Below are 132015 nucleotides of genomic sequence, written 5' to 3'. Positions count from 1 at the left end.
TTTCTTAACCGAAACAATATTTTACTGAGATTGCAAGCCCTTCGAAGGCTTGGAGACCCACAAAAACTGTTTTCTTTAGCATTTTTATAAATTTTCTCTCTTATTGTTAGTATAAACTTGCTACCAATTTCAAAAAATATTAAAAACAAAAATATATTGACAAAGACAGTCACTATATATTGATGCCCTCTGGTCGTTCATACAATGTTGATATAATTTTCAATAGTTTTGTATAAAAAACTTCTTGATCAGCACGACGAGACGAGTTCAAATAGCCATGTCGGTCCGTCCGTCTGGATCAACGCAAACTCCTGCTAGATCGTAAGAGCCACAGAAATTTGAAAAATTTGAATGTAGTCTTGTATATACTGCAGAGGTTGTATATCTCGGATTCAGCCGGATCAGACCACTATATCATATAGCTCCCATATAAAAGCTAAAGTCACGAACAGTGACTTTTCTCAATAACTTAGCTATAGGTAAGCAAAGAGTTACAAAAAAAGTTGCGAGGGTATACAAACTTTGCCGCTGTCGAAGTTAGCCCCCGCCCTCTGGTTAGACATTGGTTTACCGGTGCAAGTAACAAGTGCACAAAACAAACCCAAAAAAAAAAAAAAAAAAAATAGTACAAAGGCAAAGAGCAGTTGCTCAAAGACTTTTAAAAACTAATAACAGTGAACCAAAATATTTATTGTATTATTATACTTTTTAAAATAAGTGTCCATTTATGATAAAAATGAAGTAAGTCGACTCGCCGACCTGGGTATACCATACACCAGGTGAAACAAATACATATTTTAAATTTCCAAAACCAAATGTACATACATATGTCTATTAAATAGTTTTTACATGCTTCATACAATGTGCTATCTCGCTCACACTACAAACGCACGAGCACTCTAGCGCCGCCACTAGCCAACGGCCAATTCTGCCCTTATGGACCGCGTAGTCAAATACGTTCATACTTATGTATATTTTGCATGTTTCTAATCCGATTTCAATAAAATTTGGTAGTTTGGTAGAAATAGATAAGTTTAATTAGTATGCCGAATTTAAATGCGATAGTCAAAAAACTACAGGAGGAAATCGGTTTTTTCTAAATTATGGAGGCGGAAGTGGGCGTGGCAAAATATGAAAATATATATACTCTGCCCGCATACTAAGACAGTGTACATTTTGTGTACAATTTTGATAACTTTAGCTTTGTTAGTTTATGGTAAAATCAGTTTTGTTTAATTTAAGTGGGCGTGGCAAAAAGTTTGAACAATTAGTTTCTGCGCGCCAGACTAAACGAGTATATAAACCAAATTTTATGTCTCTAGTTGTTATACTTTTTTAAGAAAAATAGTTTTATGCGATTCCTGGGGGCGTGGCCTGAATTCCGATTAACTCTATACATTTACATACCACACGAGTATACATACCAAATTTGGTGGCTCTAGTTCGTATAGCCTCCGAGATCTGCGTGTTCATACAGACGGACAGACGGACATGGCTAGATCGACTCGGCTGTTGATCCTGATCAAGAATATACTTTATATGGTCGGAGAAGCTTCCTTTTGCCTGTTACATCCATTTTGGCGATTTTAATATACCATTTCACCCTATGGGTGTATGGTATAAAAAAGTGATAGACTACGTCTGCAACGGAGAAATCGGAACATGTAAAAAAACAATAGGAGCTCTACTTATAAAAACGAAAAATAAACTGCAAGCTGAAAAAATACTTAAAATGACTACATTTGGTGATTTTACCATTTCAGTTTTGGAACATAAGACTCTTAATTTTTCCAAGGGACTTATTTACTCCAACGAACTAGGAAATATTGCTCATGACAACATTTAAAAAAAAAACTTAAATCACGAAATGTTACTGCAATACGAAAAATTTTAAAAACTGAAAACAACACAACTAAAGAAACTGGACTCATTACCAAAACCTTCGCTTCACTCAGAGACTATCATGATGGGCTACGAACGGGTAAACATACGGCCATATATGTATTATACTCTCTTTGAGAAGTCGCAAATGTCTTAGACTTGGACACACAACAACAAGAATCAATCACAGTCCATTTGTCAAATCATGCCCAGCCTTTCTCAAACAAAACGAATTAACTGCAATCAAAACACTGGAAAAGGTAGACCACAAAACTGCAACACAAATATACCGTACTCGTCATTGCCAACAATCTCTATGCTCTACAACGGCTAAGCAACAAACAAAACAACAATTCTAAAACACAAGCTCAACTAATCAAACCCACAGCCACACATACATCACTTAATGCAGATTGGTATACACACATGCAACTCCCTATCGGGCAGTGGCCACTATACAATCCACATAAATCTTTTCGACCGTAACAATATCATTAATGCTATAGCGAAACTAATATTTAATTAGATAAAGCCAACTTTTCAAAAACTTACAGAGAAACTTTCCACCAAAACACCCACAAGCTTAAACATAAACAAAGAAACAGCCAATTAATCAAAATAATCATTCACACGGCTAACCCATCTATCCTTCAATCGTATTGAAACAATAGGAAAAAAAACTGTACCTTGGTGGGACAGGAAACTCCAGCAATTGAAGGACCAAAAACTCACAGCCTTAAAAAGAAACATTATTACGATAAAAATTCTTATCTACAAGAAAGCTAATGCCCTACTTAAACGCGAAATAAAGATCGGAAAGCGAGTATCAGTACCAAACTTTACATCCGAAATAAGTCCAAACTCATCCACCTCCAAAGTATGGTCAAATATAAAGCGATTCTGTGGTTAAAAAACAAGACCAACCAAACGACTCCACTCAAAACATAACAGACAAAAGCGAAATTGCCAATACATTATGTTCCGTTTGGTCAAATTCAGCACGTGATTCCAATTCTCACACTACTTTTAATCAAATTACTCGATAAAATTGTGTCGAAACGACTGTGGTGGCTAGCGACCAACTCATTACACTTTGCTAAGGCCTTCAACAGAGTCGGTATTCACTCCATTTTTGATGAACTAGTTGCATGACAAATTGGTCCCAAATCATTAAGTACATTTCCTATTTCTTATGCAACAGGAAAATAAATATCCTCACTAACAAAACGTATTTCAATACACTTCCTTTTGAAAACGGGATTCCGCAGGGCTCCCTGACAAAGTTCATTCCATACTCTTCGCTATAGTCTTCAACAAGCTAAACAAAATAATTGCCCAACATAGCTTTAATTTCTACGCTAATGTCTATACAATAGTTTGGAAATTAAAAAAGAATCAGTCTCTGTTGAATGTCGACTAACTCTTTGGAAGCATTAACGATTGGTGTAGGTAATTATTTCGGTACATCTCTCTCAGTGAAAAAATGCAAGCACCTACACATTTGCAGAAACAAGAAATGTAACTTCGTACTGCAATCCACTAGTTTCCTCTTGCAAAATGTAGCCGCACACAAAATATCATAAGGTGTAACAACGGAAAGCTCCGTAATCTCCCAACAATTGTTATCTGACTACACCTCTATCTTCACAGTCGAAATCACGGCCCTTCTTGCCGCTTGCAAATATGCAGGCAATGAAATACTCCTAGCTTGAGCTTGTGGGCTGTTCTTTAAAGATATATTTGTACAGGGGTGTCACAGAAATCACTAGAGATTTTAAACCGTCCTTTTGGCTTTCTATCAAACCTCTTTCAATTGCGATTTAATCGCTGAAGATATTGTTCATTCATTAAAGATATTTTCCTTATGATTGTAATTAGGAATGATCGCACCTATGTAATTGTTAAATGCATGATTTATTAATGGAGAATTGCTATGCGAACAGCAATTCGTATGTGATGAGTTGAATGTTAAGCAAAAGAATGCACGCGAAAGAATCGTGCATGTTATCCGTTTAAGATGGAGCACCGTATTTTTCTCTTACGTCATTTTAAACTTGCCTAGAATATAGCAACGGCTGAATGTCAAGATGGCAATGTCGAGTAATATTTCGTAATATCGTTTTGGAATAAGATTTTGTTAAAGCAAATATCAGCCTCAGAGTCTAAGATTTCCTATTTTAACTCAATACTTTTGCTAAATAACCCATATTCATATTTTGGATTTACTAAATAAAGATTTGGTTCGATTTCCTTCTGCCTGGGATCCCAAATTAAAGCAGTCAGTTTGGTCGGCTGTAGGATCCAACGCTTCGGACCCCAGATCGAGTAAGAAACACATGCTACATACTTCAGTTTTTGTATTTTTCATGACTGTAGGATATATGGTACTTGACAGCAGACTAATGATATCGGCTCTACATCACTAAACAAAATCACTTCACATTTTGAATTCGCTAAATGAAGATTGGTTTTTATTGCTTTCTGACTGTAAGACATATTTTATACATATAATTAACTATCCTGGTGAGTTATATTTTCATTTACCTTGGCGTTTGTAGAGTTTATAGACTTCTTTTTAAAGATTGACTTGTTAGATAAAATAACACCAGTAGGTAAGGAAAGTGTAATTGAAAAACTTCGGCTATTCAGGTTTCTTTTTAGTTTATATTTTATTTAAATTTTCAGTGATCTTGATATTAATTGATGTTTACAACGAAGTAGATATTGAGCTCAACCTTATCAATTTTTAAGGCACCATATAGTCCTGAAGGAATCACATGCCGATATCACTTTACAATGAAGCGCCTGTGATCCGGTGATATATCCACAAATAAGGCCAGTCCACGAATGTCTCTCTTCAGTTGCAAGCGCATTTTAAAACGGGGTACAAGCTTTTGGCTTCCTCCAGAGTGGCCCATGTCACAAGTTTCCATCAGATTATTCCATGAGAAGCACTCCATTTCAATTACTAAACGACAGAGCCATCGAAATTGCTGATTTTACGCATAAGCCTAAGCCTTTATAAGTTTTGCACGTTTATTTTTTTGACCAGAAAACTATTTTTGCTAATTTTATAATGATAAAGATATGCTTGGATTTCTTTATTCATGTTATTTTACTTAGAATTATGTGTACTTTTTCTTTAATGTGGATCACTTTAAATTTTGCCAATTTTTCTTTTCCCCCACAATCGACCCATACCTTCAACAATAAATGAGAAACCACAGGTAGTTAATTAACTTAAACTTACGGCAAGTTGCCAATCGCAAAACGAACAAATGTTGCCTATGGTCTCTCCTCTAATTTTAATAACTATCAAAATGGGGCAGGAAACGAGGGGTAGGTCATTGTTGTGGTTGTCTTGTTGGAGCTGATAATAAAATACTACCCCTTGACAAAAACTCCTTATTGTTTTGTTTGTGTGTGTGTGTGTGTGTGTTCGTGTATGTATATGGCTAGCAGGTGTTGAACCAAAAAGTAATTATCATAAACTAAAACCATGCCCAAGCGTTTAAAGTGGGAGTGAGTTGACTATTGATTAGTTTTCATCTATGGCAAATTTAATTGGGAAACTTGTAAGTTTGCCCATGCATACAACAAATAATGTGAAATGATGCAGAGATTTATACAAAAACGCGCGATTCAAATTAAATTTACCCTTGATTGACAGTTTCAAGAAGGAAACGGATGCCATGTGAAACTGCGCGGGGGGATATGAGAGAAATAGCTGGGCAGGCATTATAAGAGACCCAGGGGCGCAGGCAGGTTCATATAATTTCCAAACCAAAATTGTCAGCATCCTGTCGGACCTAAGCCGTTAATAACACATCATTTTTGTGACACGGACATGCTGCCGTATCAGTATCCTGTTACCAGGGTCGCGTGCCATACCAACAGCGGGCAATTATGTGCATTTAATCCGTCAAAAACCCAAAGGCCAAAACCACAAAAACTAGAAATTGGTTTTAGGTAGGCCATTATATACCTATACTTACATATGTATGTACATACATAGCCACATCCACACTTATATTTTAATTTGGTGGTTAAGTGGCCAAGCAATTTGCCACCCTTTTTAGCAGGGGTTGGTTTTTATTTTGCGCTATTTTCCTACTTTACCTCGGAAGTTTTTTCCATGGGCACTTATTATTAATCAAAACGATATGAAAAACTAGCTAAATTGCCATCACTGATCGTATCAAATGCGGGTGCCTAAAAGTATGCCAAACTTACTACGTTTTCATGCAAGATAAAGAAGCAATAATAGAATTATGGAAACCTTTTCAAGCGATTCTTGTTGAAAATCGAATTAGATTTTTATTTAAAATATTTTCAACCCTGAAGTTAATAATTTTGATTATAACTCCAGCTATATATGTATGTAAGTCTCCTATCCTGTGCAGATTTCTAAATTAATTCCGAAACTGAACTATGTTTAAGGGGACTTAAGAACTGTCACATAAATTACGGTTACAATGAAGGTGAAGTTGTTCCCTTAATCAACTCGGAAACGAATAACATGATCGCTTCTGACTCACCTATTTTATTCAGACGTCTGCAATTCCAATTGTATTGAATAAATTTAATGACCTATTGTATATTATTGTTTTGAATGGAAAGAAAATTAAAATACATATTGGAAAAAGGATGCATGCAGTAGAGAACTTTTCTACGGCTTTTCCGTTAACAGGCATTTTCCTTTTCCTTTTTTCTCTGGAAATGCTACAAGAGACGATTGATCCACCTTTGCATCAGCATGATCTTTGTCCTTGTTGTCACATGGTTAGGCATATGGTAAGAGCTAAAATATAGTATAGAAAAAGCCCATTGTCAATTGGTTATACCGATTAGGCGAACAATGTGTTTTCTCGGCGCGGCTGTAACATGCATATATTTTGGGAAATACCCATTAAATATTGAACCGTCTGGAAAAATAAGTGGCGATCTATCTGAAGGACTATTACCAGGGAAATTTGATTTCGTATCGCTGATATCAATGTTTACGCTTAAAAATTAAAGGTAATGTTTTCCTACTTGATAAATAAATAATCAATAAATTAGTTTAGACTTTTTTTTTGTAATATATTTAACATTTAATGCATTCGTTGCATTTTTCCTAAACTTTGAGCCTAACAAAAAGTTTGAGTCTTGTTTTGATCTTCTTGTATGGGCGGATGCCCAGATTCATTAAGTCCTCAGATTGAGTAACAAATACGTTGTTTTATCAGAGCTGAACAGTTTGCTCTTCTTCTCGGATACGCCAATTTGCTGGCGGTGTTAATTGGGCATTTGGATCGGCGGAGAAGTCCTATGTCGTTTCGAGCGATTTGTGGGTGCAATGTGGGAGTTTTTGCCTTGAATTTGATTATCAGACTATCCGGCTAAAACCTATCAAAATAGTAATATTCCTTTAGTCCGAATTTCAATTGTTTTTCTCGAAAAACCAACTGGTGTGAGGGGATTGCATTTTGGGATACCATGAATAGTTTAGGAAACTCTAGTCGAAAGTGTGATACCTTGCAATAAATGACAGCAAACCAATTGGTCTGTGTGATGTTGGCTGCGTTTGGTCCTTTGTGGACCTTTTTAGTCGAGTTTTATTAATGCGTTGCAATGTAAGCAATTGTTTTGCTCGGCGATTATTGGAAGGATTTTTAGAGAATCATTTTTGGTGTAAGAACTTCACTAAAATTTAGTGACTAAATCCATGTCCAGATACACCCCGTGCAGATGAATCCCTATAAGAGACTCTGAAAGTTGTAGTTGAAAGTTGACTCTGAAGAATGTAAACAAAATCAAAATCGTTTTAAAATTTTTTTTTATTTAAAATTTTTATAGTTTTTTGTGTTTTTTAAATTTTTTTCTTGGTTTTTTTTTTTTTTTTTGTAATTCCATCTTAAACTTGTAATTTATGCACGTTTACATCATTTACACACGAATATATATATATATACACATGTATATATATCTATAATGTGTCCGATTTTGTTGTCTTATGAACATATTCATGAGATCATAATGAATATTTTTATATATAGTATATATGTATATAGATATTGGGGGGAAAAATACAGCATTATAATAAAATGTACAAGTTATACACAAAAATAATCAATCAAATTTGCATACATATATAAAACATATAGATATACATATGTATGTAGATGTAATATAATTGAAAGGGTAATTGATAATTGTCGATGGCTTACAGAATAATTAAATATAATTAAACATAAATTTTAAACATTGTTTATGGTTTTTACTTTTTATTTTCTTAATTTTGTTTTTCCTTTCTTTTTTTTTTCCTTTTGCTTTTTTTCCGCTAATGCAAAAACTAAAAATTGGCAGCATTGTTTTTTTTTTTCTTTTCTTGTTTTGTTTGTCACATTTTTTCAACTGATTTGGCACCAAAAAAAAAAAGAATTTAATTATTAATTACACAGATAGAAAAGATATACAAGAGAGCAACTCTATACAAAATGGCAATTTTTTAGATACACCACACATATATATATATATATATATATATACGTTACGAATACAGATACAAATATAAAGAAAATCCTTAACTATAAGAAACAAAACAATGAATGTATCTTTAATGTTAATGTTAATTGTAATTTTTGTTTTTTTTTTTTTTGACATGATTTTGATTTTATTTGTTTTTTTCTGCCTTGCTTGTTTATTTGTTGTATTGTTTGTTTATTGTTGTTTGCTGTTGTTGTTGTTTCAGTATTTATGGCAAATCCAAAAACCAATTTAATTAGAATTATAATTAATTACTGATTCTTGGGCGCACGGCCACAAAACTTTACCGAGATCATTATGAAAACTAATTAGCAAATGAACCAGCTGCAAAATTGGTCCATTTTCACAAAGAAATTTACACATGGGAGAGAAAGAAATTAATTTTAATTTTAACACAAAACAAAATAAAAAAAATAATAATAATAATAATAATAAAAATAAAAATAAACAAAATAAGAAGAACAACAAATTTTCAATTAAGTTTTGTCCCTTTGCTCTTGTTTAACAATATTAAATAAACGAATTTATTTCTATTTATGTTTTTTGTTTTTGTTTCGTTTTCTGTTGTTTTCGGTTTCCATTCTTAAAAACTAGAAAATGTAAACTAAAACGCTTGGCGTTCGATTTGAATCTTAAACTTTTACATCAATAATAATTGCAAACTAAGCATAATTAACTTTATTTTATTTAAAATTGTCCCATATGTGATATATATATATATATATATGTATTTTATATATATACATATATATATATATATATGTATGTGTGCGTATGTGTATAAAAAATCCATGAGATCAATGCGATTTTTGGGAATTGGTATTTTTTTCTTGTTTTTCGCTTTAAATGTTGTTGTTCTGTTTTGTTTTTTTTTTTCTTTTATTTTTTTTTTCTATTGATTAGAAAGAAATATCTTGTTTTTTTTTTGTTCTTTTATTTTTTGTTTCTGATTTTGAAATTTGCCCAAAGTCTCTATATAAGTATGCATATATATATATTTTTTTATTTTTGATTTATATTGTCGATGACTTTTCTCAACTTTGGCTAACTTTGCAGTGGGAGATCAATTGCTGCGTTTGTGTGTGTGTGTGTTGTGTGTCTGTGTTGTGTGTCAAGAGAGTGTGTTTGTGTATGTGTTCCATTTCAATTTCCATTTTTAAACAGAGATCTAGTGAAATCATTTTCCATTTTTTTTTGTTTTCTTGTAACTTTTTGGCAAATTTCAAATTCAAAAAACAAATCTTAAAAATATTATTAAAAAAAATAATATATATATATATATATATTTGTTTATATATATATATATATAAAAATTGTGAGACCAATTTGAAGAAAAGAACAAAGCAAAAGCAAAAATAATAATTACAATTATAATAATAATAATAATCAAAACGAAATTTAACTAAAAAAAAAGGGAAAACACAAAATAAGAAAAAACATCACAAGTATAAATGTATATCCATATACATATATATGTATATATAGAATATCTGCATATTCTTATATATAACTACAAAAAAAAAAAGGTTTTTTTTTTTTCATTTTTGTTTTAACAATTAAAGCTAAATATGCGTTTTTTGTTTTTGTTTCTTGTCTATATATTTTTAATTTTTTCTAATTATTTATATTTAAATATAATTGGTAATTTACTTTCGTTTCATTTTTTTTTTTTTTTATATTTTTTTTTTTTTTTATTGCAATTGAAATTACAAAGCGAAGACATTGAATGGAAGTATAGAAGAAATGCAAAAATTAAATGCAAAAAAGCGAAAAATTATTCATAAATAATTCAAACTATTCATGGCAGTTGTTCTCTAAACTTGATTTCTTATTTTTACAATTTATGTTACTTTTTGTTTTTTGTTTTGTTTTCTTAGAAAAATATGTAATCCCGAAAAAAAACTTGTTTAGCAAAAAATTGTTAGCAAAAATATTTTGTTTCTTCTTCTTTAAGTTTTTGTTTTTTTTTTTTTTAGTCTTTTGCCAGTCCAAATTTCGATTAGCTTGAATTGTTGAGTTTGAAATTGTTTAGTTATACCTTTAGATACATACATATATATATATATATATGTACATTGGTATAATTAATCATGGTATATATGTATATTGTTCTTGTGTCCCGTCAACCTTGTTTTTTGTTGTATATTTTTTAAGTTTTATCGGTTTTACGATTTAATGACTTGCTGCATTTTTTTCTGGTTTTTATGTTGTGTTTTTTTTTTTGTTGCAGTTTTGCAATAAATTCGTTGCACTTATCATATAATTTAAAACTATTTATTAGCATGATTTTCACTAATTGTTTTTGTTATTTTTAATTATTGATAAATTGTTGAAATTTCATCGTGCGGCAAAGAAACCGCAGCCCATGGCAAGTACGAAAACGGTCACAACTGTTGGCCAAGTGAAACTCTGTGGTGGTTTCTGCAAACAAAGAAAAAGGAAAGAAAGAACGAATATTATAAACGTTTCATCAATATCTACATATATAGTCAGGGGATCAATTTTTGGCTGATGGTCAAATGTTGTAATTATTCCATTTGCCTCACGCACACTTGACTTTTGCTACCCTCTCTCTCTGTTCGCATCCCTCCTAGAAATATCAATGGTTATGTAATTTACACTTATTTATTTGTTCAACATTCATGCTTGAGTAGTTTTTCTATAACTGAACGCACGTGTGAATAATAATCAAATTGAAGACGAGTACATTTACCATCCACCCCCAAATAAATAATAAATTTATTATGCAAATAGTACTTCCTTTTTCCCCTTACAATTTGGCGTTGTTTTTGTGACTATATTCCATTTTTTTTCCTTTTCGAATAAAACTAGTAATAATCGCATTTATGCGGGTAAATGGCATGAAAATCATTATAACATGTGTTAGTATTTACTTAAGTTAATGCAGAATGCCCAACAACTAACGTAAAACTATTGTTTTGCAATAATAGATTAAGACTTGGAAGAAGGCTCCACTTTGTATGCAATTTCCATTGAGATGATTAAAATTGACAACAAGTTATCTCTTAAACAATTTTCTCCTGATAAATAAAGTATTACACTTAATACTTTTAAAGAGAGAAGAATATGCATTTATTCACAAAGAAAAAGAGTATTTCATTTTATTTTTAAGTACTTTAAAACAATTTTGTTTCGAATTAGTCATTGATTTGGAATGTTCGAGTTTGAAGCACAAGAAGTGATTGTGCTCACACATTCGACCAATACTAACGATTACTCGAAGTAGTACTGGCTGGAATCAAAACAAAACTATTACAAGGAATCGTGATCCTATACCTATCGTGTGATTAAAACTTGATTGTTCAATTCATAGTTACCATTGTGGATCGTTATATTGGGAAGTTAATTGAGCTCATAAACGCATAAAATATGATTTTCTCCTAATATCATAATGATATAGTATTGTTACTAGTTTTAATTAGTTCATTTAGTGAATGAAATTGCTTGTATTTATATACATATATATATACATATACATATATTGTATATTATAATATACTCATTTTTGATTATGGATTTTCTCACGATCTCATTAAACCGCGAGCAAAGCATATTGAGATAAGGTCAGTTACTACATTGAGAGCAAGCGAGAGAAAGATGGATAGAGAGGAAGAGAGGGAGAAGACTAACGAGGTAGAGAGTGCAGCTTCCCAGGCCTAACAGAAGATAAGCCCCACAAAAAACAAAAAAAAAAAAAAACAACAACAAAGTGAACCAAATCTAAAACTTATCAACTTATTAATATACATATATATGTATGTATGTAGCTATGACTATGACTCGTTCTGTCTCTACAATTTCTATGTGTTTGCATGTGTCATATGGAATTGCGATTGAATTTCTTCAAGTTTTGCATTTCTTTTAATTGCGCAGGGGAAAAAAAGAAGAAAACACACACTTTAGCCTACGACACATGTGTGCCTGGCATAGTCAGTATGTAAGTAAGCGCAAGTAAGTAAGTAGTTGACACAAAGGCTAGACACTGAATGACTGAAGGAGGCAAAATCTGGTGCATGGAGGGGGGATAGAGTAACGGGGGCAACAGGAGGCTCCGATTAACATAAAGTGACGATGCGAAGCGAGAGGCAAAAAAAAAAGACACACTGCGCAATTAATTTTTATCACACTTTTACCATGTGCAAAGTTTTCCAGATACATATATGTATGTACATATATACAAACATATGTATGTAGTATGTATATACTTATAGAAATTGAAAATATGCAATGAGCAAGTCTTTTGCCTCCTTGCAGCAATTTGTCATTCCTGGAAACTATATTTAGATCTAGCTAGTTGCTGCTTTGAAAAATGTTTGCCACGTGCCAGCAACGTCAACAACTGCTGCAGTAGCTGATGATAATCATGATGCTGATGATGATGATGATTATGATGCAGTTGCATGCAGATGCTGCCTAAAGTTAATGACCCTGTTGTACTTTATTATGACCATGTCTTCTCTTACCTTCTGTTTGGCCTGCACTTGGCTATGGCTTTGCTGTCTATGTTGTTGCTGTTGCTGCTGATGCTGATGCTGACTGGAGGCAATGTTGCAGTTGTTCTTGTTGGTAATGTTATTGGTGATGCTGCTGCTGTTGCTGTTGCTCTCCGCACTAGATGAATTGAATTGGTTATGGGCATGGGTGTTGCAGTTGCTGCTGTTGTTGCTGTTGCTGTGGCTATGCGTATTTGAGTTATTTGGACTGCTTGGCCTGTGATTTGTGTGACTGTGACTATTTTTCTTTTTTCGTGGCGGTATACGGCCATTGAACTCCTGCAAACGTTCACGCCCGGCCGTAAAATTATCATAACGATCATCAAATTCATCCCAGCTGGTCTCATGATCGCTCTGATATTCGCGTTCATCCTCGCCAGTTGAGGTCAAACGTTTGCTAAACACAGACAAAAAGAGAGAAAGAGACATATTTTAAATATACAATTAATATTAATGGCGTCATCAAGTTTTATTATCAGTTTTTCGTAATGCCTGTTTTTGTTTTCATTAATTGATTAAAAACTATACATATATGTATGTAAAAAATTGTGCCTTGGTCATGAGAATTTTTTATTTTTTGCTAATCATAGGCGAATTCTATCAGTATATATACGATTAATCCGTTTTGTTTGTTTTCTTTCTCTCATAAAGTCAGCATATCTGCAATTGATTGATTTATGTCATTATCTAAGCTAATTCTCAGCTGATTTAAGGTCACAGCCCTGACCAACTTTTTTAACTTAGTTAAACAATCATTAATAGGGTTCGCTATAGTTATACAACTATGATATTTGCCCTAGATGATATATATTGAAAGTTGGAAAAGTAGCGTTCAAGTTACTTAAGTCAAAGCTATTAAAATTTCTTTTGTCTACGTCATTACACTTCACAAAATAATTAAAGGAAAGTTCAAGTTTGAATGGAAGTTATTCAAAATGAAAATTCAAGTTCAAGTTAATTTGAAAATTCTTTATTCAATTCATTTGTCTACTACTTACCGTCTTGCCGCATCCGATTGACTGCGTTGTAGACGCATCTTTGAGCCATTTGGCGCCAATGGTGTTGATGCAGCCAATGATGGACCATGACCATGCCAGCCAAAGGCCGCTGTCATAGCCGATGATGATGCCAACGATGATGTGTTGTTGTTGCAGTTGTTGCCTGTGTTGCCCATATTGGCTGTATTCGGTGTGGGTGGCGGCGTATAGGTGGCATAGTAGGCACCCTGTGGCAATTGTAACGGCTGCATACCACCGCCATATGAGGCCGGATGATGTTGCAGCAAATGCGGCGATTGTTGCGGATTACTGTGGCTATAGTGCAACGGTGGCGCTGACTGTGGCGCCGGTGGTTGTTGTGGCATTGGCTGTGGTGTCGATGGCGCTGCCGGATACGGTTGACGGAAGAAACTCAGCTCCTCGCCAGAGGCAAAGCTGACGCTAGTGCGTGGCGTTCGTGGTGGTTGGGGTGGACCACCATGATGGGGAAAGAATACATCGCCTCCTGTGCAACTGCATGAAGGGCTTGGCGGTGGCGGATATTGAAAGATTTGTGTTGGTGCTGCAAACGAAACAAAAACAGAAAACAAAACCATACAATTAAATGATAAAAATACGTTAAGAGAAAATGAAATAAAGTAATACTATGTATACTTGAAGATCGACAATTAACGAAATATTTTGAAAACAAAGGCCCAAGCAATGTGACAATGTGGGGAAGTGTCTAAGGTCGTTCGATTCATTGTTTGGCTTATTGCAACTGCCACTTAGTGTGGGCAACGATAATAAATGCTGCCATGCAAGTAATTATGCCAAGTCCTCCACATAAAAACCGCCCATAAAATCATCAGGTACATATCAAACTTACTCTCTACCTCTCACCGTCTGCGGCGATGTCCAGAGGATTTTGTAATGATGTGGAAATTTTTTTATAAACTGCAAGTCCTATATAGTATACACTTACGATATTTATATATATGTATATATGTATTTTATATACGTCGCAACCGCAAAACTATTTAAGATACTTTAAATGCTAATTAAATCAAAGTTAATTAACAGAGTATCCAATCTAAAATGGGCAGTAAAATAAAAGTATTACATTGGCAATAAAAAGTGAAACTTAAGACAGAGAAGAAACTAAAGAAAAAGAGAGAAAAAAGGCAACAAGAAGAATTCAAGAAAAACTTAGGGAAGAACTGGGAGAAACAAAAGAGAAGCTATCCATGAAATAATGAAATAATAAAATAAAATAAGCAATAAATGATACAAAAAGCAACAATAATTTATTGAAGGCGAGTAGGAAAAAAAAATTAATAAATTAAAGATTAAATTATGAAGAAAAAATTAACAAAAATGCAATTTTATTTTTAATTTCTAATTAACTAAGGAGTTAGAAGGCAAATGGAATACAAATTAAGGATACAGAAAATATGAAAAAAATAATGGGAGTAAAAATTTAACATAAATTATAAAATGGATTAAAAAAAGAAACTTTGTTAAAATTTAGGCACAAAAAGGCAAAAGAAATGAGGAGAAAATGAATTCTAATTAAAGGTAATTAATATTTTTTAAGCCTACGAAACGGACAACTTAGTCCCTAGTTCCCTATTAGTGCAAAAGTAATGTACTCATGTTTTCTGTTATTTTTGTTAATGTCCATGTAAAGCTATGTATCGATGTTTTGTTATTGGCAGAAAGGGAAATAGACTAAGTCCATATCGGTTTTAATTCGTCTCCTACTTTGCAAGGTATATCCCAAAATTCTTTTTTCTGATAGTCAACTCAGAGCTTTTAAACACACACTCTAAGAGAAAGGGACAGAAAGAGAGGGAGAGAAAGACACTTGTGCCATCGTTTATGTATCTTGTATCTTTAACACATCCAGCAGCAAGTTATATTACAATTTTTTTTCCTCTCCTTTCCATTTGCTTTTTTTTTTTTGCAATCTCATGCAAATTGACAACAAAAGCGTTGATAGCTGCTAGCCACTTGATATGCGCATAAATTGTTCGCCCGCGCCTCGCTTTTGTGTACCACCTCACTCATTTACGACGCGACGTCACAATATATGGCAGATATATGTATCTATGTATGTATGTATGTATATATGTATATAGCTATATTCATATAGAGTCGTGTATGATTTTCTGATTTCTGATTTCTTAATGTTTATCTACTACAAATGATTGATTGTTATGCAAAATTTATACAAATCACCAGCTATAATGTCTCAAGTATGTATGTAATTGCCCTGGGGAGGCTTTTTGGCCTGCGGGGGGACCCCCCACTACTTAAAAAGAGCTTAAGATGCTAGATACTACAAGCAGACCAAATAATGTCATTCAACGTCAACCTGCAGGCGAGCCACTCCAAAGCTAAATAGCCAAGTTTCTTGGTTTGTTGTTGTTGTTCGCTGTTGTTTGACCCAATAGCCTTGAACTCCCTACAACAGCTGTTGCATGGCAAAATGTTCTCTCTGTGTGTGTTTAATTGCAGCTAGCCACTCCTTGCTGCAGCAGCAGCAGCCACAAGCATATGTATCTTTCAGATACTTTATGCCATTTGAAACTAGTTTGTTAGCTAGAAGGCAGGCAGTCAGACAGCTGCCTTCTTGACTGCCTGATTTGCCTGCCTGGCTTGCCTGCCTAAGGCTAGAGCTCACGTGCAATTTAACCTTGAAAAAAAAAAAAAAAAAAAAACACATAAAATCTGCCATTCCAAGTCCAAGCTGAAGTCAGGCATCATTAATGCTTGTACTCGTACTTAGGTGAAGCTAAAACGTTGCTGCTGCTGCTGGCCAGCTTATATAACTAGCCAAGTCAAGTCGATCCAATCCACAAGCCATATGCTGGTGCCTTTATGATGACGACGTCGGCGACGACTACAACTACAACGACGAGCCAAAGATAAAAATGTTACAACTAATTGCAAATTGTGTGGAAAATTACATTTGCATATGAGTATTTTGGGTTGGTGGTAGAGAGATGAGCTGGCAGTGTTTTACAGCGGAGCGGGGTGGTCATAATGGGGAGATGAATTTATGATTTCTAAGGTGTGATATCGCTATACATTTATATATATACATATATTCCTATATATACATATATGATTACTTTTTTTTAACATAAAAATTGATGCACTGAGCGCTCTTGATAAAAAATGTTGTCACTTCCTTAAAGTAGGCAATGAAAAATATTTAATTTTTTTTTGCTTTAGGTAATTTACTCTAAATATTTAAAAGAAATACATATGTAAATAATGTAGGTATTTATCTGCTATTTAATGAGTAATATTAAGGAATCTATGAAAGTTTTTTCTTCAAGTTGCTTGGAACAAATCAAAAATCAGCCTTTTGGTCTGTTCCGATGATTTATTTTATTTTATTTTCTCGTTGTTTTAAATTTAAGATGTTCAATTTTTGTTGCCATTTTTGCCAAGTGTATTGGCCCAACTCAATACTATACGGCACTCCGGCCACATCATTTACGCCACACCGACACCTTAACAATTTTCTGTATTTTTTAGTTTTTGTTGTTTTTTATGATGCCAACTTCTAGATGCGGGCTGAATGCAATTGTCGTTGGATGGTCGGTTTGGTTGGTTGGTCGTTTGGTGACGAAACGTGACCAATTGTTTTTTTTTTTTTTGTTATTATTCGTTATTTTTCTGCATTTGTTTAAGGAGGTTGTTGTTGTAGGGAGTTGGAGGTAACGACAATATGTGGAAAATGTTTATAATTGAATTACAAATCCAACAGAACACTAGAATTGTTGATGCCAAGAAGAGAAGTGAGGCGGCTGCCACAAGTTAGAAGAGCTGAGAGGTGGTGCCTCAAAATGCAATTATGTGTATAATTTACTTTTGTGTTTGAGTATTTTGCAACAATTTTCTAAGGCCGCTGCTGCTGCTGGGCCTGACAGACAGAACAGACAGAACAACAGAAAGGGAGAGAGAAAGATAGATAGATATATATATATACACATACATATATGCACACACAGCTGACAAACATCAATCAACAACAACAGAACAGAAAACCCCAAGTCAAGCTAAAAGTTCAACTAAGCAGAACGTTCAGAAAAGCTCAAGAACAATTTACACGGTCCCGAGGCACAAACAGAGGAAAATACTTGTACAACAACTAGCAAAATAGCAACAAAAGCCAGCCTAGGCAGCGGAAAAACGTGAAAAATGCTTCACTGTTACGCTTTAGTTGCTTTTGTTATAGCTCTCTGACTGACTGCTTGCTGCCTGCCTGCCACAAAAGAACAAATCGTTGCAAAAATGCATTTTTAGTTGTGCAGTTTGTAAAGTTGATTACACCAAACAGAGGCAGAGGCAAAGGCAAAGTCAGAGACTCAGAGTCATAGTCATAGTCAGAGCCACAGATTGTGGCCCGCAGCATATGCTGCTGCAGTAATGTGCCTGCTGCTGCTCATTATGGCCTTGAAGTGTGCATAAAAACTATACATATATACATATATACCCAACTACAACTTACAAACTGACAATATGTATGTAGGTATGTATATGGAATATCTGCGATGTGTATAAACTACGTCGCACACGTCGCACAGAAATTGAAATTGAAACAAGTTTAGCTGAAAATGTGGTTAAGTTGGTCAGTGGAACGGAATGGGCAAGTGGGCAACTTCAAGCATTGATCGCATTGACTGACAAAAGTAGTAGATAATACTAGGGTGGAGATTGGGGGGAGGAGGCGTACCGAGGTAGATGATAAAGTGGTTAGAATTGATTGATGGTAAGTGAGAAGCAGCTGCAAAATGTGAGGAAACGATAATCAACTTATACATAGACAGATTAAAAGTATCTAAAATAATGCCAAGTTCCTCTTTTTTTGTGAATCTGGTATAAATATTGGCTAAAGGATCAGGATCAACAAGATTGACGAAGCACAGTGGATTTCATTTTATCATATTTTAAAAATCTCGAAATTAAGATTCATGTTGTCTGGTTTTTTTTTTTTATTTTTTCTTTGGAGCGAATCTCTTGTTAGGTGTCAAGTGGCACACAGGAGTCTGACATTATTATTGATGAGAGTGCCAACAATTACCTGACAGCACAAAGGAATGATGTTCGAACAAAATGCTGTTTGTAGGTGGTAGCCATTCAAATGGAATTTCAAAATGTTGTACCAAAAAATGTTAAGGCAACTTATTTATACAGTTAACTAACCAACGAAACGCGCCCACACACGTTGACAAAACCAAAAATCCAAAATAAAAAAAAGTATCAGATCTCTACAGATCTTTTAGCTCATTTAAGGCGATTTACTTGTACGATTTTCTGTCTGTCCGATGCTCCAGGTGTCCAGTCCGCCTGTCTGTCTGTCTGTCACGATGTGAGGATTACAAATTTGGCTTGGACAAACGAGTCACACATATCAGATTCAATTAGGCAATTTCAGGGCCACAATGTGTTAACGGTTAAATTTGTATTTCTCTTTGGTACACTACTATCGGATATATACTTATACATATATAAATACTTACTATATATGTATGTGATGATGATAAATACTTGAAGACCATTTTTGGGGATTTTGACTTTTGAACGAGTTTTTTGTGTTTTTTTGCGGGCGCGCTTCTCATTGTTCTACGGAAACCAAGTTGAATGTCAATCATTGTTCGATCAAATCGAAACGTAACGCAACGAATCATTTATGACCATATCCATTTTTTAATTACCAATTTTGGTTAGCTCTGCTAATTAGCCATTTGTGTAAAGCTGATTTACCGTTTTTTTTTTTTTTTTTTTCAAAGTATGCGGAAATTACGAATACGCAAGGTTAACATAAGGAAACGAAATTTCGTTTGTGTGAATCATGTGAGAAAGTTCTTGGAAAGGTGAAAGTTCTTTGTATTCAATCATTTCATCAGCTTACCAAATTTAAATGATAAAAAACAACAGCTACAAATATAAGTCAGCGAGGCCGCTACAAAGCAATTATATAATACTTGAAATTGAAGTCGGCAAATTCCAAATCAAGACTTTGATGATGCAGTTTATTATATTTTTTTCAGTTGGCATGCGATAAAAAAATAGCGGCAATTTTTTTAATTTTTTTTTTTTACTCAAGGTCGAGACAATGCGTGTGCCCCTTTCAAGAGTATTATTAAAATTTTTCCCATTGAAATAAGAATTTGAAGAATTATTTGCCGTTTTGTGAATGCTACAATTCTATATTCCCTCTCCTTCTCTCTCTCTCTCGCTCTCTCTGTCTATGTATATCTCCCCAAGTCTCTTCGTGTGCGGAATGAGGAATTGTGTAGGAGCTTCAATGGGTTTCCAAGTGGCTTTCAATTCGCCTTGCATATCAGACAAATGTCTGAAAATAGCTCAAACGCTTATCATGCGTCAAGCCAAAGCCAAACCAAATCGTCGTTCATTGTCTTGTGGGGGGTCTGAGGGTTCTGAAGCGTTTTTTTTTTTTTTTTTTTTGTTGTCAATGGAATTGTTCAATATTTTAACAAGCGACAGAGAAACTGAAATGCAATTTTTCAATTTCGTTCCAAGCACAACAAACTCTTTTCAAACAAGAGAGACAGCTTAAAAGGCTATAAAAAAGAAATCGAATGAAAAAAAAGCTAGCAAGCAAAGTCTTTGCATTTCTCTGCATATAAATTCTCTTTCCCTTTTATTCCCTCTCACCCTCATGCAGTCTTTTTTACTCTCAAAATCAAAGGACCAACTGATGCGTTAGCATGTGTTCCTTTTTGGCCAGAAAGAAAAAAAAGGTATAAATAACAAGTCATATAAAAATGCTAACAAAAAATATATGTGTACATACATATACATACATGTATGTACCTACATATATGTATATATTTAACTAGCTGATTCAGCTAAATCGTTGAAATTTATAGTTTCTTAAGTCGATTTGTTAAAACTAAAAACAAAAAATAATATCAAAATATATTTTTTTTTAAGAAATCTGTAAGAAATCTAACTGAAACTTAACAGTTTGCTTTATAAATCTTTAGCTTTAACAATTATTGCCTCTTGGTTTAAGACTTTCTTTTGAAATACCAAAAATGTTGGCCTTTGTTTTGTTCTTGTCCAAAAAGCGAGTTAAATTGTTAAACGCAGTTACTAACCTGTCTCACTTATTGTTAGAATGACTCATTGGATTTTCTTTTAAAGTATTATATATGTATGTATGTTCCTTACTTCCCATTAACGATATCAATTTCTTTACTAAACAATCCAAAACCGATTAGTAAATTGTGCAAACAAATTGTGCACACAAACCAAAAAAAAAAAAAAAAAAATACAATTAACAATTCACTGAAACTGTATACCTCTAATATTGTTAAATACTGCAAACAGCAAGGAGGGGCACAACGGAAAGGGGGCACTTGTATCTAACCCTTTGGACACGCTAACAATGAGTGAATGGTTGACTGGCTAACGATGACGCAGAACGGCACAAGACAGCGGGTCTGCCAGAGTTGATCAATCTATACATATAGCCTCTGGGTCTGGCTGGGTTAAGTGTATGACAGAGGGGGAGAGAGGGAGGTAAGTAGGAGAACGCTACTCATATGCAATTTCATTTCATTTATTAATAATCTTTTTGTTGTGGCTGTTGTAAAAAACGTGCAGTTTGTCAGTTCTTTTTTTGTTGCGATTTTTTTGTAAATTATTTTAATTGCGTTGCATCTGATCGAATGTGGCTGTAAAAATAATTTTTTTATGTATTGTTTAATTGTTGTTCTGTTCGTGTGTGTGTGTGTGTGTGTTTGTGGTTGGTGTTGTAGTTTTTATTTTGCGTTGTTTAATAAAGTGTTAAATGGCCGATAATCAGCTGATGGAATTAACTTTAAACCATTGCAGTATCTCATTAAGTTACTTTTTGAAGACAGAGTGCTTCTGTCTGGGATTGCATCATCATCAGCATCATCATCATCATCATCATCACCTTTGCTGCCAATTGTAACAAGTAGCCAAGTTCCTTACTGTCTTTTATCTACCGTCGTCTCCATTATGTCCTCCTGTCATATCCTGTTCTTTAGTTTTCCGCCTTTTGATATATGGATATATATAAGTATATCTACACAGAGGAGTATATCCTTTAGCACTTTTCGTTCTGTTTTTTTGTTTTTGTTGCCTTAAGCATACGCCTGGGCGCATTTCTTTTGTTTCGTCTTACATATAACATCATGCTCAAACGTTCAACCTTTTGTGTCTCCTCACTTTACTCTCCTACATAAACTAGGAGATGATGATAATAATGATGATGATTATGATGTCTAAGGCTCAATTTCATAACAAAAACTTGAGCACGTTTCACATTCCCGAGTCAAAGTCTGCTTCAATGCAAACAATTTAGCACGACCTCAGACTCGGTCGGTACCTAGGACTTGGGAGTCATCATCTGGTGTACATAGACTTAATCAAAAGCCAACTAGACACCAAGCTGTCTCTCTGTCTGGCAACACTTGAAGCCTAGTGTCAACTGTTCTACACCTAACAGTTTGTTTTCTATATATAATTCTCCATATTGCAGTTTGTCTGTTTTTTTTTTTCCTTTTTCTATATTTTTCTTATTAAGCAAAGTGCCTGGCGGCCATTTAAACTTGAAAAAAATCTAAAGAAAATGTAAAAAGTTCATTGCGCTTGATATGGTGTGAAGTGTAAACACAAAACTAAATAAAAGCCAAACAGAGCGTCAAGATGAAGGCAGTTGAGGTGAGGTGATGGTGGATCCTGAGCATATAGATTTTCTTTAAGTTTTTATAGTCGCTGCAGCTGCTCAAAACCCATGAGGAACAAATCCCTTTTTCATCAACTCTTGTGGCAATCAACATCAAAAATCCTTTGATGAGAACAATTTCACGACAACTGCAGGACATAAACTTTGTTTGCCTTTGAGCAAAATAACTTTCAATATGTGTGTTATGAAAGGAGCTCTCAAACTTCATATAAACTGCGGCATAAAAACAAAAATCTAGTAAAAATCTTGATCGATTTAAAAAGAAAACAAAAAAAACCCCCAAAGGATCTGCTGCACGAAAATTTTCTTACAAGAATGAAAAACTTTAAGAAGTAGATTCTTAAAATAAAATTTTTGTTTTTTCAGAAAATTTAAAGTTAATATTTTAAATATAGTATACGAAACTATATTTTAAGTTATAAAAAGTTTCAAAATTCTTAGTAGTATTTATCCTATACATATATGTATGTATGTATATAATGCCATAGATTCACATACAAAATTTAACATGCCTACTAACAAATACACAACAAAACACACACATACACACTCACGCAAACTCTATATGGCCGAGTAAGAAAAACATTTACAATTAGCATAAAACAGCAGCAAATAAATTCACGGTCAATGTAAAACGAATTCACGAACAGGCCAAAGCAAAAAAAATAAAAATAAAAAAGAAAAGCAAAAGCAAAAAAAGCTGGCTTAAACAGCAAAACAACAACAGGAAAAAGCCGCCAACAGAAACAGAGGAAAAACCAAAAGAGAGAAGAAATAAAAATTACATGCAGAGGTATAGACATATATACATATGTACATACATACATATACATATATCAGCTTGGCAACAAGCCAAGTAATCGAGATGTAAAATGCAAATGCATATGATGAAGATGCTGATGATGATGATGATGCCATGGAAGATGATGATGATGAAGCTCGTTTAGGTTAGGCTGTACAAAATGAGTGCAAAAACTTTTTGCGGTTTTGGCCAAAATGAGATAATAGAGCAAGTTGCTCTCTCTATATATCTCTCTTTTCTCTATCTCCAACTCTCTGTTTAGCATGTTTTTCTTTTGTTTTTTTTTTTTTTTAACTAAATTTTTCTCTCTCTCTCTCTCTCTCTTTGCGCAGTTACATCAGCTGAGGTAATTTTGTGTTGCCAAGTCAGGAAAATATATAGCAGGAATAGGCCGACGCCATATTTGCCGCCATTTTTTTGTATACATGTATATGTACATATATCCTTTGCACACTTCCGCTACGAAGTTGCTGAGCAAAACAAAATGGGGAAAAGTGCTATGGAAAATGTCAAGTGCGGCAGCGACGCCGGCAGTGAAAAACAACGCCTAACAGCAGCGGCAGCACCGACAGCACCGACAGCAGCAACAGCTGTTGGCAACAGCAACAAACCAGCTAAATATGATGCGAATAGCAATGCCAAAAGAGAGAAACCGATAAAGGGTGGAGTACCATGGCTGCTGTTGCTGTTGCTGCTACTGTCATTGCACCTTTTGTTAGGTTCTTGGGCTTAGCCCTTTTTTGTTAAAGACTTGGTGGTGGGGGCGACGAGAGTAGAGGGGCCGCTTAAGCTGGCTCCCCCAAAACGTTAGGAGTTTGGTGGTTGTTTGTAGATATTTAGGCTTTTTTTTGTTTTAGGGTTGTTGGCGCGCTCACGAGTGATGACTCAACATGATTCTGCTGCTGGGGGTTCTATCCTGTCTATCCTGTCTTGCATGATGCTTGGAGTAGTTTAACTTGGGCTTACTTCAAGTGTTTTAAAGAGCCCATTGTTCACTAGTTTAGATTGTGTTACTATTAGATAAATTATGCACTTGAGTGGCATATAACATGGCAAAGCATATATACATACATACATGGGGGGCTAAGCCAAAAGGGTCATAGATTTTCTTTGCATTAGGGGAAAAATTATATCTACATACAAATTTTTATATATCAACCACAAGGCGGAAAAGAAAATCTATCTAAGATAATAATTATATCTATGCAAATTAAGTTTATTTTACTTATATTAGATCTTTATTTTATTTTCTTGACCGAGATAAGTAATAAATAATTAAGTAATTCTTTATTTCGAAGATTCAATTTGTTAGATACATAATTCTAGTCAACAATTCAAGTTCCAATTTTCAATATATTATTTCTTAATTTTGAAGTTCAATTAAAATCGTTTTTACTTGTATACATACATACATACATATTTTCATTTTGTCTATAAATTTTGCATAAGTTTCATAATCATCATATGAAATTATTTTTCATTTGTGTCATAATCTTTTTGCAAGCAATGCAATTGACTAACCACTCATATTTATTTCATATTTTCGTTTTCGTTTAAGTTGTTTTTTTTTTTTTTTGGTTGGCAGAATGAAACTGCAAGTGCCTGGAAACAGGCAATAAAACAACAACAAAAACCTGTAAGCCAAGTCTGTTGTCAAGTTGCAACACCAATAAGCAACAAAAAAAACTAAAAAACTGACTGAACCAGCTCCAGCTTCTCTGGACAATTAGGCAAAACAGGCGCCGTTTTGGACAAGTTTTCATTGATTAGCTAGCAATGGGGCGGCGTATAAATAAATCATATAAAAATACAGCCATCTGTATATACATATATATATATTGTTAATTTTAGTACTCTTAATGAGTCATATACCTACATATACATATATATATATGTATATGTATATAGAAGTGTATAGCTTTATTCAATTTAGCTACCGCAGCTGGCAATTATTACGCAAAAGCTTAACCGCAGAATAAACTGACCACAGTCAATCTGAACAAAAGCTACTTAAACTACCGTTAAGTCAAACACTTTGTATTGTAAATAACCCACACACACACACACACACACACCCACCAATCCTCGCATGTCACCCTCTCCCCATCTATCCAACTCGGTGTGGGTCTAGTTTGCCTAAGGTCAAATGCCGTTTAATAATTTAGGTTACTCACTCACTAACTCAACTCAAGTCAAGTCAAGTCAAGTCAAGTCAAGTCAGCTTTGTTCAGTTCAGTCAGTTATACAGTAGTGTAATAGATACTGCCTATTCACTGTTGAGATACATATCTAATAGATGCATAACATAGATAAATTTCAAAGGCGAGCCAATTCGCGAATAAGACATTCGACTTCATTTTGGCGCGTGCCAATTAAACGTGCCCGAATCCCCATGCCCCCACATGATCTGTTTTTTACTTCGCTCCTTCTTAGGCGCCTTATGCTTAACTCTTTCGAGTGCGCAACACGCCCACCTTTTTTTTCTTTATCGTTTTTTGTTTAGAGTTGCCGGACAAGTTTTTTGGACTCCATCTCCCCCTGCCCTAGTCACTGTTAGAATCGCAACCCCCCAACTTCATATCGCATGACATGCGAAACGAGAAAAAAAATATATATTCAATTAAACCAGCTTTTGTCTTTGGCTTTTTGTGTGTGTGTGTGTGTGTGGTTTACCACTAAAATTAAAAATACGAAATATACATATATTCATATTAATATTGATTTGGCATAAACGGAAACAGAATGTCAGATAATTATCATGTGAAATTCAAATTCTCAGAAAAACAGATAAATATTATTAGAGAGGAAAATAATCTTATTTAAAGTTCAATTTTAAATCGATGATCTTCTTAGAAGCCAAAATGATCAAATAAACCTTTGTTTGTTGTTTTCAATGCTTCAGCTGAGTATTGTAAATTTCCTTCTTCACTATTATGTGTAGAATAGAATTTAGAATTTAATTTTCAAATAATTTCAAATAAGAACTGAATACTTTTCGTTGATCCATTTTGTTGTTTTCTCAATATTGCGACAGAAGCGAGTAGAAAGAGATCTGACCTGATGGGAATCGCATTGGGTATAAGGGGCTGATGATGAGTCAACAACCTTGAAAAGTGAAACTCATAAAAGAGAATTGAACAATAAAAGAAGAAAAAAAAGTAAACAACGTTTCTGACCCATATCATACCTGCTTAACAAATGCGAAACTAAGTACTATATACATATATTAAAAGATGTAGATTTTGATATGGAGTAAAAAGGGTGTAAATTAACTTACCATTTGTATGGGCATTGTAGAGGCGATACCATTCGCATAGGGCCACAAGCACCTGATCCGTGGGCACGGACAATGGCGACTGCATGGGCGTCTGTGTGGCCGATGTTGTGGTATTTGGCGATTGGGATTGCACACTGCTTGAACCACCATCCGATGAGCCCGATGACGATGTTGTGGATGCACCCGACGATGTTGAGGCATTCGATGAACCGGAGGCGCCCGATGAACTCGAGGCAATGTCATCGGTGCCACCCTCGGGCAGATAAAAGGGCACGGCCATGGTGTGTCTGTGTATGTGTGTGTGTGTGTGTGTGGGGTGGGTGGGTGTAAGTAGGTGCTTGGTTGATGCTGGTTCCTCTATTGGGGTGGTTCAGGTGGGTGGCAGCGTTACTGTTTTTTTGGTTTTTGCTTTATGCCTGTCCCGCTTCTTTTTTTCTCCTTGAATTTTGTTCTATTACTGTTCTAGGTCTCTTTTTGTTTTGCAATTTATCTTTATTTCTTTTGTATATCTTCTTTTGTGATTTCTTTCGTTTATTCTACTTTTTTGTTTTCTTTTGGGCGTAACTCAGTTGATTTTGTATTTCTTGTGCAAAATTTTAAATAATAAAAATTCTTGCATTTTTTAAAATTTTAGTTTAGTTTTTTTCTTGTTTGTTTTTGTATGTTTTTGCTTTAATTTTTTGTTTGCTTTGTCACTCAAAAAAAAGTTTAATATTTTCTTTAAACATTTCTATATTTTGCTTGTTGTTTAGTTTTTTTTATTTTTATTTTTGTTTTAGTAACAGTTTTCGTAGTTTATTAGATTTGTGAAATTTTTTTTCGCATTTTTCATAAAGATTTCGTTTGATGTTGTGTATTGAAACTTATTTAAAAACACAAACAATATTTTGTTGTTATCGGCGATTGTTGTTGTTGTTGTTATAGTTGTTGATGTTGTTGTCGATTCTTGTTGTTGTTGGTTGTCGTTGAAGCACTTAAAACGTGTCACTTACTCCGTTTATTAAATTATTTATGTGTATATATTTTTAAACCAAAAAAAAAAATTTGTTTTTTTTTTTTTAAATTGACTGACTACTACGTTCTTCCAAACCGAAAAAAAACCATTGGGGAAATAACAACGGGCCTTCTTCCGAAATGGGCGAAGAATTAGTTGCAATTGAATGTGTGGAGTAGTGGAGTAGTAAGTAGAGTGAGGAGAAAACACGTCTTACTGGCTTCGCGGCTAAAAAAGAACTGTTCGCAGCTCGAAGCGGTAGGCACCTCCTCCATCTCAACACACAGCACACAGAACGACGCTGCTGCCTGCTGCTGCTGCTGTCAGTGGCAGCAACACTAGCACCAGCACCAGCAACGGCAGGCAGCAGCAGCAGCAGCGGTGGCGGCGACAGCGACGGCAACGTCGAAGCGAGTAGGCGCAAAACGAGTCGAGTCGGTGCATGTGTGTATTTGTATCTGTATCTGGCTATTGTACAACAAAAAAATATAATGAAAAACGGAGGAAAAAAAAAACGCCGCAGAAATATAAAAAATAAAGAGACCTACCAAAGAGAGAATGAGAGAATGTGTTTTTCTCAGTTTGGTTTTCATTTATTTCTACATGCATCGGTGTGTGTGTGTGGCTGGGCACAAAGATCTTGTTGAGCAGGTATCAGCAAAGTAACCACAACAGTAGGGGGGAGGGTGCGGGTAGAGACAACGACTGCAGCTAACTGGGCACTGTGGTACAAACAACATCATGATCATAGGACATTCGACCTAAAAGGATCTACTCAAATAAACATACAAATTTCTTAATGATCGAGAATATAAACATATATATGTACATACATACATTCATATGTACATCTACACATGCGTAAAGATTAACAAATTAGTAACGACTAATAACGGTTATTCAGAAATATGTACATGTATATTTTAAAGAGTCTATTAATAATTTAAGCACATTGGAAAATTTGTCAATAATATCTTATATTCTTATCTATTTTATTCAAATATTTGGGTCCGGGTTGGTTATATTATCAAAAGATTTGTGTCTGCCTCATTTTTCTTATACATACATACATACATATGAATCAATAAATCTATGAAATTACAATATTGAATGTTTTGTTCGCCTAATAACATGACTGAAAATTCATTTTGGTACTAAAACGAAAATCAAGTATACCACCTATGCGCCAAAGGACATAAATTTTTGTTAACTTAACAAAATGGGCTCAATAAAATCGTTATTATTAGTTAAAACTATACATAAAACATACAAAATTTCAATTAAAAGTGCTGTGGGTGTGTGTGTCTCTTTTTGTAATTGTGTACCACTGTGCCCAGCGCAACGAACGCTAAAGCAAAACAAAAAACGCAAATGCATACAGAGCGTCGACGTCTTCTTTGTTGTTGGTTTTTTTTCTTTTCTCGATTTTGTTGTTGTTGTTGTTACTTTATTTCGTTCTTGTTGTTGCTGCTTGCTTTGGAGAAAGAGAAGAGAGCGCAAACGAAGCATAGGCTTGTTTCTCTTTGATAGTAGTGGAACGGGGGAGCATTTTTTTTAGGCGCCAAAAAGCGCAGTAGACAAAACCAAATAAATAGGAGTAGATTTTAAAAATTGGTAGTGAACGAGAAAATTTGCCAAATGATAATGGTATGTACATACATACATATATGAAAGCAAATATTGCTTAATACTATAAGCTAGATTGAAAATCGATTAAATTATTAACAATCATTATTATTTTGTAAAAAATGTACACAAAATTATGTATTAAGCAAAAGTTTTTAAAGGTTAAGCTAGAGCCCTAAGCTTGTATTAGATTTTGTGAAATATTCTAAAACTGATTAATAATTAATTAATTTTTTTTTGGTTTTTAATTTTTATACACTTGTTTGGCAATTTCACCATATTCCAAAATTCTCTGTTCATGTTGCAAACCAGTTTCATATGCCTTTTTCGATCCTCTCCTGCGCCATCTCTTTCTGTTTCTCTCTCTTTGATTGTAAACTGGCTCACTTGAATCAATTTTATGTTTATAAAAGAAATAATTAGTAGGACTTGAGTAGTTTGAAAAATAAAAAGGGGAAATAAGACTGTATATCAAAAATATTTATCTCTTAGCTGCATCTCAACTAACATGCAGTTAAAGAAGGTCCAACACACATACACACATACATACATATGTACATATGTACATATAAAGCACTTGTGTGAAATCCCTTACCAAACTCACAGATACGAGTAATTACATATGTATGTATGTTGCAAGGATTGCCCAAGATGATGAAATTCGAAAAAACATATGAACATGAATAAGCATGCAACAAGAACCAAGAAAAAACTGTGAGGAAAAGAGACAGAGAGAGAGAGAGAGAGAGAGGGACTGAAACCGAACTCCTTTTACCCTTTTTTTAACTCAAATCTGTTAAAATATTTTGAATTGTATCTAAAAATTAGTCTATTTAGTTAACTTAATTAAAAATTCATAATCCATTATATGCAAATTTGTAATAAGTCTATTGTGTCAATTTTAAATACTACACTACATATCCTTGATTAATTTAGATACCACGAATGCCTGCGATTCGCCAAAATGTATATGCCCTTTGATTCGTTTAGGGTAGGCATAATATAAAAGAAGTAAAACTGAAAAAAAGGGGCTCGATTTTTGTTTGCCTCGTTTATCAGACCTCTTTTGCTGCTGCTGTTGGCCCTTTTCATTTTGTGGGGATTCCAATTACTTTTGCGTGGAACTAAGCTGACGAGAAAAGTGTTACGGTGGAGAATGATTCCACATATGTTTGTATAAATATTCCTTCTTTTTTTGTGATTTTTTTTTTTTTTTTTTTGCATTTTGAAACCGATTAGGCGTAATATGAGAGGCTCAAGAGTCGTCATCAAATTGAGTGCCATTGTTTTTTTTTTTTTTTTTTTTTACTTTTAGAACAATCAGCATAATGCTTGTGACCGTTTTCCATGTGATGAAATTAAAATTATCTAAAAAGAATTTATTAAATCATCATAAACCACAAAAAAATGAAGAATAACAACAACTTCACTTTTTGCGAGAAAAAAAAAAACCCATTAAAACAAATCGAGTTGAAAAGCAAAATTAAGCGACTTCCCTGTTGACATTTCTGGGTCACCGACCCAAAGAGTGTTAAACGGGGCTGAGGCTCAGAGGCCTGACGCTGACTTTGAGGCCCGTTTGCAGCTCCAACCCCAACCCCAAACCCAACCCCAGTCCAGCAGAGCCCAGCCCAGCCCAGTCCAAGTGGTCGTTCCATACCGTGTGCATATATGGGAGAGGTATATTAAGATTTGTTATAAAATTAATTGAGATACGACATTATGACCTAGTCTCAAATAAAGTATTTTAGTTTAAAGGTTCTAAATTTTAGTAAAGAATGTAAGAGAGCATGGACCAACAGTGTTTTTGTGTTATACTACACTAGGGCTTATCATGATGCTTGCTTCTGAGTGTTAAGTATTGTCTAGCGGCGAAAGCCTTTAATGCCGCAAATTAGTTTTGTAATGTGTAACTATGTATGTATGTATGTACATATATCGTTGAGCAGAAATATCTTATGCCAATGACAATCATTTCTAGAGGCAATATAAGCAATTCCATTTTAAAGTCCTTTTTCCTATCCTATCTGATTTTGTCCCATGTTTAAGCTTATGACTCTGATAATGTGTCTCTTTCTTTTTACTGTCGCTTTTTCGTTACATGTTGCTTCAAGTCACAACAATGCGAAAGAAGTTTACACTTCAAAAATTAATTTCTGATCTCATCAAAGGATTTTCTCCAATTAACCCAAAAACTTTTGCTATCTGGGTTTACTTCTTCCAGAAAGGATGAAAGACGTAAAGAAAATGGTGTAAATATTAAAGCGAAACGCTTTTATCAATCTTTTGTATGAAAAGAATAGGAGAACGATAGATGAAAGCGAAATTCTTGTATCATGAACTACACGGTATTTTGAAAGTCGTCTCGTTTTATTCAAGTAGGCATTCGTTATTGAATATGATTATGTGGCACGCTGCAAAAACCAGCGTAAATTATTTATTACACAATTTCTGCAACAACAACAACAACAACAATGAAAACAAATAAATTTATTTCTGTGACGAAAAAAAGGAGGCGAAAATGGGGGAAAAAGAGATAAACTCGCCCGCTTTAATAATAAGACGAAGGCAAAATAAAAAAAATAATAATAATTCATATTTACAATAAGTAAAAACAACAACAACTGCGTACAAGAGAGCAACCAATTAGGCGTAGCCATTGGCAGAGGCTAAACAACTGTAAATTGTGCGCCTGCGCAGCGCCAACAGCGACCGCAGCCCAGCAGGAAAAGCAGAAGCCGCAGTTGCAAGCTGAGCTCTTCTTATTCTTTTACCCCTCTCTAACCCTCTTTTCTATTAGACTGTTCTACACAAATTACCGTTAAATTAAGCGCTTGCCTGTCAGTCACTTAACCGAGAAACCAAGAGCAGCCACATGCAACCTCATGTAGACATGTGTGTTGGGGGGTGGAGCAAAGGGAAAGTTCTAGTTTAAGATCTATCAGCCGATGAAACTCAAAAACAAACCTTCTAATCGAGAATTGATAGCTTCAAACTGTTTTATAATGACACCGACACTCAATTCGATATAACATTATAGAAATCAAAAAAGTTGCAACAATTTTGATAAAACAAACTAATAAATGTCTGTTTCATAATGTCGTTTTAACTCCAAGATGGGAGCATTTGTATGTATACATATAAAAGAGTTGAGCTTATCCGGATTGGGCCTTACTTAGGCTACCAGGGCTCTCATTTGTTGTTAGCTGGTATGAGATGATTAAAAGTGCCATCACAAGTTGCAATTAGGATAATCATTATTATTTTATTGACATTCTGATATATTTCTCACAGGACCCTTTAGCAAGGGCTGATACCTTGTGACCTTAAGACTTTTTAGAGTGTACTCATAGTACCGTGCACTATAAATGTGTCCTTGTATATTAAATTTTTCAAAATTAATATAATATGCAGATAATGACGATATGGTATTCCTAGATCGACTCGACTCGGCCTTAAGAATATGGGTTTTCACTTTATGGGGTCTGCCTGTTCCATACATTTTGGCGGCCTTAATATACCTTTTTATCCTATGGTTGAATGGTATCAAAATCGTTTATTGAATTAAAAATTCTGTTTAATTGTGGGTAAACTCCTACGGCCAACACAAGTGTTGCTAATTGATTAGCAGGTTGCGTAAACTTTGCGATAGTAAATGTTATAAATGCTAGTGGACTCTAATAGTATGCAATAGTTACATAAGAAAATCAAAGGGAAGTTTACCAATAGAAAATCAAAAGTGAAACAAAAATGATATTCGAGTTGTTAAGAAAACCTGGACCGCAAGATATGAAGTCATCTAAAGATGCTTTTACCTATTTCGAGTATGGAATGACTGCCGTTGGTTGGTTGCCGCCGTTGAAAGGACGAACGATGTACTTGATATTTAGAGGACTCTTAATATTGTGGTGCATTATATATTTGCCTTTTGGAATGATAATAGGTTGTGTCAACGACATCAACGATTATAAACCTGGCGAGTTTTTAACATTGCTAGAAACTGTATTGAATGATATAGGATGTTCTATAAAAATTCTAGCACTCTACATATATCTACCCAAATACGGCAAAACTAAGAAACTTTTGGAGCGTTTGGATGAATTCTGTGTGAATGAAGCGGATCGTAATAGGATTCGTTATTGGGTTGTACGATGCAATGTGATCTTTATAATCTTTTCGTCTCTTTATTACGGCTATTTTGTAATATCTTTTTTAAACGGGGCATTACATAAAATGCCACCATGGCGACTTTATAATCCATTTATCGATTGGCGTTCGAGCACGACAAATCTATGGATTGTCTCCAGCATAGAAATTTTGATTCTATCGTTTGCAATTTCGCAACAGCTGCTCATGGATGTTTTTAATGTCATTTATTGCTTATTGCTGAGAGTTCACCTAGAAAATCTCCGAAAAAGAATTCAACAATTGCGCACAGATCCCGAAGAGACGGAGCAGGAAAACTACGATGCATTAGTTAAATGCATAGCGCAGCATAAACTTATTTTAGAGTATGTATTAAATGATACTCGAAATGAAAAAGTTTCACATTGGTCCTCTTTATTCAGATTTGCTGATCTAGTGCGATTACTGTTTTCATTTAACACTTTTGTACAATTTTTACTGATTGGCGCTATTTTGGGTTGTACTTTAGTCAATCTATTTTTCTTCGCCGACTTTTGGATTGGAGTATTATGTGTGGTATATATATTTGGCTTGATGTCTCAGACATTTCCATTTTGTTACGTTTGCGACCTAATTATATGCGATTGCGACCGACTAGCATTGTCTTTATTTCATTCAAATTGGACTGGATCAAGTCGTCGCTATAAATCGACTCTCATTCAATTTATTCATAATACTCAGAATCCGATTACTTTTACGGCTGGTACGATATTTCCCATATGCATGCAAACCAATATCCAGGTAATTATATTATAGATTGTATCAAAATCGATTTATGTAACTTATTGTTTGGTTCCCTTTTCATTTTACTAAAGGTGGCTAAATTGGCATTTTCTGTGGTGACTTTTATTAAGCAAATGAACATTGTCGAAAAGGTGATGAAAAATTAATAGTTAACCAGATGTCTAAAGGAAATATGAAGCTGAAATATTTATTAATAAGTTTTAGAATCTTTCACTAAAATGCTTCGGATTAAAAATCCTGCTAAAAAAAAAACTAACTAAAACCCAAGCGAACCCTATTTTAAATACAAGTTATACAACGTATCTTGAAAAATGGATTAGACAAAATAAATGTTTTTCGAATGTCAATAATTTGATAATGATAATTTATTCAATTTTCTAGGATTACCTCTTTATTTTTTTATAATCTGAATTGATTAGTAATTGCAAATTATGTCCATTTTATGAGTCAGCTTTAACCTTAAGATAGGCCACTCCATTTTCGACTTAGTCTGTTTAAAATATTTATATTATATTTTATATTTTTATACCCTTGCAAAAAGGGTATATTGATTTTGGTCAGAAGTGTGCAACGCATAGAACGAAGCATCTCCGACCATACAAATTATATATTTTCTTAATCAGGACGACGAGACGAGTTAAAATAGCCATGTCCGTCCGTACGTTCGTTCGTCTGGATCAACGCAAACTCCTCCTAGATCGTAAGGGCTACAGAGCTGCAATTGCGCATGTAGACTTGTATATATATATATTTGTATATCTCGGATCATTTTCATTATCAACTGAAACGGATCACTATATCATATAGCTTCCATACAAACGGCAAAGTCACGAATAGTCACTTTTCTCAACAGCTTGAAATTTAATTTTGCTGAGATTTTTACACACATAAAGGACTGTCAAATTTGATCAAGATCAGGTGACTATATCATATAGCTTCCGACCGGTGGAAAACAGTGACTTTCATTAATAATTTCGTTCTTTGCTATGCTTAGATTGTGGGCCGTTCTTTCATAAACATTAAACATTTAAACATTATAGATAAGAAAAAAGTAACAAAAACCTTCCAAGGGTATGGTTCTGGTTCTTAGTTACGACTGCAATTTGATATCATTACGATTTACTGTTAACAAAAATTAGTCATTTTGAATGTTGAAATGAAAGGGCACTCTTTTTCTCTTGAAAGTCTTAAAAGAATAGAAGCTGCCCTGCTCTATTACGTTTCCCTGACCAGCCAGCATTCTTTTGAGGGGATGGAGAAAGTAAAGTGCCAACTTTCCTTCTTTCAAATACTTTAGGCAGTGGTCTAACCCTTTCGCGCTATTAACCCTACAGAAATTACCTCAATTGAATTCCGAGAAGCAAAAAAAAAGAAAAGTAGAAGCGCATTGCCGTCCCACTTTGCCTTTGACCTAACCAACTCATCGTCTCCACCTACGGCAACAAGATTCATCATTCCGTACGATGATGATACAGGCAGCCTGCCAAAGTTAAGGCAAAATGTAAATAAAATTGCCACATTTATTCTCAAAGAACATGCACAACAAACCCAGCAACAACAACACCAAGCAGGAAAAAGAAGCGTAGAAATTTTGTTACGCTGCCCGCGGCAAGTTCCTCTGCGCCACTTTGACACCTAAAGTGTGCGCACATACGCCGCCATCAGCCGCTCCTACCCTATACGTCCTACCCCCCATACCATTTTATTGCACCTTTCCCTTTGCCACCCATCCCTTGGGAGAAGAGAGAGAGAGAAAAATGCCCTGCCCTTGACTTGCCTGGCAACACTTTTTCCACAAGCCAAGCTCCAACACGATGATGATGTTGAGGAGGAGGCTGAAAAGGTCGGATGATGGAGGCGAATGCCAGATAGGAACGAGGATGTTGGGTAGGAGGATATGGATAGGGGTAGAGGATGTGTGGGGGAGTAGAACTCGAATGATGGGGCGCCCTCTTCGTTTATTTTAATTTTTTGTTCGCCTGCGCTTTCGTTTTTATGCTTTTCCCCCCATTTCTGTATAGCAGTTTTTTTTTTTGTGTTCCTCTGTTTTTGTTTTTTGTTTCACTCGGCAACATTTGCTGCCACATTTGCCACAGCCGGTGCCCTGTCTCTCGCTCTCCCTCTCTCTCTCTCTTTCTCTCTTGGTCTCTCTTTCTCCAACTCTCTCAGTGTTTGTGTGTGTGTGTCTCGCTCTTTTGCTAGCTGCCTGCTCAATAGGTCTTGCACTTGATAGGTCAGTGACCCAGTTGGATGCTCCGCTGCGATGATGACGATGGTGATGATGATGATGTTGCGTTAGGGCAGTGCCCAAACCGAGGGTTGACAGAAGCTTTCGTCGTTGCATTAATTGAATATGCTTTTCTTTCTCTATCTCTCGCTCTCTCTTTTAGTTTTTCCCTTTGCTGTAATTGTTTTGGCTTGAAATCAAAGTCAAAAGGTGTGCGCCTACCCACACACACAAACACACACACACACACGCGCGCACACACACAGCTGCAAACAGACTGCGGTTATCCCTGTATAACTTCTGCCTCCCCCAAGAAAACTTCTTGCTCCCCCGCATAACCCTAAATACATATGTATGTACATATACATACATACATACATACAATATATGCAGCATCAAGTTCCACACATCAACATCATTAACATCATCATCATCATCATCATCATTATGGTCTTGTGCCTTTTCCTTAGTTTTCTTTTCTGTATTGTATTTTTTCTCTGATTTCCACAAAGTCAACGTTCTTGGCGTTTTCGCAGCTGCATTCGGATTGCGGCACATGTGACGCTTTGGTCGCGTGCTGCTGTTACTGCTTCTGCTGCTTGCCACAGCCACTGCCACTGCCACTGCCTTGCCTTTTCCTTTCCCTGATGTTTGGCCCATGCCTTAACCCACCGACCTAAGCATGGCCCCTTCTCTCAAATGAAGAACTAGGCAACTCTTGCCGCTCGCTTCATTTGAGTTGCAGTTGAAGCAGCAATTGCCATGATGGAAGGGCGGCTGCTTCTGCTGCATCTTTTCTTATCAAGAGCAGGTCATCAAAATGTGGGGGAAAAATGAACGAATGATAAATGTATGTATGTACATATGTACATATGTATGGTAGGCGGTTAAAAAGTGTAACTTCTTTTTAGTATTTACATTTATACAGAAGAAGCTTGATCGATGCTTTTGATATCAATTTAAAGTTGATGGGGAAAATATAAACACTTGTTTATAAAATGGAACCAGTTGTTACCTAATTAACAGATATAACTTACAATTTACCTATGTAAGTGTGTAAACCATAAATTCTCAAACTTCTACTATCGTTATTTCAGATAGGCTAAAAATATTCAAAATTAATGAAGAACAAATTTATAAACAGAAGAACAAATAAATAAGAAAATTAAGCTCAAATAAGCAACATACATATGTATGTACATATGTATGTACAATATATGTATGTAGTACATATTATGTACATATATGTATATTATCATGTGCCAAAAAATTTAAACTTAAACAGTATTTACCATTCTGTTATGAAAACGAGAGATCAGCAATAAAACTTTGTAAGTGGTTAGTCACTTTTTAGTTTAATCCTCTATAAAGTACACTTTGGTGTTTTAAATCCCAAAAAATAGCACATTTTTTAACATTTTTTGTGATTATTCAAACCTTATTTGTTTTATACATGTACATACATGTTGTTTATTGAAATTTGAAGTACCATTGGGAAAGCACCATTGGGCAGCGCATCTGCTGAGGATCTATGAAATTAGAGGTTTCTAAAAGCCAAAAGATATTTTTATTTTTGGCACTGTTTAAAAGTAAGAATTAATGTTTTAAAATCGACTTATAGTTTTCTATATTCGAACAGCTTCACAGAAGGCTAATCAGTTGAAGCGCTATATCTTTGTCTGTTTTATTCCGATTTACTTACAATTTTCACACTACGTTCTTCAAATGCTAAAGATAAAAAAAATGAAAAAATGAAAAAAAAATGTTTAAACCTTAAAATACAAAACAAAAAAAATGAAGCAAGTAAGTCGACTCGTCGACTCGGGTATACCATACACCAGGTGAAACAAATTTTTTTAAATTTCGAAAACCAAATGTACATATGTACATATGTCTATTAAATTGTTTTTACATGTTTCATAGTATGTGCTATCTCGCTCACTCTACGAACACACGAGCACTCTAGCGCCGCTACTAGCCAACGGCCAATTCTGGCCTTGTGGACCGCGTAGTAAAATACGTTCATACGCATATTTTGCATGTTTCTAGTCCGATTTCAATAAAATTTGGTAGTTTTGTAGAAATAGATAAGATTAATTAGTCTGCCGAATTTGAATGCAATAGTCAAAAAACTACGGGAGAAAATTATGGAGGCGGAAGTGAGCGTGGCAAAATATGAAAATATATATACTCCGCGCGAATACTAAGCCAGTATACATACTAAATTTGGTGACTTTAGCTTTGTTTGTTTTTGATAAAATCAGTTTTGTTTGATTTGCGGGGGCGGAAGTGGGCGTGGCAAAATTTTTAAATAGCCAGTTTCTGCGCGTCTATTAAACTAGTCTGCATACCAAATTTGATGTCGGTAGCTGTCATAGTTTTTAAGAAAATCAGTTTTATGTAAATTCCGGGGGCGGAAGGGGGCGTGGCAAAAAGTTTAAACAATTAGTTTCTGCGCGCCAACTAAACGAGTATATAAACCAAATTTGATGTCTCTAGCTGTTATACTTTTTAAGAAAAACAGTTTTATGTGATTCCTGGGGGCGTAAGGGGGCGTGGCCGAAATTCCAATTAACCCTGAACATGTGCATACTACACGAGTATACATACCAAATTTGGTGGCTCTAGCTCTTATAGTCTCCGAGATCTGCGTGTTCATACGGACGGACGGACAGACGGACATGGCTAGATCGACTCGGCTATTCATCATCAAGAATATATGTATATACTTTATAGGGTCGGAGAAGCTTCCTTCTGCCTGTTACATACATTTTGCCGACTTTAATATACCATTTCACCCTATGGGCACTAACCATAGAATACATAGATGCGTCAAACTCAAGTTTTTTTGATTACAAATGCTAGCCTGAGTCTGGAACCCCAGAGAACTTCGGCAAAAGCCGAACAGCGTAGAACCCCAGAGAGCGGTCGCAGCGAGAGCGAAAAACGTTCGCTCGCAGCACTGTCGCTACGCATCGAAAATAATTCAGTCTGCCACAGATCGCAGAACGATGAGCGCATGTCTGTGTCGCTGTGCTCTCGTTTTGCATATGTATGCGTACACTCGTCGGTACATGCTCAGGCTTCGTAGTGTGTGTGTGTGACGTGAAGTTGTACAACATCGCATTTCAATAGTTCCCTCAACCAAAATTTTTGATTTTCGACAAAAAAGCGACAATGCGAATAGGTAATGCCTCTGTGAAAAGAATATCAAGAAGTATTGGCATCAGATTCGTATGTGTCACGGTGGCTGTGCCGATAGAGTGCTCGCTTGGCGATCGGAATATCCCTGGCTCGAATCCCAACTCTATTATCGTTAACGAAGGTTTTTTTGTTTATTTTTATTTTTTTTATTTATTTCTATTTTTTTTTTCTTTTTGTTTATATTTTTTAATTTATTCTTATATGAATAAAAAACGCTAGCCTGTATAATAAAAAGCCTATATAATTAAAAAAAATAGATAGAAAAAACCTTCATTAACGATAATCGGAGTTGGGATTCGAACCAGTGATATTCCGATCGCCAAGCGAGCACTCTATCGGCACAGCCACCGTGACACATACGAATCTGATGCCAATACTTCTTGATATTCTTTTCACAGAGGCATTACCTATTCGCATTGTCGCTTTTTTGTCGAAAATCAAAAATTTTGGTTGAGGGAACTATTGAAATGCGATGTTGTACAACTTCACGTCACACACACACACTACGAAGCCTGAGCATGTACCGACGAGTGTACGCATACATATGCAAAACGAGAGCACAGCGACACAGACATGCGCTCATCGTTCTGCGATCTGTGGCAGACTGAATTATTTTCGATGCGTAGCGACAGTGCTGCGAGCGAACGTTTTTCGCTCTCGCTGCGACCGCTCTCTGGGGTTCTACGCTGTTCGGCTTTTGCCGAAGTTCTCTGGGGTTCCAGACTCAGGCTAGCATTTGTAATCAAAAAAACTTGAGTTTGACGCATCTATGTATTCTATGGTTAGTGCTATGGGTGTATGGTATAAAAACACAAAAAAAAAAAAAAATATTACGTAAGATAATAATTTCCCATTTAAGATATGTTGGGATGGAAATTAATTGGGAACAATGGAAATGGTAAATATTAAGGAAACTTTTTGCCCTCTTTTTTGGAAGTCCTAAGGTCTATATAAGAATTTTTAAGGCGGCGAGAGAAATGAATTTCTTGTTCTTCATTTTTAATGTTCTGTGATTATAAAATAGTCTTAGTGAACAGTTTAAGTGTAAATATTTAAAGTTTTGAGTTGGTCATTCTAATAAAGTGGTAATAAAGTTTTGTCCAATCTGTCTGTAACCGTTTTTTCTTTTCCCAAGTGGGTTTTAAAGAACCAAAAAAAGAAGACAAGTCCAAGATTTGAATACGCTCTTTAAACTTTAGACAAAGTTGTAAATCTTGTAAAGTTAAAGCTAAGACTAACAATAAAACTATTGGCACAAATTTTGAAGTTAGCCACAGTATGAAATTCGGCGCCATACCTTTCAATGCATTTCTAAGTAATTTTACCATTTCAAATGACTAGTTAATTCTGAACAATTTTTTTTAAAATTAATTGAAATTCTCGTAAATTAAGCCATTTTTTTGATCAAGAAACGGATCATTAGATAAACTTTTAGCAAGAAAGTGTGGGTAAAAAGAACCCTTTCATTTGTCGTGGAAAAAATTGCGTGTTACAATAAATGGAATTAACAATATCACAATGCCTAAAAAAAACCATTATCATATGTTTGAGTAACGCTAAAAAATCGTTTGACAATTATTATCAAAAACTGAGAAAAAACGTTTTTTCTCTGCTCATTATAATCTATGATGTTACAAAAGACAAGAAATAAAATAAAACGAAGAAATTGAAAATCCCGTGCCGTTGGCACATCTCACTTTTCTAGATGCGACATTCCCCCACATTCCCTTAACCCACTTAACCAGGTGGATGGTAGTGGATATCTCACGCGTGCTTAATGCGCCGCGTGGGTCGCTGTCGCCTTGTCCGCCCTTCATACATACATACATACGCACATATGTACATATGTATGTATGTATGTATGTATGTATCTTTCATGTGGCAAAATTATACATAAGATTGAAGAGAAACAGTAGCCAGACAACATGCCAAGTTAGAAGTAACAAAATGTCATGATTTACAATAAGAAATCATATATCTCCTCGTTTGTCGTTGGTGTTTTTTTTTTTTTGTTTCGTTTCCTTTTCTTCTTCTCCAGGTTGTCGTCTCTTTTCGCTGCTGTTTCTGTAGATTTTTTATTTTATTTTTTATCTGGTTTCATAAAAATAACCTGAGCTGACAATGAGCGCCTAAAGGGTTTCAAACTGGACACACGAATACAAACAAACGAGACGAATGGAGGGAAAAAAATTATGTTACAAAAAACGAAAAATCTAAAAAACGACAGAAAAGAAAACATTAAAATGGGTAGGAAAAAAACAACAACAGCAAAAACAACAGCGAAACAAAACAAAAGCAACAAACTGACAAACTAAAGAACTGAACTGGGCAACTGGCAAGAAGCAATCTTACAGATACAACTCTGTGGCTATGTGGGCAACACAAGATAGTGAGAGAGGGAAGGGGCAGAGACGTGTATGCGTTTATTTTGTGTAAGACAGGTAGCAAGTCTTCTTCTTCTTCCATCCATATGTGTATGTGTGTTTGTGTGTGTGTCTCTCTGTCCCTTCGCATTGGAAAAGTGCGCAGTTAAAAAAAAAATCAGAGAAACCCACAGACAAGACACAAAAAAAAGATCAACATAATCGATGATGTGGTTCGGTTCGTTCCCCCAACCCCTACTCCACCCCTCGACAACCACGCCAATCCCCCTTTACCCCTTTAAATGTGTTAAAAAACGCGCAGCGAGATTAAATGAGCATAAAATACAGCGAAAAAGAGTCGAACCAAAAAAATAAAAAAAAGAACGTAACTTTTAAGATGCCAGACACGAAACACTTCGTCGACGACGACTCTTCGACGTTCATCAGCACAGCGGCCCCCAGACAGACAGACAGGCAATACAAAAAGACCAAGGGAAAGAGAGACAGAGAGAGTTGGAGACCCAATCTCAAACCCAGTCGCAATCGCAGTTCCTGGGCCAACCCTCGAGCCTTTCGCCAAATAAAATATGCATGCTGAGCTCTCAAGAGTTTTTTTTCGCGATCGCCGTTGTTGCTCCTGTGGTGCCCCCAACAATCATCAGCGAGGAGAACTTCATAAAGTGAAAATGTGTAGCATATTTTTTGTTCTTTTTTTTTTTTTTTTTATTTTGATGATGATTATATGCATGAGTAGTGTGAGGAGTGGGGTAAGCAAATGCGCATTGTCTGAGAGAAGAAAAACTGTTGATCGGTTTAGTTGAGAGTTAATACTCTACATTGAAATCAGGTCAGTTGTGATAATAACTTCAAGAAAGTGATTTTTCAAGCACCTGTCACCTACAAATTTATTGTTTGTAAATTTTGAGATTTTGTTCCTGAAATGAAGTAAAATTATTACACAAATTATTTTGATTGATGTTTTGAAATGTTTGTATTAGCTAAAGTACCCATTCGGTTAACAGGTAGCGACCATCATGCTACAATATCTTTGTGTTCTAAAGAAACAACAGACAAAAGCCCATCAAAAATTATGCCCCGCAGGCAAATGATGGGCCCCATAAAGATGAACGAACCCAAAACAGCAAAAAAAAAAAAAAAAAATAAAAATACAAAAATTATACGCAATCGAGTCGAGAGTGAGTAGCTTCTGTGCAGCAGCAAAAAAAAAAAAAAAACACAACAAGAACCAACCAAGAGAAGGCGGATAGGACCAGTACACAGAATATACAGGACAGGACAGGACCAAGGCTAACAAATTATGCCTGCCTCAGTTGGGGCATAAAACATTTGCCAGACTCAAGAACTCGAACTCGGACTCGGTCAGCGTATCACGATCAATGGCAAAATGTGATGCGAACGCGGGTACCCCAGAATTGTATCTTGAGCTCTCCATCAACAGGCTGAATCTGACTCTGGCTCTGGCACTGGCCCTGTCTCTGGCCCTGGCACTGGCCCTGTCTCTGGCCTCTATGGATGGCTCTATGTTTGTATCCAGCTAACCAACCCAAACACACAAGCCGTTGTTCCTCTTCACATTGGCAAAGTTTTAATCATGCGTTCGTGTGTGTTGCACCAAGTTTGAAGTTTGTCTTCGCCTGTTTTTCTTTTTCTTAGCTTTTTTTTTTTTTTTTTTGCTTTGCCTTGTGTTTCTTATAATGATTGCATTTATCATTTATTCTGCGCGTCAACGAAATTATATGCCTGAGCTTGCAGCAAAATGAAACAAAAAAGCTGGAGAAAAAAAATGGATCCAGGGTACCCAAAAGCGAACCCCGTATTTAAGTGGTTCGATCGATTTGGCCATGTGCATTGATTTTTTTATTTTGTTTTTATTTTACCTCTCTTATACCCAAGGATTTTTAACAATTATAAAGGAGAGAGAGAGAGATATTGGGAGACTACTTGAAGATAATAATTTTACTTAATTTTACTAATCGTTTAGTCCAATGCAGTCCAGTCCAGTCTAGCTGTCCCATCCCGCGAAGCCAGCCAAGCTGAACGTCTGCCCCAGTGAACACTCTCTATGGGCATGGTCCAGCGGCAACATCTAAAGTATCTGATCCCTGCTCTTGGAGGTCAGCATTTAAATAGAGCATGCGCCTAGTGAAGTTTTTACTTCATCTGAATGTGGATGGGTGGGGTATCGACTTGGATGTGTTTTTAGGATGTGGACAATGGATGGCATTAAGTTTCGCTTTCCATAAAAAACAACTTTGCCTCACACCTTGGTTTTCAGGCCTTCAGTTGGCAATTTGTAGTAATTGCAATTAATACATAGACAACAGAAGACAGAAGAAGAGTAACAGTTGTTCCCCTTTTTATTTTCTTTCTAAGCACTTATTTCTTGTCTAATTTGTGGCGCGTGTTGCATGCCACAACGTACCAAATTAGCATGAAAGGCATACAAATGTAACTAGCAGATAGCATAACATCTAAAAATGATTATATCTAGATGTCTTTTTGCAGCTGAAATGATAAATCTAAGGCCAATTGGCAACGGCAATAGCCATAGCCCACTGCCATTGCCATTGCCACTGAAGTTTTGGCTCCTTGCAATTATAAATGACTTACATATAAGATCCACCTTCCTCTCTCTCTGTCGCTGTCTGTCTTTTGCTCTTTCTGTATGTGTATGTATAGTAGTATAGTATCATATCGTATCGTAAAAGTATCGTATATATAATTGCCCCCAAGGGGAAATCATCGAGATGCGGTATAGAGAGTTGCCTGCTGCAACAGTTTAAAGGCTTCCAGTTACAGTTACTGTGCAGTTATTATTAGCGGAAGTTCAGTGTAAAAAGAAAAACAACAACCAACCTAAAAACCGTTGCCACAGTTATAGTTAGTAGATTTTACTTTGTTGCAACTGATCAAGAAAAAGAAACCAGATGGTCTTATATTTTATTTCATATCCACTTTATAATAAAATATTCCCTAAAAATCCGGCCTTATGGGAAAACGTTTATATGCATAATTTTTGATCAGAATTGGTATGTTGCTGGGTATTAATATCAAATTTAAGTAAAATTACGGAAGATAATCCTTTTGCAAACTACGGGGACGGAAGGGGGCGTGGGGAAATCTTTACACATACATAATCTGCTCATATACTTGACGAGTATGAAAACCAAACCAAAACCAACCAAACCACCCATATAAACGCCTTTTTATACCATACACCCATAGGGTGAAATGGTATATTAAAGTCGCCAAAATGTATGTAACAGGCAGAAGGAAGCTTCTCCGACCCTATAAAGTATATATATTCTTGATCAGGATCAACAGCCGAGTCGATCTAGCCATGTCCGTCTGTCCGTCCGTCCGTCTGTATGAACACGCATATCTCGAAGGCTGTAAGAGCTAGAGCCACCAAATTTGGTATGTAAACTCGTGTAGTATGTAAATGTATAGAGTTAATTGGAATTTTGGCCACGCCCAATTACGCCCCCAGGAATCACATAAGACTATTTTTCTTGAAAAGTATAACAGCTAGAGACATCAAATTTGGTTTGTATGCTCGTTTAGTAGGCGCGCAGAAATTAATTGTTCAAACTTTTTGCCACCCCTCCTTCCGCCCCCGGAATTTACATAAAACAGATTTTTCCACTTCCGCCTCCATAATTTAGAAAAAACCGATTTCCTTAATCTTATCTATTTCTACCTAACTACCAAATTTTTATGAAATCGGACCAGAAACGTGCAAAATATGAAAAATTTGGAAATTTAAAATATTTGTTTCACCTGGTGTATGGTATACCCAAGTCGGCATATCGACTTACTTACTTCATTTTAATTGAAATAAACTCGATCACTCTACGTACTACACGAGCCTGCTTACCTGCTTTGGTGGCTCTTGCTTTTATAGTCTCCGTGATCTAGGCGTTCAGACAGACGGACATGGCTCAGGATCAATATGGGGTCGGAAAAGCTTCCTGCTGCCTGTTACATAAATTTTATCGATTTTAATTTACCATTTCACCAATTTCATGACAATATATATTTGACTTTTTTTATGATTTTTCCTGTTGTGGGTTTTAAGCTTAAACTTAAATTATTTAAAAACCATTGAAAACTATATTTAAGTTCTTTTATGTTTTAATGTTTATGTTTATGTATTCATTAGCCAATCAAGGAAAAAAAATGGATTTGCAAATGTTTTGAAACCTAGCAATATTGTCATTTCAATTGTCCATTTCTTTGTAATGAACACATATTCTGTGAAAAGAATGAATAAAAGAGATGATTTTGCCAAGGATCGTTTAATATTTTCAAAAGACCAGGGGCACAAGAAGAAACAAGTTAATGTATAATAATACATTTGAATGAAAAAGGGCCGACACAAGGGGCCATCAGGCCCAATGTCTGTGGCTGGAATTGGCATTGTGTAGGCTCGTGAGCAATTCGCGCATTGTTGATTAAAAATAAATTGTCAACTTTGACAGTTGTGCGGCAAATTGTATTTATAAATCGGTAAGAATTTCTGCCATCCAGTGAAATTCTAGTGAAGGGGGTGAATGACGTGTGTGTGTTTTTTTTTTTTTTTTTATAAATAGGGGGAAAGCATTGAAAGCCGAGGTGTGGGACTTGGTATCGACCTTGGTTAGTGGTCACCGCACCGCACTAAAACCTACCCTATGCTCCGTATCCCTCTCGCGGAACCAACGCTGAAGTACTACTTCACGAGGGGGAGATGGCACGTATGCCTCGTCTAGAGTTTACCTAGAACTGAAGTTTTGGTTACGCTGGCGTTCAGCGCGACGCAAGGATTGCATGATGACTGCTGCCATGTGGCTAACAGCTAGCCAATTGTTTTGCGAGCTAAGTAGGATATCCATAAAGTCGTTGACTATAAATGGCCTCCCAATGCCTAGGCTTAGCTCTTCCCGTTCAGCAGAATATCTAGGACAGACAAACAGGACGTGTTCTGCGTCTTCTATATTCCCCGCACAGTGTGTGCAAAAGGGATCCGTCTCATGTTTAAACCTATGCAAGTAGGATTTAAAGCATCCATGTCCCGTCAGTAACTGTGTCAGATAGAAGTCAGTCTGACCATGTTTGCGATTAAGCCATGGCCGAATGTCGGGGAGAAGGCGCCTTGTCCAGCTCCCATGGTTTGAGTCACGCCATCTGCGTTGCCAGTTAGTCAGAGTCGTCTCTCTTCTAACTGGCGGCGGATCTCTATTTCTAGCCTCGTTAGCCAAGAGGTCTAGTGGGGCCATATCAGACAGCACCAAGGCGGCATCTTCGGAGACTGTCCTAAACGCGCATATGGTCCTGAGCGCGCATGTTCGGTACGACGATCTGCAGTCCCGGCTGTAGGTGGGGGATGACATCGCTGGTGCCCATATGGCGGCGGCATATAGGATGATGGACCTTACCACTGTCGAGATGAGCCATCTGCTCCGTTGCTTGGGGCCGCCGACGTTAGCCATGAGGCGAGTTATAGCTGACGTGGCCTTCGCAGCTTTATCTGCGGTATACTGCAGGTGGGCTTTGAATGTTAGCCTATGGTCCATCATGACTCCAAGATATTTAATGGCAGGCTTTGATGTTATTGAGCATCCGGCGACTTCGATCCTGGCTGTTTCCACTTTTTTCCTGCTGCTTATGAGCACGGCCTCGGTTTTGTGTGCGGCTATGGATAGTGAGTTTGCCTCCATCCATTCCAGAATCCTGAACACTGCTGCATTGGTGTTTTCTTCCGCTTGCTGTATATCCTTGGCCACAGTGACGATGGCGATGTCGTCCGCGAATCCCACTATGCGAGTGTCAGTTGGCATGTCCAATCGCAGGACAGTGTCGTACATAACATTCCACAATGTTGGCCCGATCACTGATCCTTGGGGTACTCCACCTGTGATGGTGTGTTTCCGTGGACCAGCTGCTGTGTCGTAGAGTAGCACCCGATCCCGGAAATAGCTGCATATCAGGTTAATTATGTACTCAGATATGTTTAATCGCTCTAGGGACGCGATAATGGAGTCCCAGCTGGCCGAATTAAAAGCATTCCGTACATCCAACGTTGATATAAGGCAGTACGTGTGTGTGTGTGCGCGTATGTGTGTGTAGGTTCTATATTTTTGGTTTCTCTTACTCTAGCATGTTGTGTGTGTGTGGCAGACATCGGGGAGACTTTTGCATTTGGCACGCGTTTTATGCAGATTCATAGTTAACGGGAATAAAATTCAAATGTCCGCCCAAGCGCCGCACCTTTAAAAGCCACTCATTAGAATGCAGCCATTAACACATTTTGCTGCCTACCCCGCTGCTCCCTCCCCGGCATTAACCATAACGCTTTTTCCTCCCATCGTTTCGTTAGAATTGGAATGGTTACTGTCTTTTTTATGGCTATCTGCGGGATATTCATTGGTAGTTTGTTTCCGCTGAAGCGCAACGTGTTGTTGTTGTATGTTATATGTTGCGTGTGGACTTCTAAGCAGGTTGTCAATTCACCTTGATTGCATTGCCTCATTAAACGGGCAAAAAGATGAATACATAGCCGGGAGAGGCGGGTTAGCCGAAACGGCAGTTCGATTTGCCAGTGAAGATGATGATGATGATTATAATGATGATCATTTATCAAATGTCTATAAAGAAATGATGCAGCATTTTTTGGGTAACCCAAACCAGAACGTAAATTTGTCACTCTGTGACACAACACAAAAAACAAATAAAAAAAACCCAAGAAATGAAATGTTGTGGGAACTTTTCTTTCAACGCTAATGAATCTCATCTGCCGACGACTTTCTTCCCTTCATATAAGGAACAAGTCTCGAGCTTAATCCTTTTGATGATTTGACGCTTTCGATGCGCAATTTGTAAAGGTTAAAAATGTGAAAATGAGGCCAACAACAAAATAAATGACAATGAGATGAACATTTTCAGGTAACAGTCTTTTGGGAATACAGAAGGTTTGACTTTTAAATACGAATAACAAATATGATTTTCATTTTATTCATAGCCTTTGTTTAGTTATTTGTTTATTTTTTTTTTTTTTTGATTTGTATTCATAGTTTTTGTATACATCTCTATAATTTTAAATATAGCGGAATCTTACTATTATTCTATAATTTCTTTCCAACTTCAACAAATGATGTTTTTCTCGTGGAACAAACTAAAAACATTCTTTCGTTTTTATTAGCGTATTCCTAAATTTTGGTGGCCATTAAATCCAGTCAAGTTATTTTAGCTTCCTCTGTGTTTTTGGGAAAGGCTTTATTTAATTTAGAAGTTTTAAAATTAACAAAAATTTGGGTAATTTAAAATATAAGGACAAAATTGCAAACAGTTTTATTTTTACAACAATTTTAACGAAGTGAAGCTTAGTAGGCAAATACAATGGGTTTTACAACAAACAAGGGGATGCAATATTCTTCACATACATTTTATGCTAGTGGCTAGCCTCCTGACATCACTTGGACACACCAACCAATGCAGGGCGAATGCATCGTGTATGTAATATGTATCCTAATTTGGTAACATCTACAATAGTGTTGGCCTCAACCGTGCTATCCTCCTTTTCAAATAGGGCCTCATGAAAATTAGGATTAAATTTTTCATTTATGGGATTAAATGGTTCCAAGCCATGACGCTTGAAAACCTGCATCAGAGATGCTTTGGTCATCACAAGTCCTTCGAAAAGATTTTTGAGGTCAGCATTATAGGCCAGCTTGTCCTTCGGCACTGCCTGTGTTGCATGACCGAGGTTATCGGCCACGTCAAGTAAATCCCTGCAGAAATTTTGTATTCCAAAGTTTTTTGCATCCGTAATCTGTTTGTTTAGACGGGCCCGTATATTCTCGCTCTCGGCCAGGGATCTTTTGTATTTATCTAGAAGCTCGCTATTTTGTTCCTTAGCCTCGGCCAATTCTTTCATCAGGCGATCAATTTCAGCGGACGATGGGGGTGCCGGTTTCTCCATCGTCGTAGCCGTCTGCTCAGGATTGCTCTCTGTGGTGTAGAGCCTTGGCTTGGCAGCAATACGCCCAATTTGGGGGATCAGCTGCTGTGCGTCGGCCAGGTTCTTTAGTTGGTATAGATGACGACCAAAAATTCTTACGGTCACAGCTGTTTTAGTTCCCATGGCAATAATAATATTCAAGTTTTGGCCAAAAAACAACAAATGTTATTGAATTTTCGTTTTGTTTTCCAGAGAACACTAAAAAGAATGAGTTTTGATAATTTGTGAATTAGTATTGCTTTAGGGCTTGTGATTATTATAGTTGACAGTTCTTTCTAAGGTATGTTGATCAAAAAACTAATAAACAACGTTACACTCAAAAGTGTCAAACACATTTACAAATTATATTCTACACGCTTAGATAACTAATAGAAATTTTTGATTGCATTTATATGTTTATTTGTACTGCTTTATTTTCATTTGAAATAACCGAAATTCCCATCATACGAATACAATATTTATGATCTGAAGTTTTCATTAGTTAAACAAATTTATGTAGAATAGCCCCATAGCTTGACTGTTAATATCAATTTTCCCAACACCTACAATTGGAAAGATCAATAAACTTATACATACGTACACACGCAAGAACCTCTGATTGAAAACTCATCAAAATGATATTATGCATAGTGTGTGTGTGTGTGTGTTTGTGTGTAGTATGTGGGGATATATGGATGTGGATGTAAATGTATCTATGACCGTTATTTGACTTTCCCAACAATATAATAATCATAAGTTGAATTGAAAATGACTTGAAGACGGCAAAACTTGAGCCCCAATAAGGGCAATCAAATAAAGCAGAGCCACGGCGTACGCAGCATAATAAACTAAATGGTTAACAAATATACAAACATACTATATAGCATATGTATATGTAAGTACATACATGCATTTGTAGCTGGGAAAGAAAGAAACAAGAAGAAACTTGGCTTTAGGTGACCGAGTCGACCCAAAGGTAAATATTATGCTGACAATCAAAAGTCACAAGCAACAAAAAAAAAAAAAAAAAATGAGAATCAAAGGAAAAAAGAAGAATGTATTTTAACTTCAATTCTGTTTACCAAACTGTCCATGTATGGGGGTCGGGGCAAGTGCAAAGGCAAAACGGAATTGGGTCGATATGAACCTGCCCCTTACCCATCTCAGTGTCTGCCTGTTGGATCGGATCATATTTCAATAATAATTCCAAAAAAAAAAAAAAAAAACACAGAATTTAATTTGTTTAACGCTTAAGACGACTCGCGTGCGTGGGTGAAACGATAGATAGTTATCAGGCCCCCATCAGTTGAGTACGTTTCAGTTGGTTCGGTTTGGTTTGGTTTGGTTTGCTTAATTGTCATGACAAGTTGACAGTTCGCATGAAAGCGCAGCCATTGTTCCCTCTCCTCTGTACAAATTTTCTTTCTTTTGTTAAGACTGTGCTTTTCCTTCTTCTGACTTTTTGGTTATTTGTATATGCACATATATACATAGGTACATATATACATATTTATTTGGTGTTTATGCATTTATCTCACTTGACCCAATTTTTGTATGTCGCATGCCTTATTAAATCGACTACTACCGAACACCAGAAACTGACGGCCAGCGGTCTGGGACTGTAACCCATGGGCGTAGTTAAAGGGTAGAATTTCTCCTAAACTAAGTTTATTAAGATCCTTTTACAATTTATATATTTTGCACTTGTAATGTTTAATGCTTTTCTATGCTCTTCTCGCTTGTTTCCCCTAGGTATGTTCAAGACTACATCCATGATTAAAGGGGCTCTGGATCTGGTGGCATGGTGCGCAATCTTAAACGATGATTCATATATTTGGTTACATTTTTTTTTTTGCCAGCCTTCGAGCCAACTGAGTGGCCGTTGGGCGTATGCGTCAGACCTTAACCATTTCAATATAACAAGAAGCTTTTTTTTTTTTTTTGTTTTTTTGCATTGCCAAAGATAAGGCCAATACTTGGGTGAGTGCACAAAATGTGAGAAAGCAAATTGAAATTCTCCATATACACATACCAACATATCGTTCAAGATCTTATGACTAATTATAATTAGTTTAATAATTATTAAACCAAATGATCAAATATATCTGTTAAAATGCTTTTCGGTTTAGACATTTTATTTGTAAGTCAACTGCATTATTCTTCCGGGCCGTGTAAAGCAAGTTATATTGCTAATTTTGAAAAAGTGAGAGTAGTCTCGTTCAGCGACCATTACTCCAGGGAGATCTTAGTACAGGCTCTAAGGATATTCTTTCCTAAATCACAGAATTGCTCCATAAATGAACTGGAAATGTTATATTAGATTAGGCAAGTATGTATCATAATGATCAGTGACCTGTTGTTTCAGGTCTTAACTCGATAATTTTTTTTTGGTTTTTAACACAATTGTCGTTGCAATACATGCCTCTCTAAGCCTGCAAAGTACTTAGGGGTATATTCTGTAAGCATCTGTTAAGTCCATTATGGCGTAGATATGACCACCTAAGTCTAACTTAACAGTGTTTAAACTTGAAAGCCACTAAATCTAGAGTTAGCCGATTTTTCCACTTTTTAACACTGAAATTTCGACTAGCTTAAGTAAATATTTGCGAGGCAAGATACTGTTTGTTACTGGGCGGCAGGTCATCCCCACCCTCCAAATAATCTCCGGTAGTACTTTAACAGCCCCTTACTACATATCTACTTATGTCATTTAGCCATGTAAAAGGTCATTTGATCAGCATCTCGTGATATCAAGGCAATGTCCAAGTTGTGCAATGTACAGAAATTGTTCAATTACACAAATTTCCTTGAAATAGTTCATAGAGCTTTATTTTAATTTTTGAGTAATCTTTAAGTTTTTGCTTATTTTGGCTTTAAAAATCAGAGCTTAATTATGTATGTATGTACATACATATGTAGGTAAATAAATTTCCTAGCCATACCCTTAAGTTTCTTATGTACTTATAAAATCCTTGACTTTTCAGATTTTTTGCTATTGTCTTTCTACCCATCTGCACCTACCTTCTGAAGGGGTTTTTCGTCTTGCTCTCTTTTTAGGGTTTTAATCCGCCTATTTAAGTAAATTTTTATTGGAAAATTCATTGCCTCAGTGACATTTCTTTTCACAATTCACGTAGTTAATATTATGATGATGCCTTCTTTGCCGTCGTCGTTGTCGTTGTCATAGTCACCCCTTCCAGTATCCGAACACTTTTTATTTTTATAATTTTTTTTTTTTTTTTTTGTGACCCAATCGCTTTGCGTTGACAAAAGGCACACACAATGATTGATGCGCTGGTTTTTCTTACTGGTGTTGTTGTTATTATTGCTGTTGCTGCTGCTGTTGTTGCACTCGCCAAGGGGCCTGATAATGACTTTTTAAACACAATTCTAATGCGCTAAAAAGGGGGCAATCAAAAACGTTGGCGGTAGAAAAGAAGAAAACAAGGTATAAGCAAGAAAAGTCGCCGATCAACGTTCAGAGTCACTAGAAGAAGAGAAGAAGGGGGAAAAAAAAGATAAAGGGGTCTCCTATTGAAATGTAATTTGCATTTTATAAGCCTCTGGGCAAGAGAGGTAAGCCCAGCAACAACAAAAAAAACTATTACGCCTTAAGGGGATTTTTATTTGTTGTTGTTGTTGTTGATTCTTCAACGATTTATGCGTTTTTGATGATTGCGAAAACTATAGATATAGAGAGACATAAGTAAGGTCGTCCAGAACTTTAATATTATGTAAAGTACTCATGATCGAAGACAGCATAACGAAATGAAACAACAAAAAGGGTCCTGATTCTACCTCCTCACGCTCCCATTTTCTCTATCTTAGCTTAACTTCAGTGTTCAGTGTTTTTTTTTTTTTTTTTTTGAAATAATGCAAAATCATTTGGCCTGGGCCCTTTGCACGTGCGCTTTTGTTCCTTTTCTCTCTTGGTTTTTTGTGTGTTCTGAAGGGTTTCGCAATCAGTGTACGATCATTGAGCGTTTGTCTCTTGTCATCATCATCAGCAACAGCAGCAGCAGCAGACAGTAGCAACATCTGCTTTATATTCATGTTGCATGCATTTTGCATAGAAGAGAGGGCACAATGATTAGACAACATTTATCTAGAGTTTTGTCACGTTTAGTTGACACTTTGGGCAAAAAAATTTTGTTTAAAAGGTTATAAAAAAAAGAAATGAATTAAAAAGGCTTATAGACCTGGGTGGTGGGCTAACAAGCCTTAAGCATGAATCAATAATGAGTGTTCTGTCCTATCATTGTTTCGGTTCCATCTCATTAAGTTTATACAGGCAACAAAACATTTGTCATACAAAGACAAACTGGCTGGCTGGCTTGCTGACTGACTGACTGACTTTAGACTGAAAACTGAACAAAGACTTAAATATAATGCTCTCGTAACTGGACGTTAATATGTATCTACTTGTATTCCCTATAATCCGTTACGCCTGGCCGACGCTTTACATTAATACGCCAATTTTTTTATTTTTTACTTATTTTATACTCCTTACACAAAAGAGTCAGACAATGGCCAGAGACAACTGGCAAAGTGACTGTAATTAACATTTTTCGCATTATAATTTGCCCTTTTTTGTGTTTTTTCTGTTTCTGTTGATGTTGATGTTGACTGAGCTGGCATTTAATGTGCTCACATTTACGAGGCTACAACATATCCGTGCCATAAGTAGAAATCATAAAGGAGGAAGGCACTTAAAGAGTAAAAATCATAACGAAAATGCTTTTGCATTTTCACATTTTGCAACTGTTGCTGTTGCTGCTGCTGCTGTTGCTGATGACTAATAAACAAAGCAGCAAATGCAGTTGATGGGGAAGTTGGTTGTTTGCTTTTTACGAAGAGGTCAAGAGACAAGTGACCCATAAAGTAGAAAATTTATAGGTAAGCTAACTTGCTGCTGATGTAACTGGAGATCGTTTGGTAATGTCATTTTGTATGACACTGAATTGCAGTTGAAAAAACGGCATTAAAGCTCTTCAGAGTATAAAAATGCAATAATAAATGCATAACTTATGTACAAAAATTTTATTAATTAGTATAAAAAAAATGCAAACGAAGTTAACTGCGCCTTGTGGTCCTGGCCATTGAAAAGTCTTTAATTCCTTTAACAAATTTCCTTGAATACGGTTTCTTTTCCAAAAATTTGAATTTTTTAAAATTTTTCTATATTATGTGACGTTTTTTGTTAAGTCTACTTTAGATAAGATTTTTCTATATTTTTACTGAGAGGGCTTCCATAGCAGCCATATTTTATAGTGTATCAATCCGACGAATGGTCAAACTTTTTGTCTCTATCCAGTAAGACAAGCAAATTCGGACGGACATGGCTATGTCGACTCAACATTAAGAATTAGAGACCCCTTTAAAAGAAAATACGTATACCACACAATGGAAAGGAATACCTATGGGATCAGCACTATCAATAATAACCGAAATAATTACGAATGAACTTTTGGACAAAGCATTAAACTGAAAGTAAAACCAACTAAATTAATGACAATATATGTAAATATATCAATTTTATGCCATTGTTAAAGCTTATGACATTCAGAATACACTTGATAAACTATATTCATTTGACAAAACTATAAAGTTCACTATGAATATGAAAAATAACTGAAAACTGACACATTTAGATTCATTGCAAAACAGACTAGGAAACGATTTAAAATTAAAAAGGAACAAGAAAACCAACAGCAAGACGCCGCATTAGGACGAATCAAAATACCCCAAAATTGATGATAATAAATACAGATAGGAATTGCATAGAAAGTAAACCTAACATAACAGAGAAAAGATTTTTGAAATCACATGATAAAGTGATAAATGGCTCACAAACTAAACAATATCTTTCCATTTATATTTAATAGAACTAGAAGCTAAATACAATTGATAGGAGCAAAGTTGTTTATTAAGAAAACTCTAATAAAATGTATAAAAGGACAAACAAATAGACTATGGCTCACTTCGACAGAGCATAAAGCAAAACAAATACAGTTGACAAGATCATAAGATACAAAATAACAAAAGTTTTAATTTAAATTGCATAAATATGATCAATGAAATATTAAGAGCTTCTGCATAAAGAGGGCCCTTTATCAATCAGAGTGAGATGCCGTTTAAGGCATATGATCATATATGTACATATGTATGTATATGTGTACATATATATATATGGTATGGGTCAATAGGAGACTTCTCAAAGTTAGATTAGCTGCAGCTAAATTTAGTTTGAATCAGAATGATCAATGGTAAACAAGTCAAATGATTTTAAGCTGCCTCCTATCACATATTTTGGTAAGCCAACAGCTGGCACAAACATTAAACAAAAATATAGGTGAGAGTAAGGCAAAAAAAAAAAAAAAAAACTAACAAACTACTACTATTTAGCCCAATGTCTATTTTATTGAAAAGCAATGTTTCTTAATGGAAATTGTACATCATGTGCACGAAAGATTGGGCCAACATTTGATAACGGATAAAACTGAATATGTGGTAAGATGAAATCAGATATTTTTTAGCTATACTTTTAATATCGTTTAAATTTAAATAGCTCTACAATGAAAAGATGAAAAAATTCTGAGTTATACACTATGGGTCGTTTGGTGCCTAAGAATATCTTTTATAGTAGCCAACATCCCGAGCATTATGAGCAAACATTGGGTCTTTAATATTATTTCTACAATACACCAATACTCGTGCTGGGCACGAGTTCATGTTAATGCTAGTCTCTTTCTTCATGTGCTAACATTAACTCTTTTTAAGCTGGAGGACTACCGACCACTGATAATGCCCAAGATCTATGAAATATTGTCTGAAGTCTATTGTCATGAAGTCTTAATTTTAACTTTGCCAATTGGTTAAGAGAAATTTAAGTGATATTATCGAAATCTTACCCAAAGAACTTTTACCCAAGTCATGCCGGAATGACGCGAAATGGTTTGAGGCCATGTCTGATATCCATCTTCTCAGACTTAATGTTAACAGCAGAGCTTAGTCTCGAATTAAATACCTTACAGAGGATATTTCAATATGGGTGTATCTCAAACAAATTTACATCAAGTCGATAAATTTTGGTATTGCCAGTTAAAGCAATTACTCTCACGATATAAACTTGAACTCTATGGTCATCAATTGGAGTATAGAAATTTAAGGGAAACTAAAGAACCAAAAGCCACCCGTTTATTAACATGGCAAAAGCTACGTTTTCAAGATGAAACTAGAAAATGGTTCAAAAATTTACTCAAACAACTCGAAAATCGTGTGCATATAGCAGTCGCAACATTATACTTATATTAGCGAATTCAACTCGAATTGATCTTAGATTAAAAGATAATTGGTTATTGGCCTTGCGTGAACTGTTTCCCTTAGATAATAGGCAATTGCTGACTATAAATGCTGAGAGAACTCAGCTAATATTCGAATGGCATACTGCTTTGCGTTCAGCAAATTTCTTTCATTATATAGAAAAGCTACTTAAGCTATATGATAGCTTTAGATCTGAATTTCTTAAGATGAAGTATAAAGAATCTAATGTTTATGGTGATTTAAATTTTCAAAGTATTGACAAAACTCCCTTGACAATCTATATGGAACCAGTTGATGTCGATTTGAGTAATCTTTTGCATGTCCAGCATTTTTATTATGATGAACATTTTCAATGGCCCTTCAGTCTGCAAGCTCGTCTATGGCGTCTACAACAAAGACCCTCTAGCATTGCATTTCGTGTAAACAGTAATAGAACCCAGTCCATAGTTTTGCATTTGTTTCTGACCACTCTCACGAGAGGTGACCAGGAGCCCATCTATCAATTGGACAAATTTGTGGTGTTACTTAAAACAGGCTACAATATCGCCAAATTTTCAAATCAATTTTCTGGTCTAATTGATGATCATATTACTCTAACGGAACTCTATTAATATGTTAAACTAGCTGAATCGGATAGATATGATTTTCCATTTAACATAACCACACCGAATTGTGGTTTTCCAAGACGTTTGTTATTACCACGCGGTGGTCGTCATGGAAAACCTTTGCTCATGCATTTACTACTGATAGCAACACTGTACAATGAGTCAATGAATATTATCGAGGGAACTAAAAATCAATTAAATTGTAATTTTTCTAATCCTTGGATCAATCCTTTTGAGCTTCAATTGGATGGACTTGGCAAATGCACTGACAGCAAGTGGAAATTTATCATGAAGAAAATGAAACCGATTGAAGTTTTAATAAAATAAAGTTTTACCGTTGGGTTTTTGTTTTGTTTTTTTTTTTTTTTTTGGCAAGTGAAGCCAACTTTGGGTAATTAGTTACGAACAGGGGACATGGGTAGCAGCCGCATGAGGCCTCTTACAAACATGTATAAAATATTAATCAAAATCACAAAAGAACAAGGCATTAGTTAGGTGCGGCTCACTGGGAGCAGAAGGAGATGGGGGAAGGCCCCTAAAAAAAAACGTTGCATACGAACCAACAGATGGGGAGACAAGAAGTGTAGTAGAAGAAGAAGGTGAGAAGAGTTAGACATAGAGACAGAGAAAGACTAGGAAGGGGAACGAAAGAGGGAGAGAGCGAGAGAGAGAGAGAGAGGGGGGTTAAGAGGCAGCTAAACTTGTTATACGCAATCGAAATGAAAATATGGGCGAAATAAACCAATGGGGCTGGTACCGTCAGAGAAGAAGGCGGTGGCGGCGGCGGCAGAAGAGGAGGTGGTGGTGGCGGCGGCTGTAAATCTAGAACTAGTTTTTGTATGACGCGGTATAAAAGAAAATATTGGACACCTGCACGGTTTCGTATCGCAACAAAATACAACAACAAGAACGAGGCGTATGAGGGACAAGTGAAGCCCGAAACAAAACAAAAAACCAAACGAAATGAAACGGATGGATAGATGGATGGACGGACTAACTGACTGACTGACGAACTAAGGGCCAGAGCAAACGTCGCGACGAAATGGTCTCTGTGACGGTGGGGCATAACAGAGATAAGACTGAAACGTTGCTCAGAGAAAGGGCGAAGTCATGTATACCCTAATAATCACTAAATAGCTGACTCCATTGAACTGTAGTCATGATATAATCAAAATACCCCCGCCATAAGTTAGAGTAGTATTGAGAAAAAAAAAAAAAACACAATTCAGGCAAGCGTAACGTTCCTAAGATTTCTCTCTCTTTTCTGATTCTCCTCCTAGGAAGGCTCTTAGGTAGCTGCAAAATTTTGCCCTGGTACCTGCCACCACCGCTACCACTGCCACCAACAACAACACACACATACACACACTGTAAAAGGGGCAGCCAAACAAACGCAGGACGAAAACTAATGGCCAGGCTTTTATTTCCAAGAAATTTAAAACTTTACCAGCAAAAGAATCATAAAAAAATGGGTAGAAAAAAGAAAAAGAAAAGAAAAATGGTGTTAGGGTGTCTAGGGCCACTTGAAAACACATGGTACCATTACCCATTTGAGAGATTGAGATTCTGTTCCCATTTTTGGGCTGGCAGGTAGTAAGCAGGACAAGCAGACAGATAGACGGACACCGACAGAAATAGTGGACCTATGAAATTTATGAGATCCCCTCTTGGATCATCATCATCATCATTATCATCCCTTGGACTATTCATACTTGCAAATTAAAAGAAGAACAAAAGCAACGACTATTTGATATCCTAAAACTCCTTTAGTTGGGTTCTAATATTTAGTGTCTGAGAATCTTCTTATTTTGATTGCTGAAATATATGGTAAATTTTTAAATTGTTTGCTCAATTATGTCTTTAGTAAAATTAAAAAATAATCATTAACTTATGAAAGAAAAAACTCAAAGAACATGTAGTGTCTACCCTTTGACCATAATGGTTAAAGGGTAAACAAAAAATGAAACATAAAACACGAGAAAGAGAGAGAGAGAGAGAGAGACAAAGACAAAACGAAAAATTGATATGACAAAAGATGCATTTTGCCATTTTAGGTAAATCAATTTAACGCCTTATAAGTCGCATTTTATTTGTCAGCTTAAGCAGCCAACTTTGGAACTGGCTATAAAATTCATTCTGTTTATATAACTGAGAACTGAGAATATACTGAAGAACACACTGAAGGAGCGCGCACAGAACTGTGGAGCACTGTTGACTGTTGTCGACGGCACTCACAATGCTGTCGTTGATTACTTTTTGAACTTTCCCGACTTGAGGTTGTTCGTTTTCTTCTTTTGCCATTTATGCATAATTAATAAATTGCCTCATACGCAAAACGAAGACGGGGCGCCGATTGCAGCGATAAAACTCTTGCCTGTCCATTCTGTTGACTGGCTTTATGACTACAGACGAAAAAAAAAAGAAGAAATTAAAATTATCCTTACACATTATTGACAGAGAGGCAGACAGACAGACCGACAGCAAACCCGACCGCAAGTAAGCAAAAAGAGCAAATACAGTTGCGAATCGTAAAACAATCGAAAAGTCGTGTCTTATTTCTGAGAGTATGAGTATTGCTGATAGACAGACCTTACCAGTCCCCAGTCCTCAGTCCCGGGTCCCAGGTCCCGAGTCCCTGTTCCAGTGCCACTACCACCAAACCGCCAAAAGATCTTGAGTGGCGATAACGTATTGGTGCTTGAGGAAGTCACTCGTCGTGGCCCCTGTGCCTTTGCTGAGCTGAGCTGTGCCCAGCACAAACCGATGATGAGTGGGCAAACATATGAGTAGTGTTGGTGCTGAGTGCTTCAAGAAAGAGATGCGAGATGTTAACCGATCGCTAAAGTTCAAAGTGAAGTGCGAATTTTTGAATTTACATACGTATCGATACATCTAAAAAGAGTGCGGAAGCTTAATTCGAGGGGAAGGGAATGCTAGAGATATGAACAAATGTTCAAGCATTCGTATTTTAAAGTATCTTCTCACAAGTCTTCATTTTCAATGATCAACACTAGCGATCCGTTTGTTCATTTGAAACGGCATGAAAGAGTGAAAGTAGTTCGCTAATTACATTTATTCTGAGAATATTAAAAAAATTAATCTGAATTACTGTAATATTTTATACAAGTCTTAATTGTTTTGTAATTATTTTAATAAAATTCAATACATCTTCATCGGATTCATTTAAAATTTAATGTACGAATCGGTAGTAAGGAACATAAGTTTTCAAAAACAAATTGTTAACTGTATCTCTAATGCGCATTCCCAAGAAGTTGACACTGACCGATCAATGAAATTGTGAGTTGTCGCTTTTAGGAGTTTCGTAGTCTTAAATTTAATTAAAATCTTGTTATTTAATGTATCTTCATCTTTAGCTTTTGAATGAGTTTATCAACGTTTTGAAGTGAACACTGCAAAGTTTTAACCTAAATCGGAATCGAATAGAGACAGTGTGATAGATGGTAAGAACCATTTTATTTCGCGTCAGTCTTTATGTCTTTTAATTAATTCATTGTTTTTAAAGAAGATCGTGTTAGTTAATAATAACTTTATTTTGAAAGAATGCTATCAAGTGAATTGGATTGCTATACATATTTTCTGATGTAAATATGTACAGATGTATGTATGTATATTTCCGCGACGGACCTGGTCTCAAAATTGTACTTAATACCGTATCCATCTCTAGTGTTAGCTTTATAACCTAATGATGCAGTTCGATTTAAAAGACCAGATAGAAAATCAAATTAGCTTTGATAGTGTCTCTTTTTCCACTATCAGTTGAGCGACTGTTAAAGAATTTTTTTTTGATTTGTTAAAATGAATAATCCAATCCATTTGTCGATTACGCGTATATACATTTTTTGGAAAACGTAAATATGCTACTTAATTAGCCTTTCCATAGGGTTTTCATATAAATGGCAAATAAATCCATTGAGTAAGAAAAAGACCGAAACTAGGAAGTACATTAATGCACATACCGAGACAATGCTGATCAAGAATAGCATCTATATACACGTACATATATATGTAAAAAAGTAATTAAACAAGTTGTTGATGTTTTTGAAAAGAATAGAGAATAAGAGGGCTGAGTCTGTGGTTACGTCAACCACCTCCTACAAACACTTTGTTCACATGCTGACAAAGGCAAGGTCCGTGATCCATTTGTAATGCCATTTGTGGGGCCTGGAAACAGCCACCATCCAGGCAGTCAGTCAGTCAGCCAGCCAGAAAACCACCTACCCCAATAAGGCAATAAAGTACAAAAAGACAGAGAGGCACACACACACACACAGCGTATGACCCACTTTCACTGCTCAGAATTGTGAACAGCTGTCCCGGGGCGCCTACTTTCGATGACACATTGTGAATTATTGAACAAAGTGGACATGGACAACCCTTGAGCCAAGTACAAGGAAGATAACCAAGAAACACACACAGACTAAAACAGACGGAGAAAGAAGCGGAAAAGAGAGGAAAAATAAAAAGAAGAAAAAATCGAAGCCAGGGCGCATCAACAATGTCACCATACATCACTCAAAAGACAAAAGGATGGGGAATATACTTTCAAACACCCACATAAAGAAATCTCTCACCCTCTCTCTTCCTCTTTCTCTCTCTCTCTCTGTCATTTGCTAAACGAACTTTGAGTCTGATTTACGAGGCACAGGCAAGGCCATTGTTGCCGCAATTTGAGGCATGTGTCAAAATGTATACAAATTATTTTGTAAGCGAAACCCCATAAAAATGTTTCATAAACAATTAAAGAAACAAAAAAAAACCAAAAGTGGTAAAAAGAAGCAAAAAACAAAAATTCTCAAAAACTCCTTCCCCCCAATAAACTTTTTTGCTTAATGGGTCAATTATGTGGGCGTGCTGAGTGAGACAGAGACAGAGAGAAAAAAGAGGGTATAGAATCAAAAGTATGTCAAACATTGCTTTATCACCCTCAACCGATCAGCTGAATTTTTGCGTAATAATTTTCTCGTTTAAGAAAGTGTCGCATTAATTTTTCATTAGTGTTTTTTAATTGAAAACAACTTTGATTTCGGTTTTTGGTTTCTGCTTTGTTTTTTTGGGCGTTGAACCATCAAACTGCCAAATGAATTAAAGAGCCGTTTAATTTGCCACACAGAGTTCTTTTTTTGTTTTTTTTTTCCTGTTATTTATAAATCCAAAAGTGTTGTTGGCCAATTGGCAGTTTGCCCAAAACGTGCGGTGATTGGCCACATTCAGCATAAGCAGAGAATGATTCTCTTTAAAGAATTTATCAGGGGAGCAAAAGAAATGGGTGAAGAGTTAGGGTTATTAATGTTTGGGACTGTTTCTTCTCTCTCTGTGAATGCGGAAAAGTTTAAAACTTATACCAAATCATTCATACACAAATTCTCTATTTATAAATGTGTTAGCAAAGTTATGACAAGTGTTTTGGGTCTGGGGCCAGAGAAATATGTAGAATAAAAAAAAACATTAAGTAATTTAGCATTTTTATAGGGCTAAACTGAGTTGCAATTGCCTTTTTTGGCTGAAAAATCTAGCTGGTTAAAGCTGAGCTAGTTAAATCAATGCAATTGCAAGCAACTAATAAAATCAATTGAACAATTGATGCGATTTTTATGTGCCGCACAATAACACAAGCAACAACAACAAAATCTAATTGCCGTGGCTCTCCACTTTGATTTGCTGTAATTGATTGAAATTATTGTTGAACATTTGTTGCTGTTCAAAATTGAATCGGGGATGAATGAAGTGAAGGAGCATGTCAGTGCGGTGGCAATCGGTAAGCGAGGGAGGACAAAGCAACAGTGCGACAGTGGGGGGTACTCACAGGCAATTGGTCAACTTGTTTACACTTATGTAGCCAAAAACAAAAAAAATAAAGCAAAAACTGTAAACCAAAAGAAACCAAAAACAAATTGACAAAGAAGTTGACATCCTTGGCACGGGTTTCGATTTCAGTTTGCCACTCGCAACAGTCGCGACAAATTAAATATTAACAAATACCCTGCCCCCACACCCTTGCGACCTCCTCCTCCGCCTCCTCCTCATTCGTCTTTCGTATGCCATGCCAATAGCACCAACAGGCAAGCAGTCTAAGAAGTCTCTTATAGCGTGGTCTGAATTTTCATATATAATTTAAAGATTGTTTTTTCATAGATATTGCTTTGAATTATGTATGATGTGGTATGTATTTGATTGAAGGTTATATTTTGCCTGATTAGGGGGAAGGGGGGGCTTCCATAATTAAATCTAATTTAAGATTTGTCTCAAATAGTAGCAGATAATCAAAATGTGCCCCACTTTTGTGTCTAAAGAAATTTTTACGAGCTTAAATTTGTGAAATGTAATTTTTAACAAGAGATATAAAATAGTACAGATAAAATATATCAGACTTGGAAAAAATATAATCAGATAATATAAATCTTTTTCGAAGTTTTTTAAATCCATTTGGCAAATTTCTTTAGAGTATTCAAGACTCGTAGAATATGCCAGAGAGTTTAACATTTTTAGGATTTTGTGTGTTTTAAAATTGCAATTCTCATATCAATTAAATATATTGGGCAAAGTCTTATCTGCGCACAATTTGTTGCTTTAACAATTTTAATCAAAAACCAAAACAAACACACACACACACATCAGGCTTTTTGTCGTGGTCTAAAAGTGTTTGGCAATATATTTTGTCTAACTGGCTCCGCCTCTGAACGATAATCCCCTTTACCCCCCTCCCAACCGTATTTTGTTTGGTCAACAACGCCCACTTTTTATGGGGATTTGGCGCCGTTTGGTGGCTCTCTTTTGATTTTGCATATTTTGTTTGCTTTGTTTAACATTTAGATACCCTGTAAGCATAATAATACGATCTGCCTAATCCCAATCTTATGATAGGCGTTTATTTTTTATAATACACTTTTCTTTAGACTATAAAGGGTTGAATGAAGTTTATTTATCATTGTGTTTTGTAAATGAAAGAACCAAAAATATACACGAACTAAGCATTCAGATTCATACACTTATAATTATATTATAAAGTGATTTTTGAATTGTCTAAATCAAACAAATTTCTACAAATGTATCTGTGAAATGTATCTGAAAATTGTCCCTTCTCAACTTGTTTTCCTAATCAAAAATGGGTATCCCAAATTCGTGCATATACACACATAAATGTAGTGCTGTGTATTTTTTTTTTTTTTTGTTTTGTTATTCTTTTATTTTGTTGTAGATTTAACAACAGGCATCAAACAAACATTTCACACCTCCAATTCATTGAAAAATTTATTGCAATATATTTTGAAATTTTTGCATAAAATTTCTCTAAACGAGAGCTCAAAACTGGCGGTAAGGCACCGCACAAACGAACTGGAAAAAATCTCTAAAAATAGAGAGAGGAAAAAATGAAAATACAGGGAGAATGCAGAATATCTAATGGCAGAAAAAACATTTAATTTGACAGCCGGCAAAATGTTAAAAATTGCCACAGGGATGCTTCCTCACCACGCACAGATGAATCTATCAACACATCGAAGCAATAAATGCTAAAAATATCTTCCAAAAGATAGGAGTATTTACAATATGTATGTATGTATGTATGTGGACATAAGTGCCATCTAGGCAAAAAGGCATAGTTGGGTTGACGAGGAACACTTTAAAGTAAGCAAATTGATGCTACAACACCTATAAATTGATCACATTTACGAGTAGTATGTATCTCTAGTTGGTTTAGTTCTTACTTCCGTCCTTTCAGACCAATTTAATTAAGAAATTCAGAAACGAAATGATAATGCCATAAAAATGGCCCATAATATTGTTAAAGAACCTTAACCACAAAGCAATGCGAGCTCATAATTTGTCGATTTCTGACTAAAAAGACAACAAGCTAAATGTTGATCGCTCGTAATCTCCCAATATAAGCAAAAGAAATAATAAAAAAAAAAAACAAACCGAAACTGAATGCAACAGAAACATAAGTTTCGCATTAAACTAGAGGCCAGACCCCAGACCCGACCCCGATAGTCAGTAGAAGAAGCGGCTCAAAGAGTAAGGCTACCTACAAGAAAATTGGGTTGCCTTTTTTTTGCAGCAGCAGCAGCACCAACAACAACAACAAAAAGAGTCAAAGTCAAGCGGATGAGATGATGATGATGATGGTGAGTCATGGTCTTGAAAATGTGTGAAATGAACCTGGAGTTGTTGCCGTTCAAAGCCATTGGCAGAATGGCTATAATGTCTCAGTCAATTAGTCGAAATGCTTGTACCCTATACACAATTTAGACTGTCCACTTTGCTTAACATTACTAACTTTTTATTTGATCTTTTTGATTTATGTGCTTGGTCATATTGATATCGGCAATCAGAAAATGTTTCTATATTTATTTATCTAATAGATTCTTTGAATAACCAAATGATTTCTAATGAAGTAACATGTTATTTTAACATTAATTTAGTCTTTGCTTATGATTCCGAGAAACTGCATTAAGGAAAGTTCTTGTTTTACCTGTAACATTTTCTAGAGAACTTTATGTTCTAAAATGTTTTATTTAATTTAAAAAATGTATCCCAATATCAATTTCTGTATGTATGTCGACATTGGCAAATATATTAACTTAACTTAACCAGTATGAAGTATACCTTATTTGATTCAATGGGTAGCAAACAAAAAGGGCGAGGTGGGGTTAGAGGGAGTACGCAAAAAAAGGGCTCAGGATTGTTACTGCGATTTGTATTTTTCTCTTGGTTTTGTCTACAAGTTATACCTGAATGTGGCATGGACGATCGGATCGGAGGTTGTCGCTGGTTTGGGTCGCTCTTACTTGCTAATCATATCAAGCTTCAAATTGTCGGATCTGAAGATTTGCTGTTGACTTTGGCCCCACCTACCCCAACTACCGCCACAGCCATCACCACCTTAGCGAAGATGAGTCACCAGAGTCAGCAGATAGACTGGCTGCAGGTAGTTGGATACAAAAAAATGGGTATGGGTATGGGTAGGTGGTTATAGATCGCCAGACAGTGGTTTTTTGTTTGGTCTTCCATTTTATTATTAGGATCTCAGGTAGATTTATTGTATAAACAGCAAAATGGGCAAATAAGCTCTCCATAGCTTAAACCACAAATTCATATCCACATATATGTACATACGTATGTACGTATGTATGTATATATGTATATATATTTATTTTTTGCCTTACTTATTTATGGGTTTCGTTTGGGGTTTGGTTTTCATTTTTTTCGATCTCGTTCTTGACCACTTGCTGTCCCAAAATCGAATGAGTCACCCAAAGTGCCCAGCTCCACATGTGCGGAAATTGAACTCCTTTTGCAGCAACATTTTATTATTATTATAATTTTTCATCTGTGTTTTGGTATTTTTATTTTTATTTTTTTTTGGTTTTTCATTTCATTTTGTGTTTTTGTTTTTTTTCTTGTGTGTTGTATTTTTATTAAAAGGCTGGCAACAAAAAGTTGATTGATTTTATAGGCGCGATAAGTTTATTGTTCGAGAGTCGATCGTTTTCGGTAGACTCTGGGCAAAGAGATGACTAATGTTTAACGTGATCTCTTTGTTAAAAGTTATTGTTATTCTTAATGTTGTTGTTGTAGTTGCTGTTGTTGTTGATGGCTATAATGTGTCGCATTTAAAAGCTAGTTATTAGCACTTTTTAATGGTCCCTAAGTGTTGAGTAAGTGTCATTGACACTTTGAGCTAGAGTTGAAAGTGGTCCGGAAAGCATTATAGAGATCAGAGCGGTTGGAGGGGCATTTGTTTGATAAGTAGGCAGGTTGAACTGAGCAACTGGTTGATTATGTGTACTTATTCGACATGCCTGATTGATTTGTAATAGAGTGTTGATTGAAGTGTTGAGAGCAAAGTGTGGACTAAAGTTTTTAAAGTAAATAAATAAAATAAAGTTTTTCGTTTAGAATCTTCGAGAATGTTTTAAAAGAGGTTAATTGAGTTAGTAAAAGAATGGGAACTATAACTACATGAAATTAAAAAAAAATTTTGAAAAATTAACAGCAAGGTTGAACAAATCTGACAAGAATAACAATAGTAAGATTAAAAATTTAATGCAACTACAATTAAATAACTGTTTTATTATCAAACTGTTTTCAAAACTGCGTTAAACGATCCACTTGAAATATATTTATTAAGTTTTTTTAATCTTTTTATGTCTTTCATAATCAACGAAGAAATCTAATATGCTTGAACGATCATTGATAGTAATTTGACACTATCAACTTCAGTTAACATTTAGAAAGAATTAAAATGTTTAGATCTAATAAAGATCAAATCTTTTTATCGTCATTAAGCGTTTTTTATATGATAGCTAAATTGAAAACCATAATAAACCAAACTAGAGAGGGTTTAAGTTTTTTTGGGTTTTATGTTTTGGAATATTCTATACAATATTCAAGGAAATTAGAGAAATTGTATCACTTGAAAAAGTTCTAAGGGAGATCTTAATTTTTAGAACAATTAAAACATGGGCCAAAAACAAATTAGAATCTAGTTTAATAATTTTTAGCTTTTTATTGAGTCATCAAGCAGCCATCGGACAGTCATTATGTTGAAATTACGAATAGAATTCAAGTATCACGAATTTGAGCAGTTGACGCCTGAAGGCGGTTGGTCATTTTGACGAACGAACGAATGCTCGACCCTACCTTTCAACTCCTTCTCTTTTGGAGTGCATTATCAATTCGTTTTTGGCTTGTAGTTTGTTTAATTGCCTACACTCTGTGGTGGCCGTTGTTGCTGTTGCCTTCGATTGATGGAAATAAATTAATTTAACAAGCAAATGGCAAATAGAGACCATAAATAAAAGCCATAACTAATTGCTGACACAGTTAGCAAGACAAAGACATAAAATAATCAACTCCAACTTCTTTTTTGTTTTCTTGGTTTTTTTTTTCTTTCTTTTTGTGTTTTTGTATTTTATTTGGCGTGGGCGCCAAGTTCAGAACGTGGGCACAACCACGAAAAAGCCACAAAAGGTATTAGAATTGAAAAAAAAAAAACAACACAACACAAAAACCAGGCAACACCTGCAATGCAAATGTGGAGCACGTGCTGCTGGAACTGTAAAAACAATGAGAGCAAAACTGCTGACCAGGTCAGTTCGTAAAATGAAATAAAACCAGCTCCCCTTTATCCACGCACACCATGAAAATGAAATTCAATAGAATAGAAAAATCCCCATAAACCAGTGGGAGCGGATAAGACGATGAAGGTGCAATGGTCGTATCGTGGGCGCAGTGCATTCATTAGCGATGCGGGCCCATAAAAAATCAGTTTAAGTGCAAACAAACAAATTTCCAGTAGCACTTGAGGTAAACGACGACGTCGACGACGACGACGACGATGATGGTGATCGAAGACCAAATAGATAATTTCATAAATTTTCCAAAATGACAAGACTATTTCGATTTTTTCTTTTTTAGTTTTGTGAAGACTTTCAGACTTTTGAAAGTTTAAGTCTAAGATTGAGATACTTTGATAAATTACAGACAACAGACAAAAAGCCAACCAGACGGCCGAGAGCAATTTATGTACAGGTAACAAGAGACGACAGTTGGCACGAGCCATATACATACGTATGTATATAAATATATCTTTCTCTCCCTCCTGTGTGTGTTGGCCAGATCTTGACGATGTTACAACCAAATCAGCTGCATCATTCCCAACAGCAGACACAGTAACAATTACAACGCCCACTTTAAGCACCTTAGAGCCCCAAAGCCCTCGTCGCCTTTATTTTTTCATTTTTTTTTTTTCTCTACTGGAAAACTATATATGTATACAACAGCAGCAACAACAGCAAGAAACTTAAAATTGTTAAACAAAAAATAAATAAAATGGTAGGCAGAGCTAGACAAATAAGCCCAAGGCAAGAGCACGAGCCCCCCTCGAGAATGTGTGGGGGAAAAAAGTAGCAAGGGCTTCTTTTTTTGGTTTCTTTCTTTCTGATTTTTAATTAAAAGGGTTACCAGCAACAAAAACAACAACAATAACATCTGTCTGACAAATCAGAAAACAAATCTTAACAAAATAAATGACTTTTACTCTAGACGCAGCACAAGCAAAAGCTTTTTGGCCACTCACAATCAAACACAAGTCATGGTCAGAAGGTCTTTTTGGTGTATGCTGTTTTTGTTGTTTCTTCGGTTCTTAGACCCAGACAATAATATGTTTTGTATCTACTACAACATCTACGTAAGAGGTTAATACAAAGATACTCTTCCAATTAAATCGTAATACTTTACCATAGCCAAAACAAAATTAAAGAATAAACTTACATCTTATACCAACAGGAAGAACTTTTGTAGCACTGAATGGACTTTTTCCTTTTTCAGAATATAATCGAAGAAAAATAAAAATATTTTCGGAGAATTTAACTGTTCAGTAGTAAGCAAAACTTTGTATTGTGACAAACGAGAGAGAGAGAGTGAGAGAACGCTTGGCGCAGCCTACTACATAATTTTATGAAAAATATTTTCTTCGATGTTCGATAACCTTGCTCACTTATTGCTTTAAATCTAAATAAATTAATCGATAGTTAATTATCGATAGTAATTAGTGATTTAATTTGCAAAGATATTGTTTGTGCTGAAATTTGGACCCGAAACGTATTTTAAATGACTAACATTAAATTATATTTATGATTCAAAGAGGGTCCACTCTTAGATATGTAATTCTGGAGATTACTTGTTGATTGAAATTGGTCGTGGGCTACATAGTATGTAGTACATACAAAGACCATAGAGAATAGATTATGAATGTTTTCGAATTTTAAATGAAATTGAATAAAGTCTGAATATTACAACGAAGTCGCAATACCACATATTAAAAACCCAAGCGAAAAAAAAAGAAAAAGAATAGCTGCCAGTCATGGCGATGTTGAATCTTTTCATTTTTTACCTCGTTTTTTCTTTGGGGCCGCAACTGTTTCACCCGCTCTTTGCCCTTCTGCATCTTGTGGTCCACCAGTTTTCTTTAGTTGGGGCGTGCGCCTGCGCAAAAGCTGCGCTGCTTTGGCACGTGCGCAGTCAGCCTCCACTTTTGAGAGCCACCCCGCCTTCAATTCAACAGCAGCCCCTCCTCCCTGTTTTTGGGGCCAAGTTTTGAGTCCAAGTTTCATTTCGTTACGTTTCAGTACAGGTTTTGTAGTGTATGTACTATGGGTGTGAGTTTGTGTGTGTGTTTTTGAAAAATGACGTACAATGGCTTTTGGCTCTTGAATCCAGGCTGGAAAATCAACTTGTCTGTATTGTGGTTCAGGTGGTGTTGGAGTCAGAGATGGAGCTGGAGTCGCAGATGGAGTTGAAGCTGAAACTATATACATAGCTGTAGCTGGAGAGCTCGATTGCCTGCCACTGCCACTGTTTGATGACTCTGTTTCTGTGTTGTAATCGTCGTCATTTTAGTGTTTCTTTTTTTTTTTTGGTTAGATTTTGGTGTTTTTTGATTTCTGTTTTGATTAATTTACGACATAAGGTCAAAAAGTTTTGTGTACAAAACGTTTAACTTGTCGCTGGTTCGGTCAAGGTTTCTTTTTTCTGTGAGTCGTTGTCGTTGTCTCTGGTTTTATTGATCGGGTAATTAAATGAGAGAATCCATCTTGGGCCATAAACTCCAAAAACAGTGAACAAAAGCCGCTAAACAATTTTTACCTCATTAGCTTATTGGCAAAAAAAAACAACAAATAAAAAGAAAAGTACAGTTAAATGACCCAAGCGGCAAGCAAACAGCACCCAAACTGAAGATGCCATTGCAAAATGTTGATTGAACATAAGAGATAACCACATACACACTGTAAGAACAACAGACTTTTGCCTTTGGTACAAAAGGAAATAAAAAAAATAAGGACAGGTTGACGGCGTAAGAGGAGTAAGAAGGCTTCTGTGTTCCCATTTACTGATTTAGCCAATGAAAAAAGAATTTTAAAAATGAAATCACATCATAACCAAGGCAAATTGTAAATTTACAAGTAACACCTGCAAGTCCCTCTAGGCGGTTTGAGTTGTACGTGTGCGTTTGTGTGTGTGTGTGTGTGTGTGTGTGGAGACGAAGACGAAAAGAAGTGTGCCTGCCTATGCCAAGTTAGTTAGTTAGTCAGTTACCTATAATCTGGTATAATCAAAATACTAACAGACCCTTTGCGGTAAATTTGGCATGAAGAAAAAACAACCAATTAAATTGTAATACTTTACCATAGACAAAACAAAATTAAAGAATATACTTACATCTTATACCAACAGGAAGAACTTTTGTAGCACTGAATGGACTTTTTCCTTTTTCAGAATATAATCGAAGAAAAATAAAAATATTTTCGGAGAATTTAACTGTTCAGTAGTAAGCAAAACTTTGTATTGTGACAAACGAGAGAGAGAGAGTGAGAGAACGCTTGGCGCAGCCTACTACATAATTTTATGAAAAATATTTTCTTCGATTTTCGATAACCTTGCTCACTTATTGCTTTAAATGTAAAAAATTAATCGATAGTTAATTATCGATAGTGATTAGTGATTTCATTTGCAAAGTTATTGTTTGTGCTGAAATTTGGACCCGAAACGTATTTTAAATGACTAACATTAAATTATATTTATGATTCAAAGAGGGTCCACTCTTAGATATGTAATTCTGGAGATTAGTAAGAAGGCTTCTGTGTTCCCATTTACTGAATTAGCCAATGAAAAAAGATTTTTAAAAATGAAATCACATCATAACCAAGGCAAATTGTAAATTTACAAGTAACACCTGCAAGTCCCTCTAGGCGGTTTGAGTTGTACGTGTGCGTTTGTGTGTGTGTGTGTGTGTGTGTGTGTGTGTGGAGACGAAGACGAAAAGAAGTGTGCCTGCCTATGCCAAGTTAGTTAGTTAGTCAGTTACCTATAATCTGGTATAATCAAAATACTAACAGACCCTTTGCGGTAAATTTGGCATGAAGAAAAAACAATAACAAAAAAGAAATAGGTAATGAGTGCCAGGCTAAGTGGCACTTCAATTGGATGCAAAAAAAAAAATCAGAGAGAAATTTATAACTAAGGAGTTGGATCCCCAGGCACCTCATTAGTTCAGACTGAGAATTGATTGAGGTTGGATCTAATTTGAAAAGTCAAGTGATTGAGTCTAAAGAAAAGAAAGAAAGATGGATTTCACATTAAGTTATTTGGATCATCTAATAAGCCTTGGCAAATTAACTTATTAAGAAACAAAAAATGTATCAAAGAATTAAAGAAGGCAAAAAAAGGCTTAAGTAGGACTCACATAACTTACAATTTAGTTTCAACATCTTCTGCATCAGCTTAAAATAACCTTTCAGAGGGGTTTCAATAAGAGATCACCAGATGACACCTATTTTGACTTTTCATTTTCTCAACACTTAAAATCCATAGGACTAGGCGACTTATTTTAATTAACCCAATTTGTGATTGACATAATTCGTATTTCGAAATGTATTTTGAGGCAACTGTGTCGCCCTGCAGCTTGAAAGTCGTAAAAGTCAAGTTATCCTTCTGCTCGCTTGGCCTTAGAAGTAAAAGTATTAAACTCGAAATCCAATATAGCGGCTATAGAAACATTTTGCAACTTGCGAGGTATCGGAACCTAGACAGCCGCTAATGAACGATTCCTCTAGCTTGTAAATCTGTAAGAGTGGAGATATACGCACACTAAACTGAAGATAACGGCACCAATATCCTGCAGCCGGATACAGGAAACAAGATAAGGGCTTTACTACACATCCTAAAGCCTTTAAGTCGCCAAAATTTATGTAACAGGCAGAAGGAAACTTTTTCGACCACATAAAGTATGTATATTCTTTATCAGGATCAACAGTCGAGTCGATCTAGCCATGTCCATCCGTCCGTCTGTCCGTATGAACGCCTAGATACGATAAAACCGATTTTCTTAAAGCCTATACTAGCTATAGATATCATATTTGGAATGTGTACTGGCTTAGTGCACACGCAGATTTAGCTTTTTTCAAAATTTTGCCACGCCCATCTCCGCTCCTAAAAATTAAATTAAACTGTTTTTCTCGAAAACTAACAAAACTAGAACCACCAAATTTGGTACGTAGATTTGTTTTGTATGCGTGCATATTAATTACATGGAATACCGAAGTCGGCGAGACGACTTACTTACTACATTATATCTTATAGATATAAAAACTTAAGATACTATAGCTATACCTATCCTATTACTCGCATATTAACTTACAATGTAAATCTATTTCAATGTGCAACATTATTGTAAAGAATTTCGTGAGGATTAAGCTATTAAAAGGATCACAGCACAATAACTAACACCATGAACATGAACCATAAATATTCAAGCAATACATAAGCCATCAACTATCAACTAGACCCTGCACTCTGCCATAAATTAACTTTTTTACGTTAAACAGTAAATTAAACAAAAAAAAAAAAAAAACAGAAAGAAGGGCCAATAGATAATAGACAGAAAGAACGGATTTGAAGTAGTAGTTTCCCGGGCTCTTAAGCTCTCAAATATAAAACAAGGTTTTTATTTTTTTTTTCTTTTTTCTTTATTTTTATTATTATTATTATTATTTTTTTTTTTTTGACTACCAGTGTTAAACACATTGTGGTCGTGGTTAAGGTTTTTAAAATGCAACAGCAACCAACAACAATGAGCCAACCAAGCGAGGCACTACTACAATTTATGGCCCTTAGAACAGATTTTTAGACACGACGACAGGCTAGAGTTAGAGTCGAAGATGGAGAAAAGGAAGAATAAGAAGTAGATGGAGACGAAGTCAAAGTAGTCTCCAGTAGCATCAACATCAGCCGGCAGGGTCTTGAAGCTGCTGCTGACGATGCCTGGGCACGCAGAGTCGATCAGAGTAGAGCTGAGTAGAACAGGAACTGGTTGGTTGGTTGGCTAGTATGGCTCTTGGGGAAGTGCTACCGTCTTACACAAATAGTGAACGGATGGCTGGCTGGCTGGTTGTCTACCCCCTCACACCACTATAACACGTACACAAATACACACGCACACATACTACCTTTTGGTCTACCTCTCTCCCTCTTCGCATCTCATGCTCTTTATCTTTCTATGTGCGTTTGTGTCGCACTCTTGTCAACGTCGTCGCCTCACCCTAACCCTCGCCTCGTCAGCGTAACCCATAATTTTAACACCAATAATAAAAGAAAAAAAAACAGCAACAACAACAACGCCAACATGTGCAGGTGTGCATCAAGTCCAAGTCGCAGTAGCAACCTCAGAGTCTCAGAGTCTTTCAGTCTCAGTCTCCATCTCTCAGTATCTTGATATCTTGCCAGATACAAAACGTAATGCTCTCGCAGTCGGCAGGCATCGAGCATGGGGTCTGGGGCATGGGGTATGGGGTTTTGGGTCTGAGCAGCAGCAGCTCACTTGGTCATAAATTTACGTTTCAAATTGTCTGCCCCGAAAACCAGTTTTGCCCACCAAAAAATTAAAAAAAAAAAGACCCAAAGGTTTTCATTATATATTAGGAGGCGGCAGCGGAAGATATGTGTATGCCACAGAAAGGGGTTGGAGCTTTTGGGGCGGAGAGATGCAGAGGGGATGCATACATACAAACATATACACATATGTGCATATGTGTGTGTCTCTTTACATTGAATTGACCATATAATTTCTTCTTACACACAATCCTTATAGCTTTTGATTCGGCTTACTTGATTTTTCCTATAGTTTTTTATTTTTGGTAATTGATGTTATATCCGCTTGTTGCTGCACTTGTTATTTGCTGCATAAGAAAGAGTATAGAGCGCTGGTTAATTGTGGGTCCAAAGTGTGTGAAGATTTTCTCTCATGAGTGTAAATATAATTTGATTTTGATTTGATAGTTTCCACTTACTATCTAATACATAGATGATCCTCAATTTGCGTGAGTAAAGAAAGGAAATTCGTAATTAACCCAAAAGTGTGAAGAACAATAATAAGGAAAATTAAAATTTATTCAGGGAAATATCAATTAGGTTCTAAAAATCTTAAAAAAAGAATAGAATTTATATTCCATAAAGATTATGAGTATGAAAACAAAGTTAAAAAGTACGAATTAGAATGGAACCAATGCTAATAATGATCTTGAATCTTGTTGGGAGTTAAAGATTTTAATCTATTACACACTTATTCATCCAATTGGGTAATGCTCTAAATAATGACAAAAGTAGTTCGTTTAATCTGCATTTTAATAAACTTGACTTGCTTTTTGATATGGATAAGCTTTCCTTTAAACATGTCAAACTTTTAATTCTTTGACAAAAATGATCCAACAAAGTTGCAGTAGCAAAGTTTTTTGGGTTTGTTTTTTGTTACGAGATTTACCCAAATGTTGTTCCTTTTCGTTTGTCTTTTTATATAGCTTTTAAGTTTCCTATCTGAAACTAATTATTCAGTCCAATGATTTTCTTGTAGAATTTTTATCACCTTCGAAATAGCATGAGAAACAAAAAAAGCATTAACAATCAGAGTTACTTTTGTCCATGCCGAAGTTTCTGTACCCTAAACTACCCATTTAATAATAGAAATCAAGGGAGACTGTAGAAACTAAGCAGTCATACGAAACATGTTTCATAAACTCCAACTAATTGAAATTAATTCATCTAATATATATGTACATATGTATATGTGTGCACTGCATTCTGTTGACTTTAATTAATATACTCCAGTTTCGAAAGTGTATGAAAAATTACCATGTTGCAATTGTTTAATTTAAAATTCATGCGTTTTGGCACACGCCCAACCCAACAATTGTTTGCATTTGAGGTTTTGCATACTGTTACCATATTCGAGTATATGCATTTTTCCACAACGTGTGTACAATATTTGTATGTGCTAGTAATCCTTTGTTAGCTTTTAATCTCTAGTAATGGCGTATACTTAACGATTAATTGTTATTAGTTACACAACTTCGTGTGTCCCAATTTTTTTGTTGGGTTTTATAAAACGAATTAATATTCAGTTCAGTTTGATTTTAATACAAAAATACCTCTATGTAATATTTGTAAAATTGTATTTTAATGTTTTGAGTTTACAAGAGAGAGAGAGAGGGAGAGAAAAGCCTTAACGCATTGTCTATCTAGAGAAACGATCTTATGTCCAAGTATAATGTATAGGGTATAGAAACTTCATAATTCCAAAAATTTGCTTGACTATAACTCTAGCTCAATATATCAATACAGTTTTTTCGGCTTTTGTCTCTTATTTTTTTTTTTTTAATTTATTCATTTGTGGCAAAGTTGAACCGCAAAATGCACTTTTTGTTACCTTGTCGCCTTGGTGTCTCTGTCTTTGTCTTTGTCACTTTAGCCAAACAAACAAAGAATTGCAATTTCAAGTCGATCGACAGGCCAACTAAGTTTAGTTTAGGCCGAACTATTAATACACTCTGCTTTCAATTGCCTGATAGTTCGATTAGTGTAATCTAACTAAAAGAAATAACCTTTCTAATTGACAAAAATAAAAGTATATAATTGGATATATACCTATCCAATACTTGATCACTTCTTGAAATCATCTCTCTTTTCACAGGGTATATACAATCGGCTCACTGTCGTGCTTTACATTTATTCATTCCATATGACTGACTGCACAATCGCTGTCGATCGGCCGAACGCTCGATCCATTGGGTGTTGTGCAAATTAAGGATTTTGAGTTTATTTTTTTGTTTTTTGATTTCATTACAAGAACTGTGTCAGCTGGCCAGGCATTGGTTTCTTTTCCTTCTCATATATGGGGTTCGTATCAGTACTTTGATTTACGAGCCTTGTTTGATTAAAGATTAGAATTAAACAAGCAAAAAGTTATTTTTGCTTTTCTGCATAACCTTGGAAATGTATTGAAAACTCAGACCTCAATCGACTTACAATTCTCCTTTGTTATTTGAAACACTTTCATTTGGCCAGGCCAGGAACGAGAGAGATACGAAAAACTTTCGTTTTTTCAGGTCAGTTAATTAATGCGATAATTAATCTTTTCCTGTCGCGGGATCTTTTTTTTTTTTTTTTTTTTTTGTTTTGTTTTGTTGTGCTGTGTGTTTTTTTATGGGACAGCTAACTGAGCTGTCAGAATTTTACAGTTAATATAATTTTTGGGTTTGTACGCAAATAAAATTGGGTCAAATGCAAAAAAAAAAAAAAAAAAAAAATCGCGTCCGAAAATGAGCTGGCCCACCGGAAATGTGGGTTATAAAATTAAGTGAATAACCAGAAAGAGAGAGGGGAGAGAGGGTGAGAAATAAACTTAATAAACTTTTTCAGATTTATTTTGAAATTATTTGGAAAATAATTGCAGAATTTACAAATTTTTACTGGTTAGCAACAACATAACTCAATTTTTTAGTATGGTCTTTTTCTTTTTTGGTCAGTGTGATTCATTATTTAAGTATGCCAGTCAATTTCCGTCGATGAGACCCTGACGAATGACGGCAGGACATCGTAAAACACGAACAAAAGTCACAAATTGCATATATGGCAAATACATCAACAACATTTGGACACTAGACACTTAAAACCCTAACCTAGACAATATTTCAGGGAGTTTATAATTAAAAGTTAATAACCAAACGACACGGTTAATCAGCGAGCAAATTGCATACTCTCTCAAAACAACAGTAGTTCAAAAACATTAAGGAATGAAATGGAATTGCCAGGAGGGGCGGTGCTGGGGAGACATACACAAAATATTAATCATGTGAGCACTTAATTTGACACTTGGCAATAATGGAAAGAGGCTAGCTACTGCTACTGTATATGTATGTATATGAATATGTACATATGTATGTAGATATGTACATAATGGTTGAGAAAGAGAGAAAGAGCCTGAATGGTAAACTCCATCAGGTTCGCCTTCAAGTCGAAGTGGAAGTTCGGAGCCGTCACTAATCACCCAAGGGAACAGCTTTAAGTGGTTTGTCTGTCTGTCCCCATCCATACATCCATCCATCCATTCGACTGTCCATATTCTGTAGGTATATATTCTTAGCACCAACATCAGCAACAGCAGCCACCTGCCTTACGCAATTAAGCGAACCAAAGCGGCGACAATGGACTAAACTGAACTGAGCCCAGTTGAACGAAACGGAACGAAACGCACGACAAAAGGTTTGGTTTTTTTTTTTTTTTTTTGTATTTGTGCTTGTTCCCCACATTGGAGGAACCAAGACCCAAGATCCAGAGAAGTCCCCAGTAACAAAATTGTGTGTAATTACTCAACGCCCGAACTGGTTCTCTCTTTCCACTGTTGTCTGTGTGTGTAAGTCAAGTAGCTCGAACAGATAACAAAAAAAAAAAAAAAACCGAAACACACAAAAAAAAATCTACAACGATCGAAGCTTTTTTTTCTTCAGTCAGAAAAACCCTTTCAGTTACACATTTAGGTAGCTAGGTAAGTAGGTGGTGTAACAGGGGGAGGGGGCGGCAAGATAAATATTTATGTGTCATTAGTGGAGCATTGAAATGCCTTTTCGCGGGATGAAGTAGGCTGAAGGTTTAAACATACATATACATATATTTGTATTGGCCAATTTATTGATTTGAAAAAGGAAAACAGAAAAAAGTCACTGAAACACAATACAACTAACTAAAATAAGTCGTCTTCGTTGTGTGCCAGGAAATAGACTAAACCAATGACCAATTATAGAATCAAATGTTAAAGCCTTCGAAACGGAACGTTCGTGAAGACTGAACTAATAAATTTACATAGTCCTTAGGTTCTTTTTTTCTTACACATTTTTTTCTATTTACATGCCGTTTACATGCAATTGGAGTTTTAGAATAAGAAGAAGATATGTATATCTCACACTTATTAAGTTAGGAAAAGAATTAACAAATGTAAAATTTTCTCAAGAACTTTATAATTTCAGCCACCATCTATAGGTTAATCTAAAATTGTAAAGAATTACTGAAAAATTAATTTGTTTTTGGGCTATAGCCCAAGATCCTTTGACGATTCGTAGAGATGCGATTTAGTCTACTGTGTACTTGACGGAGTTTCCGTTCCTGGCTCTTTAGCTCTACTAAATATTGAAGATTTAGGTGTAGTTTTTGTAGGGTGTAGATGGTTATTTAAGGGCAAAATCGGTTTAGGATATTAAAAAATATCAGTTTCGGCAAGAAGATTTCACTCATTTCACTTGCCAAGAATCTGCATTGCAAATTGTAATTAAGAATAAATTTCCGAGACGTAAATAGGATTCTATGATCCTTTGACGCTCGAACTTAACTACATGTTGCAATGGCGGATCTAGGTGTAGATTTGCCGATTAAACAATACAGTTCGAATTAGTGTACTTATCGCCAATGAAGATTAATAAAAGTGTCGAATGAATGCAGCTATGTATATTTGTTACACTCTGAGAAATTTTGAATGCCAATTGACAAGAGACAATAAACAATTGTAACAATAAGATTTAAACAGTGTAAATTAAACAAAATGATTGAGTTCTGTTGTAATAATCAACCCTATGTATGCCAAAATTTAAATGAACGAAGTGGGTAAGAGACCACCAGACTGGGCTTGGATTGGACCTACCACCCGCTGTTTAGTATTTCAAGCAACACTTTTGAGCTGTTTTTTGGTCAATTGATATTAGAAGGACCAACGGATTGTTGGCACTACAAAACATATGCAAAATTTATAATGACCGAAATGACCTGAACCTTTTTCACTTTTCTCCATTTCTTTCCCTTTTTTTAAATCATTTCCCTATATGTATAATGGTTTGTGTCACGCACCAACCCAAACAAAAAAAAAAACAGCAAGACTACTGACTGCACGATGTCAAGATCGTCTCATGTGTCAACATGGCCCTCAGACCAAGACCACGACCAAGTCCAAGATGCGTGTGTTGTCAAGAGGAGAGGATGACACATGCCTGTGGACTGTGTTAAGTACGCTTAGAGCAGATTAACTTAACTGTGCATAAAATACTGAAAACAAAAACAAAAAAAAAATATCAAAGAAGTTAAATTCGGCTATGCCGAAGTTTATATACCCTTGCAGTCCTTGACAATAATAATTTCACATGTTCAAAATTTGTTTTCTGCAACTCAATTCATTAATATACAAACAAAACAATTTTACTCTTCATACTACATATGTACAATTTGTTCTTCTTCTTCCCTCATTCCCTAAGCAAAGCAACGCACGCATACACATACAGTTTATGTAGCGTTGCGTCTGTGTGTGTATGCATGTGCTCTGTTAACAGATGGTGACGTAGTAGGCAGCAAGCAGAGCTGCCGGCAGCGATTGAACCGATTTATATAGACTGTAACTTGTGTTCTATTTATCCGATCAGGGTCAAATTTTGGGATCTGAGATTTTATATCAAATTCTATTATATTGGTAAATTTCATGGGGATACTCCAATTTTTGCAAAAATTTTTGTTCCAGAGCTATATGATATAGTAGTCCGATCCCAAAGATTTTCATACTTTATCTCACCCGGGTAAAAAAAAAGCTCCCAAAAAAAATTTCATCCCGATAGCTCTTAAGATGGCTGAGTAAAACGCGTACGCACCGACGGACAGACGGACAGACGGACAGACGGACAGACGGACATGGCTATATCGACTTAGCTTCTCATGCTGATCAAGAATATATATACTTTATGGGGTCGGAAACGTCTCCTTCTGTGCGTTACAAACATCTGACCAATTTTATAATACCCTCTGCAAGGGTATAAAAAGGAAAAACTGAAAACGAAATGAAGGAATTTTTATGTGCGAGACCGTAAAAATGCTTCTTCAAGTACGTTGAGAAAAATGAAAAGTAAGGGAACTAAAGTGGCTGCCATTTGGATACATATCAGTGAGTGAAAATATTGTTGGAATGTGTAAAAAGTCATGCATAAAATTAGTTTCAACTTGGGTGACGGTTCTGCTCTTACTCCCGTCTTGCCCTACTACATGGCAGCTGGCTAGAATCTCGCTCTCTCATTCTCCTTTTTTTGTTGTCGTATGTGATTTATTTTCAGCAAACGAATTTTTAAACACTTGGGCAACACGTGCGTTCCAGGAATCACACGGAGGAGTTCTCTTGTTGTTCTTTTGTCCCCCGCCTCCTCCCGTTGGCGTTTGCAGTTAAAAATCCATAAAAATATGATGTATATGACATGTTGAAGTGCTTTTCGTATGAAACTCAATACTGAAACTAAGCATTTTTTCCAGAGAGGCCTTGAGAAGGTTGAAAGGTGAAAAATTTGATTACTAAGTGAGTGAGTGAGTTAGTGAGTGAGTGAGGGTGTTGCGGGCGTTCATCATCTAATCAAATTAAATGCTTCATTGATCACCCTAACCCTCAACTTTAACCCTAACCCTCTATTCCAAATATCGTTTACGCACCTTTTATAAAGAAAATACCTTTTTTTTTTTTTGTGTGTGCAATTTTGTAGTCTATTTTCTCACGTTGTTTAAATCAAAGAGCGTAGAAGGTAAGAATATTTATTTCGTAAATAATTTTCACACGCCTCTATTTTTCATGCGTTCTGCTTTCGCGCCTACTGCCAATTACATTCAGATGCAAACTGCTGTCAGCCATTGTGACAATGACAATGACAGCTCCAGCTTAGGGTTAAAGAAGCCTTTCAAACTGAAACTGGGACCCTTACACACACACACACACAAATGTGTACGCAACCTGCCATCGTTGAAATGAACTATTATGCATGAGCCCCCAACCAACCAATCAACTAACCAACCGACCAACCAAGTGCAATAATGTGTTTTGGGTACTGTATCGGTTGATTGGGAAGTGCCAAATGCTGAAGAGATCAATGTCTATGCCAAAAAAAATGTGCTACACTGCAGGAAAATACATTGTTGGGATCACAACAACAAATGTACCTTAAGCTCAATCTGGAAAATCAAGGGAAATTGGTTTATCACCGTTTTTTGTCCTTTAGGTTAAGTGTTAAATTAATTACTTAGAAGAATATTTTTCTTTATCTTCGTGTCAATAATTCACATTGTTTATAAAATCTGTAAGATTATAGATACTTTTATTTACCCTTTAAATATATAAATAAGATAGTTTTCAACGCGATATTTTTCAAATAATGTGAATAATTTTTTAAAGTAAACGAAACGATTGATTTCATTCATTACCATTGAGTTGAATAACTTCATTTCATCAGCTTGGTCATTGACTAAAAAAAAAGAAATTGTTTTCTGTAGATATTTTTGTTTCACATGCTAAAAAAGATGAAGAATTTTTCGTATAAACATTAAAAATCTTTCTAAAATAACAAACTCGATATCAGGAACCCTTTTTTTATAATTATAATTTTTTATTTTATATTTTCACTATTTTATTGACAATGTGCATTGTATAAAAAATATACATAAAAACTAATTGCAAGTAAAATGTGTAAATTCAAAGGTTGCTAATAAATATATTTTGATAATTTCCTGACATTGCAAAAATCTTGAATGCAAAGGGAAATATTGAATAATTTCTGAAATTTTCCCACGGTGGCACAGGCTGCTGCAAAATATGTAAACAAATCTTGATAACTACAATTTTTCGCTCAGTGGACTCACGACGACAATCAGAATACAATCCATATCCCATTCATTATTTGTATGAGTGTGTGTGTGTATGAGTTGGTTTTTTTTTAAGGGGGAAAGGCGCGGGAGGGAGCGCCCTCTATGTAATCTGCATAGGTTACAGGAACAAAAAGGAAAATAAGAGAGATGGAGATCACATATAATGATCATGCTTGATCCCTTTTTCCCTTTATTTCTGTTCCTTTTTTTTTTTTTTTTTTGTTGCTGTTGTGCCTCACGCAATTTGTATGCCTCATGTTGCTGCAGCACTATCAATTGCTGACCCCTAATAACGAATTCGTGCTCAACTTAATTGCAGACATATTGATGAAGCAGGCAGTCAGTCAGTCGAGGCAAAACCCATGCAAGGGCAGGCAATAGGGATAATCCTGATTTTGTAAAGACAGAGACAGAGAGAGAATGAACCTTTTTTTCCATCATCCTACTCCAGCTCCATCTCCTCCCTTCAACTGCATCGCCTTTCTATCTTTTCGTTTAATTCAGTTTTCTTTTTTCGCCATTTGCGTGTCATTTTCTAGTAAAATTGGCATTTCTTTTATCTCTTGCATAGCAGATCGTATATCACAAAAAGGGCCTGTCTAACATCAATCAAAGATAACACAACAACAACATGCCCCATTGAGAGTAAAAGTAAAAATTGCCTTTGTTGTTGTTACTGCTGATGATCCTGCCAAGAGATTGAAGATCGTGATCACTTGTTTGTTCAAGTTCTTAGCAGGTTTCATCGTCGTCGTCGACGTCGTTGTTGTCGTCAACAAAATATATTTCTGCTTCGTTTATTTAAGAAAATATTAAACCTTTTCTTTTTTTCTTTCTTTTCTTTTTGTTATTGTTGTTGAGGCATCCTTTGTTTGCATCTGTTTAGCGCTGACGAACAGGTGGAGGATACCCATGCTGGTGCTAATTGGATTATGTATTGCTTAATGATCCTTATAGCCCTCAAGTGGAAGAGATGAGCATAAGATTGAGAGTTGAGTTTGCGTTTGCGTGATTTGGCATTTAGGCAACATCATCTTCAGAAGACACTTGTTTGTGAAATGGGTTATCCCGTATGCATATATGTAAGTGTGTGTATCTGTACCTATATATGCTTGTGTATGCGTGTGTATGTAGGTGTGTCTTGGTGTTAATCACTTAGGCATGCACATGCAATAAGTTGTATTCCATCTGCGGTTGGGAATTCAATAATACAAAAAAAGGAGGAGAAAAAAAGGGAAAGTTTCTTTATACGTATTTAGTATTTTTGCCTGCCACAAAATACTAAATAACCAAAAATGGGTCAATTGTGTGTGTGTGTGCCATATTTAATAATATAAGGGTAGCTGTGATCCATAATCTGTTGTGGCGAAAGTTTCCAGACGATATTTTTGGGGAGATTCATAATAATATCGACAGAACAAAGAAATGTCGAATTTATTGTGGCAAAATGAATAATATGAAAGATCGTTTCCACGATCGAATGACCTGCTACAATGTCAGAAAGTAAAAAGTAAGAATGCCAAAGGATTTTTTTATCCAAATTTCAAATGGAAATCAATTTGTTCTCTCAAAGTAAACAAAGAGACAACAACAAAAAAAAAACATTATATATTACATTTTTTTTCACAAGTTATTCAATCCGCAGAAACAAAACAAAAATTGTCTTTTTCTTCAACAATTTAAGTGTCCATAAGTTCCAGTTGATCAATTTCACTAATTAATACAAAACTTCAAATCACGCAAAAAAAAAAAGAAAAGAAAAATACAAAATAAATAAATTCCCACACACATGACCGATTGAAAGAAGTTCTTTATGAAGTCGAACAACTTGTTGCTTCATTATTATTATTTTTCCTTTTTCACTCGCTTCTTGTTCTTCGCATAAATTTTATGATTAAAATATTCTTGGGATCATTGAAGCCTAACCAAAAACGCAATGGGGCATGACGAAGAGGAGAGTTGTCTGAGAACTTTTGACAACTCGAAATCAAATCATAAGAAAAAAAGGCTCATAATTCCTGATATAAGCCGAAATTTTGCGGCCTGCAACTGAAGCTCACTGGACCCTGACACAACCAAGAAACAAAAAACGGGAGGGAAAAACGAAAAAAACATTTGTAAAGGAAAACGAAAATTAATTTGAATCAAAGACTTTGCAGACTGCAGGGGATAGGAGAAGGGGTAAGAGAGTTAATGTTTATGCGCACTCAATGGTTAAATGATGTTGTTTTATACTAACCTCTTGCCTCACCTCCACCTAACTTAATTTACTTGGCCAAATACAAGCGTTTTCACGCCATTCTGAGCACCTTTTTTTATTATTTGAAGGGGGAAATTTCCCCCTTTTTTTGGTTTTTGTATTTTAGCGTGGGTTTTTTGGTATGGCCGCACCCCACTGGAAACGAAACTGAGACTACAAACTACTTTGTTTATTTAAGAAAATGAATGAAAATCAGCAACTCAAAGACGAAGATATGTTCCTTTAGGGTCGGTGTGAGAAAAACATTGTTCTACCAATATCAGTATATTGATCATTCTTCTGTAAAGACAAAGAGGGAGGAGCCCAAAGAGATTTTTGATCTATGAGAACTAAGCATTTTGAAGTCATACTTCCGGCAACTATTATAGAATATTCAAAGAACCTGGTCTCATAAGAAAAGAAAATGAGACCAAATAAAAAGCAACTTAAATATAATAGGAATTGTCAGCGACTTAATATACATACTTAGATATTCTGTTTGATTTCATTTGCCAATAAATAGAATTCTTCAATTGACATTTAGCCCTGTTAGCCAAAGAAAGGTTGAACATTAGCTCAACTTAGCTCAACTTAAGTGAAACCCAGAGGGCCGGTGTTAACTTCGACCGCGTTAAATTTTGTATACCCTCGCAAGTTTTTTGTTACTCTTTCCTTACTTATATCGAAGTTGTGGATCAAAGTGACTGTTTTCCACCGATAGTCATGATATGATATGATATAGTCATCCGATCTTGATACAAATTTGTTTATAGGCGTAATAAACTCTCTAATATTAAATTTCACGACAATAGCTCTGAAAAAAACGAAGTTATTAAGAAAAGTCACTGTTCGTGACTTTGCCGTTTGTATGGGAGCTATATGTAGGATATAGTCATCCGGCTGAATCCAAGATATACAAACTGTGCAGTATATACAAGTCTACATGCGAAATTGCAGCTTTGCAGCTCTTACGGTCTAGGAGGAACAAATTAATATACCCTTTTGCAAGGATATAAAAAGTTTGGAAAAAGAAAACCAAACAATTTTTCAAAGAAAGACGACAAATATAAACAATTTGGACAAAACAATAATTTTTGTATAAAAAAATCTTGAATAACATTTGAATAGAATATAAAAAGCAAATAACATTCGAGCTTTAACTGTAAAATATTGGAAACTAAATGCCGAATTGACAACAAATTATTATCACAATTACAAAATTTACAGATATACAAAGATAATGCAAATACTAACAAGTTGAAGAGTTAAAATGACTTATTCCTATAAAATTTGTTTTTGCAACATATTATTGCAAAATCAACAAAAAAAACAAAAACATTGTGTCACAAAAGATAAGACAAACAGCCCACATTTACCTATAAATAGGCTATATATACATATATATATGTATATATACCTAAAATATATATACATACATACCTACATTTATGTACATACATATGTATAAAATCTAAACAAAGAGAAGCACGCATTGTGGAGATTCAAGATAAGCGTTAAAGTGTGCACAGTGCAAAATAAAGAAGGTCCCCTCCCTACACATACACACACACTCACACACACAAAATTCAAAAAGAGGACCAAAAAGAAAGAACTCTGCTCCGGTTGACTGGCTATGGCAATGGCAAAAGATCAGGCCCAAGCAAATCATGGATGCTGTGCACCATGATCATGATGATGAAGGTAAATAAACCCAAAAATAAAAATAAAAAAAAAACAAAAACAGAAGAGAACCAACGGCAGCAACATGCAGCGCCTTTGTGTGGCAGCAGCAGCAACAACAACTACAAAGTGACTCAGGGCAGAGGCAGAACGAAAAAGAAAGGCAAAAGATAACCAGCACACATAAATGGCCTGGGCTATGGCTCCGACTTTCGAGTCCAACTCGCAAACTCCGTCTCCTCCGAGTCCAAACTCTTGCTTGGTTCCAGACACGCCAGACAAACTGGCGACGCTTGTGAAATTTTCTTCTCCTGCTACGTTTCTCACTCTCTCTCCTCTCTCTCTCTCTATCTGTCTCTGTCTCTGTTTCGTACGCACACAATAATAAAGAAAATAAATACAACACACAAAAAAAAAAAAAAAAAAAAAAAATAAAGTAAAGAAAATAAAAAAAGGGAACGAGAAGAACGAAAACGAAAAAAATAAAACCATAAATGCATTTCAACAAAAGGCTGCAACCAGCCAGCCAAAGAGGAAGAAGAGCCAATGAACCTAAGCCCAAACCAAACCATAGGCCATAAATAAGCCGTGGCCAGAGTCGCCTCTATTCTACCCTTCCCCCCAATCTCTTGCACTCTGTTTCTTTCTCTCTCTCCCTATCTTCCTTTCTCTCTCTGTCTGCCTTGTCGTGTGTGCTGCGCATGCGCAGCATTCGGTTGCACTTCAACTTGAAGATGAAGTCTCTGATGTCGAGACTGAAACCCAGTCAGAGTCTGTGACTGAGAGCTAAAATCTGAGGCATATGCCATGCCACAGGCTGTTCTTGCCCCAAAGAGATATTTTTCTTTGCCCCTCATCTACCTTCCTTTTTTTGAAAGAGTTGGGGAGCCTAAAACAAAAAAAAAAAGTACGTATTTGTGTAGATTTCTATGTTGAATTTTGTGAGCATTTTGTTGCGCTTTTTTTTTTTTTTTTTAGCTTTAATGGCCACTAAAAGCAACGATTATGGGCCAAGAAATTGTAAAACTAAATGATGAATACAAGTGTTTCTAGTTTTGTGAGTTAAGAAAAAAGTTTCAAGCCTATTTGTTTGACATGATGTTTATTCCTTATACAAGTACTTATGTTTGAAAAGAAAAATCAAAGAGTTGAAATAATTTTTATCAGATATGCTTAATATTTTAAATAAATTCATTTCTTTTCAATCAGAATGTATATTTGTTACGGGGAGCTTTCACAATCTTAAGGAATTTAGTTTGAATTTTAACATTCTTGGTGATAAACCCATAGGGGACTAATTAAGAATTTCTTCTGGAAAAGACAAAGTATAAATATATAATTCAAATAGTGTCAATGTCAAATATTATTAGCAAAAACTGAAGTTTTAGTCTGCAAATCCTCTAATGAATATTATATGTATTATATTGTATTATTTATATTATGTGTATATGCTTATGATCAAACTTAATAGTTCTTAAAATATTTTCTATACCAACAACCTGTTCATCTTTGTTTGATCTCATTTTAAATTTTAGTAATACTTACCATTAAAATATCTAACTTTACAGAAATATAATGTAATGAATATCCAATTAAATTTTATATTTAAGATACGTAGAATGTAGAGAGATATGAGTTGTGGTTATAAATTCAAATTAATAAAATTTAAAGAGTTCAATAGTTAAAACAATTATCAAATTAAAATAAGGGAAAATCAGTTTTTACGCCAGGATGAGTTATATAATTTTAATATATTTAATTAGATCGGCAAATGATGCATGCTCCCTATAGACTAGACTATTAGAGTATCCCAGAGTATCTCTTAAATGGCTGTTCTGTTGCGTGTTTGCTATTCTGTTGCTATTGCCCTGTTCATGAACACTTATGCCTTTGGAATTTTTACAGTTGTCGACAGTTTTACTAGTGCAATTTTTCACTAATGATGACTAATTCACTTGTTGGCCTGGCCTGGCTTTTTTAAACATTTTTTTTTTTTTTTTTTTAAATTTTTTTTCGTGTTTTTCTCCACTCTGAGCTTGGACAGCAGACAAATAGGTAAATATTTCAGTATTTCTTTCCATTTGAATGATTCACCAAAGCGTTTTGAAGTGCGAAATTTGAAACGCAGGTGTGGGCTGACAAAAAAGAAACAACAATAAAGACACTTCTTGGAGCAGCTGTTTTGAATTGTTTAGTGTATTAACAACATCTCATGGGATTTTTTATGATAAGAGATTTTGGGGCTTGCGTATCGCCTCAAATTACACACAATCAAATTCCAATTATATGTTATCAGTCAATGAGTTCAAAGGCCATAGAGACCAGCAGAGAAGTCAAAGTTGAGATTTGGTTTTGTTCTGTTTGGTTTTTTTTTTCTTCTGTTTCTTTCTTTTCTTTGATAGAGGGAAGTGGCAATGTGGGGGTCCATAATTTTCATGCACTTGTTTGCAGCTTAAGGCGCAGTTTCAGCTGTTAATTTGAAAATTAGATAATTGAGCCAGCTCAAGATGAAAATGAAAATATGAAAAAAGAAGAAAAAGAAGAAGGAGAAGAAAAAAAATAAATAAACTCCGACCCAAAAGAGAAAAACATAAAACGCTTGACCTAAAAACAAAAGTTAATCAAGTATTTTTTTATGATGGGCACACACACAAGCAAGAAAAAAAACAAAGATCGATGATAGTAAAAGTGGAGAGTGAGCCAACCAGAAAAGCAACCAAATTCAACTATAGAAATACATGTATTAACAGTCAGTCAGTATTCATATATGTATCTATATGTATGTATATACTTATATCCATCTATCTATTCATATTCAATTCATTTGAAACCTGCTCTAAGCCAAATCCAATTTATAGCCAAAAGTGCAGTCAAGTCTTATAGTGATATCCAATAAAAAGCAATTGCCGCTCTAATAAAAAGGAAAATTATATAGCCAAACGACAAGTGGAATTTTGCATAACAATTTAATTAAAGTTTACACAAAAAAAAAAAAACAACCACACACACAAACAAACAGAAATACATATGTATATGTATGCATATAAAAATCAGCAAAAACTTAAAGCGCAAATCCAAATCATAGAGCAGATGCCAACTGATAGAAAAGACTCGAAAACTGGCCTTACAACAATATGGCAAAAACAGTTGTTGGCTTATTAAATGAATCAACTATTATTAACTAAATGCAATCTCTATGGCACTATTACAGTATGAAAGTTTGCAGCATTATATTTACATATATATTTTAAATTGCAGTAGGAAAAAATAAAATTAAAGAACAAAAAAAAAAAAGAAGATAAATAAATAATTTTACCGACTCTCAATAGCTTTTACTGGCCCATTCAAGGAGATCAGTTGGTTGCTTGTCACTTATTAAGGGGATTCACATGTACATATGTACATCTGAAAGATAAAAAAAAAAAAAAAAAACGGTAAATTGGACAATTTTTTAATTTGTAATTCAGCTTATTTATCTAAAAGTATGAATATTCAATTATGTTTAATTTTTTGTATCAGGAAAAAAGAAGAAAGAACAATATTTAGTCCAACAAAAATGATCTGATTTCAAGATATTCAAAAAAATCATGAAACTAAATACTAACATCCAATTTTTGTTATGGCTCATTTTGAAAATATATATATTTTTTGACAAATTGGGAAAGGCTTTTCGTCATTCTTTTCTGTATCTATAAATAGCACGTCCATAAATATTTCAACGTTCGTTTCTGCCCCCTAGAACTAAGAAAATAGTGCGATTAACTAATGCACATAGTTGCCAAAATCTCAGTAGTTCCTCTTACGAGCGGGATTACATTGCCAGCTCAAACATTTAGGCATCATTACGGAAGCAAATACGAAAGAGAGTTGATTAACGTTTTTGGATGGTGAAACAACATCTTTTGGCGGAATGAAAAGACAATTACAATCACAATTCGTACGCATTGTCTTTCCATGTGGTAGCGTGAGCCGCCGCTCTGTCTAAGACCAGTAGGCCAGGCCAACCCCAGACCATATCAAGTCAAGCTAAGCCAAGCCAGGCCAGACCAGGCCAGACCAGACCAGACCAGACCAAGACCAAGACCCGGCCCCATAGAGCAGTTGACTTTTTGGCTTGTGTTGCAAGACGACAAAACGAATCCTCGCCATAATTGGAAGCAGTCGCGTGGAACTTGTTGAGCAGCAACAAATTATAACTTGTACATGGTGCCTCTAACCCTCTCACCCTCCCACCTTTCTCCGCCTTCATCGTACATTGTCGTTATGTTTGTTGTTTTATTTTTTTTGTGTAGTGTTGTTGCTGTTGTTGCATTGTAAAGCAGTCGATCACTCAGTTAGTGAGTCAAGATGTTCGAAATGTAAATATGCCAAGTGGAGAGGCATCACTTTTACTTTTAAAGCATTCTGGTTCCCCTGGAACGACGAACAAGAAGTCGAAGCGGTTGACCACTTTTGGTTTTTGTGTTAATGTGACAAGTTGCCAATCGCAACTTGACATTCCTTTCCATCTCTGTCTTTCTCTCTATCTCTGGCTCTATCTCATTTGCTCGTGCAACTTCGTCAAATTGTGGCTGCAGTTCTTTTGTTGCATTTGCTGCTGCTTCTTATATTGGCTTATGCAATTGACACCTCAGTGTTAATGGAGCTGCTGCTCCACTGGAGATCGTTGGCTTAATGCTTAAATCATGTCTGCGAAATTGTTGCTTTTTGCAGTTTTGTTTTTGTCGGTTTGTTTTCTGTTTTTTGTTTTTGGTTTTGTGGCAGTTAACTGATAAAATTAACAGTCGACCCATGGAATGAGTTTTACTGACAGCAATTTAAGCTGTTGTTGCCTTCGATTGCAAACATCCTACGCAAATACGTTTTTTTGTTGCTGCGGTTCTTACGGTTGGTAAATGAAATGATCACTTTTATATCCCTATATGGTTAATTACAAATTGAGTGTTCAATTCAGAGACAAAACGAGTCTGCAGCAAAATATATCAGTTAGTTAATATGATTTGCCTGTTTGTTTGTTTGTATGTAACCAAGAGAGGAGAAAGGACTTCAAGATTTTGTTTGGCTTTAAATGAATTTGTTTAACCAAGCTTTTCTATAATTTTAATAACTTAATTTTCTTCTAGCTACTTTTAAAAGATATTTTCTTATCTTTTCTAGTCTTCTTTTCATTTGATTTCTACCATTATATTCTCTTGTAGGTGTATGTATACCCAACTCATTAGCAATTGGTTACAATAAATTCTAGGTATATGAATGTCGTGTCTATAGATAATTTAATAGCAATCCGCAGGTGTTTTCATCCCCTCAATGTGAATCATAATTGAGAAGAAACAAAAAAAAAAAAAAAAAATACAGATAAAATAAATACATATGTATGTATGTACATATAAAAGATTTTACAACATTTAGCTACCTTTATATGGTAGCAAACAGATCATAAAATGAACAAGTCTAAAAATGATTTTATGTCCAGTGAGGAAGAACAGAAGACAATAAATTTCCATTTATTCAAGGGGAACTGCAAAAAAAAAGATGGAACACGGGGAATAATAATAATAATAAAATGAGACAAAAAAGAACCCAAAACTAGAGGTGACAATCAAAAGATGAGAGCAACGATTGCTCGTAAAACTGAAGACAGGGCGATAAATGCACAAAAACGAAGAAGAAAAATGGAGACAGAAATTAACATAAAAAACTTGTGAGATCGGTCTCATCATCTACAGGGGCCAACACCCTTAACGTTCGATCGTCATATAATTGCTCTACCATGAGTTAGGGATCGTCGTCGTCGCCGTTGTCGAAGTCGTCACTTGGGTCTAGGGTCTTGTGCACTTGTGCCCAGCACACTCTCCAAGTGTGTCTTAACGTCTCGGGTTCACCGATCCCGATCCCTTTTTCAACGTCTTTGTTTTTACAGGGCGATAAGCGTAGCAGCAGCGATAGAGCAGTTCGTCGCGGTCGACGATCGAGCCTTCAGTTTGCCCTAGGCGCACTTTCCTTCTCCACCTCACTCGCTCACTCACTCTCTTCTTCCAACCAGTTGTCGTTGTCGACAGTTTTTCCAGGGTCTTTTTTTTTCTTTTCTCATTTCTGGTCTGTCCGTCTGTCTGTCTGTTTGTCCCTCTGTTTGTTTATTTGTTTGTTGGCGTAGGACGCGCGACGACGACGACGACGACGACGACGACCCTTTTTGCTAAGAGACTTCTCTCTTTCTATCTCTACTCTGACTGACAAGTTTCACCTGTCTGTATTTGTCTATGGGGTGATCTATCATAGGAAAAGGACAGGACAGACAGGGCCCCCAGGCCAGAGATCCCTGTCCAGTGGCAGCAGCAGCTATGGGGCGTTTTTTCTTCTTCTTCGTTGGTTTTTTTCCCTTTTTTTTTGTTGTTCTCCTATATACTATGGGACAGGGTTGACGTTTCTATTGCTATGGACGAAGATTTGCTGTGGAACATTTGTTTGACTAGATAATGGGGCACAAAGCCCAACCCAAACCAACAAGACCAATAACAAACTGAGACTGACCCCTGGAAATTAATATGTCTAGGCTAGATGGTAAACTGATATCCAGTTGACTCTTTCTCCTCCCTACATATCCCAAACATATACATACATACATATATCTCTCCCTCTTCACTCTCTTCTCGCTTGAAAGTGAAATCTCTGGGTTTTTATTTTGATGGGGGGACGCATGTCTCTCCATGCCTGACAAAGCTTAGCGAACTGCGTGCAAACCAACTTGACATGACGATAATGATTGACCCAAAAAAAAAAAAAAAGCCGAAAAAAAGTGAATGTCATTAGACAGCAGATAAAAAAAAAAAAAAACACACACACACACACACCCAACCAGAGCAAAGAACACTTCGACGAAGTAAACTCTGAGGCAAGCTGCAACAGCTGTCAATCAAACGAATGCAACAAAAGCAGCAAACTATCCAATATTGTAATACACTAACCAAATATACATATAACGAAAGTACATCCAGCAAGAGTTGAGGGACGAAGATGTATTTCTAACAAAAAGATGTCAAACAATTTTAAGTTTTTATGCACTCTCTCTGTCTCTCTCTTGCTGATGAAAATTGGCCTCTTTTTCTTTATCATAGATTTTGTTATGAAGTTGCCATCCTGCCATTTGTCAAGTAAGTCAATCATTTTATTTTCCCATTTCCATTGCGGGTTTTCCCGCTCATCTCTTGCTATAAAGGGTATTGCCTATTCGTTGAAATACAAAGAAGAAAAGAAAAGTTCTTTCCCCAATATTTTTGTTTAACTTATTTGTTTTCTATGTAATTTTTGTTTTTATTCTTTTTTCGTTTTTTTTTTTTTTTTGCTTTTTTATTTATTTTTTTTTCTTTTTTTTTTTGGTGCGTAGCTCGATCTTTGCCTTCAGCCTGCTTATGCACACACAGAAGCTGAAGCTAACAACAACAAGAATACAAAACACACAAAAAGAGGCCCCCAGCTTGGTTGCCCCAGATTCAGATTCAGATTCAGTTTAGCCCTTCCTCTTTTCTAGCTCTTCTCATCTTTATGTTTTCGTCGAAGCTTGCCACCAAATGCTTTCAATCGCTGCGGTTCAGAGGGATGCGGTGGGGGAAAACGAAAAAGTTTTGTTTACATTTTGTTTTATAAACAAAGAGAAATTTATATGTATGGGCACTACACAGCGAAATCAGAAGCATCGACGACGACGACATGTTGCATTCTAATGGGACCCTGGGCCCACAAGTCATAAGCTGCCCCATTGCCTGCCTGTCGTCTCTGCCTTGCCTTTGCTGCCTTTTGTCTCAGTTGATCATGTTCATTAATTAATGATCAGTCGTTTTCATATTGCTGCCGTTGTTGTTGTTGCATTTTGGATCTTTATTGTTGCATGTATTTTTATGATGGCCATGCGTTGTGCTTTTTTATTCTATTTCTCTTTATTCTAGTTCTGAGCGTATAATTTATGACATTTTATTGTGTGGCAACGCAAAATGTAGAATAACCAGCAATAGTGGTGGGGGGTGTTGAATGGGAAAGGGTCAAGATAATGATTATGCTAATAATCACGATCAGTACTTTGTTGACTATGAATTTTCCTTCTCATTAATTTACTTTCTACCCCAAAATGAAATTAAACCCAATAATTTGATCACTTACATACAATGCATCAAAATTTCCTGTATTATATAGGCTTGATTTGTTAAAGGATTTACTAAATATGTAATGAAATATTTTTAAGTTTGATCTCAGTCAATCAAGGGATATAAAGTAAAACTGAAGAGTGTAATTCTCGTTAGAAACTTGGCAGCAAATATTTTAATCACACCCCAAGAACATCGCTAACCAGCTGCGAGACTGCTTTGGCAGCGCTTTTAGGTGGACATCTCAACGGCTACAGCAAGTCTAAGAAGAACACGTTAAGACTGCATTTGATTATACCAGGACACAGGCCAATCAGAGACCATGCACAAAGGGTAGAACTCCGCTATAACAGTTTCAACAGAAGCTGCATGAATGGAGAACCCGGTCAATCTGCTAGATCAAAACGGACTACAGTTCAGAATTTATATACATACATGTACACTTTTAAAGCTATTTTTTACTTTTGACATTTCCTTTTTAATGTTCCAAAACTGTTTTGGTGTTTGTAATAATGCTTTAGATTTGTTTTTCAAGATAATTTTAAATTTTTTTAAATTATCCATGTTTCTGTAACAACTTCTTTAAGCTTCTTCTGAATAAAGCCTCACAAATTTCACTTTTAACCTTTGAAAATCAGCTATAGGGTTTCGCTAGTGTGTAACTACAACGCGCGATTGGATGACCACTCCAACCAACTAACGATGAATTACCTGGTACACAGACAAGGCGCTTGAAGTGTAGCCAAGAAGTTTAAGTAATGATAGATCTTCAATAAAGGATTCGAACCAAAAACCAAACAAAAATATTAAGTTAAATTCAAATAAAGAAACACTGATCTCAATTCACAGATTCGGTGAAATTCGATGAGTAAGGATACATTTGACAGCTTTGGCTATCATGCTGAAAAGTATGCTATAAATATCGATCACAGATTAGTAGTTTTCATGGGCTGGTTTCAATAGAATCATACAAAACTTCCACAGAAGCTGAAGAAAACTTTATATTGGTCGAATAACGATTTCAAGTTGAAGGGTGACTTTGCTTTTTGCTTTTTGAAGGCACAGAATCATTCTGCCCTTGCAAAAGTCAAAATGAATCCAATTTATTTAATTAATATAAATATAATTAATATAATTAATAAGCTGCCTTATTATTAATTTTCAATTCGTGGATATGTAATTAAAATTATTTTTCCTTTTTACAATATTTTATTATGTTTTTTCTATCGATCGATGCAAGTCAAATTTAAAAACAATGTAAACTTTTTTTAATCCCTTTTTTTTGCAACCCTTCAAATAAAGATAAGTTACTTTAGTATAATTATACATTTTTGGTCAAACGAAATCAGCCTGAAATTTGTCTACTCTTACTTATGCCTAGCAATACAATCAAAGGTTAAGAATTGATCATTTTAAGTAATTCGAATTACAAAATTTCCACCAAGCAAAAGCGCACCTTCGATGACGTCAAAAGAAAATGAAAAAAAAAAAACCAAAAAACAAATATCGCAACGAAACCCATAGATCACAATAAAGATCTCTGTAACTGTCATAGATTACCATACAGTAGTAGTTGTCGAATCTTCGTTGGTGTAAACCCAAAATGCAGACAATACGAAAAACCAAAAAAAAAAAAAACATCAACAACAACAACACAAAAAAAAAAAAAAAAACGATAACGAAAAACGAAATTGATTGTTGTTGCTGCACTCCAAAGATAGATTGCTCATAGATTTAAAGGTAGACGACGAGCTGTAGTAGAAGAAGCAGAAGCAGGCGACGGAGAGAGAATATAAAAAGGTGGAGGAGGACACATTGAAAACGAAAATAAAATCGTGTTATACTACCAACAACAACAAGATACGGGTTACCAAATGGGCAACGAAAGAAGAAGAAAACAGAAGATGAAGTTGGAAAAAAACACACACACAAACGGAGAGGGGGAATAAAAAAGTAAAAAAAAACTGTTGTAAAACGCATTTTGACTGACAGGTACCCATAGGTCTTATATGGACAGAAATGACTACCAAGACGGACAGGGCAGAGAAAGAGAAAGAGGAAGAGAGTGAGAAAGACAGAGGGCACAGCTGAAACTCCTCAATTTGATTGCACGAGTCAGTCTAGTCCGACGAGACATGGAGTGCTGAGACGTTGCCTCAATTTGAAAATCGACAAAACGTGCAACTCACATGTCATACACGCTTACGATGTCTGGGCCAGTCGACGACGACAAGAAGAAGAAAAGAGAGGTGCCACAGCAGGCTGGCCAAAGGGGACAACAGCTGTGCGATGTTGTGCTTGAAAACCTCAGCTGTGTGTGTGTTTACATCTAGAGCTCTAGAGCTAAAGCCGAAGCTAGGGATCGATACATACTAACGATATCATCGACGACAACAGACCGCATTGGGTTAAGGGATAGCAAATAAAACTAAACAGGAGAAGAGGAAGCCAAGCTCGCATGCTAGGCAAATTGAATAAAAAAAGGGAGCCTAAGCAAAACCTAAATCGTATTGTTTTTTTTTTAAATCTTTCAATACCATAACAATCTGGCAACCCTAAAATGAAAACACAATTCTAGTTCAACATTAACTACAACTCTCAAGAACTCAAGAAGAAAAGCCAAGTCTCCTATGATGATGATTATGACGTTTTTGGTTTAAACACACACAAGACACACTTTTGGTGGTAGCCCAAATAAAGAGACACACTAAGGGACCCAGGAATAAAATAAAAATGAAGTTGATAAACCAAAATATTATATCACAACAAAGGCTCCTCAACGGACCACGATAATAGTGTGTCTAGCGATCTAACCCAAGACAAAATGGTGTTCCAAGCCCCCCTCTGCCCGTACGCCACGGATCCCACTACTTAACTCTGCTCTGCTCTGTTTTGTGGTTGCAAGATTTATTCAATTTGTGCGTGTGTGTGTGCGTGTTTTTGTGTATTGTGGGTTTTACTCACAACGGTCAAAACGGTGGTTTGGGTTTTGGTTTCGGTTTTTTTTATATTTTCTTTCTCTTTTTTTGGGCTTGCCCTTTATATTTTCCGTTAATATTGAACACCTGTACAGTACGTATGTGTGTACGTACACACATTAGAATTATGCCCCGACAACGACAATAACAATAACCATAATGCGTATGTGCGCAACTTTGTATAAGCTGAGAGACTCTTAAGAGACTCTTCAAGAGCTCAATTCTATTGCCTATAAAATGGGAGACTAATGATAGCTTATGATAAAATAAAAAGCTACAAATTTCGATATTTCAGATAAGATATTTATATTCATTGCTAAGTATAGAAAATCGTAGCTCATTCATTTCTTAGGTGCTTTCTTACTTTGGTAATCTTGACCCGAGATAACTAGAAACTGTCATTTCATTTTAAGTAAAGTTAACCCTGAAATTCTTTTTGTGTTAGTTGAAATTAAGTTCTAGATTACATTGCTGTTGGTAACCCTAGGTCAGTTTCAAATCTGTTTTCAATATACCTTTGGTCCCTTTATGAGTACAGACAACCTTAATTCAAATCTGCTTTAAGTATAGGCAATATTTGGTCACTTTTTTGAATATAAATAACCCTAATTCTAATCTGTTTCATGCATTGACAATATTTGGTTGCTTTTTTAATTATAATGTAGGCAACCTTTGGTTACATTTTTTTGAGTATAGACAACCCGGATTCAAATCTATTTTAAGTACATTCATATATGCAACCCAAACGCAAATCTGTTTTTGGTATGGACAACCTTTGGCGAATTTTTTGAGTATGAACAGGTAACCTCTCTGTTTTTAGTAAGGCAATCTTAGATTCATTCAGTCATTGCTGTATTAAAAAATCTAGATCGTCTTTGTTCTTGGAAGTTAATTTAGATTCAAGACCATGTGGTTCATGAGTATTGGCATTCCTACATCATAAATGTCCTTTAATGAAAAATATGTATCAGTTTACTCATTGATCATAAGATTTATCTATCAACCATATAGTTTCCCATGCCTATTCATTTATAATTTTATCGTCGATTTGCTTACACTCAAGTTTGGTGCTTTTACTAATTGCGCTTGTTTGTATTTTCTTTCTTAAGGTCTATAATTGGCAGCACTAAAAATGCCATGGAAAATGTTTGTATAGAATTGAAATTGTTACGGTTATTCGTAGCAGTCGTCAATCCTCAAACAGAAATACTCAAAACTACCAAGTGTTTGTTAATCCGTAGAGTTTTTTGAACTCTTGTTATACGATGCAATTCGTACTCCTGTCCGGTGTCCCTGTGCCGCAAAACAAGCTTAAAGAATTAACGCTCATTATCTCTCATTTTGGCTAGTAAATAATTTCGTTTCGGTCAAGAGCTATTAAATTTGATGCAAAAAAAAAAAAAAAAAAGAAGAGAAAAACGAAAAGAAAGGCCAAGAAGAAGGCAAGTACATTAGTCAAAGAACCAGAGCACTGAACGACGACAACACACTCTATATAAGTGGGGGATTTAGGGACGTCGGGACTTGTGCGGACTTAAAGCCGGCACGAGCGCATCAAATTAAGCAGGAAGAACGACGACGACAACAAACAGCAAATAAAATACATACTAAAAACCCCTAACCAATGTAATTTGATACCGAAAATCATTATGCATACATATAGACATACAGACCGACCGACCGACCAGCCGAAAGACAGACCAACAGACAGGCATACACACAGCCTCAAAGAAGACGCAGGCAGCCAACCAGCCAGGCATTGAGATAAAAGGCAAAAGAAGAACGACGAGGACGAGTACGACTACGACGACTAATTGCCATCAATTTTTTGCATAAATCTTGGCAATATTATGCATGCAAGCGACCGCAAAAAAACAGTATAGAACCATAGCAGTACCAAGCAACCTAACCGATGCTGAACCTTTCCACTTCTTCTGAGGCTAACATGAAGACAAACAGACAGAAATCGAGACAGAGAGTAAGAGAGAAAGAGGGAGAGAGATAGAGTCATATAGAGAAAAGATGTGCGATCGCGCAAACATGGCACAGTTCTTGGGGTAAAGCTTATGGCTGGCCTAAACACCGCACCAACTTCAGGATTGCCCATCAAGCGCGAATCGTGTATGGGTCTAACCAATCAAAAGGTTCTTCAACCCAAAAAAACAAAAAAAAAACGTAGTTAACCATTGCTAAAGTGGCACGATCACCAACATCATTATCATACATACGACTTGCAGTAACAGAGGCACACCAGAGCGTGTTGCAAAATCAAATAAAAGTTCTAAAAACGACAAAGAACGAAGAGACAGAGAAAACCTCCTTCTTGAACACGATTTGAAAATTGCGTACGTACATATAGCCAAAACCCCCAGAGTTCATTATGTCCAAGGAGGAGCCGTCGTCGTCGTCGTCGTCTGGTACAGGCTAGCACAAAGCCAGTTCGTTGTATTGCCACAACCAACTCAAGAAAGCAAACGAAGTAAAAAGACATAGCAGAGGCAAGAAGGCAAAAGCAAAATTGAAGACGATCATCATCATGATCACTTTGTTGATATCATGAGCAGCAGCAGCAACAGCAGCAGCAGGCACAGTCATAGGCCCAGTTCAAGACTCGGTCTCAGTCTCAGTCCCAGTCCCAGTCTCAGTCAGGGCCCAGGATAAGTTCATTGACTTGCAACTAGAAGTTCATTGCAATCGTAGTCAACAATAACCACAAGAAACGGCGACGATGACGACGAAGACGACTAAACTCTACCTTGGCTTCGAGCGTGTGTTGCACACTTTCTGTTTTATGCACGTCCCCAGGTTCCTCAGGTCTCTCTCTCTCGCACACACACACACTTGTCCTAGGCCGCTCTTTGTATTATTTGCTAGGATTAAAGGTATTAAAACGACATGGCAAAAGAACGAACACTACGCTTGAGCAGGGTAAACAAGCATATGAAAAAGAGAACAAGTGACAGAGAGAGAGAAAGAGAAAGAAAGATATTGCATATATTATATACACATATACATATATACATTTGTATGTATGTACGTTCCTTCTAGTGCCCTGTCTTGCTTTCTTTCTCTCTGGATCGCTCCCTATTCCCTCTGTCTCTGTGGCAAATAAAACATCTGTGCCGTAAAATCAAAACACAGAGGGATACGAAAAGTATGGATTTACTTACCACACATATGTATGTACATACATACATACATATATATGTATCCATGTATGTACATACATATGTAGGTACAGTGTGCACTGTGCAGTGGATCTTCTCTCACTAACTCACACACACACATACTCTCCTCCTGATGGTTGATGTGTCCCTCTTGCCTGATGGCTACAAGGAGAACTTGCAAATTGACATTGTGGGGCGATCGTGGACCCTTCAAAAAAAAAAAAAGTAAAGTTGGTTCCTTCGGTTTTTACTTTTGGGGGTGAGTACTGGGATCCCGCGTCTTTGGGTCCGTTTTGAGGTTAATACACTCGAAAGGCTCTTTTGCCTTTTATTTTTTTTTCCAGGTTTTTCTTTTATTACAAGGACTATAAATCTATGTGTGTATGTATGTATGTATGTACATACAAATGTGTGTGTTTTGGCGCGCTTTTTTTAACTTCATCCAAGTTGGTTGGAAACCGTTCAGAACCGGTAACCCTAGCTCAGTCAGTATACACTTTATAATGCCACATGTGAAATTATGACAAGAATGGTCATAGGTCTTTATTGTATCCTTTTATTTTCTGGAGGTAAAGAAGTATTGGCAAATAATTATGTTAGTAAACTAAAAGAGTTAGTTGTTTGTGTTTATCAAAACACATTTGATATACAAATTAATGTAAGTCTTTTAAAAATTTTATTACTCAAAATCGATCTATGTATATATCTCCTGTGTTTAGAAAATGCATTTGTCAAATCGAATTCCCATTTTAAGCAGTGATTGAGGACTTTTTAAGCAATAGTTTTGATAACTTAATGTCATGATCTAATCGAATCTGATTTTTACACCTTTTTGTAGTTTGTTTCATCTTTTATTGCATTTCATGCTTGAATGCAATATCTTCCTAGTTGCAGCACAGCAACACTGTTTACCTGCTCTTTCTCTCTCTCTCTCTATCTTTCGTGTCTCTTTATTTCTCAATCTCTCACTCTCTTAAGTGGTAACTCTTTTTTAGCTCTCTTTAGGTTTTACTCTTTTAGCAATTTGAGATACTCTCCAATTGTTTTTGATTTTGTTTTTCTTCTCGATTTTCTATACACACAGCTCACTCTCTCACACTCGCATACACACTCCCTCACACATAGCACTATCATGCTCGCTCCGGTTGCTGGTTTGTTTTGTTCATCTTATTCGGTTTTTTTGTTGCTGTTGTGAGCCAATCCATTGGGGGTACAGTAGTCTCCCGCCAAAATTTAGTGGCGCGCGCGCGCGACTCGTTTGTGCTTGTGCGTTGATCTTTTACGTTTTTGTTTTGATTTCAAAATTCTTATAGTAAGTTAGCTGGTTTTTTTTTTCTTTCGGATCGGCATCGGTGGATCGTTGCTCGGATAGAGGGGAACGTAGAAACGAGAGGCAGGGCAGGGGAACTAACTTGCCGGACCAGACCCACGTTCGAATATGTTTATATGGATGTATGTATGTACATACAGGCAGGCAGCCAGGCAGGCGAGCAGGCTTGGGCATGGGCAAGTGATCATGACAGAGCCAAGTCAGAGCGAACAACCGATCTCGAATTGCTGTTGCTCCATGTCTTCGACTCCAGCCAAATGGTCTCTTTCTCTCCCTCTCTCTCTTTCTGTATGTGTGCGTTTTCGTTTTCAATTAGGTTTAATCAAGCAAACGATCGATCATATTGACTTGTTTTTTATACCCGGCAAACCCAAAATGGTAACAGGGCGTATGTGTTAAAAGCATTACGATTGGCAAGGCAAAGTTTTTGGGACCATAACCTTTCCTGCCCCAAACAATAGGCTACATTTTTTTACAAAACTCCTAAATTGCTTAAAAACTGTGACAAAAGGAGGTTTGTTTACATGGTTGACAGACTTTTATCCATTTTCTTTTGAACAGGGTATCACCAAGTCGATTTTCTGTTGCCAATTGTACATAAATGTGTACATTTGACTTGACTTGAGGCTTGAGGTGTGCGTTTCGCTGCCTGGGTTATTGCTCGCTTTTCATTTTCCTGTTCTGGTTGTATGTATATATGTACATACATATTTTTTTTTGTTCCATATACATACATATATATTTTTTCTGTCCATTTTCGAGTTTTGCATAAAACTGTTGATTAACTGCGGCCCCAGGGGACTCAGCTGCTGCTGCTGGTTTTTTTTTTTTTTTTTTTGGGTCTATCCATAACTGTGTATGCCCAATGGGTACCAAAGTTGTTTTTTTTTTTTTAAGTAGATTTTGTGCAAATGTATGTAAATCATGGCATAAAAGGGGGAGGGAAATGGGTAAGGCGTTGCTTAGCCAGACCTCATTAAGATTGTGCCCAAATCTTGACCAGCCTCAAAGCAATACACAAAAGAGAACCACATCATGCTCAAAGATTCATTTTATGAACACGTATGTATGTACATATGTATGTATGTATGAATGTATATATGTATGTATGTATGTATCTTTGAGCATGATGTGGAAAGTCTGTGAACTAATATTCTTCTAAACTATGATTCTGCATTTCTTATGCATGTAGTATAGTAGACTAGAATAAGTTTAGAGATCATTTTATTTGTTATTGATATCGGCTAAGTTACTCAAATGTGTGCCATTTATTTGGCTTCTCTAAGACCAAAGTGTCAACTATGCATTAAGATATTGTACATACATACATATGTACATATGTACATGTTAGTTTATAATCAAAGATTTCACTGTATGTGTGTTTGTGTGTGAAATATATCTACAGTAGCAACAAGACACTGGAGGAGGCAGCCAAACCACTTGGACAATCAGCAAGCGTCAGGCATTATCATTATGTTTATTATACAGGCAGGCAGCAGCAGCAACAACAGCAACAGCAGCAGGCTTCTCCTCCCCAAATAGCAACAGCAGCTCATATAGCGCACTCCGATCATAATCAGGCAGTCAGTCAGAGAGGCAGGCCAAGGGTATGGGTACACTGTTAGAAAAAAGAAAACTCTTACCATAAACTAGGCTAAAGGGACTTCTCAATATGATGCAATAACAAAATAAGATCAAATTCATTTTAATATTTTTGTTTTCAGGTACATATGTATATACATACATACATACATATATAGTTTTTTATTTATTCAAAAAATAACACAGGACAACAAAATCGCACTTGGGCGATGTTTTTTCTACTGTTTTGTGCCTTAGTCCATCTCAAATTTTGATGGGTTAGTAAATATATTAAAAGTTTTAAAGTCGATTTTCATTACTTTCTTGGGTTGGAAACATAGATCTTTATTTCTATGTATTGTTTATTATTATTAAATTTCTTGACTTTAAAGCAATTTTACAACATTAACTTACTTTTATAGACGATCTAATATAATATATTATCACAGTATAAAAAAGTAATAGATGAGATAATTCATCACATGAGATTTTTTGAGTAAGTATTGAATACGAAATGACTAATTGTAAGCTAATCACGATTTTACTTTTTAAATTTATTTTTAAATCTGGAGCCTACTTTAAGGCGTATCACTCATGTGTCAATATTACATACATACATATATCATAATGTTAAAGAAAGTAATGTTAGGCAACAATTTCTTAAAAATAATACCTTATTTAATGTCGAAAATAATAAACAATTTAGAAAATATTATTGAATTCGTTTTTGATAGACATTGGTAAAAATTTCTGGCTTCTTCTGCATATTGTTAAACCAAATTTTAAATTGAAAAATTGAGCCACATGTTGTTATGTGTAATTTGTTTCTTGAAGTGTATTGGGCTATTGGGTTCTTGGGGTATGGGGTCTCCAGCCAGCACTCGAGCTCGACAAGTTGCTGCATGCACGATCGCGACTCGTGTCTTGGGCTTGGGTTTGGGTTTGGGTATGGGTATGGGTATGGGGTATGGGTTTTGAGTTTTGGTTTTAGCTTAGCTCTAACCCCTGTCCGCTGAACCTCACCGGGCACCGCTTACCGCTCACCTCTCCTCCTCCTAGCACAGATGACTCGTTTTGGATGCTGCTGCTGCTTCTCGGGGCCCGCATTTAAAGGTCTCTCTCTTCGATGTCTTCGTCTGTTTAAGTGCCGTTGCTGTCTTCGTTGTTGTTGTTGTTGAATCTTTAAAACTTGATTTTAAGTTTGCTGCTTGTTGTTGCTTTTCATTTGTTGTTGCTGCTGCTGCAGCAGCTGAACACCTGTGTTCTTATGCACTACCCGTCCGCAGCCTCCTCATCCTCATCCTCCCCCTCCTCATTCTGCTCCTCCGACGTCGCCGCCTCCACCTCCTTTTGCAGCTGCTGCGGCTGCGGCTGGTACTATAGACAATATTATATATATGTATATATGTATGTACATATATATTTTGTTTTTTTCTTAACCTCATGCAATTTAATGTCATGTTTTTCTTCTTGTTGTTGGTTTTTTTTTTTGTTGCCTCTTTTTTTGTCGTATTTTTTTTTATTACTTAAGTGCGTGTTTAGGTTTAAAGGTTTATGTCTGTGTGTTTGTAAATTTAGCATCTTAACCTATTTATAATGAAATGTGTGTGCCCAGAGCCCATAAAATGGGGGTCATAATATAGGAATAAGAGGGAGTATAGAAGAAGAATAAGCAGGAGGAGCAGGAGGAAGAAAAATGGGGATTATTATTGTTGCTGTTGCTGCTGCTGCTATTCGGGTGTCATAATGTTGCACAATTTATAGACCTATTAAAGACCAGTTACTGTTAAGCCTATGAAAATGATCTAGTTAATTGCTGCTTCAAAGACTCAGAAGAGTAAGAACGAAAAAGACAACGAGAGACAGAGGGAGAGAGACAGTAGATATCGAGTCAAGCGATCAAAAAACTATTAGTTCACTGACTTTTTTTAGCTTGATTAACTAAAACACCTTAAAGCAATTTATTTAGATATTCTAATTTCCATAAAACTGAACGTTTATAATGCTTCAGATCTCAATTCGTACCATTTTGACACAAATCATATAATTAAGTTGGTCTTATTGTGCTCATTTATTTGTTTTAGTCCATAAATCTATTCCAGTTTACAAAAAAATTAAATATTTATCCAAGAAATAGAGTCAAACTGGCAAAGGGATAATAATTATACAAGTAAGCAAAGTAAAACTAAATGAAATAATAAAAATCCAACACAGATGACAATAAACTAACGCCTTTGGGTGATTTATATTAACACAAAATCAAATTGATACAAAATTGTGGTTAAAATGTCAAAGAAATCAAATCGTAATAAAACCATTTTCATTTAAAACGAATACGTAATACTCTTTAATGCTTAAAAAATAATTACATAAAATTACTTAAGTGACAATTAAAAAAAAAACCGTTTGGCTTTGTAGGTTTTTGAGTTTTTAATATTTCCTTAAGGTTATTAATATATTTTTAAGCATCTTTGCTCGAAATGGGGAAAAACAAAGAAAATCTAAAGATTGTTGTCTCATTACTTTTATTTTTTCAAACTTCTATTTAATTAGTTTTCTTTTTCATTACCATTTACAAATGCAATGTCAAAGTAAACGGACCATTTCCCTAACTCTCAAGTGTATAATTATAATTTTATGTTAATGCCCAAAACAAACATGAAGAGAAAAAGAAACAACATAAAGAAACAAGAGGTTATATGGGTTTCTGCTACAACTTGTACAACAAAACTGAGAAGAAAATTTATGCGTGTTGCATGTGTTGGATTAACAAACAGACAGACAGTTAGACAGACGGACAGACAGACAACCAGCTACCGATACGACTTGATGAAATTGATATGCCTGATCAGCATAAATAATATGCATGCATATAGATTATAGTATATAATAGGTATGTACATATGTTTATCTATCTGCACGAATGTGTGTCGGAGTGATTCTAACTGGGGGGAAAACACAAATGGGCAAGTGGCCAAAAATGGGCAGGACACTTGGTCAAAGAACTGTTAAATAGGATTGTTAATACTGTCACGATATTTTAAAACTGCTTGATTAATTGAGTTGAAAAATAATTGTATCTCCATCGCCATGTCTTTCTTATCCCTGTTTTTCTTTCTATTTTTAAATGGTTAATGGATCGTTTGGTTTATACAAAATGAGCATTGATATCAAAAGCTACTTCTTATTTTTCAGTGTTAGTCTTAAACCACATTTAGACAATCACAAACTTATTTACAAACCAAGTTTATAGAATCTCTAGACTTTTATAAATTAATTCAAATCTGTGCTAAATCATTAAATCAACCTAGAAAGAGTTTCATTTATTAATACCTTAATCTAAGAAGCATTATAACTAAGCTAATTCTTGAAGACAAATCAATAAAGTTTTCATTTAATAATTATCATTTGTTTTGTTTCGTCAAAAAGTAAAAGTGTTCGACATACGTGTCGTATGAGTAATATAACTAGATTAAAGGCTAATCAATGACTTAGAAAATGCATTAATATTAGATATAATTCAATGCTGAAAAACTAATCACAACATCTCTTTATTCAACAAAGGGCTCCCCTTTCCCCCCCACCCAAAACTAACAAAGCGCATTCAATCAGCGCACACAACATAATATAACACTCTTACACACACAGTACAGTACAACAATTGTTGCAAGTCATAAAAACCTACAACAAACATGCAATACAAATATTATGCCAGCAAGTAAGTAAAGGAGTTTCAGGAGGGAATGAAAGAGAGAGAGAGAGGAGAAGGTAGAAGTATCAGCTACTGGGCATACGCCAAAAATAAAAAAAATACAAAAATGAAAAGAAACATCAACAACGGCCACGCCTCGTAACGTTAAGCAAATAGACCAAAGCCAAAGAGGTAAAGAGCCAAAAGAGTTCTACATATGAGAATGACATAGACTGCTCTTTGCTTGGCTTCTTCGTCAACTTCACGCCGCAAGTCAAAATGCAATTAAGCGTAGCTACTGGGCGAATCTTTAAAATGGTTCTCTATGAAACGATGGGTTGGCCTGTGATGGGGATGAGGATGAGGATGACTATGACGATACACACATACACACACACAGATAGTCTCTGGAAGTGCAACAACGAGTGGGTACTGTGACTGTGACTCTGACTGAGACTTGGGACTTGGGATTGGGCGGAGTTGCGCACTCTGAGATACACATAGATGGAAAACTATATAGTACTACTTACATTAACAACAACAGCAACAACAATAACTACAACAACAAGAAAACTCGATTTCAGTTAAGACGCAGTAAAAAGTTGTAATGCAGCTTAAGACAGCAGCGAAACGTTCAGTCGCGCAGTCGCAGTCGCAGTTACTCTTAAACATAGAGGAAGGAAAGAACCGCATGGAAAACGAAATGGATGGATGGCAACAAAAACAAACGAAACAACAACAGCAACAACAGAGCTTTTTTTTCTGTGCTGGAAGTGGCAATTACACGCAACAAAATTAGTGGTTCGAGGTTTAGGCCATAATTTGATATATGAAATTTAACGATTTAGAAATGGCGAAAACTGACCAAGACAAGTAGTAATCGTATGCACATCTGAATGTGTGTGTGTGTGTGTGTGTGTGTGTGTGTGTGTGTGAGGCTTACCTATCTATACTAAGAGTTGGTATTGATAATTATAAAGGCCAAAAGAGAAATTCAAATAGATCAACTTGCTGGCACACACAAAAGTGTAAACAAGACAAAGATCGATAGCACAAATCCAAAAAAGAGGAAAGTAAAAAATGAATTATAGCCATTAATTTGCTAGTGAGTTAGTAGTACAGATACCACAATAGATTAAGCTAGAATTTGAGTTTCTAAAATACAGACTAAAACAAAATGAAAATGAAAACTAAACAAATCAGAAGGTAGAACAAACTTAACCGACTTTCTGTTCAAAAATTCTTTGTCGTATTTTGTTTTCTTTTTTTTAATTTTGGTTTTTCAAATCAATCCAGTTCAAAATGTCTAGATATATTTTGTATATGTTTCAAATTGAAGAAAATTATTTACTTTTTTATTCAATTATTTACTGACTTTTAAGCCATTTGCAGATTCTGCCTTCTTTAAACTGACTTTAAATTTCAGTTATAAGTGACCTAAGAAAATATGTTCTCAGACAGACAAGAAAGTCAAAATAATTATTCTATAAACATTATTTGTGTTTCATTTTATTTATCAAATATAAAAATTATTTTCCAATCGTGTTTTTTAATGGCAAAAATAATCAAGAAAAATTTTAAAAATTATTGTTGCTAATTTTTTCGATATATACACCTATTGTTTTGAATATTTTAAGCCAAATTCAAATATAAAATCTATGAAATTTTTATAAAACACAAAAATATTTCCTAAAAGTTAAAAAAAAAAAAAAAAAACTTTGACTTCGCAAAGGGACGTAGAATTCGATACGCTTAGTACTCCACTCGACTCCATAGAGTCCGATTGGGGAGTATTTTTCGAATGAGTTTTAAAACATGTTGAACTTTTGTTTTGCTCAGTGTATATTAAATGCAACTGGAAGTTACAACAAAGCCACAACAAAGAAGGTTCTAAAAAGCTTTATGTATTGTCGTCGTCATCCTCGTCGTCCGCCCCTCCAAAACAAAATGAAAAAAAAAAAACCCGCCCTCTACCAATCTTTTGCTCTTTGAAAACCAAAAATAAGAACCGGTTAACCAGTTTCCTATGCCGTTGATTTGTTGCCAGTTGATGTTTGGAGACGGAGTTGGAGACGATGTTGCACTGTACAGTGTACACCCTGCAGCGTTGCAGCTGCATACAGAGAGTGAAAAAAAAAAAAAACGTAAGGAGACCTGCTGCTGTTTTGGGTTGAATTTTGGGTGGTGGAAAGAGCGCGGGGAGGGAGGGCAGGTGAGGAAGGAGGAGGAGGAATACTACTACATCTTGTTGCTGCTGTTATTATGACGCTCAAGCAGCTACTGTGCACTGCTTAACGATCTCATGCCTGATCATGCTACAGCAACAATAACAGCAGTAACAACAACAACAGCAACAAAATTTAAGCCAAAAGCTCTGGCAATCGGGCACGTTTTTTTTTCCTTCGCTTTTGTTTTGTTTTCTGTGTCCATTTTCTTATGTGGCTACCGTTTTATAGTACGCTTTTCGAATCGTTTTTTGGTTAGTGTTTGTTGTTGTTGTTCCAGCATCTTCTCAGTGTTTTTGGCTCATTGTCAATGTCGTTTTGGGGGCATGGGCAACTCGATTGCTGCCGCATGATTCATGATTTGATCGTGGTCGCCGAATGTGCAATGAGGGCAGACGCAATAAACCATTCGTAATCAAATCTAAATCCAACTAAAGAATCTATTCTTCAAGAAATTTGCATAACTAATAGTTAATCGGCAATTATTTGAATCAAAACAAACTGGCCAGGTCAATTAAAGGGTACAAATGAACCATGATTATTATTAGTAGTGGGGTTATGGGGCACGTTTTGGCCAATATTTGCATTTTTGATGAAAATGATTTCCACCATTTGATGTGAGCAAAATTGAAAAATAAGTAAGTAGCTATGTATGCCCCAAGGGGGTGTGCCTCCATGCCATTATAAATGGCGATGCACGAGTTTGAATCAATGAATGATTTCAATTTCAGTTTTGTTTTTGTTGGTTTTGTCGTTTTCAAGGATGCACCAAAGCAGTTGACCCTGAGTTAGCTTGGTTAACTTAGTCGTTGGTTGGCAATTATAAAGAACATATTCATGTACGACTCTAGATAGGTTTAAATGGTCAAGGTTGTACCCTCACACTAATAGATAAAAAACGAGCAATGCAAATATTGACTTTGGGAAATTTAAGTAGCCAAACAAACGGCAGCCAAAGCAAAGAGTAGAAGAAAACTATTAAACAAATAATAGTAGGTTAGATAGGGGGTCTTAACCCCCTAGGTATGTTCTGGGCAAATAGAAAAGGCACTTAAATGAGCGACAAAGTGCATATCTAAAGTAAATTAAAAAAAAAAGAGACCGTATAAAAAAAGAGACAGAAAAAAAAGGTTAATAGCCCAAACATTAGAATGTAAAAGTAATGTGAGATGTCAAATAAAAATCATAGCATACTATTGGGGGTGAAGAGAGTAGAAGAAGAGAATGTAGTGTGATGGTCGGCCCTTGTTACAGTTTGCTTGAATTGTGCAATGCTCTATTAACTTGGTTTACAATTCTGAAGAAAAAAAACAAACGATCCTTTTACTCAAATCCTTAAACCGTACTGTACTCCGAAGTACAACAGCAAAAGGAACAGGGCAACAGGCAAAGAACCACAATCTAAGCCTTCAAAAACCAGATTAAACCGCAGATGCACTGTCAAAGTGACAACAGGGATACACATGGAAAGAGAGAGAGAGAGAGAGAGAGCGAGCGATAGTGAAACATTGACTTGATTGCCCATGCGACCAGGCAGGGGTGCTCGCTGTCCTAACTGGCTGGGCCAAGAATCACGTTCAACGTTCTAATGAACCCAAAAGATTTTACGCGCCAAAGGCTTTTTTCACGTTGCCCCCGAGAGTATCTAAAAGATACAACCGCTGCTGCTGCTGCAAAAAGAACAACAACCAAGGAAAAAAAAAACAACACAGAACAAAACTCTTAAAAACGAACAGAAAGAGAGAGAGAGGGAGCGAGAACTTAGCCTGCCTTTTTTTCTGTTTTGATACGATATAAAATTAAAGACCTAATGAAGTGGAGGCAACGACAACGCAAAGATAAATATGCACACACAGGCCCAACGCGAGTGAAACGAACAGAACAGAACAGAAAAAAAAAAGCAAACTTGTTTGACCAGTCGTCGTCGTCATCGTCAACGCCACTGCCAGTTGTTGGGGCAAGAATCATCATAATTTTTACTATCAACTTGCAACAACTTGGGACGACGGACTGACTCCGATTGCGTGTGCCTCCGCCGCCGCCTACGCCGCCAATCCGCCAAGAGCCAAGAGCAAGCCGTTTGCGGTGAATGTGAGTGCGAGCGAGACAAAACAATAACAAAGACCAATACACAATATTAAAAAAATGCCATATATGACTAGCAAATACCCTCAGTTCGCTTAAGAAGAAATGGTCTTTCTTTAAAAATAATTATTTATTGAGACCAAATTTTTTTCCTAATTTTTGGATACTCTCTATTAAATAAACCCATTATCTAATTAACAGCCCTGGATCAAAACATTGGCAGTGTTACATAAGTTCTGTTCACATTAATATGCTCAACTTTCCCATAGGGATAGGGTACTAAAAATGATATGAAAACAGGTCATTGCCTTAATGGATCTTGACTCTAGATGCGAGTGTCTGTCTGTGTGTGTGTGTGTGTGTGTGCAGATGCAAACGAAGTCTTCGACGAACATTGCCTGCATACAAAACCAGAGAGTGTGCCAGGGAAGGCTTAGGGGAGCCTTAGAGGCGGGGTACAAAAAATCAACGATAAAGATTTAAGCAAATAATCAAATACATAAACAAGAAGTGGACAATATCAGACAGCAAGTAGACACATTAAATACACTTTAAAATTGAAGTAAAAACCAAAAGTAAAGTAAATTCATTTCATTAACTAATTTAACTTCCAATTGGGATCCAAGAAACTCTTTTTGACGAACAACTTATTTCTGAAAATCTCCTCACTTAATTACTTTAATGTCCTTTAAAACGAAAAACACTTCAAGTCCTACGCAACAAGTCTAATTAGAACTAAAATTAAGAGCATTTTTTTCACAGATTAAATTTCATGGTGAAATATTTTAAAATATTTACTTGAAAAGATTGATCTTTACCTAGCACAATCTTCTGTTATAAATCATTCTCGAGGAGTAACTTTTGGTTAGAGAAACCACCACGACAACTTGCACTCAACTAAAACTATAAATTGGGGCTAGAGATAAGTGTATGGGGTAGACCAAGTAGGGAAAGGGTATTAAAGGCAACTGCAAAAGAAGAACGAGAGGGATGACGGAAAGCCTAGTCACAAAATCGTACACAATTTAGATTTATTATTAAAGTCAGAAAGATGCTGCTTGCTGGAAAACAAAGCAGTGGTATATAATTGTAAATTGGGTTAAAAGTACAATTGTCATTTTAGACTCTAATTGGAGGCGTGTGCGCTCTAGTCTAAATCGCTGATTGGATTTAACAATAGAACACACACACGTATGGAAGAGACAGGGGAAGAGTCAGAGAGTCAGGCCAAGTCAGAAGCCTGTCACTTACCCAAAGGCCACAAAACAAATCAATTGCAATGAAAAAGCATTTTCAAGAACTACAATCCGGCTTCTGTTTTTGGGCTGCAGCGAGCTTGTGCTAAACGCGTGCCTGCCTAAAGGTACACAACAAGCATATCCCGGACCAGGTCCCAGGTCCAGGTTCAGCTACACAAACACACACTTACCCAGAGTGGGTCCAGCCCACTTGCTGTTTATGCTTTTTTCTTTTCCTTCATTGTATTTTATTTATTTATTTTTTGTTTTTGTACATTGGGGTACAGTGCCGCCGCCTTTTGCACAGCTGTCGAGCCTTTAGCTTGCCCACTCTATGATCTTGTATGCTGCGGCTTGATCTCTGTGGCCAATGGATAGATAAGCTGTAGCTGCAGCTCCAGTCCCAGCTTCAAAACTCCAACTTTAACTGCAACTCCACAGACTCTAAACTCTATGCAATGTTGATTTTGCTTATGTAATACTGAAAGAGTGAATAGAGTGTGAGAGGGAGGATGAAAAGGGGTGGTCGGGCTAACAAGTGGAGGACCCTCACTCTGGCAGCCGTATTGTGATGATGTTTCTTCTTCTTCTTTTTTTGCCAGAGGGCTGCTGAGCTGAGCTGACTGGATGGATGACCGACTGGTTAGTAGTTGCTCGCTACATGCCATGGTTTGGGTTGGGTTGACTTTGGGTTGCCTTTGGCATGCTGTGCTTGAGATAAATTGCCATAGTTCAGGAGTGGAATTGTATATCGGGAAGGGTTTGATAAGTAAAAGTGAAGACATTTACTTACTGAAACATTGTAACGATTTCAGAACAAGTTTTTACCCAGAGTTCTGTGCGTAACTCAGTCATCGACAGAGATCTCAAAATCTTGTCAGTTAAGTGAGAGATCCGGAGGAATAGGATTCGGTATGGCTTCAGATTGAACGCCCATGACAATGTATTGACCTTTGACATGCCCTTTAGACCAGAAATAAAAAAGTGAGAGAAAAAGCTTCATGAACTCCTACAACACATTTTAATTTTATTGGGCCTATTTTGATTGGAACGCTCCTTGCAGCTTATGCAACAGCTGTCAGCAATAGGTTCAATTGTATTTTTAGAAATTGCGTGAAGTGTGCAACAGCAGCAGCAGCATCAGCAGAAGCAGCTAAGTAGGCATAGAAAGGAGTGAAGTAGACACAAGTGCACTGGGCAATAATTTATTTGCAAGGCAGCCTTTTGATGGAGCAGGCGCAAGTGCCCCCCAAGGCGGAGGCAGAGCACCAGCAGTAGCAAAACAGAATACAAAAAATAATAAAAAAAAAAAACGAGAAAAAAACAAAGTAATACAGAACTGTACTAGATAAACCAGTCGTAATATACATTGACTGTAAATAATAGCTCAACCATTTGATACTTAGTAAAAGAGCTCGAGATTGCAGAATCTTTACTCTTACGATCACGATTCCAATATGCCCTTGAACCTTGAAACTAAACTGAAAGCAAATGGGTATGTCTATGACAAAAGTTAGCAATCATCGCTGGACCAAGTGCCATGAAAGGGGATGGCATGGGGTTGGTTATAGTATGGCATAGTATAGTATACCAACTGATTACACACATTTGGCTCGCGTGCATCAAGCAAATTCCCCAACGAATTTCCTTTTAATGTGTGTTGTCTGAGTGGTCTGCTCTGCTCTACTCTATTCCACTTTGCTTTGGGGACGACATGGACCTAAATTATCTAATTTGCAAAGTTATTGCTATTAATTGGGCGTAATTATTGCGTGTCGTCGAGGCTAAATGGCGCCTTTTATGCAGCCATTATAATTATTTTCCTTTTATTTTCAGTTTACTCTTACGGGCAACAGGCAAACACACACACACACACACACAGACACACACACACTTGTTGCTGCTGCTGCTGGTCGCTCACTTCCCTTCAGTTGTCAATTTTAATTGATTGTTAATCTGCACAGAGTCAGATCTTGCCTCCCTCCAAGTCGCTAACCAACCAATCTGCTCTCCAATCACCGCACTCGCCTCATCCCACACATCCCTCCTGTCGATCACAAGGCACTCTACACACACACACACATATATATATACAACTCCTGTGCTCTGTTCGAGGTTAATCTTATAAACGTACCGAGTTAATTGTATTAATATACGATCCACAGCACATTGTTGTTGCAGCTGGAAGGGAGTTAATGAACCATGGAAGATCAAGGATAAGCAACGTGCACCCATAGTCAATTGGTTGATTTTTCTGTATTTTTTCATCTTTTTTGCTGTTGATGTTGTATTTCTTTAATCGGTTTTGTCTTTTTGGTACCCCTCACCCATCAAATTTAGACTGTGATAACAAAAAATATAAATATATGAAAATGTTGATATAATGGGCTATAAAATCTGTATTGGGACATGATTGATTTAGTTGTTTAAGGGCAAAAATTAAACATGTTTTCCCGCCATAAGCGCTCATATCAATACTAAACAGTCAGGTATATCTTTTTAGGACTTGCAGAAGGCAATCTTAATTTAACTAGTTTAAAGTCAAAGTGACCATATTAAATATGAAATACAATAGAAATCGAACAGATACGTTGGATAAATATTTCTTAAAGTTATAAAAAATAAGTCGAAAGCTAACATCTTAGAATCAGATTTATTTATTTAGACATGACAGACAATTAGGAATACAATTCTAATAAATGATATAATATGGTAACCAACTGTTTTTATACCCTATATTCTTGATCAGCACGACGAGGCGAGTTCTATTAGCACAAATTCCTCCTAGGCCGTAAGAGCTACAGAGCTGATATCTCGGACTTAGCCGCATCGGACCACTATATCATATAGCTCCCATACAAACGAACAGTGACTTTTTTTAATAACTTCGTTATTTTTTGAGGTTTTGCCGTGAAAGTTAGTTTATTAAATCTATTAACAACTTTGCCAAATTCGATCAAGATCGGATGACTATATCAAATAGCTACCATAGGAACGATTGGTTGAAAACAATGACTTTTATGAATTACGTCGTTACTTTTGACTCTGTTGCTTTGAAATTTAACATTTGTCAGTTCAACAAAGATATTAATGACTGTGCCTATTTAGATCAAGATCGGGTGATTATATCAACGTTTTCCACTTTGATGGCCATAGGTAAGGAAAAATTGACAAAGTAAACTTGCAAGAGTATACAAACTTTGGCGCGGTCGAAGTTAGCCCAGACTCTCTGGTTAAGAGGTTCTTCGAGTCGTGGAAAGATGATGATTATGGAAAAACTTCATTTCGTATGAGCTGTCATACGTATTAATGAATAACAAGCCACAAAAGAACTTTGATGACCATAAAAATTAAGTACTTATCCAGAAAATGGATATGTTACCTCCCTTAAACGGGTGGTACATCTGATCCAGAATGATTTTGTATCAATTTGCTGATGATCTGGCGAAATGAAAAAAGATCAGACTTAAAAAGCTATTTCAACGCACTGTAAATAGTCAACTTTATATATTTTCTCATAATAGGAATAAGGAAAATAATTTATACTTGCATAAGGATCAGTGAAAATAAATACAAAGCAAGTTTGAAGAGCTACCAAGAAACACCAATTATTCTAGAACTTTTAATCTTCCGTAGAAATAAGGAAAATATGGGAGTTTTAACACTTGACATAGACTTTAATAATTTGTGATTTAATTTTGAATTTTAAAAAATGTGGAAATGGGATAAAATTCCAAAGAGTCCTCTGTTAATTTGACATCACCGGAAAGATCATTTATCCATTTTAAATTGTTAAAAAGCCGACTTAAGATCTTTTATTTCAAGATATTTAAAATCAGAGTAACTTTATGTAATCAGAGTAAGTAAAACAAACTTATTCCGAATATACTTTTTAAATGAAATTCAAAAAAGGCAAACTTTTATATTGCTTATCTATGTATGTATGTATGTACATATCTACAAATTCTATCTTAAAACGCAAATTATTACAAGATGCAAGAAATTAAATAGCAAGTTGAAATAAAATATCCATAAGTTAATGAAAGATTTAATAAAATGCGATAGCTGACTTTCAAGAGATATATCCTAAGAACGCAATAAGCCGTTAACCATTAACCATGTTGACAGCAATAAAAACTTAATGCATTTTTAAATAAATGACGAAACATTCAGTGGTTAAGAAACCATAAACTGTACAAGTCGATTTGCATATTCTGAAGTTTACTTTACCTATATACTATGTATATATATTAACAATCACCATTTTCCCCAGTCCCCCCAATCGCAGCTCACTAACTAACCATCTAAACGAACAAAATGTGAAATCAAGTGACAGACATTAGCATAATATGCCTCCAGACTGCAAACAACGACGATATCTTGGAGAGACAGGTCAACAATTATAGCACACCTACACGACGGCCAGTCACAAAAATAATACTATATATACAGACATACATATGTATATCTATAGTATATCTATAGAGATAGAGTCACAGCGTATGATTGTCTGGCAAAATAAATCAAACTTTTAATTACAGTGTAATTAATGTAACGTATTTCAATTAATTAAAATGAATTTGATTGGCGGGCCTGACCAACGCCTAAGCACAATTCAAAACTCTGGCAAACGATAAAATTACGAAACAAAAATAAAATAAGAGAAAAAAAAAACACAAACACACACACAGAATCGCAAAAATATCGAAACGAGCTAACGAAAATAATCCTTTCTTTTTTGACTTTACCAGAAATTTTGTATACCCTAGAAAATTAGGCATAAACGCATATAAAACCCTTCTACGAATTATGTATGTATATTGTATACCCCAGAATAAAATTTCTTCTTCTTTGAATTTATCAGAAACGGGGAAAACAGGGTTCTTCAGCTTTAATATTGGTAAATGAAATTAAACAAAATTTTTGTAATTGGAATCTTAAGAAATTTGAAAATTTAAAATTACAATCAGAGTTCCAATAAACTCAAGCTGGAACTCAAAATGGTTCTTAAAAAATCCCATACGTTTTTCTTTTTAATCAACACTTTTAAAAAATTGCAAATCAACATTAAAAAAAGGTTCCATACTAGAATATTTTCAATTATTTAAAAGGCAAATGCTCTTAATACTTAAAAAAATTTAATTTTTAACATTTTTTTTTTTTAATTTCAATGTTTTGAAAGATTTAATTTTGTATTTTGCTTTAAAAGAATATTTTAAGAAAGTTAATTTTTTGCATTTTTGGAATGTATACATACATATATTTGCATATATTTAATGTAAGCCCGATAAATATGTTCGGAGACATAGCTTTTATGTTTTTTAAATCGTTGGTCATTTCTTAAAAACTACTAAAAGGATTTAATTTTTTTATACGCGTTTTTTGTCATTGCATTTTGTTTCGTGGTTTATTGCTATTTTTTTTATCAAATTATGTATCAAATTTTTGGTTCATTTGCCTTTGCCATTTTGTTAAAAATTAATATTTTTAAAATCGGTTATGACAAATTCCGAAGATAAGTATCCAGATTTATACTAGTTTTAATTTTAAACTGCGCATTTTCTTCCATATATTTTTTTTGGTATCTAGCTTAATTTTTTTAATAGTCTCAAGGAATTCGTCAACACTTTCTCCATCTCTCTGATTAAATTCTTTGAAAGCTGCATTTAAATACTCAACTATGAATTCAGTTAGGATTTAGACAGGTAGATTTAGTTTCTGTTTTTTTTTTTTTTTTTTTTTTTTTTTTTAGAATTCTCTAGGCAAGCCCATTGACTTGTTCGTAAAGACAACTTGAGTAAAGTGTATTTCAAACAGCTGGCCAAACGAAAAAAACAGGTGATAAGACGACGACGTCAGCACAGCATCTCGTCGCTCAGTTGGCCTGGCAGCAGGTTGTTAAACCAGCAGCAGCCTGGCCAGCTGCAACTGGGTCCGATGAGGGGCAGGCGTGGGAGCTGAAAGCTAGTAGCTGTAGCTGTTACCCGATGGCTGGGCGCAATTGCGTCGTTGCGAAAATTAACTGCAATGGGCCCGAGTGCCAATACCCGCCCCAACCCGACCCACAACTTGGCAGAAAAAGGCTCTCCACACACACACACACACACACGCACACTCATAGTGGTAGGCAGAGCTTCCTACATGCAACAGCGTGTGGTAGCGGTTTGTGGCTTCCGCGGCAGGCGAAAAATTTGTTGATACTTGTTGTTGTTGCTGTTGTTGTTGTTGGCCGAATGCGAAAGTTGTTGCCCTTGTGTTAGTGTGTCGTTGTGTGTTATGTTCATGCCACAAGTGGCAAAGACAAATTACACTTGACCACAAAACATTAACCCGAAAAAGTTCGAGATTTGATTGTTCAAAAAATACAAAACTTTTTTTTATTCAATGATTAATAATTTCATGTTTGTATACCACAATTTTGTTAGGTAGTGTCAATGTGTCTGTAAATGTGTGTGTGCTTTTGGCCAAACCACGTCACACGTCAAAGATTTGTACGTGTTGTTTCGTTTGTTGGTCAAGTGACCAATAGCAACGACAACAACAAAAACAAATGCAACACGCGCTTAATTTTATTAGACGTCATGTTGTGCGCATGTGCAGCGGTTAAAAACGACCCGATACCCACGAACAACACACAAACTACAAAACATGTGTGTATATCCCACATATTAACGAGGTGTGTTCCAACAGTAAGTGTTAGTAACAGCAGTACACAAAACAAATATACAATTCAAATTGATGTTTACTTTGAATCAAAAAATATGGCAATTCCGATCCATATTATGTAGGTACTATTTCCAAAGAAAAATTTTTACATTAGTTTTCCTAACGTTTTGGAAGCTTTTCTTTTGGTTTCGATCTTACGCAATTTTACATTTAATTTGTATAGCTGGGGGAGTTTCTTGTGAGAACAGATAAAATATTTGACTTTGGAAACCAATTCAGTGGCGATTAAAAAAAAAAAGAAGAATAAAATACATTTTAAAAACTCAGGTAGGCTACAAAAAGTAAGGATTGGGAAACTTCCAAAACTCAGTTCCTGCAAACTTTTGAACTCATTCAAAATTTAAAAAGAGTCAAAACGGATATGGAATTAAAGCCTGTCAATTTTTTTAAACGGGCTACTTGTAAGTATTTTTCAAAGAACTCCGCCATAAAAGGTAGGTGGGCTTAAATGATCAATTGACTACATTACTAATGCTACTTTTCGACGCTTGCCATAGACTAAGCATTTAACTCTTACTATTAAATTTATTAGACATTAATTTTCCATTTTCCATTTGTAAAGCGCATTTTAAAATGGGGTACATGCTCTTCTCTTCAGCTTCAACTGGACGATTACACTCTTATTTTCAGTCACATAAAAGTTTTCTAAGCATTAAAGTGTTATTACTTTTAAATTAAATAGGGGACCTAAGTCCTAATATTTCGACTGCAAAATGCACATGGCTATAGAATTGTCGTCCGAATTCAGGATGGAAGTAAGACTCAATCGGCAAACTGCTGCGATTCCTTCTTAAGTGAACAGAATTTTGAGTTTAACTATAGGCCGAGGTGTAGCCGTAGACAGTTAGCGCAGGTAAGTTAATTATTGAAAAGGGCAAGTTTAAAAATAAGGAAAATTCGAATAAACATTGAATGTATATTCAATTCAAATTGAAGGTGACTTTTAATCAGTTGATACCCCGTAAAGGTGATGTCATCACATGGCTATAGAATTGTCGTCCGAATTGATGATGAAAGTAAGACTCAATCCGCAAACAGCTGCGAGTCCTTGTTAAGGGAACTGAATTTTGATTTTAACTATGACAGCGGTGTAGCCGTAGACAGTTAGCACAGGTAAGTTAATTATTGAAAAGGGCAAGTTTAAAAATAAGGAAAATTCGAATAAAAATTGAATATGTATTCACTTCAAATTGAAGGTGACTTTTAATCAGTTGATACCCCGTAAAGGTGATGTCATCACATGGCTATAGAATTGTCGTCCGAATTGATGATGAAAGTAAGACTCAATCCGCAACCAGCTGCGAGTCCTTGTTAAGGGAACTGAATTTTGATTTTAACTATGACAGCGGTGTAGCCGTAGACAGTTAGCACAGGTAAGTTAGTTATTGAAAAGGGCAAGTTTAAAAATAAGGAAAATTCGAATAAAAATTGAATGTATATTCAATTCAAATTGAAGGTGACTTTTAATCAGTTGATACCCCGTAAAGGTGATGTCATCACATGGCTATAGAATTGTCGTCCGAATTGATGATGAAAGTAAGACTCAATCCGCAAACAGCTGCGAGTCCTTGCTAAGGGAACTGAATTTTGATTTTAACTATGACAGCGGTGTAGCCGTAGACAGTTAGCACAGGTAAGTTAGTTATTGAAAAGGGCAAGTTTAAAAATAAGGAAAATTCGAATAAAAATTGAATGTATATTCAATTCAAATTGAAGGTGACTTTTAATCAGTTGATACCCCGTAAAGGTGATGTCATCACATGGCTATAGAATTGTCGTCCGAATTGATGATGAAAGTAAGACTCAATCCGCAAACAGCTGCGAGTCCTTGCTAAGGGAACTGAATTTTGATTTTAACTATGACAGCGGTGTAGCCGTAGACAGTTAGCACAGGTAAGTTAGTTATTGAAAAGGGCAAGTTTAAAAATAAGGAAAATTCGAATAAAAATTGAATGTATATTCAATTCAAATTGAAGGTGACTTTTAATCAGTTGATACCCCGTAAAGGTGATGTCATCACATGGCTATAGAATTGTCGTCCGAATTGATGATGAAAGTAAGACTCAATCCGCAAACAGCTGCGAGTCCTTGTTAAGGGAACTGAATTTTGATTTTAACTATGACAGCGGTGTAGCCGTAGACAGTTAGCACAGGTAAGTTAGTTATTGAAAAGGGCAAGTTTAAAAAATAAGGAAAATTCGAATAAAAATTGAATGTATATTCAATTCAAATTGAAGGTGACTTTTAATCAGTTGATACCCCGTAAAGGTGATGTCATCACATGGCTATAGAATTGTCGTCCGAATTGATGATGAAAGTAAGACTCAATCCGCAAACAGCTGCGAGTCCTTGTTAAGGGAACTGAATTTTGATTTTAACTATGACAGCGGTGTAGCCGTAGACAGTTAGCACAGGTAAGTTAGTTATTGAAAAGGGCAAGTTTAAAAATAAGGAAAATTCGAATAAAAATTGAATGTATATTCAATTCAAATTGAAGGTGACTTTTAATCAGTTGATACCCCGTAAAGGTGATGTCATCACATGGCTATAGAATTGTCGTCCGAATTGATGATGAAAGTAAGACTCAATCCGCAAACAGCTGCGAGTCCTTGTTAAGGGAACTGAATTTTGATTTTAACTATGACAGCGGTGTAGCCGTAGACAGTTAGCACAGGTAAGTTAGTTATTGAAAAGGGCAAGTTTAAAAATAAGGAAAATTCGAATAAAAATTGAATATGTATTCACTTCAAATTGAAGGTGACTTTTAATCAGTTGATACCCCGTAAAGGTGATGTCATCACATGGCTATAGAATTGTCGTCCGAATTGATGATGAAAGTAAGACTCAATCCGCAAACAGCTGCGAGTCCTTGTTAAAAGGGAACTGAATTTTGATTTTAACTATGACAGCGGTGTAGCCGTAGACAGTTAGCACAGGTAAGTACCCCCCACCAAACCCGAAGAAAAACCAATCCGCAAACAGCGCGAGTCCTGTTAAGGGAACTGAATTTGATTTTAACTATGACAGCGGTGTAGCCGTAGACAGTTAGCACAGGTAAGTTAATTATTGAAAAGGGCAAGTTTAAAAATAAGAAAATTCGAAAAAAATTGAATATGTATTCACTTCAAATTGAAGGTGACTTTTAATCAGTTGATACCCCGTAAAGGTGATGTCATCACATGGCTATAGAATTGTCGTCCGAATTGATGATGAAAGAAGACTCAATCCGCAAACAGCTGCGAATCCTTGTTAAGGGAACTGAATTTTGATTTTAACTATGACAGCGGTGTAGCCGTAGACAGTTAGCACAGGTAAGTTAATTATTGAAAAGGGCAAGTTTAAAAATAAGGAAAATTCGAATAAAAATTGAATGTATATTCAATTCAAATTGAAGGTGACTTTTAATCAGTTGATACCCCGTAAAGATGATGTCATCACATGGCTATAGAATTGTCGTCCGAATTGATGATGAAAGTAAGACTCAATCCGCAACCAGCTGCGAGTCCTTGCTAAGGGAACTGAATTTTGATTTTAACTATGACAGCGGTGTAGCCGTAGACAGTTAGCACAGGTAAGTTAGTTATTGAAAAGGGCAAGTTTAAAAATAAGGAAAATTCGAATAAAACCTTTTTCGCTCTAAGGTTTTGTTTTTTGTTTGTCGCCACCATTTGAAGCCTGCCAAAGACAATGTATGTTTCCACGGAAAGTAAATAACAAAAATGATCAGCTCTAATATTCAGTCACATAAAAGTTTTCTAGGCATTAAAGTGTCCATTACGTTTAATATAAAAACAGGACCTAAGCCAAAATATTTCGACTGCTAAATCTTTGGAAAACAGCAAATAAAAATTGGCCTCACAAAGTTCCCTGATGAAAGTCAGTCGAATGGCCATTTTATGATGCTTTAATAAATAAAAAACTAAATAAAATAATGAACCCTAAATCAGATGTTACCCCAGCAAAGGGAAGTTACTGAGTGAGAAAATGAATGTCTTGCCCCGGTATTTATACAGTTTTCTAGCAAGTTTTCCGGCCTACTTGATAAAAATAGACATTTTAAAAAAGTTATAAAATTTGGCAACACTTTTAATCGATAGTTTAAGAATCACTTGTTATCGAAGTAACTTTAGCTTTAAATGCCCTTTTCCGTTTCAAATCACCGTTTTAGGGATAATATCATTTATCCCTACATACATACATTTGTAAATATTGCCTTTGTAAATATATAAGTATTACTAATAATAAAAAGTAACAAAAGTTAACACTGCGTGCACTGCGAATCGCTTAAGAATGTTGTCTCATTTTTGATAAGCAAATTGTTAGAAATCAGCCTTGCACTCTTGATTATTATTTGCTTAAGCTTACGTATTAACTGTGTTGCAAAATATCTTTCGATACATTAAATGGTGAATCTATGAATATTTAAAATAATCACCTCATGACATCCAAAATCTTCCTACAGTCTCAATTTGAAGCTTAAACTATTATGGACACAAAAAGAGAAATAAATAACCTATTACACAAGTTTGGTTTAAGCGCTTGGTCCAAAAAATACAACAATAATTCTCGGGATGAGCTCAATTTTTTATATTTTAGATGTATCGATTACTATAATTGTTCTTAATTTACACACTTTTGATTAATCATAACATTGAATAATCGATTAATAAATGGTATTTGCCATCACTAAATATCGTATCATTTCGATATCCAGTTGATATGAGATATATCCTCAGATCCTAGATCCATGTTTATATTCTTAATATACATACTTGTAGCTATATGTATGTATCTGAACCACTTTTCAAACCAACCTCTTAGCTGTAAATGTATATATATATATATATTTCATTTTGGGGCCAACCAAATGGCATAATTGACTGCCCCGTGCCCCATGGCCCCACTGCGGTGGTGGTTTGTTTTACGGCGTTTGTGTTGCGACCCATACGTGAGATATGTACCTGAAAATGCAGTTACAACAAGGCAGAGACAATTGATTTATGTTTCATCATTAATACCAATCAAAAGGTAAATGTATGAAACGGCAAAAAAGCAAACAAAAAAAAAAACATAAACAAAAACCCAAAACCAAAAACAAATGTTTACAACAAAGTGACAAAAACGGGCAGGGGCATTTTTAACACTTTTGCATACATCAAACTTGTGGACTAGTTTAACATTAGATGAATTATGCTCATTACATTATGTAGTCTTTGGTTAATTTATTTGACCTACTCATAAAAGCTTTCAATAACTATTGGACCTTTGAACCTTTTGGTTGCAACTGTACACGATTTGAAAAAATGTCGGCATTATATTTGTGATTGACAATTTGTTGTAGTCGGCACCAAGGGGCGTTCTTACACACTCCCTCGCCTTTTGCATTTGCATCAGAGGGTCTTATCAACTTAAAGCCAAAGCATCATCTAATGTCATGCCTGGCTAAAGATGAGGTTGAGAGGGAGAGAAAAAGGAGCACAAATCCCTAAAGTAAGCTGAAGATGGAAGTGGAGCTGGCAATACACACACACATACGAACTGTCACTTGCTGTTTGCTACGGTGTTGATGCTCTATTTGACAAAATGAGAAAAAAAGGGATATTTGTTGTTGCTGTTGATCGGGCACGAGGGGCGCACGCGCTCAAGTCATTTTGGGAACCAACATGTGTTGCATATTACTTGGAAAATGCCTCAAATAGTTGCGGCTTGCAGATGTAGCCTAACACACATGCATGTGGCATGCATGTTCCTTCCCCCAATCATATCCACCGTCACCACCGCCACCACCTTCTAGTCCTCATGTTGCTTCTGCTGTTGCTGCTGCTGAAAATGCCAAGTTAAAGTGACGTTTTCATTTTTCGGAAAATCCCCTCATTTGACTTTCTGTGCTATTTATAGGCGTGTGGCTGGCGTGCGTTTAGTCCCCCTTCATTTACTGAATGAATCTTTATAAATAAAACAATACACATCTATGTATGTATGTACAATTGGGGGAAATCCATCCGTGAAAATGTAAAATATCTCCTGCTGAGTTTTCTTTCTCACTCTGGGTGCACTTTACGTGAGTTTTTCTTTTTGTGTTTTCATTTGTCTCTGCCTCCGTCCATGTTGCTGTTTTTTTTTCTTTCCATTGTTTATAAATTTTCAATTAATGCTTTATTATCGCTAAAGATTTTCTTTTCGGTGTTTTTTTTTTCCGTTGGGCAGTCGGGGAAAAAAATGTATTTTTCCACACATTCTGATGATGAGCTGTTGATGATGGCTGCTTTAGGGGGTTTGGGAAGGGCGACCAATGTCTTCTAATGAATTTTGTCGGCGAGGTAAAATGAAAGCGTTACAAACAAATTAATTTATTTTTATTTTAGTTGCTTGTTTTAACACCCAAAATCATAATTTCAGATGTACTTTTTTTTTTTTTTGTGTGGATGTGGGTGAGGCTTGTGTGTGGGGGGGTGGGGGGATGTTGTTGTTTGAATTTACATAGTTGAAATATTATGAGATTAGGGTGTCGATTGATTTTGGTTTTTTAGTTCTGTGTAAATCTGTAAAACAAAATAAAGATACCAGCAAATAATAAAAGTTAACATTTCTTTAAGCAAATTTACATACATATTTACATTTACGTTAGAAAAAATATCAAAGAAGCTAACTTCGGCTATGCCGAAGTTTATATACCCTTGCAGTCCTTGACAATAAAAATTTTACATGTTGAAAATTTCTTTTCTGCAACTTAATTCAACTCTAGAATTTTTTCTTCTTCTTCCCTCATTCCCAAAGCAAAGCAGTTCATATACCGTTGCGTGTTGTGTGTATGCACGTACTCTGTTGATGACGAATGACATAGTAGACAGCAAGCAGCGCTGCAGCAGAGCCAATTTATATTGACTGTAACTGGCGTTCTATTTATCCGATCGGATTGAAATTTTGGGATATAATGTTTTGCATCCAATACTATCACGTTAGTAAACTTTATGGGAATACTCCAATTTTTATGAATTTTTTTTCAAATGTTTCTTCTAGAGCTATATGATATAGGGGTCCGATCCTGATAATTTTCATACTTGAACTGCCCCAGATAATAAAAAACACAGAAACAATTTCAGAATTTGAACCCGATAGCTTTTAAGATGGCTAAGTAAAACGCATACGCACGGACGGTCAGAAGGACATGGCTATATCTACTCAGCTTCTCATTCTGATCAAGAATATATATACTTTATGGGGTCGAAAACGTCTTCTTCTGTGCGCTACAAACATCTGACCAATTTTATAATACCCTCTGCAAAGGTATAAAAATTGAAAGGAAAATTAGACCAACAATTATAAAACGATTTGCTCGTTATAATGAGCGTTAGAAATAAAAGCTTATATTCAAATATCATTACGCTTACCTGAAAAACTATTTTACTTTTAATAGCATCATGTAACAAAGAAACTATTAACAACGCCCTTGTAAAATATGTATAACTTTATTTTCGGGACAAAAGTGTCACTACTCTATTTCAGAACGTTCCTACTGTAAGTTTGCGTTTACCTAGTCGTGGATTCGCTTTAAAAATAAAAACATTTCGTTTAGATATTTTTGACTTATACATTTAAAAATGAGGAAGGAAAGCGGAGAAATTTCTTTAAATGTTAAGAAATTAACAACAAAGCTTCCTTTTATGAAAATTCATAGACGATTTCATAGGCGAATGGTGTTTGGGTAAATAATTTAGAGAAATATAAGAGTTCATGCATTTAAGGGTTAAACATAATAAACATCAGACTTTTAACACCCTTGCTGTTGGCACTCAGCATTTGAAATGGAGTCAATTTAACCATTTGCATCTGTTCGACCGTCTTTATTGCGCTACGTATTAACTAGACGTCTTTGAATTTGAATTGAAATTTGGCTATTGAAGAAACTATTGTTTTTTTTTTTTTTTTTTCGCTTTCAAAGACATTTTTATTTGCTAACAAACAGATAACCATACGAATAATACAATAATAAGAATAACTTATACAACTCCAATTTAAAATCTAACTTTGTCGATCCTCAATCTTGACCACAACAATCAAACCACCAACATTTTTGCCACCACTCCAGAATGTGATGATGGCCTTGACAATGCCACGTGGCACCTGCTGCGGCCAATCCTCGGTATTGAAGAGAACATTCTTAATATAATATTCACCCTCCGGAATGGGGCAAGTATCCTCATCGACAATTGGAAAATTAGTGGTCTCACCCTGTTTCAATGATGGCTGGACAAACTGAACGTAGAATTTTTTAAAGCACTCACATATCGATGTCTGTGGGACGTCCATAACCATACGCTTAAAATCACCGTCACCATTTGGACTTGAATACAATTCGACCGACACTTTAAAATCATCGTTATTCATTTCGCCAAGGAATTTAAATGATCCATTTAAGGCGCGTTCACGCCCAATTGTTTTCAATGTATCGAATAGCACCAATGTCTCACTATCACCCTCGAATGGTTCCAATTTCTCATTGCTGACCACATAGGATTGTTCGGCCTGTCAAAAGGAGAAATGTATAAACCAAATCCCAATAGATTCAAATTGTTTTGGTTTGAAAAGAGAAATTTAAAATTAAATTACCGTAATGTAGCGCACTAGCTGAACAAGGAATATCAGCAACAGAGTGCTCCTCATTTTAAATTATTTATATTTATTTTTATCATTTGAATACATTTTACCTGTCCCTTTTATAGGTAAATTTTTCAATTATTTTAATCACGCCAAAATCATGTAAACATGGATTTAAAACGAATAACAACAAAAACGACTTGTTATTCATTCAAGTGAGCTTCGTGTTAACAATCTTGTTTGCAATCAAAATTTCATTGACCATCATACAATGTTGCAGTTGTAAATTTTATTTTATACAGATATCATGTCTTAAATAATCATGAATCAATGAGAATAACAAACAATTTATATAAATTTTTCCCATATCAAGTCATTTACCAAATTATTATTATTGACTAAGAACTTTTTAAAGCGTTTTGTTTTTTCAATTAATAAGACTGTGATAGTCGAAAAAAGACATGGCAAAATTCGATGGTTTCACCCTATTTCGGGTCCTGCGAATCGAACTGCATTATTAGTTTTTTAAGTTATCACGATGGTTTCATACAAAATTTTTTGCCGAAGTTTTTCATCAAAGTTGCCATTTGATTCTAACTTCTAAAATATTCATTTTTTTATAACTTTCTTCAGCAAAGTTGTTTAGAATTTAAAGGGCTGCAAATAATGGGAAGACATCTAGCCTCTAAATCCGTCCGTTCCCGAGATTTGTGACAAAATGTAAAAAAATAGAATCGTGACCCTATTTCTTTTTTGTATTCTTTCTCGCATTTTGCTAAAATTGATTTTATTCCATTTGAAGTTTGATCATTATATGATAACTTATTTTGCTCAATGGCATATCTAATTTACGATTTATAATATAACCACATAATAAAAATGAATTTAGCCCTTTCAGCCCTTTAAATTCTAAACAACTTTGCTGAAGAAAGTTTTTAAAAAAAATGAATATTTTAGAAGTTAGGAGCAAATAAAAAAAGATCCATTTCGAAAAAATGGCAACTTTGATGAAAAACTTCAGCAAAAAATTTTGTATGAAACCATCGTGATAACTTAAAAAACTAATGATGCAGTTCGATTTGCAGGACCCGAAATAGGGTGAAACCATCGAATTTTGCCACGTCTTTCTTTTTTTTTTTTTTTTTTAATGTGTAATTAATCAAGTAATTCTTTTCATCATATTTTCTCAGTAGAGTGGAAAAATTGGTAGTAACCAAACAGAATGTATCCATGTATGTACAGATATTGGAACAAGAGGTGTTACTCGGTACATTGCATATGTATATTACATGTTACAATTTTTTGATTCCGTTCGTTTTCTTTAAAACAACTACATAGCTTACATGAAACAGAAGGGACATTGGCAGATTAGTTCCTTGTAGGTACTCTACTTAGGAAAATATCTACAAACTTTTATTCCATGTCTGGATGGGCCAAAAAGTTTTGATCATTGCTAAATTCGCCGATTCATTTAACTGTTAGACAAGAAACAGAAGCTTTCTTATGACTGGTATGAGTAAAATTAGGATTTGTAGTCAAATGCTGCGTAGTGTTGAACAATTCTTAATAGATCTTCCAGTGTTTCCATTCACCACTAATGTGAAATTAAACTTTTAAGTTTATCTAACGATTTAGTATAACTACTAAACTCATTATATTTGGAATTTTAATTCATCAATAAAAAAAAAATGGTAAATATTTACTTAAGCTACTCGAGATTTCAGTGTTAAAAAGTGGAAAAATCGACGAAAGCTAGTTGCCAAATCTATTTTTTATTTTTATATTTCTTGATTTTAAAGAACAATTTATAATGTATAGTAAAATATTTGGTAAATATTTACTTAAGCTACTCGATATTTCAGTGTTTAAAAATGGAAAAATCGGCAAAAGTAATTCTTTTGCCAACACTGAAATCTAGCTTTCGTCGATTTGGCGAGCGTCCCGGTAGCCAAATATTTTACTCTACATTATAAATTGTTCTTTAAAATCAAGAAATATTGTAAACTCGACAATATTTTCGATTGATGAAAAGAGTGCGAACAAAAGATTCAAAAAGATTCGAGTGTCCCAAATTTGGTATCCGGCAACACCATCTCAACAATTTGAAAGTTTTTTTAGCCTGTACTTTTAGCTATAATCCCGCTAAAAACATAAAATTTATTTTGTTAATTACACAAAAACAAAGAAATAAATCGCCTAGGCCCACCTGAAGTAGTGCTCTTGGAATTTTTCTCTTTCATTTGATACCAAATTTATGTAGTTTATGCGCGTTTTGGGCTCGAGTAACTTAAGTAAATATTTACCTGGGTATTTACAGCTAACAAAGTTACTTCGATAACAATTGATTCTTAAACTATCGATTAAAAGTGTTGCCAAATTTTATAACTTTTTAAAATGTCTATTTTCATCAAGTAGGCCGGAAAACTTGCTAGAAAACTGTATAAATACCGGGGCAAGACATTCATTTTCTCACTCAGTAACTTCCCTTTGCTGGGGTAACATCTGATTTAGGGTTCATTATTTTATTTAGTTTTTTATTTATTAAAGCATCACAAAATGGCCATTCGACTGACTTTCATCAGCGAACTTTGTGAGGCCAATTTTCATTTGCTGTTTTCCAAAGATTTAGCAGTCGAAATATTTTGGCTTAGGTCCTGTTTTTAAATTAAACGTAATGGACACTTTAATGCCTAGAAAACTTTTATGTGACTGAATATTAGAGCTGATCATTTTTGTTATTTACTTTCCGTGGAAACATACATTGTCTTTGGC

General features: G+C 35.6%; 4 protein-coding genes and 1 long non-coding RNA gene across 5 annotated transcripts; 2 read left to right on the top strand and 3 right to left on the bottom strand.

Moving 5' to 3' along the window:
- Window positions 1-10589: 10589 nt before the first annotated feature.
- On the bottom strand, window positions 10590-27955 carry hid (head involution defective). The gene is made up of 4 exons (XM_068292471.1): window positions 26741-27955; window positions 13922-14483; window positions 12894-13320; window positions 10590-10830 (listed from the first exon to the last, which is right to left on the bottom strand). Exons 1-4 carry the CDS (start codon window positions 27018-27020, stop codon window positions 10747-10749), a joined length of 1353 nt encoding a protein of 450 aa, XP_068148572.1. The 5' UTR covers window positions 27021-27955; the 3' UTR covers window positions 10590-10746.
- A 5638-nt stretch (window positions 27956-33593) lies between these two features.
- Window positions 33594-34435, top strand: LOC137580629 (odorant receptor 42b-like). The gene is made up of 3 exons (XM_068294740.1): window positions 33594-33871; window positions 33929-34286; window positions 34361-34435. The coding sequence occupies exons 1-3, from the start codon at window positions 33594-33596 to the stop codon at window positions 34433-34435; spliced, it is 711 nt and encodes a 236-aa protein (XP_068150841.1).
- Window positions 34436-49401: 14966 nt separating this feature from the next.
- Window positions 49402-70422, bottom strand: LOC137579468 (grpE protein homolog, mitochondrial-like). Its single transcript, XM_068293272.1, has 2 exons — window positions 70302-70422; window positions 49402-50301 (listed from the first exon to the last, which is right to left on the bottom strand). The coding sequence occupies exon 2, from the start codon at window positions 50224-50226 to the stop codon at window positions 49555-49557; it is 672 nt and encodes a 223-aa protein (XP_068149373.1). The 5' UTR covers window positions 50227-50301; window positions 70302-70422; the 3' UTR covers window positions 49402-49554.
- An 11773-nt stretch (window positions 70423-82195) lies between these two features.
- LOC137580704 (uncharacterized) lies at window positions 82196-82726 on the top strand. Its single transcript, XR_011033032.1, has 3 exons — window positions 82196-82233; window positions 82415-82453; window positions 82540-82726. It is a non-coding gene; the product is annotated as an uncharacterized lncRNA (long non-coding RNA).
- A 45815-nt stretch (window positions 82727-128541) lies between these two features.
- On the bottom strand, window positions 128542-129315 carry CheA75a (Chemosensory protein A 75a). Its single transcript, XM_068293601.1, has 2 exons — window positions 129256-129315; window positions 128542-129171 (listed from the first exon to the last, which is right to left on the bottom strand). Exons 1-2 carry the CDS (start codon window positions 129307-129309, stop codon window positions 128668-128670), a joined length of 558 nt encoding a protein of 185 aa, XP_068149702.1. The 5' UTR covers window positions 129310-129315; the 3' UTR covers window positions 128542-128667.
- Window positions 129316-132015: the final 2700 nt, after the last annotated feature.

This window comes from Drosophila tropicalis, unplaced genomic scaffold, assembly GCF_018151085.1.
Source record: "Drosophila tropicalis isolate 14030-0801.00 unplaced genomic scaffold, ASM1815108v1 contig_1190, whole genome shotgun sequence".
NCBI classification, from domain to species: Eukaryota; Metazoa; Arthropoda; class Insecta; order Diptera; family Drosophilidae; genus Drosophila; species Drosophila tropicalis.
Note: the sequence above shows the minus strand (reverse complement) of the source record. Positions and strands in the feature narration are given on the sequence as shown.

Coding starts and splice junctions, on each gene's coding strand:
- hid (XM_068292471.1), bottom strand. CDS start 27,020: ATGGCCGTGCCCTTTTATCTGCCCGAGGGTGGCACCGATGACATTGCC. Junction 14,484..26,740: donor CTACAATGCCCATACAAATG/GTAAGTTAATTT, acceptor TTTCGTTTGCAG/CACCAACACAAATCTTTCAA. Junction 10,831..12,893: donor AAGTGCAGGCCAAACAGAAG/GTAAGAGAAGAC, acceptor CTTTGTTTGCAG/AAACCACCACAGAGTTTCAC.
- LOC137580629 (XM_068294740.1), top strand. CDS start 33,594: ATGCCACCATGGCGACTTTATAATCCATTTATCGATTGGCGTTCGAGC. Junction 33,872..33,928: donor CAGCATAAACTTATTTTAGA/GTATGTATTAAA, acceptor CTCTTTATTCAG/ATTTGCTGATCTAGTGCGAT. Junction 34,287..34,360: donor GCATGCAAACCAATATCCAG/GTAATTATATTA, acceptor ATTTTACTAAAG/GTGGCTAAATTGGCATTTTC.
- LOC137579468 (XM_068293272.1), bottom strand. CDS start 50,226: ATGGGAACTAAAACAGCTGTGACCGTAAGAATTTTTGGTCGTCATCTA.
- CheA75a (XM_068293601.1), bottom strand. CDS start 129,309: ATGAGGAGCACTCTGTTGCTGATATTCCTTGTTCAGCTAGTGCGCTAC. Junction 129,172..129,255: donor AGCTAGTGCGCTACATTACG/GTAATTTAATTT, acceptor TCCTTTTGACAG/GCCGAACAATCCTATGTGGT.